The 134,801-nt window shown below is 41.4% G+C and overlaps 1 long non-coding RNA gene across 1 annotated transcript; it reads left to right on the top strand.

Moving 5' to 3' along the window:
• The first annotated feature begins 47,268 nt into the window (after positions 1 to 47,268).
• LOC125465548 (uncharacterized) lies at positions 47,269 to 120,915 on the top strand. The gene is made up of 3 exons (XR_007250275.2): positions 47,269 to 47,408; positions 48,865 to 48,928; positions 120,451 to 120,915. It is a non-coding gene; the product is annotated as an uncharacterized LOC125465548 (long non-coding RNA).
• Positions 120,916 to 134,801: the final 13,886 nt, after the last annotated feature.

A 134,801-nucleotide genomic window follows, 5' to 3' on the forward strand; every position in this document is an offset into this window, starting at 1 on the left:
ATCTGAAATAACAAAGTGTGAGGCTGGATGAACACAGCAGGCCAAGCAGCATCTTAAGAGCACAAAAGCTGACGTTTCGGGCCTAGACCCTTCTACCTGTTGGTCAGTGCAGGCCTCCTTGGTACTGTCCATTTCTATTATTCTGCAAGCTATGAATCTGCCCCTGAACTTTTGATAGCACTGCAATTTAGATTCATGATTTTTTTTAAAAAACGCTATGTCCTACTTAATTTATCTCCTGCATTATCTCTCTGCTGCCTGTCTTGTATTCTTTCCTGGCAGTCACAAGATCCCTTTAATGTGGAGACAGGCTCTTCGGCCCAACAAGTCCACACTGATCCTTACAACATCCTACCAAGATTCATCCCTCTGTAACCCAGCTAATTGACACACCCCTGCACACTATGGGCGATTTTCCATGGCCAATTCACCTAGCCTGCATATCGTTGGACTGTTGGAGAAAACCGGAGCACCTGGAGGAAACCTACGCTGACACGGGGAGACTGTGCAAACTCCACACAGACAGTCACCTGAGGGTGGAATTGAGCCCAGGTACCTGGCGCTGTGAGGTAGTCATCGTCCAAGATCCCCACTAAAAATGTACCTCTTCAGACTATACGTTTTTTTCCCATTATTGGTGTCACCTTGCTGTGCTGAGTAGGATGAAATATAATTGAAGTGATGGAAATGAAGTGACTAGTCTTTTTGCTTCCTCGTCCTTCCCCACCTTAGCCTGCTAGCATGCAGTGTTAATCCTTCACTCGGAATATTTTATATATTACATTGTCCCAAACAGGTCCTGGAGAAGCTTGCTGACATCTTGATGTGACATTCGCACCTGGGAAGAGCTACTCTGCAGTTCTGCTGCCACTTTGTCACCCCACTTGCTAAAGTGTGGGGAATGGGTGCACGGACAGTTCCTGCACTTTTTCTATGTACTTTGGATTCCTGTGTGACTTTTATCTGGTGACAGTATCCCTTTAAGAACGTGTGTGAACTTTTTTTTATATCACATTGGATTACATTGTACTTTGGTTTCACATGAGTGATGTGACAAGACTCCGGGGCTGAAATGTAATTGTGCAGTCCCAGGCAGATATCCTCATCTTCGATTAAGATGTTATTCCCATATACAGTGTAAAACTTATGTGAAGCCAAGAAGTCAGTGGAGAAACCTATTACAGTTTAAATAACACATTGAATTAGTAATTGTACCTATTATAAGTCTGATTTATGATGCGTTGGATTATTACAGCACACTAGAGCAAATTTACATTAAACAACAGGGGGGATGGCGGCTGTCAGTAATTCCTCGGTAAGGTACGCGCTTATATTATTGATTACTATGGAAAATGGATACCTGCCTCCTATACGAATATTGGTGATGTCAAGATAACTTCAAACACTACTTTAACCTGTTTGTTGCTTAGGTTCGGCAACCAGCTCGATATCTATAGTTTTTTAATGGAGGTGGAGGGGTACAACAATTTTTTGTAGGTTTTAAAATTTTGTTTGGTTTTGGTAAGGCTAAATGGAAACAAAACGTAGGTTTTTGCTCAATGATATGTGTGCACGCACCAAACTGGGTGGTTATTTGAGAGATGGCTTCCATTAAATATACACAAATGTTGCCATGAATCAACAATTATCTATTTTTCACTTTATAAGAGGTATCATTTCCCTCAAAATGTTCAGTTCACTTGGGCCAAGTTCTGATGGCGTTGAAAGGCTAAGCTAATGCAATAATAATGACTTGTGCTTTGGCTAGAATCTAAGCAATCAGCCTGAGAAACTGCTTGCTGAGAGAGCCAAAGAAATAATCTGGGAAAAAAAAGCTTCCCATTCAGTAAATCACAATCTCTTTTTGGATTTGATTTTGTTTTCTTCGGGGGCCTCGATGCATAAAGACAGAAGCTGTGAAAGCGTGTGGTCTTCCGCCTGAACTTCCATAATTATTACATCTTTGTCTTGCTTTCTTAAATTTTTTTAAAAATTGTATTGCAGTCAACAGCTGAGTGATGAGCCTCACCTCTGATTCAACCCCAGCACGCAGCCAGAACTGGTTGGTTGATTTAAAATTTATGAAATTGACCTAAAACAAGAAACCGAGGTTTTTTTGCTGTCAGACTGCACTAGCGGAGAATGCGTGGCAATATGTCAAGAGTGGCTTTAAAAAAGCATAACTTTCAGGGTTATATTTGAGTAAAACACACAGAGACAGTATGGAATTTTTCATTTTAAGCTGTGCTGGAAAACAGGGGACAGCTCGGCAGATCCCCCCGTTGCATTTTGTCTGATTTTAGGCTGTAGATGTCTGTGGCACCAAAGTGTACAAACTGCAGTACATTTCATTCACTCAGCTTGACAAGTCCCATAGCCAATGCACAATTAGGTAGGCCTTCCATGGGATGCGCTGCCAAGTTTTAATTCTTTTGGACTGTTTAAACAAGGTGCAATCTTTTGCCAATCTGTGGGAGAGAAGAAAACCTCACTGACTTCAGATGAGGCGTTAAACTACGACCCAAGCAGTCTGTGCAGGAGGGCGAGAAGGCACCGTGTGAGAATGAGCAGGGAGTTCCGTCACTGACTGGGAACAACATTCCTCCCTCAATTAATGCCACCGACTCCAGGCTCATTCATCTCCTTTATTCTTTGTGAAATCGTGTTGTGCGCAGATTGGCTGCTGCGTTTGCCTTCCTCACAACATTTCAGAAACAATTCCAAAACTCTGATGCACACGGAATTTGTCGTGTCCATGGAAGTTGTCTTTTCCCCCATGGGGCTAGATGATGCTGGTACAGCTTCTATTTATCTGCTGATATTCATTTAATGTCAAATCTATGCTGTATTAATGATGGGTGTTTTATTTGGAGGGCAGTAATTTCGTTGTTCCAGGCTTAGTGCTGCTCACCTGCTGAAAAAAAGGCATGTCCCTTGGACAATAACACTTTGTTCAAGATCAAGTCGCCCTGTGGCAAGTCATTGCTTGCTTAAGTGCCCCCTGTCACACCTTTCCAAACCTGAGCTTCCACTTGGACAATTGATCTTCTTGTTGCTTAGCTGTCCCGCACTTTTACACTAGAACAAAGCTGACAGGCAAGCTTTCCGTGTTTCAAAAGAGCAGTGTCACAGGGTGATAAATGGCTTGGTGACAAATAACCTGTTTCATGGTTGGGACTGAGCCGTTTGTATGCGCTGATGAAAGGCCATTAACGTGACATGTTAACCCTCTCTCCCTGCAGAGACTGCCTGCCCTGCTGAGTGTTTCCAGCATGTTCTGTTTTTTTATTCCAAGTTTAAGTCGGACTGTGCTTAATTAGCTGATCTTAATGCGGACAGAATAACCTCTGTCTAATTAGCTTCTGTGCTCCTAAGCTAGTGAGGTGGACACTTTGACCAGGACCCTGTTCCTGGTTTCCACTATTGGACTATCCTCATGTGGATCTTGGATAAGGAGATCAGGTTTGACTGCCATTTCTTGTCCTTGGTGTATTGAATCAACTTGTTTACACATGGCTGGGGTCTCATATAAAGAGCAGACAACTGTGGAACTGCAAGATAATAAAATGTGAGGCTGGATGAACACAGCAGGCCAAGCAGCATCTCAAGAGCACAAAAGCTGACGTTTCGGGCCTAGACCCTTCATCAGAGCCTTCATCCCATTAACTGTGGAACTGCAGTTGAGTTTCTTGCAATCTTCCAAAGAGAGCCAATTAGAAAACAGGACAAGAACGGTTTAATATTGAGTTGAGTGATATGGGCTCAAAGAAAAGCAGGTGAGTTCAGTGGCATGAATTGGGAAGAGGTATACTAAATGTATACCAGATGTGCCTTTGCATGCATAAATGACTCTTGTAAGTTATGTTGATCAGAGCTGTCACTGGAATATGTACCTTTCTTACTTGTAAAAGGAAATGTTGAATCTCACTGTCTTCTGTGTTGGCCACTGTTGGGTTCTGTTGTGATTCTGTCATTCCACAAAACTGAAAGTTGACCAGATTTATCAAAAATCCAATTAGTTTATTCACTAGGACAGGATTGTAACATCAAAAGAGACGACGGGGGCAGACATCATAGCTCAGATTACTTCGATTTAATTCTGGCAATAGATCTACATTTCATGAGGAAATGAGAAGTTGCATAAGTTGAATGCAACATTTCATCTTGATATTTACCGATGGACATGGCATATCATTAAGCACTTTACTATTCAGTTTTTAAGAAACATCAGTATAGATATCCTCCATGTAGTTTACGGGCCACTGACTGGTAATTTTATAATTCACACTGGAGACCTTTGAGGGCCTGTCCTCATTTTCCATCAGTGCCCTGAACTATGGGTGGAAAACAAGCACCTTGGTATGCACCAGCTTGCAGCAGAGCTACAAACTGGTTGGCCCTGGTGGTGGGTTGGTGGAAGAAGGGGAAGTGTTATTGTGACCTGGTAAAGTTAAGCTGGGAGAGGTGTTGGGGAAGTGTGGTGATGGCTGAACATACAGACCAGCAGCAGTCTGGGGAAAGATTCCTGTTCATTCTGACTCACATATGAGTAACATCTTTGATAGGTTCTTTTTTTAGCTTGGCTTCAATGGACAATGCATGCATTGCCATGACTTAAAATAGAGCTCAGATTCTCATCGATTGTAAGAAGCATCTATCATCCATACAGGGCAGTGTTCAGCTATCAGGTTTGTGGTTAGGGGCAGACATTTGACCAACAGAAACATCAGGAATGGGGCAGCAGGTTCCTCCTGATTTGTATTCAAAACATCAGTACAATTTCTACTGCGTGGGTTGTCTGAGTTCTCATAATTCAAAAAATGTTTATATGAATCTGTCATGGACTGAACACAGTTTTGGAAAGTAAGTAAGTAAATGAAGAAGAAAGGAGCAGAAGGACACACAGAATAACCTGGCCCACATGGAGCATCAATGCTGCTGGAGACCAATGGAACCAAAGGCCTGTTTTTGTGCAGTAAGTCCTGTGTAGCTTCATTTTTCTTTATGTTCTGCCATGTTCAGTAATTTGCTTTTAATGTTATTGTATGTATATTACTAGCCTTTAATGAATCAGCCCCAGAAGCTTAAATGTGTCCACACTCATCAGAGGTGGATCCATTGTCAAATGCCATCTGACCATATGATGGCAATCCCACACATTCTTCGCTATTTTGTATACTGCAATTATTGGCTAATGATTAAACATTTGTACAAAAACACTTGGTGGTGGCATGCTACAGTCACTCAGCGTCTACCTTTCTGTGGCTACATATGTTTTTACATTATTGTTGTAATCCGGAGCTATGGTTCGTGATGGTAGAGACTCCAGTGTTCTTTCTGTAACAAATATACCCAGGAATTTTTCCCACTATTCCCAATTTTCCATTGGCATGAGTTGGAATGGTTGGAGGTTGATATTCTTGATGAACATTTCTTAGCTATCGACTAATGGGATGGGATGTACACCCCAAGTTTTTGACTCAGAGCCAGGGACACCGTGCATCATGCCAAAAGACTTCTTACATTCTGTGTATCGTTTGATATATAATGATGGAGACTTTGGTTCACTGGAGACACTTGTTAATTGTATATCAATTGAGGTTAGTTACATTTAGGCGAAACATTAATTGGAGACCCACCGATCTCACTGAATCACAAGTAGACTGGAAGTGCATGATATGTCATGTGTGTTCCTATAAATGGAAGTTTGGAAGTGTAGAAAGACTCAGCAACTAACTCCTGCACTACCTGGGCCTATTTAAATTTTAATGACACATATTGAAAGTTCTACCTGGCAATGTAAACAAAAGTATTTAGGAAAATCCTAACTTGCAACAATTGTGTAGTTCTTGACAATAATGTTAGAATGAATATGGTGTAATGAGTCATGAGTAAACAGTGAGGACACAGGGTGGTGCAAGATTGTTTAGAAACAGTTACATCACTGTGGGCTAAATGATGGTATTCACCGAGCTTCTCATTACAAGGTTTTCTTGAATGTAAACTTTTGCCAAGAAAATTCCTCTTTGAAATCTCTACTCCACTGAAATACAGTAACAAATCAGTGGAAATTCGTTTAATACTCCAGGACAATCTTAAAATGGTAAATTGCAGGTCTACAAAAGCTTTGATTTAAATCTTTTTTCAGTTCAGAATTCAATGGAATACGGTTTCAATAGGGTCCTGTTCCACAACTATGCCAGCACAGTCAATGAACATTGTTTTATTGCAGATCTGTGTGATGGGCATTGCTGTTGCATGGTTACTCAGCATTGAACTTTGTTGCCGCATAAGGCAGTGAAGTACATGGGTCGGAAAAAAATCCAGTAAATGCTTTTATTTCTAAACCCGCATTGCTCACAAAGGTTGTTCCTATGATGCAAGTGGAATTTGTTTCCAGGAATTGATACAGTTAAACTGGAAACTACGTACATCAAATATACTTATCTGCATTCTATGAATCTATTTCATTAATAATGCATCATTTATTTGAAACACAAAAAAAAACTACATCCAAATGTCTCTTAAGGATCCATGGGGGTCTCTTAAGTAGGGTTTCAGGAAGTTGAAGTGTAAGTTTAGAAAGCAAAATTCTGTGAAATTAGATAACTGATTTTTTTTTGTTTATGTTACCGTGGGGTATGTTGACATGTTAAAGGTGTTGAATGCTATCTTTGAGATTTTTGAGGAAATTCGTATTCTGCACTTTAGGATTAAACTCAACATGTTCTAACGAAGCCACCAATATTATAAATGTGTCATAAAAAAGATGTTGTCCTTGTTAATGCTTCTCTTAGCAGTTTTGAAGGGGCTCTTGTTTGGGAGAACCAATTGATAAAAAAATCAAAGATTTTCCTCCCACAAACAATCGTTACTTCTATCCTGTGAATAGAATATATTTTGAAGCGAATGTATTTAGAGGAACAGCACAAAATTTGCATTGTCATTCCTTTGCTTCACAATAATGAAAATGTTTATGCTGGTACCTTATTGAAAGAGAGATTGTCAGACATTAGAAGGGCAGCTTGTGTAAATTCATTATATGATGACATTTCTGCAAGCCATTACACCTATAACTGGTAACCTAATGGAGACATAGTTACAAGGAGATCAAAGCTGGTAACTATATTTAGAGGGATATGTGACTTTTTGAAAGGACAGGCATAAAGGAAAGGTTAGTGGGGTAGCCTTGTTGGTGTGAGATAGATATGAAGTTGGTTAGTGTAAAGTATGATAGTAAAAAACAATCTAGGATCAGATATGTAAAATTCATTATGATGAAAGTAAGAAATAACAAGGGTAAGAAGACATTGACCAGAGTAGTCTATAGGCTTCCTAACAATAACTGTGCTGCAGGACAGAGGATAAATCACGAGATAACAAGGAAGGTATTACAAAAATGGCACTATGCTAATCATGGGCGTCTTTAATCTTAGTGTAGATTGGGAAAATTGACAAAGGTAGCCACTAAGAAGCATTCAAAGAGTGTAGTCAAGACAGTTTCCTGGAACGATATGCTGTGGATCCAACCAGGGATCAGGCTGTTTTGGATCTTGTAATGAGGCAAGTTTAATAAATGATCTCAGGAAGAGATCCCCTGAGGAACCATGACAATAACCTGGTAGAATTTAGTGTTCAGCTTGAGAATGAGAAACTTGGGCCAGAAATGCCCAAACTTGGATGGTCTACACCTGGGCAGGACTGGGCAGGACCTAGGGGCTGCTTTTGCTGATGCTGTTGGGGAGGGTTTAAACTAATGTGGCGGGTGATGGGAACCAAATGAGGAAGTTAGTGGACAATAATGCGGTAGTAACTAAAGCCTGTAAGGAACTGCATAATGAAGTCAGTGTGACTAAGGGGAAGAATAGACAGAGAGCAGATGATGAACGCAGAGGGACAGGTGGTCTGAGATGCATTTGTTTTAATGCGAGAAGTGTAGTAGGTCAGGCAGATGAACTTAGGGCTTGGATTACTACCTGGGGGTATGATATTATTGCTATTACTGAGACTTGGTTGAGGGAAGGGCAAGATTGGCAACTAAATATCCCAGGATATAGATGTTACAGTTGGGATAGAGGAGGAGGTAAAAAGGGCGGAGGAGTTGCATTACTGGTCACAGACGATATCACAGCTGTGCTGAAGGAGGGCACCATGGAGGACTCGAGCAGTGAGGCAATATGGGCAGAGCTCAGAAATAGGAAGGGTGCAGTAACAATGTTGGGGCTGTACTACAGGCCTCCCAACAGTGAGCTTGAGATAGAGGCACAAATATGTAGACAGATTATGGAAAGGTGTAGGAGCAACAGGGTGGAGGTGATGGGAGATTTTAATTTTCCCAACATTGACTGGGATTCAGTCAGTGTTAGGAGTTTAGATGGAGCAGAGTTTGTAAGGAGCATCCAGGAGGGTTTTCTAGAGCAGTATGTAAATAGTCCAACTCGGAAAGGGGCCAGACTGGACCTGGTGTTGGGGAATGAGCCTGGCCAGGTGGTTGAAGCTTTAGTAGGGGATTACTATGAGAATAATGGTCACAATTCCGTAAGTTTTAGAATATTGATGGACAAAGACGAGAGTGGTCCTAAAGGAAGAGTGCTGAATTGGGGGAAGGCCAACTATAGCAAAATTTGACAGGAGCTGGGGAATGTGGATTGGGAGGAGCTGTTTGAGGGTAAATCCACATTAGATATGTGGGAGGCTTTTAAAGAGAGGTTGCTTAGAGTGCAGGACAGACATGTCCCTGTGAAAATGAGGGATAGAAAGGGCAAGATTAGGGAACCATGGGTGACAGGTGAAATTGAAAGACTAGCAAAGAGGAAAAAGGATCCATACAAAAAGTTGAGGCATTTGAAAACGAAACTTTGCAAGAATATCGGGAAAGTAGGACCAATCTGAAATGAGGAATTAAGAGGGCTAAAAGGGGCATGAAATATCTTTGGCAAACAGGGTTAAGGAAAATCCCAAAGCCTTTTATTCATACATAAGAAGCAAGAGGGTAACTAGAGCAAGGGTTGGGCCACTCAAGGACAAAGAAGGGAAGTTATGTGAGGAGTCAGAGAAAATGAGTGAGATTCTTAATGAATACTTTGCGTCGGTATTCACTGAGGCAAGGGACATAACGGATGTTGAGGTTAGGGATAGATGTTTGATTACTCCAGGTCATATAATATATATATGTTATAGACTGGAGCAACACCATCCCCACACACAACATGGGTGAAACTACTGGACCCTATACCTCACGACCCACTTTACCTTTAATGGCCAAATCTATGAACAAATCAAAGGGACACCCATGGGGTCACTTATCTCCGGACTAATAGCAGAAGCGGTGATGCACAGACTTGGAAGCATGGCTCTTCCACAGATATAACCTAGACTATGGATCCAAAACTTGGACAACACTTTCATCATCAACAAATGGACTAAACTAGAGGAAACAAACCAACTAATAAACGACACTCTCAATGGCATCAAATTCACCAGGGGAGAAGAAAAGAACGAACAGCTCCCATTCCTGGATGTCATGCGAGAACCCAGGGCCAATGGGGAATTTGAGGTACGCGGAAATGCCACACACACGGATCAAGTCCTGAACGTCAACAGCAACCACCCCAACAGCCCAAACGGAGTTGTGTGAAAATACAATTTAAACCAGCGACAAACACACTGCAGAAACACGGACTTATGCCAAAACAAAGAAGAATATCTCTACCAAGTATTTAAGAATAACGGATACCTGAACAGCTGGGTCCGATGATGCCTATCACGCAAACAACAACAGGAAGATACACTGTGCCCTGACACACTTGTCACATTACCATACATCAAGAACATATCCAAACTGACCGCAAGACTCCACTGCATCAGAGTGGCACACAAACCTACATCAACCCTACACCTTGAACCAGAGACCCCATACTCACTATGGACAGAACCATCGTGATATACGAGATTACATGCAAAGACTGTGACAAACATTGCATTAGACAGAAAAGAATATATGAACACCAACTGTCAACCAAAAGACATGACCAGTACTCACTCGTTTCCGTATACGCGGTCAAGGAGAACCAACAGTTCGTTTGGGAAAACATCAGGATCCTGGAACAGGCCAAACAGAGACAGAAATGGGAATTTCTAGAGGCTTAGTTCTCCACCAAGCAGGCCACCAATAAACATGTGGAATTAGACCCTACATATACACCACTGTAGATAAAAACTGGAAATGAGGTAACCAATTCCAACAGACCCCAGAGTTTAAATAACAGGTGGGAAAACACAACAGTGCTTTATCGGAAACTGCGCTGATGATGTTACCCAGCAGGGTAATGAAACACCTGCGAACTAATGAACCAGCTCAGCAAGCAAGCCAACTTCAGAATTCAGTAGCATCGTCATTTTAAACCCTCGGACTGTGTTTGACTACAGAAATGCATGAAATGTGATTCTAGTGAATATAAATGCTATGTAATGGAAGTAAATGGTAAGGAATTGAGAACATTGGAATTTGGTAGAGTGCAATAAGTAGCAATGGTACATGATACTGGGTCAATAAATTTTCAAGTTGAATGATACAATCAATTTTTATTCTTTATTATACTGAGCCTTCATTCAGTACTCCTTCTTTGCCACATCAGTGATAGTAAAGCTGCCAAACTGAAGGAGGGTTAAATGAAACTTTTCTAATTTGCATATTCGTTTTTCCAATAGATATAAAGCTTTAATTTATGGTTTCTATTTGCTAAATATTTAAGATTGCAGAAGTGCCACTCGTTACACAGTTGAGTAGAGTAATTGTGAATTGGAAGGCAACAAGCTAGAATTTGTGAAAACTGATAAGGGAGAGCAGTGTATGGTTCCTTTAGGAGATAAAGTGCCTTTCTAAGCTTGGCGATTGATACAGAAAAAGAAAGTATCTGTTTGTAGCTGTGGATGTACAGCCAGTTCTAAATTGGAAGCATGTATCAATTGGCTGTGTGATTGGCAACCTTAGGAGTGTTTTGATATTTAGGAACGAGCTGGAATCAGCCACTTAATTTAAACCGAGCACTAAGCGATTGAAAACCAATTGAATTTAAATCTGACAGTTTGGACAACCTCAGGCCAATGCTATTGTAAAAAAATTGATATGTCATCCAAGATATATAAGGAGACGGTTTTTGAAAATTGGTGTGAGAGCGAACCACTATCTGAGAAATAAGCACCTAGCTCTCACAAGAAATCATTAATCTCTCTAAGAAAGCACCATTTTATCCATAAAAGGTATCTTGGCACTTCTAGCTAACAGTCTTCATAGTTAAAGCATCCCCAGGAGCAGGATCAGCAGAAGAAAGTATTTAAGGAATAAAAGAATGACGAAAGTAAGATTAGGCCCAATCAAGGATAGTAGTGGTAAGTTGTGTGTGGAATCAGATGAGATAGGGGAAGCACTAAATGAATATTTTTCAACAGTATTCACTCTTGAAAATGACAATGTCATCGAGGAGAATACTGAGATACAGGCTACTAGACTAGGTGGGATTGAGGCTCACAAGGAAGAGGTATTAGAAATCCTACAGAGGGTGAAGATAGATAAATCCCCTGGGCCAGATGGGATTTATCCTCGGATCCTCTGGGAAGCCAGGGAGGAGATTGCCGAGCCTTTGGCATTGATTTTTAACTCGTCATTGTCTACAGGAATAGTACCAGGCGACTGGAGGATAGCAAATGTGGTTCCCTTGTTCAAGAAGGGGAGTAGAGACAACCCTGGTAATTATAGACCAGTGAGCCTTACCTCAGTTGTTGGTAAAGTGTTGGGAAAGGTTATAAGGGATAGAATTTATAATCATCTAGAAACAAATAAATTGATTAGGGATAGTCAGCACGGTTTTGTGAAGGGAAGGTCGTGCCTCACAAACCTTACTGAGTTCTTTGAGAAGGCGACCACACAGGTAGATGAGAGTAAACCAGTTGATGTGGTGTATATGGATTTCAGCAAGGTGTTAGATAAGGTTCCCCACGATAGGCTATTGTACAAAATGCGGAGGAATGGAATTGTGGGAGATGTAGCAGTTTGGAACAGAAATTGGCTTGCTGAAAGAAGACAGAGGGTGGTAGTTGATGGGAAATGTTCATCCTGGAGACCAGTTACTAGTGGTGTACCGCAAGGGTCGGTGTTGGGTCCACTGCTGTTTGTCATTTTTATAAATGACCTAGATGAGGGCATAGAAGGATGGGTTAGTAAATTTGCAGACGACACTAAGGTCGGTGGAGTTGTGGATAGTGACGAAGGATGCTGTAGGTTGCAGAGAGACATAGATAAGCTGCAGAGCTGGGCTGAGAGGTAGCAAATGGAGTTTAATGCAGACAAGTGTGAGGTGATGTGCTTTGGTAGGAGTAACCAGAAGGCAAAGTACTGGGCTAATGGTAAGATTCTTAGTAGTGTAGATGAGCTGAGAGATCTCGGTGTCCATGTACACAGATCCTTGAAAGTTGCGACCCAGGTTGACAGGGCTGTTAAGAAGGCATACAGTGTTTTAGCTTTTATTAATAGAGGGATCGAGTTCCGGAACCAAGACGTTATGGTGAAGCTGTACAAAACTCTGGTGCGGCCGCACTTGGAGTATTGCGTACAGTTCTGATCACCGCATTATAAGAAGGATGTGGAAGCTTTGGAAAGGGTGCAGAGGAGATTTACTAGGATGTTGCCTCGTATGGAGGGAAGATCTTATGAGGAAAGGCTGAGGGACTTGAGACTGTTTTCATTAGAGAGAAGAAGGTTGAAAGGTGACTTAAGTCAAATGTAAAAAATAATCAGAGGGTTAGATAGGGTGGATAGAGAGAGCCTTTTTCCTAGGATGGTGAAGGCGAGCACGAGGGGGCATAGCTTTAAATTGAGGAGTGAAAGATATAGGACAGATGTCAGAGGTAGTTTCTTTACTCAGAGAGTGGTAAGGGAATGGAACGCTTTGCCTGCAACGGTAGTAGATTCGCCAACTTTAGGTACATTTAAGTCATCATTGGATAAGCATATGGACGTACATAGAATAGTGTAGGTTAGATTGGCTTGAGATCGGTATGACAGGTAGGCACAACATCAAGGGCTGAAGGGCCTGTACTGTGCTGTAATGTTCTATGTTCTATGCATTTATGACTAGAGAGACAGTGGAGAAGGTGGTACATTCTGGAAGACACATTCTGTGTGGACTTTCAGAGACTATGTTTTAATTTAGTATCTGGTTTCTTCCTACTTGGGCTATATAAGTGGGACTTGTGTTTATTGGAACAGCATTCCTGTAGAATTTTGTTCAGCTGGGGAATAGTTAGGAGTTAGGGAGGAATTGTTCAGTTTGTCAGTAATTCAGTTAACTTTTTCACTGTTAGGGGTAAATAAATAAGTTGTTACTGCTTCCTTATAAAGCAAATATTAGGGATTTTCTTTCATTTAAATGCCCCTTCTCTGTACCACTCTTCTGAACAAAGATATGTTTTATATTTGCTGTAACATTCATCACATAATATTTGACATGGAAGGCAATGTATGAGCAGTTTTAAACAGAATGCAGGTCTCTGAGGGCATTGTTAACATGCAGTTTGGGTAATGATGTTTAGCGTCTACTCCTGGCTGTTCCTCTAAATAGACTAAGTCAGACAATTATTAGCTATTTATAAATTCCTGTGATTAATCAGAGGACAGTTGCAATAAATTCTGATTTCATACTGAAGTTCTGTGTCTTTATTTGTTGGATTTGTTGCAACTTAAATCTGGAATATCATGGCTGCATAGTAATTGCATGATTTTAATCAATGTGTTTATTCCTTGCTGAGATACACATGTATCTTATGCAATATTTCTCCAAGTATTGTTTGCAAAAGGTCAGATAATACATTGTTTTCTAAGGGCAGAGCATCATATCATGTAAAATAAAATATATTGTTCTCAGAAAATCAAGCTGTGGTCCCATTAAGGCCATAAATTTTAACTATTGTTTAGTTAACATGGGCTTGGGTTAAATAGAGTTTATTGTTATTTGACAGTCAATAGAGTCATAGAAATTTCCATCAAAGACATAAGTTGTTTGGCCCAGCATGCCTGGTCTAGAGAAGAACGTCTGTCCAGTCTAATCCCATCTTCTTGGTTCTTAATCTATAGCTTTGTAAGTTACAGCTCTTAAAGTGCATAGCCGAGTGCTTTTTAAACATTTTTAAATGTTCTGTTGTTATCACTTGTATTAGGCACTGAATTCCAGATGCTTACTATCCTCCAGATGAAAATATTTCTCCACAACTCCCCTTTAATCTTTCTACCAATTAATTTAAATCCAGTCCACCTCATTTTTGGGCTTCGCTATCCATTTGATCTAAGGTTGCCATACACTTGAATAAAAGCAAAACACTACAGATGTTGGAAATCTGAAACAAAAACAGAGAATTCTGGAGAAACTCAGCAGGTCTGGCAGCATCTGTGGACAGAGAAGTATTGCATTTGGCATGACTCTTTATCATACCTTTTACACATCTCAGCCTTTTCTATTCCACCCTTTCTATTTAACCTTACTGTGCAAGTTAAATGCTGGAGTCTTGGCCACTTCTTCCGAAATTTCCCCTGTATTCTCTTCAGTGCAATTACAGCTTTCCTACAATGGAGTAACCAGAACTGTCTACAATACTCTGGATGTGGCCTATCAAGCGTTTTATTCAGTGATAGCGCAATGTCTGTGCTTTGATATGCAATGGCTTGGCTAATAAGTGCTCCTTCTGCCTCTAGAGCTACCACATTTACTTGATCTACTACCTCTAGGTCTATTGAGATGTAATCCATGGTCACTTATTTCTTGCACAGTTTTAATATCCTGCCAATTATTGTATATTCCTTTTCCTTGTTTGCCCATTTTACAATTTTTTGCTGCTCAAGATGTGTATATCAGTTTGGCGCTACTGGATCAAGCTTATCCAGTATTTTATAAAATACAATGTAGTTTATACCTTACTAGCTAACTTCCTGTGGCGCTGCCTAGAATGAGGCAGAGGACGTTTTGGTTTTATAAGTTAGATACAAGGATTGAAGTACAAGACAAATGTGGATTTCCAAGTGAAACGATCTGGAAAAAGGATTATAGGATATCTATGATTAAAGCAAAGTGCTGCGGATGCTGAAGATCTAAAAATAAAAAAGAAACCCAGCAGATCTGGCAGCATCCGAAGAAGAAAATTCATGCTGGACTCAAAATGTTAACTGTTTCTCTTTCTGCAGATGCTGCCAGACCTACTGAATTTGAGATTGCTGACTTGCTCACTGAGCTGAATTGTTCTCATAAAGAGGTTTTGTCACCATGCTAGATGACATCATTTGTATAAAGACCCCATTCCCACAACATGCAGAACCAGCGTGGTTTACAAAATACCACACAATGACTGCCCAACTGTTACATCAGGAAGGAAACTAGCCATCAGAATACATGAACATCAACTAGCAGTAAAATGGCACCACAAACTCTCTTTAATGTTGGTGGATTCAGACAATGAAGGCCATCAGTTAAACTGCGACAAGGTAACCATAGTAGCCCAAGCCAAACATAGACATGTATGGGAATCCCTAGAGGCGTGGTTCTCCATCCATAATGCTGTCAACAAATGCATGAATTGGATCCCATAAAAAACCCATACAGATCAAAACCAGAAATGAGACTGCTCACCATAATGGACCGGATGGTATAAAATCCAAGTGGAGTAGAATAACACCGCTTCATCGGAGGCTCGTGTGGTGACATCAACGAGAACAAGCCAGCTCAGCGAGCAAGTCAACAACTTCACCCACAACCCAAGCTACGGATCTTTGCCAAAACTTTGAAAACCTACTGAATTTCTCCAGCACTTTCTGTCTCTCAGGCATCTGTCTCAAAATGGTAAAGCAAGTCTTCGCTCGTCCCTGGAGGATAAATAATTACCATTTCCATTTCTTACTGAAGCTACATACATCAGTTCGGATTTAAATACAGATTGTTTTTGAATTCTCATTATAAAGATATTGAAACTCAGGCACTGCGACCATTTCACACAGTCTGTCTGCCTGCTTCCTTCTCTGGAACAATCTCTTTCTAAAGTGACAGCTGATCATTTTCTTGCAAAAGTTTAACCTAAACATATTCTAAAATTCAACTTCCTTTTATCAAATCATTTGGGAAAAGATATGATATTGTGAATGATGAATGAATATTTCACTGAATAAAACTGAATTTTCATATATAAGTGCATTAAAAATAAAAAAACTGGCCTTGCCTATGTCTCTTATGGTGTTAATTTCTCTGAAGTTAGAAATTAAGCACTGATAATGGTTTTCCTGCTCAATTTGACTTGTTGAGGCCAAGATGGTCTTGAAATGTCATTTTGAGTGATTTCTTCTGCTCCCTTTCTGCTTCTATTATTGGTAAATGTTCTCAGTGCTCATTGTCATTGAGTTCTCATTTGTCACTGTTGTATAAGTGTAAAATTTGAATGAAACAATTGAGGACGTAACCACGGATACTTCCATACTTTAATGCCTGAGGTACGATGAACAAAAATGGGTGCTAAATGTACCATTTTATAACAGCATTTCTTCATCTCTCTGAGTGGAGCTGACATTTGAAGTGTCATGGAAAAGTATTATCTCTAATATATGAAACAATGTTCTGTCTTTATGTGCTTCTCTTGTAAATTCCACGACCCACGGTGATAAGGGAATTTGCTAATGTAAAGGTGTCATCCTGAAGTTTCGTCCTTCTGCCAGCAGTGGTGCTGTAATGCCTCAGCTCCACATTTTTTGGCTCCTCAGCCAGTCACTAAAGAACTTCCTGTGCTGCTGCTTCTCAACATCCAATCAACTTTGCCACGTAGCTATGGAGGATAACATAAAATAAATGCATTTTTAGCAAAGTGAAGACAAAATATGCAAATTTACAATGGGAGCATGTAATGACCCATTAAGTTGGCATGGCGTAAATTGAGCCCCAGTATTCTTGAAATGTTAACTTTTTTGAGGTATGCACAGTTCCCCAATTTACCTGACTTTCAGACTGAGGTAGATAGAAAGCACAGACTAAATTTCGAAGCTTAACAGGGATGATAATTTATTATAGGTAGTTAATAAAGCTACAGGCAAACAGATCTACACCACCAGCACATCACACTACTCAAGAAAAGTCTAGCCCCCTTATAAGGTCTTCCTTACACAAACAAACACAGGCAAGCATAAAGAAACAGATTACTGGTGGAAGTAGAAGAAAAACTGAAAAATCAATTTAATGGTCTTTGCCTCCCAGTTTTTAGTTTGAGGTACCCTTCTTTGGCTAGCCTGGCCCAGCCTGGCCTTTAGTGTTCCTTTGTCTCTTTCTGGAAGTTTTCACTAGTTTTTAAGAAGTACAGAGTGGCTGATGAATTTGGAAAATGTCTCTGAAGATAAATTGTTTAACTGAGTTTTTTTTAACTGCAGAGAACAAGCAGCTTGTCTTGTAGCGAACAACAGCACACACTTCTGTGTCTTCTCTGTCTCTGACTGAGTCCTTGTACCTTGTTTCCAGTTCCAAACTGTTCAGTTAGCCGCGAACCAATCAGCTTTACTTGTAAACAACTCCTCCGCTCTTAATTGTTTGCATATTGCAGGAACTTACAGCAACAAAAACAGTTCCCAATAAGTACCGAATTCCTTGCTGTGAAAGTATGCAGCTGTCGGTAAACTCATGCTTTGAAAAGCAGTTCTCATTGCAGTCCACAGTTTTTGAAGGCACCAAAATAAAAGGAGATGGTCTTTACAAATTAGATAAAATTCATAAGCTTTGGGTCAATCGCTGTGGACGCCACCCGTCTGCCTCCAGCAACGACACCAATACACTATGTTTGATATTAGCTTCTCCGCATCCCCCCACCGAGTTTTGCACTGCATCAATATCAATGAATGTTGTTCAGTGTTGGTTTGCAATTACTTCTGAGAGCTAGAATATGTGAAATCATTATATTTTCATTATTTTCTTATTTGTTCTAAGGTTCAGGCCATGTTGTGCAGAATAAAGTTTTAGAAAGTTAACTGAGTTGAACTGTGCCAATCCTTTTCTCAAAGCAATCTGTAACCTGAGTCACAGCAATTCTGAACCAAACTGCTTGGTGTCTATTACTAGATTATGATGTATAATTCTAATAATAGGAAAGCAATTCTCCATTTCTACCTTATAATAAAATTCTTTTAAATAATACTGTCACTATGTTGCAAAAGATTGCAATTTTTTTTTAGATTCCCTACAGCGTGGAAACAGGCCCTTTGGCCCAACAAGTCCACACCGCCCCTTGAAGCATCCCACCCAACCCTGTCTCCCTATAACCCACACACCCCTGAACACTACGGGCAATTTAGCGTGGCCAATCCACCTAACCTGCACACCTTTGGACTGTGGGAGGAAACCGGAGCACCCAGAAGAAACCCACGCAGACACAGGGAGAATGTGCAAACTCCACGCATACAGTTGCCCTAGGCTGGAATTGAACCTGGGTCCCTGGTGCTGTCAGGCTGCAGTGCTGACCCACTGAGCCACCGTGCTGCCATGGAACTCTGTGTGGGTTGTTATAGACATGCCCTACTTCAATGGTCCCCTGTTTTCACAATCCCCAAAGTCCAAGCTCTCAGTTCTGACTGAAAGGTGGTCACGTCAATTTTGAAGCCTCAAAATGAGATCGCAGTGGGAAGCACTGTGCTCGGAATTTCTTTCCTAATCTTCTCTGTATCTCTATTCCTCTGTCTCCTTTTAAAACTCTCCTGTAAAACCCTCCTCTGACCAAGTTTTTTCTGCACTCACTAGTGGGATACAGCAGGGATTGGTATTAGGACCCCAGTTATTGACAGTTTATATGAATGATTTAGATATAGAAACCAAATGTAATCAAAATCAAAACTAAATGTATCTCAAAACTTGCAAATGATGCAAATATGCATGGAAGGATAAGCCGTGAGGAGGATGCAGACGTGTTGCAGTGTGATTTGGACAGGCTATGTTAGTGGGCAAATACAGTAAAAAGTAGATAAATGTGAGGTTATCCACTTTGATAGCAGTAATAGGAAGGCAGATTATTGAAAGTAAGTGCGCAAGTGCAGCGGGCAGTAAGGAAGGCAAACTGTGTATGTTGGGCATGATAGCAAAAGGAAGGGTCTAGGCCCAAAACGTCAGCTTTCCTGCTGCTAAGATGCTGCTTGGCCTGCTGTGTTCATCCAGCTCCACACCTTGTTATCTCAGATTCTCCAGCATCTGCTGCTCCTATTATTTATGTTTCTATGTAAACTTTGGTTTTAAAACAGCAGGCATTCTCTGATAATGGGAACTGCAGATGCTGGAGAATCCCACATAACAAAGTGTGGATCTGGATGAACACAGCAGGCCAAGCAGCATCTCAGGAGCACAAAAGCTGACGTTTCGGGCCCGGACTCTTCATCAGAGAGGGGGATGGGGTGAGGGTTCTGGAATAAATAGGGAGAGGGGGGAGGTGGACGGAAGATGGAGAGAAAAGAAGATAGGTGGAGAGGAGAGTATAGGTGGGGAGGTGGGGAGGGGATAGGTCAGTCCAGGGAAGACGGACAGGTCAAGGAGGTGGGATGAGGTTAGTAGGTAGATGGGGGTGCGGCTTGGGGTGGGAGGAAGGGATGGGTGAGAGGAAGAATTGGTTAGGGAGGCAGAGACAGGTTGGACTGGTTTTGGGATGCAGTGGGTGGAGGGGAAGAGCTGAGCTGGTTGTGTGGTGCAGTGGGGGGAGGGGACGAACTGGGCTGGTTTTGGGATGCGGTGGGGGAAGGGGAGATTTTGAAGCTGGTGAAGTCCACATTGATACCATTGGGCTGCAGGGTTCCCAAGCGGAATATGAGTTGCTGTTCCTGCAACCTTCGGGTGGCATCATTGTGGCACTGCAGGAGGCCCATGATGGACATGTCATCTAAAGAATGGGAGGGGGAGTGGAAATGGTTTGCGACTGGGAGGTACAGTTGTTTGTTGCGAACCGAGCGGAGGTGTTCTGCAAAGCGGTCCCCAAGCCTCCGCTTGGTTTCCCCAATGTAGAGGAAGCCACACCGGGTACAATGTATGCAGTATACCACATTGGCAGATGTGCAGGTGAACCTCTGCTTAATATGGAAAGTCATCTTGGGGCCTGGGATAGGGGTGAGGGAGGTGGTGTGGGGGCAAGTGTAGCATTTCCTGCGGCTGCAGGGGAAGGTGCCGGGTGTGGTGGGGTTGGAGGGTAGTGTGGAGCGAACAAGGGAGTCACAGAGAGAGTGGTCTCTCCAGAAAGCAGACAGAGGTGGGGATGGAAAAATGTCTTGGGTGGTGGGGTCGGATTGTAGATGGCGGAAGTGTCGGAGGATGTTGCGTTGTATCCGGAGTTTGGTGGGGTGGCGTGTGAGAACGAGGGGGATCCTCTTTGGGTGGTTGTGGCGGGGGCGGGGTGTGAGGGTTGTGTTGCGGGAAATGCGGGAGACGCGGTCAAGGGCGTTCTCGACCACTGCGGGGGGAAAGTTGCGGTCCTTGAAGAACGTGGACATCTGGGATGTGCGGGAGTGGAATGCCTCATCGTGGGAGCAGATGCGGCGGAGGCGGAGGAATTGGGAATAGGGGATGGAATTTTTAGCAGGACACACAACCAGCCCAGCTCTTCCCCTCCACCCACTGCATCCCAAAGCCAGTCCAACCCGTCTCTGCCTCCCTAACTTGTTCTTCCTCTCACCCATCCCTTCCTCTCACCCCAAGCCGCACCTCCATCTCCTACCTACTAACCTCATCCCACCTCCTTGACCTGTCCGTCTTCCCTGGACTGACATATCCCCTCCCCACCTCCCCACCTACACTCTCCTCTCCACCTATCTTCTTTTCTCTCCATCTTCGGTCTGCCTCCCCCTCTCTCCCTATTTATTCCAGAACCCTCACCCCATCCCCCTCTCTGATGAAGGGTCTAGGCCTGAAACATCAGCTTTTGTGCTCCTGAGATGCTGCTTGGCCTGCTGTGTTCATCCAGCGTCACATTTTATTATCAGGCATTCTTTGAGCCAACATTTCAAGTGTCTGTCTATTTCCTCTTACAAATGTAATGTATGGCATAGTTTGGTAGCATTCTAAGCCTTTACATTTTGTTATGTACATTTCTACATAAAATCAGGCAATCATGAAATAATAGGGTTTAATACCAGGAAGAGTATAACACCTTGTTAATTTCATTAGACAGTTGGGAGACAAACAGGAATATTACAGTTACCTTCAGTATGTGTCTACTTTAGAATTGAGAAGATCAGGCAGGATACTCTGAACATAGTCCAGCGATTGGTTGTGTCTGAACATGCCTGTGAGGTGAGGACAGGATGAGGATGGGTGTGGTGACCCTATATTTGAATAGCCCATTGAGATTTAATACTACGACTCACACCTGAATGATAACCATTGGGAGACATACTGGAGGGCTGTCAGTCTGCACAAAATGGAAAACAGGAGTCAGCCATTAAGTTCCTTAAGCCTGCTCCATCATTCAATTTGATTGGGACTGTCTTCCACCCCCAATCCATTTATGTGGCCTTGCTCCTTATTCTCCAGCCTAATACCCAAAACAAATTGATCTATCTCATTCTTGGTAGTTCTGAAGGTCCCAGAATCTACTGCCTTCTGGATAAATGTGAGGTGATGCATTTTGGAAAAAGGAACAGGGTAAGGCAGCACTCAATGAATAGCAAGATACCGTGAAGCGTAGAGGGATCCTGGTGTTCTTGTCCACAAATCCCCAAAGGATGATAGGTCACATTAATAGGGTGGTTAAGACATAATGGAAGCTTGCCTTTTCTCAGTCATGGCACAGATTACAAGAGCAGGAAGGACATGTTAGAGCTGCAAAGAATGCTGTTTCGATCAAAGCTGTTCTGAGAAAGCATTCAGTCATTAACAAATCTATTGCCAGTTTCCCAGAAACAGTCAAGATTGAGTCACCCTCTGCCAATTGTTTGCAGAACCTTTATCCAACCAGGCTATCTGCTTGTAACCTGGCAACTAAAGGAAATTCTATCCCCTTTAGGTTTGCATGTTCAACAGGTCACTGCCTCTCGTGTGTGGGTGAAGAGATCTAGCAGTTAGTTTACACCACTTGCTCGCAGCCATGTGAGTAAGTGTGTTAAATGCGCTAAGCCTCTTGTCAGCACAGTCTCTTCATTGGCAAGCCATGTACTGTGCCCTTTCATGATAACACACAGAAATTTGCCTGGGTCCCTGTCTAATGCTTCAGAGGAACTCAGGGTTGGCCCCAGACATGCAGCTTCTTGGCTCACTGGAATGTGAACATCCCTAGTCACTCATAAATCAAACAGAGGGAACAGTCCCCTTGCCTTGTTGATTCCTCTGGAGATTTAAAGAGCATGGGAGTAAACCCTGACTAAATACCTGAGTGGAATCCAAAGGGTCACTGGTGCCTAAATATATCATCTGTCAAGCATCTTACTGTAACAAAGACACAACCAATGTAGAGCGCTGTATTCCTCTGGACTCAACCAGGGCTTTCAGCAGGGGTACCCTGATGTCTGGCCAGTCAAGGGCCTCTAAACATTTGCACCTAGAGGGAGCATTCCAGTTTCACTACAAAATATAAACATAAGGGCATTGTAAGTGATGTCCAACTCAGTTAGTTGAAAGGATGAGTGCTATATTGCTATTTCTGGTGTGAAGGATAATTATGTTGTACTGGTCAGCCATCCCCTATCTCAAGTCATGCAGCTTTTGAATAGGAAAGCGCTGACATGCTGTGGCACATCTGCTCAGTGGGTGCTTCAAACATCTGCTTAGCAAGTGGATGGAATTCTTTGAACCAGTTGGAATGTACTGGACTTCAGGGTGATGTGTAAGGGAATGACAGGTGACTTGCAGCTGGTCAGTAATGTGCAAAAGACAGCTGTGATTGATGTGGAACTTTCCAGGTTGAACATTGACATAGTATTCCTACAAGAAACCAGGCTCAGTGGATCACTGAAACCATTACCTAATTATCTACCAGGAGAAGAGTTCTAAAGTAACCATGAAGAACGTGCAGCTTCACTATGAGGAACTCCCCACTGTTACTGACAGAAACCCCCACGTGGTTCAGAATGTTTTCTTTCCATCTAAATCTCAACTTCAGGTAAGGGTAGTTAATCTCCATACAGAACCATGCATCATTGGATAGGTGAAAGGTCATATTGGATGAGGAGTTTGACTTTGATATTAGCAGATTACCCAAATCATCTTGAACCTACTAAGTAGAAGTGGATGTGGACCTAGAGTCATGGCCCTTCTTTTCTTAATAGACATAGTCTGTGAAAGAAAATGAGCATGGACAGAGACTTTGTGAGCTTTACTGCTTCCATGAGCTGTGTAACAAGTACCTTCTTTCAGACCAAACATGCAACAAGAAGACATTCAGGAGTTGTTCAAGATCAGGGCATTGGTTTCACCCGAATCTGATCCATATCAGTTATGGCTGATTGAAAAGCATTTTCAACACATGAAGCTGATGAAGCTCACTTATGTGGACGAGGGTGACAGTGCAGCTCTTGAAGGTCTTACCACTGAAAGCAGAAATACTGCTCTCGGATCAATGCCTGTTTTTCTGGTTGTCCAAATAAAAAACAATTTGTTTTGTCACTTGATTGACTCAGCATTGCAGGGTATTCCATACAGAGTGTAGAAGCAGAATGGGACATTGTATGACACATAATACACAGTACCATATTGTCAATGAACGGAAAGCAGAAAGGAAAAATTGTATCAGTGATAATGGGAACTGCAGATGCTGGAGAATCCGAGATAACAAAGTGTGGAGCTGGATGAACACAGAAGGCCAAGCAGCATCTCAGGAGCACAAAAGCTGACGTTTCGGGCCTAGACCCTTCATCTCTGATTGAAGGGTCTAGGCCCGAAACGTCAGCTTTTGTGCTCCTGAGATGCTGCTTGGCCTGCTGTGTTCATCCAACTCCACACTTTGTTATTTAGGAAGGAAAAATTGTTGATTGGTTTGATGTTAACATCATCGTAACAAAACCTGTCATTGAAACCAAGTGATCTGTTTTCATTATCCACAAGAAAAATATGAGAAACAAAACTCTTGAACATACTAAGAGCCACTCACCATAAAGTCGATCAGATAGTGCACCAATGATTATTGTTACAACTCTGCTAAAACCTTCAGATGTTCCCTGACACAGAGAATGCCAGAGGCATGAGTGAAGGGATAAAGCAGACAACAGTTATATCTGCAAAGAAAATGGCTGCTTTGAAAACAAAGGTGTGGGGGATCATCTTCGACTGCAGTAAACAGTTGGAGTGGGTGGAAAACTGTCTTCAGTTGTACTCCATAGAAAACACTGTCACTAAGAAAATTCCATGCACCTTAGAAAGAAATCATGGCAGAGCTGGACAACTCCACAGTGATGAAACCGCGACAAACTATTGACCTGTGTTTTGCTGGAGGGAGGGCATGGTGCCCCAGGATTTAAGTAATGTAAAGACTTTGATCCTATGCAACAATCACAAAGATTGTTGAGACATTTCCCTGTTGAAAATCAGAGAAAAGCTATTTGCTTGTATTGCTCTTATTAGATTCGAGGTGCATCTGACCAGAATCCCAATGTGGTTGTAGAAGCAGAAGATCCGCAACCAATATGATCTTCTCAGTCTGGCAGGTGCAAGAGAAATCCTGGAAACAAAAGGAGCCCATGTTGTATTGCTTTCACCTATCTCAACTGGACATCTGCTCATGGGGTCTATTTAAGCCACTGGACAAAATTATCCACCTACTGATATTGCTCCAAGTGTTCCCTTCTTTCCATGACAATATTGGGTGAGGTCAGCTGAGATGGGGCAACATCAAAATCCGCAACAGGCAAACAGACACTAAAACTCTTTGGCATATTCTTCTCTTTACTGTCGTCATATACTTTCAGGTTGTGCCGAGAGGGTGCACATGCCAAGCATGAAGGAAAGCTGCTCATGCCTGAGATCCAAAATAAAGATGCACCGAGTCCTCATCTGAGAGCTTCTCTCCCTGATATTGAGAAACACCTCCAGTGGAAAATAGACAAGACTAATGTATCTGCACAGAGATAATGGGAACTGCAGATGCTGGAGAATCCAAGATAATAAAATGTGAGGCTGGATGAACACAGCAGGCCAAGCAGCTTTTGTGCTCCTGAGATGCTGCTTGGCCTGCTGTGTTCATCCAGCCTCACATTTTATTATCTTGTATCTGCACAGAGTTTGTTTTGACTATCAGCATCAGGAAAACAAATTCCATTGTCCAGGATGTTGGCATCATACCATCTATCAGCATTGACAATATGCTGCTGGAAGTTGTTGATAGCTTCACATGTCCATGCTCCGCAATGTCCAGCAATGTGCCTCTTGATGCTGAAACCTGCAAATGCACCTCAAAAGCTTCAGCAATTATATCCAAGCTGAGTAAGAGAATATGGAATGACTGTAATCTGATTAAGAGCAAAAACCTGCAAGTCACTCCTGGGTCTGTATCTTCAGTGCATTCATTCACAGGAGTGAAGCCTGGACAACATACGCAAGGCCAGCGATAGGGCTAAACTGTTTTCACCTTCTGCGTGCTGATGTATCCTTGCCATTCTTGGCAGGACCACGTCACCAATTCAGACATTCTTGAACATATTAGTTACAGCACAGACACAGCTAAGGTAATGATGTCTGCACTGGTTCAGCCATGATCATTGAGTAAATGATAGCCATATGCCAAAGGACCTTCTGCACAGTGAATTAGTCACTGGTCACCACCTCGCTGACATTCATACATCTGTACAAAGGACCTCGACAAGAGAGTTTTGAAGATCGAAAGCATTGACACTGACAAATGTGATCTCTGGAAACTGACAGGAAGGACATTGGAAGAAGTGAACACAAACAAAAATATGATGAGATGAGGGCCCAGAGAAAACAGAGGCTAGTGATTTATATAACTTGTCAAGCCACTGTTGTCCATTACAGCAAACACAGCAGAGATTGCCAAGCTAGGTTAGGGCTCCTAAGCTGCATCAGGCAATGCATAACGCGGAGTTGATCGCCAGAACGCAAACTGTTGTCTCGCAATAAGGAAGTCTGCCCCATGGCGAGAGCCCACACACAGCTGCAGGTCTGGCCTTCAACAGGAGGCATCAGAAGCATGACGGAATGATTCTTTAGCTGCTCATGAAACATTTCTCTAGCTGGCACCAGGAAGCATGAGTCCGGCTCTCCGCGAAATGTTACTGGTCCTATGTTAGAGGAGAAGAGTTCCATTGCTGATAAATTCACCTGTTTACAAGGCGGACAAAAATCTGAAGTTGATAAAAGTACAAATAAGCCAGAGAATCGTGCACTCCACGCAGTGTCAGCAAACAGGAGTGATAGACCCAAGTGTATGCAGCTAGAGTGATACACCCAGTGTGTGCAGCGGGAGTGATACACCCAGTGTGTGCAGCAGGAGTGATACACCCAGTGTGTGCAGCAGGAGTGATACACCCAGTGTGTGCAGCGGGAGTGATACACCCAGTGTGTGCAGCTAGAGTGATACACCCAGTGTGTGCAGCTAGAGTGATACACCCAGTGTGTGCAGCTAGAGTGATACACCCAAGTGTGTGCAGCAGGAGTGATACACCCAATTCGGTGTAGCAGAAGTGAAACACGCAAGTGTGTGCAGCAGGAGTGATACACGCAAGTGTGTGCAGCAAGAGTGATACACCCAAGTGTGTGCAGCAGGAGTGATACATGCAAGTGTGTGCAGCAGGAGTGATACACCCAAGTGTGTGCAGCAGGAGTGATACACCCGGTGTGTGCAGCAGGAGTGATACACCCAAGTGTGTGCAGCAGGAGTGATACACCCAAGTGTGTGCAGCAGGAGTGATACACCCGGTGTGTGCAGCAGGAGTGATACACCCGGTGTGTGCAGCAGGATTGATACACACAAGTGTGTGCAGCAGAAGTGAAACACGCAAGTGTGTCCAGCAACAGTGATACACCCAGTGTGTGCAGAAGGAGTGATACACGCAAGTGTGTGCAGCAGAAGTGATACACCCGGTGTGTGCAGCAGAAGTGATACATGCAAGTGTGTGGAGCAGGAGTGATGCATGCAAGTGTGGGCAGCAGGAGTGATACACGCAAGTGTGTGCAGCAGGAGTGATACACCCAGTGTGTGCAGCGGGAGTGATACACCCAGTGTGTGCAGCTAGAGTGATACACCCAGTGTGTGCAGCGGGAGTGATACATGCAAGTGTGTGCAGCAGGAGTGATTCACACAGCGTGTGCAGCAGGAGTGATTCACACAGCGTGTGCAGCAGGAGTGATACACGCAAGTGTGTTCAGCAAGAGTGATACACCCAAGTGTGTGCAGCAGGAGTGATACACCCAGTGTGTGCAGCAGGAGTGATACACGCAAGTGTGTTCAGCAAGAGTGATACACCCAAGTGTGTGCAGCAGGAGTGATACACCCAGTGTGTGCAGCGGGAGTGATACACCCAAGTGTGTGCAGCAAGAGTGATACACCCAGTGTGTGCAGCGGGAGTGATACACCCAATTCGGTGTAGCAGAAGTGAAACACGCAAGTGTGTGCAGCAGGAGTGATACACCCAAGTGTGTGCAGCAAGAGTGATACACCCAAGTGTGTGCAGCAGAAGTGATACACCCAGTGTGTGCAGCAGGATTGATACACACAAGTGTGTGCAGCAAGAGTGATACACCCAAGTGTGTGCAGTGGGAGTGATACGCCCAGTGTGTGCAGAAGGAGTGATACACGCAAGTGTGTGCAGCAGAAGTGATACACCCAGTGTGTGCAGCAGGATTGATACACGCAAGTGTGTGCAGCAGGAGTGATACACCCAGGGTGTGCAGCAGGAGTGATACATGCAAGTGTGTGTAGCAGAAGTGAAACACGCAAGTGTGTCCAGCAAGAGTGATACACCCAGTGTGTGCAGAAGGAGTGATACACGCAAGTGTGTGCAGCAGAAGTGATACACCCAGTGTGCGCAGCAGGATTGATACACGCAAGTGTGTGCAGCAGGAGTGATACACCCAGGGTGTGCAGCAGGAGTGATACATGCAAGTGTGTGTAGCAGAAGTGAAACACGCAAGTGTGTCCAGCAAGAGTGATACACCCAGTGTGTGCAGAAGGAGTGATACACGCAAGTGTGTGCAGCAGAAGTGATACACCCGGTGTGTGCAGCAGAAGTGATACATGCAAGTGTGTGGAGCAGGAGTGATGCATGCAAGTGTGGGCAGCAGGAGTGATACACGCAAGTGTGTGCAGCAGGAGTGATTCACACAGTGTGTGCAGCAGGAGTGATACACGCAAGTGTGTTCAGCAAGAGTGATACACCCAGTGTGTGCAGCTGGAGTGATACACGCAAGTGTGTGCAGCAGGAGTGATACACCCAGTGTGTGCAGCGGGAGTGATACACCCAGTGTGTGCAGCTAGAGTGATACACCCAGTGTGTGCAGCGGGAGTGATACATGCAAGTGTGTGCAGCAGGAGTGATTCACACAGCGTGTGCAGCAGGAGTGATACACGCAAGTGTGTTCAGCAAGAGTGATACACCCAAGTGTGTGCAGCAGGAGTGATACACCCAGTGTGTGCAGCTAGAGTGATACACCCAGTGTGTGCAGCGGGAGTGATACACCCAGTGTGTGCAGCGGGAGTGATACACCCAATTCGGTGTAGCAGAAGTGAAACACGCAAGTGTGTGCAGCAGGAGTGATACACCCAAGTGTGTGCAGCAAGAGTGATACACCCAAGTGTGTGCAGCAGGAATGATACATGCAAGTGTGTGCAGCAGGAGTGATACACCCAAGTGTGTGCAGCAGGAGTGATACACCCGGTGTGTGCAGCAGGATTGATACACACAAGTGTGTGCAGCAAGAGTGATACACCCAAGTGTGTGCAGTGGGAGTGATACGCCCAGTGTGTGCAGAAGGAGTGATACACGCAAGTGTGTGCAGCAGAAGTGATACACCCAGTGTGTGCAGCAGGATTGATACACGCAAGTGTGTGCAGCAGGAGTGATACACCCAGGGTGTGCAGCAGGAGTGATACATGCAAGTGTGTGTAGCAGAAGTGAAACACGCAAGTGTGTCCAGCAAGAGTGATACACCCAGTGTGTGCAGAAGGAGTGATACACGCAAGTGTGTGCAGCAGAAGTGATACACCCGGTGTGTGCAGCAGAAGTGATACATGCAAGTGTGTGGAGCAGGAGTGATGCATGCAAGTGTGGGCAGCAGGAGTGATACACGCAAGTGTGTGCAGCAGGAGTGATTCACACAGTGTGTGCAGCAGGAGTGATACACGCAAGTGTGTTCAGCAAGAGTGATACACCCAGTGTGTGCAGCTGGAGTGATACACCCAAGTGTGTGCAGCAGGAGTGATACACCCAGTGTGTGCAGCAGGAGTGATACACCCAGTGTGTGCAGCAGGAGTGATACATGCAGGTGTGTGCAGAAGTGATACACCCGGTGTGTGCAACAGGAGTGATACACGCAAGTGTGTGCAGCGGGAGTGTTACACCCAGTGTGTGCAGCAGGAGTGATACATGCAGGTGTGTGCAGAAGTGATACACCCGGTGTGTGCAACAGGAGTGATACACGCAAGTGTGTGCAGCGGGAGTGTTACACCCAGTGTGTGCAGCAGGAGTGATACGTGCAAGTGTGTGTAGCAGAAGTGAAACACGCAAGTGTGTGCAGCAGGAGTGATTCACACAGTGTGTGCAGCAGGAGTGATACACGCAAGTGTGTGCAGCAGGAGTGATACACCCAGCGTGTGCAGCAGGAGTGATACACCCAAGTGTGTGCAGCAGGAGTGATACATGCAGGTGTGTGCAGAAGTGATACACCCGGTGTGTGCAACAGGAGTGATACACGCAAGTGTGTGCAGCGGGAGTGTTACACCCAGTGTGTGCAGCAGGAGTGATACATGCAAGTGTGTGTAGCAGAAGTGAAACACGCAAGTGTGTGCAGCAAGAGTGATACAGCCAAGTGTGTGCAGCAGGAGTGATACACCCAGTGTGTGCAGAAGGAGTGATACACGCAAGTGTGTGCAGCAGAAGTGATACACCCGGTGTGTGCAGCAGAAGTGATACACCCGGTGTGTGCAGCAGGAGTGATACATGCAAGTGTGTGGAGCAGGAGTGATGCACGCAAGTGTGTGCAGCAGGAGTGATGCACGCAAGTGTGGGCAGCAGGAGTGATACACACAGGTGTGTGCAGCGGGAGTGATACACCCAAGTGTGTGCAGCGGGAGTGATACACCCAGTGTGTGCAGCGGGAGTGATACACGCAAGTGTGTGCAGCAGGAGTGATGCACGCAAGTGTGGGCAGCAGGAGTGATACACACAGGTGTGTGCAGCAGAAGTGATACACCCAGTGTGTGCAGCAGGTGTGATACACCCAAGTGTGTGCAGCAGGAGTGATACATGCAGGTGTGTGCAGACGTGATACACGCGGTGTGTGCAACAGGAGTGATACACGCAAGTGTGTGCAGCGGGAGTGATACATCCAGTGTGTGCAGCAGGAGTGATACATGCAAGTGTGTGTAGCAGAAGTGAAACACGCAAGTGTGTGCAACAAGAGTGATACAGCCAAGTGTGTGCAGCAGGAGTGATACATGCAAGTGTGTTCAGCAGGAGTGATTCACACAGTGTGTGCAGCAGGAGTGATACACGCAAGTGTGTTCAGCAAGAGTGATACACCCAGTGTGTGCAGCTGGAGTGATACACCCAAGTGTGTGCAGCAGGAGTGATACACCCAGTGTGTGCAGCAGGAGTGATACATGCAGGTGTGTGCAGAAGTGATACACCCGGTGTGTGCAACAGGAGTGATACACGCAAGTGTGTGCAGCGGGAGTGTTACACCCAGTGTGTGCAGCAGGAGTGATACATGCAAGTGTGTGGAGCAGAAGTGAAACACGCAAGTGTGTGCAGCAAGAGTGATACAGCCAAGTGTGTGCAGCAGGAGTGATACACCCAGTGTGTGCAGCAGGAGTGATACACCCAGTGTGTGCAGAAGGAGTGATACACGCAAGTGTGTGCAGCAGAAGTGATACACCCGGTGTGTGCAGCAGAAGTGATACACCCAAGTGTGTGCAGCAGGAGTGATGCACGCAAGTGTGTGCAGCAGGAGTGATACACGCAGGTGTGTGCAGCGGGAGTGATACACCCAAGTGTGTGCAGCGGGAGTGATACACCCAGTGTGTGCAGCGGGAGTGATACACGCAAGTGTGTTCAGCAAGAGTGATACACCCAGTGTGTGCAGCTGGAGTGATACACCCAGTGTGAGCAGCAGGAGTGATACATGCAAGTGTGTGTAGCAGAAGTGAAACACGCAAGTGTGTCCAGCAAGAGTGATACACCCAGTGTGTGCAGAAGGAGTGATACACGCAAGTGTGTGCAGCAGAAGTGATACACCCGGTGTGTGCAGCAGGAGTGATGCACGCAAGTGCGTGCAGCAGGAGTGATACACCCAAGTGTGTGCAGCGGGAGAGATACACCCAGTGTGTGCAGCAGGAGTGATCCAAACTGTGTGTGCAGCAGGATTGATACATGCAAGTGTGTGCAGCGGGAGTGATACACCCCAGTGTGTGCAGCAGGAGTGATACTCCCGGTGTGTGCAGCAGGATTGATACACACAAGTGTGTGCAGCAAGAGTGATACACCCAAGTGTGTGCAGTGGGAGTGATACGCCCAGTGTGTGCAGAAGGAGTGATACACGCAAGTGTGTGCAGCAGAAGTGATACACCCAGTGTGCGCAGCAGGATTGATACACGCAAGTGTGTGCAGCAGGAGTGATACACCCAGTATGTGCAGCAGGAGTGATACATGCAAGTGTGTGCAGCAGGAGTGAGACATCCAGTGTGTGCAGCAGGAGTGACTCAGAAGGTGTGTGCAGCAGGAGTGATACACCCAGTGTGTGCAGCAGGAGTGATACACGCAAGTGTGTGCAGCTAGAGTGATACATCCAGTGTCTGCAGCGGGAGTGATGCACCCAAGTGTGTGCAGCAGGAGTGTTACACCCAGTGTGTGCAGCGGGAGTGATACACTCAAATGTGTGCAGCAGGAGTGATACCCCCAGTGTGTGCAGCGGGAGTGATACTTCCAGTGTGTGCAGCAGGAGTGATACACCCAAGTGTGTGCAGGAGGAGTGTTACACCCATGTGTGTGCAGCAGGAGTGTTACACCCAATTGTGTACAGTGGGAGTGATACATCCAGTGTGTGCAGTGGGAATGATACATGCAGGTGTGTGCAGTGGGAATGATACATGCGTGTGTGTGCAGAAGGAGTGATACACCCAAGTGTGTGCAGCGCGAGTGATACACCCAGTGTGTGCAGCGGGAGTGATACACCCAGTGTGTGCAGCGGGAGTGATACACCCATTTTCAGCTTCAGCACAAAAGCTCCGAATGTCAGTGATAAGAATAATATACCCCTGGTTCTGGGATTGGCCACTCATCTGTGTAAAATACAAAGTCCAGTTGAACAGTTCTTGTTAACCCTGGGTCATCTTTTGCATTGACCTTTATGAGCAAATGGATAAGATACCATCCAAAATAGTAATTTAGTTTCTTGTTGTTCTGATGCCCTTTAACAGGACTGGCAGTATAAGAATCTGAGAGTGTTGTGTTAGAGTTTATGTCATTGCCTTTTGGTGCTTGAAAGTGATATAAATGGTTTCCATATTAGAAAAAGGAAAGAAAGCGCTGTGGTGTACACAGAGCAGTATATCATTCTAAACTATCTCAAACTCATTTCATTCAAGGAGTGAGCAGTGCCCCTGACATGACTTTTTCAGTTATCAATTTTAGTTTTAAAGTGTTTATTTCGTACCATGGAGAAAAGTTCCATAAGGGCATCTATGGGCAAATATTTAATTAATCTTTTGAACAAGTGCCTTGACTTTTACTTTTATATCTTGAAACATGTTTTCTGAATTCACCCAGATATGGTTAAAAGTAAAGGTCGAGGCACATGTTAACGCTAAAATCTCATTTGGCTCTTGGGTTCCCGAAGGCCTTTTCACCATACAACAGCTTGAGCGTAATGCTAAAGGTCACTCAGTAATGTACAGACAGCCTGTAAACCAAAGACACTTGCACAGAGACAATCACATTCTATTTTAATCAACACTGGTACCATCCTCAGCTTGAATCTTCCCCCTCTTGCATGGATTAAATAACAAGACTAAACGTTATTCAAACAAAATCTGTTTAACAGCATATTAGTTAATCTTATCTGTTTGCTTGAATTCCTAATTTATTTCCCTGTTGGTTCTTAATACAGCCTCTGTGTGCCTTTATTTTTGTCTTTCCACCAAATGGCTAGGATGATCTTGACCACTGAAGTCTCTATGGCTCTGTCAAGCCCATTCCAATATCTTTTTGGGCAAGCCCTTGGAGTATCCATCACTTACTTGACTTTTCAAAATCAGATGTGCAATTTCTGCTGTTCTTCAGTTAAACATTAATAAAGCTTTTCTCAGTTTTATTTTTACATGCTGGAGGGAGCTGTCGACTATACCATTGCCAGTCAAGAAGGTGGGATGGAAAACCTGCTGGACTTCTCCACCCTTGTCATCAGTGGTGATTCATTATCAGCCATGAGTGTATGTCCTGATGCCAGAATGGTTATACTTTGTTTCTTTGGACTCTGATTTACAGGCATTCTTTAAAGTATGAAGTGCTGGTGTTAGTGTCGCATTTGATCAGCCCTCTGGGGATGGGCTGGGCAGGGGAATGATGGCAAAATTGGAGGATAAAGCCCTCCTGAGAAAATAGCATGGCAGTGAGAAGGCATTGGGCACAAAAACAAAGTTGCTGGAAAAGCTCTGCAGGTCTGGCAGCATCTGTGAAGGAAAAAAACCGAGTTAACGTTTTGTGTCCGGTGACCCTTCCTCGGAACTGGTAGCATTGGGCATCCTGCCCAGCACCCCAATGGACCCACTTGTATAGCCTAATAAGGATGTCATCTTGCCTCTGCTGACATTTTACCAGCTGTTGGAGGGTGGTGGGTTGGCATTGCTGTGTGGGGAAACTGTCTGATCAGAGCATACAGACTCACTGAAGGCTCCAGAAGAAGGAGCCTTTCCTATGGGTGCTCTTTGGCCATTGGAGAGCCCTGCACAGATAGCAAGCTGCCCTCAGTGGATAAATCCTGTCCCTGGAAACACCCTCTGCACCTGGCTGGTTTTGGCAGCTAGAGATGATGCTGGTATTGATTGTACACAACTGGCCGTCAATGCACCCTTATCTTCCAAATGCAGCCCCAGCAGCAGCAATCCTTTATGGTGATTCTGCTGAGACCGATTGAGTCATTGCCCTTTGAAGAAGGGTTTGTGCTCATCCCCAACCACAGCTTTTCCTGATCTTCTTTTGTTTCATTGGAGGAAAAGAGCGATGGATAGCATGAAAAACATGTTGACAAAGTGAAGCTTGATGTCAGTACTGCACGTGTGTCAGGCCAAGCCCTGTCTCCAAATCATGTCACTCAAGCCCACAATGTGTCACTGAGGAAGAGGAGAGAAGTTGGGCACAATGACAGACTTTGAACAAATTCCTTGGAGGACAAATATAGTCTAAGAAGATGCTTAGGTTTTACTCAGAGGTGATAATAATGGATCCAGGTAAAGGTATTTCCATTAAGGAAAGGTTTTAGTGATGGTGTGGCCAACTGTGTCAAAGGCTGAGGGGAATTTGAAGATCATGGGGAGGAACAGCACAACGATGGCCACACTCTCTGTCCCAAGGTGTGCAGGTCAGGTCAGTTGGTCATGCTAAATTGTCAGTGGTGTCCAGGGATGTACAGGTTAGGTGCATTAGTTACAGTAAGTGTGGTGTTAGGGGGGTAGCATGGGATGCTTTTTGAAGGGTCAATGAAGACTCAATGGAATGAATGGCCTCTGTCTGCACTGTAGGGATTCTATGTTTCAGAATGTTGTTGGCACTTTTGCTTTGAGCATTTTAGTGCTGCCCCAGAGGCAAAAACATTGTTGGAGAAATTCAGAGAGTTACAGGAACCACAGGCACAGGTTTGTGAGTCAAGGGGTTTGGAGTTTTGGAAACAGGGTGGTAGTTTGTAAGGACAGGAGATTCACCAGTATTTGTTCTGAAGAAAATATTGAAGCTGGTACTTGAAGAGAAGGAACCAATGAAACTTGTTAACTTATGAAATATTTTAGTCTGTTGTTTTGAAGGTGCCTTTATAAAGCAGTTAAAAAGCAGCCAAAGGAAATACAAATGAGCGTATTTGTGTGTTCATTACTAATATTCTTGCAGCCAATTCCACACAAAGACTTGAGGAATTTCTGACATACCTCCTATCTGGCAGATAACAAGAAGCTCCCTAGAAAGCTCTGTTTTCCATTTGGTACAAAGGAATATTTCTCATGTCTCATGTAAATGTAGATATTGGATGCTCGATATGAGTGTGATTATTTTGGAGAAACTCGGTTACACTAAGAACTGTCCAGGTAGTGCTGTGTGTCATGTTTTAATACAGTGCCCACAAATTGACATTGTATGGTGAAAGTGGACTCCGAATAGTGGTACAGGACAATGCGGATGAGTGTCCTCTTCTGAATGTCCCAAAGATCCTCATAGTATGAAGCTGAAGAAAATGAGTGATCACTGATACCAATAGTGCTGTATGAATGATTTGTTATACTGGCATGGATTAGTATAATACAATACTGACATGCCGTGGTGGCTGACTCTGTTACAGTACATGCCCTGCCAGAGGAAGCATTGAGTGCAATTTGTTCAGCTCCAGTGCCTTCTAAGATTTTGGTTTTCCTTGCATTGCTCCTCTTTCAAGGTGAAATATCCTCCAAGAGCTGCTCTGTTTTTTTTTCACACAGAAAACTGCTGTGTAATATTCACTTCTTTCACTGATGTTCCAAAGTTTGAGACCTTTGCCTTGGTTGCACTTACTAACAGCATGCCTGACCCCTAGTAAAATATTCACACTCTGATTTGACCCCAGATCTGCGGAGTGTTCCAGGGGTTCAACACTAATGAGCTTAAAATGCCTTTGACCAGTTGAATTGACCTTTCTCTTTCTCTTCTGTTCCCTGGCATTTTTTTTGTTGGAAGGTAATAATTGCTTAGATCTGCACTGAATGCAGACAAACCATTGGATATTACATTCTCTCAGCAATGCCACACTTCGTATCACATCCATTGTTTTGCCAATATTGTTTAATACGTGACATTTACCTTAAGATGTGGTTCTGTCCAAGGATCTTAAAACATAACAGTAGCCTCCTGATCTCAAAAAATTATTCAATACCAGGGAAGGAGTTCATGAATAAACCCTTCCTAGGGTGCTCTCTGGGCAAAAACAGAGTCATAAATGGTGGGGAAATTACTTGGAAAATGGAGAGAAAGGGGTATTGCAGGGGACTCTTTAAACCACAAGAATAATCTAAAGGAAATAAAACAGCAACTTAACTTTGATAAGGCAAGTCAGGAAAAAAACTTCCCACTGGCCGAAGGGTCAGGAGCTAAATGAAGTTGGGTGAGAGGAGTAAGATGAAGCTTTCTTTACAGAGAGTTGTTAAGATAGGAGATCTGAAATGATAGGAGAGGATTGAACAGAAAACTTCAAAAGGCAGTCGGATAAAAACATAGAAAGGGGAAAAAAGAACAAGGAAAGTTCAAGGATTGTCACAATTTGGATCACTCTTTCAAAGGGCCAACACAGACACAATGTGCTGACTGGCTTCTTACAGAATCTTTTTTTTAACGATAGAACAGCCCTACAAAAGCAACCTCTTACTGAGTTGTAAGATTCTATGATTCTACCCAGCAATAAAATGGTTATTTTGTGTTAGCTACAAATCAGCCAGGCTCAAACAGTACAGAAAGAACCCTTTTGGCCCATTATCTCCTGGCTGGTCATCAAGCACCTTTCCAGTCCAGTCCCATTCTCCAGCATGTGGCCTGCAGCCTTGTAGGTATTTTTAATCAACCTTTTGAAGCATGATATAATACACCTCTGGAGGAGGTAGGACTTGTATCTGAGTCCTCTGACCTAGAGGTAGGGACATTACCACTGCACTAAAAGAGCTCATGGTTTAATTTGGAACAACCTATAATGATGTATGCTGTGGTGCTAATTATCGTGTATGCTGTGATCATTCCTGCCACTGCCATCATTTCAGGTGGTGAGTTCCAGGCATACAACCAGCTTTTGTGTGAAAACACTCTTCCTTTAATCCTCTCCAAACCCCCAACCTTTATCAAAAATCTAAGCCCTATGGTTATTGATACCTCCACTAACAGGAAAAGTTTCTTTCTATGTACCCTATCTACGCCTATTATAATGTGTACACAACTTTTGTAATACATTAAGCTTCCTACAGCTTTTGGGTTAATTGAGGTTAAGTGATAATGTTCATTGGCTGCATTTCTTCCTGGTCACTACCTGGAGCTTACCACCCAACATACTGCAGTCATCACCACACAATCATTCATGCATCAGTTCTATGTTGTCAAGCCTCAGGTACACGGGATTGTTGATACACAGCAGGAACACCCACTGACAGTGGAAACAAAAGGTGCCAGAAGTCAGAATCAAGTCTTGACAATCAAAGACACAAACAATCAAAGCAGAAAGGAAATGATCAGAAAGTTAAGAATTTCTTCTCAGGAAGTCAGACACTGATTGGAAGCTGAGATAACAAAGTGTGGGGCTGGATGAACACAGCAGGCCAAAGCAGCATCTTAGGAGCACAAAAGCTGACGTTTCAAGCCTAGACCCTTCGTCAGAAAAGAGGGATAGGGAGAGGGTTCTGGAATAAATAGTGAGAGACGGGGAGGCGGATCAAAGATGGAGAGATGAGAAGATAGGTGGATAGGAGACAGACAAGTTAAAGGGGTGGGGATGGAGCCTGTAGAGGTGAGTGTAGGTGGGGAGGTAGGGAGGGGATAGGTCAGTCCGGGGAGGACGGACAGGTCAAGGGGGTGGGATGAGGTTAGTAGGTAGGAAATGGAGGTGCGGCGTGAGGTGGGAGGAGGGGATTGGTGAGAGGAAGAACAGGTTAGGGAGGTGGGGATGATCTGGGCTGGTTTAGGGATGTGGTGGGGGAGGGGAGATTTTGAAGCTTGTGAAATCCACATTGATACCATTGGGCTGCAGGGTTCCCAAGCGGAATATGAGTTGCTGTTCCTGCAACCTTCGGGTGGCATCATTATGGCACTGCAGGAGGCCCAGGATGGACATGTCATTTAAGGAATGGGAGGCGGAGTTAAAATGGTTCGCGGTTGGGAGGTGCAGTTGTTTATTGCAAACCGAGCATAGATGTTCTGCAAAGCGGTCCCCAAGCCTCCACTTGTTATTCCCAATGTAGAGGAAGCCACAACGGGTACAGCGGATGCAGTATATCACATTGGCAGATGTGCAGGTGAACATCTCCTTGATGTGGAAAGTCTTCTTGGGGCCTGGGATGTGGGTGAGGGAGGAGGTGTGGGGGCAAGTGTAGCACTTCCTGCGGTTGCAGAGGAAAACTGCACCTTCCAGTCGTGAACCATTTCAACTCCCCCTCCCATTCCTTAAACGACATGTCCATCCTGGGCCTCCTGCAGTGCCACAACGATGCCATCCGAAGGTTGCAGGAACAGCAACTCATTGTCCGCTTGGGAACCCTGCAGCCCAATGGTATCAATGTGGACTTCACAAGTTTCAAAATCTCCCCTCCCCCCACTGCATCCCAAAACCAGCCCAGCTTGTCCCCGCCACCCTAACCTATTCTTCCACTCACCTACCCCACCTCAAGCCGCACCTCCATTTCCTACCTACTAACCTCATCCCGCCCCCTCGAACTGTCCGTCCTCCCTAGACTGACCTATCCCCTCCCTACCTCCCCACCTACACTCACCTCTACTGCCTCCATCCCCACCCCTTTATCTTGTCTGTCTCCTCTCCATCTATCTTCTCATCTATCCATCTTTGATCCACCTCCCCTTCTTTCCCTATTTATTTCAGAACCCTCTCCCCATCCCCCTTTTTTGATGAAGGGTCTAGGCCCAAAACGTCAGCTTTTGTGCTCCTAAGATGCTGCTTGGCCTGCTGTGTTCAGCCAGCTCCACACTTTGTTATCTCGGATTCTCCAGCATCTGCAGTTCCCATTATCATTGATTGGAAGCTGGTGTTTTGTGATTTATGTCAGTTCGTACCATAACCTAGAGAGGGATCATGTGGAAGAATGGTAGTGTCCCTACCTTTGAGCTATGTGACATGTGTTCAAGCCCCACCTGCTGCAGAGGTGTACAATAACCAGTCTGAACAGGTTGATTAGAAAATATTGTAGCCCATCTTTGCAGAATTTTTACAGTACAGAAGGAGGCCATTTGGCCTACAGTGCCTGTACTGGCTCTAATGCATAGTGCCAATCTCCTGCCCTTTTCCTGTATCCTTGCACACAATTTCTACACAAATAGTCCTTCAGTGCCCTCCTGAACGTTTCAATTGAACCTGCCTCCATCACATTTACGGAATGTCCATTCTGTAACTCAACTATCATTGTGTGAAGAAGCTTTCTTTTCTTACATCACCCTTGCTTCATTTTGTAGAGACCCCCACTTCTTGCCTTTCAGTTTTCTTGTGTTTTGGTTTGGAACTATGAGTTGAGGTTGAGTAGAACTTTGGACAGCAGCTTATTTTAAAGGAGAAGGGAACAAAGACAGATGTTTGTTTTTAGGAACTGGCCTGGAAGATAGTACAACTTAATTGCTGTACTGAGGACACTGTAGATGAGTTAGCACCAAGTTGTAGCCATGGTCAAGGACTGGCACTGGTTGGATGTTGAAAGAGATTGATCTGGTTGTGGAAATTTAAGATTGAATAACTAGTTTTTAGCCTTTACATTGTATTTGCAAATGAATGTGCCCACACTTTCTAATTTGTCAAATGTTGAAATGTGTCAAACACTTCATGCACAAACCATTGATGGTGGTTTCAAGGCACAGTTGGCCATCAGTTACATTGGTCAAAAACTTTTAACATTCTATCATAGATTAATCTGGAAGTTCCACCTGAATTATTGCAGATCCTCCTATGCAAAATCCACAAACCTGACTGCCCCGAATGACCCATTGTCTCTGCCTGCTTCTGCCCCACTGAACTCATCTCCACCTACCTCAACTCTGTTTTTTATCCCTGGTTCCGGAACAGCCCAGCTACATTCGGAACACTATCCATGCCCTCCACCTTCTCCAAGGCTTTCAATTCCTCAGCTCCCAACACCTCATCTTCACAACGGACAATCAGACTCTCTACTCCTGTATCCCCTATGAGGATGTCCTAAAAGCTATTTCTTCCTCTCCCCCAGGTCCAACCAGTCCCCTCCACCAACACTCTCATCTGCTTGACTGCACTTTATCCTCACCCTCAACAAATTTTCCTTTAACTTCTCCCACTTCCTATGAAGCAAAGGGGTGGCTATGGGCACCTGCATGAGTCCAAGCTATGCCTGCCTCTTCATGAATGTGTGGAAGGATCGCTCTGCTGCAATTACATTCGCACTATCCCTTGCCTCTTCCACTGTTACATCAATGAATGTCTCAATGCTGTCTCATGCTCCCATGAGGAGCTCAAACAGTTTAATCACTTCTCCAACACTTTCACCCCAGCCTCAAATTCATCTGGACCATCTCTGACACCTCCCTCCCGTCCCTGGACCTCTCTGTCTCCATCTTCAGCAACTGGCTCAGCACTAGCATCTATTTCAAACTCACCAACTCCCATAGTTACCTTGATTGCACCTTATCTCACCCACCCGCTTGCAAAAATGCGATCTCACACTCCCAATTCCTCTGCCTCTGCTGCTTCTGTTCCCAGGAGTTCCACTCCCGGACATTACAGATGTCCTTCTACTTCAAGGACCATACTGTCTCCTCTCCCATGATTCAAAATGCCTCAACCATATCTCCTGCATTTCCTGTACTTCTGTCCTCAAAACACCTCCCCCCAAAAACAATCAGCCTGGAGGCCCCCTGGTCCTCACATACCACACAACCAACCTCCACCTCCAACACATCACCCTCTAGCACTTTTGCCACCTGCATTCAGACCCCACCACCAGAGATATTCCCTTCCCAACCCCTATCTGCTTTCAGTAGAGACTGCTCTCTCCACGACTCCCTCATCCCCAACAACCCTACCACACCCGGCACCGTTCCCTGCAACTGCAGGAAGTGCTACACCTGCCCCTACACCTCCCCCCTCACCTCCATCCAAGGAACCAATCATTCTGTATCCGACAAGCATTCACCTGCTCATATTCTAACCTGGTCTACTGCATCCGTTGCCCCGGTGTGTTCTCCTCTTCATCGAAGAGACCAAGCACAGACTCCATGACAGATTTGCTGAGCATCTGTGCTCTCTCCTTTCCAATCAACATCACCTTCCAGCTTCCAGCTCTTTCAACTCCCCCACCCACTCCCTTGGCAATATGTCCACCCTGGGCCTTCTCCACTGATACAATGAGGCCACACAAAAATGAAGAACCAGCACCTGATATTCCGTCTCAGGAGCTTACAGTCCAATGATCTCAACGCAGAATTCATTTGCTTCAATATCTCCCTGCCCCCGAATTCGTCCCTTCTTTCCGAACTCCAGCCCTTCCTCTCATCCATGTCTCTTTGACCAGACACAACCTGTCCATCTTCCTTCTCACCTATCCACCCCACCTTTCCCGTCGACCAATCTCCATAACCCCCTAATGACATCCACCTATCACCACCCCATCTACCTTCACCCAGCTCCATTCCCCCCATTTATTTCTGAGCTCCCTTCCCCCTCCCCAGTCCTGATGAAGGGTCTGGACCCAAAACATTGGCTTTCCTGCTCTTCTGATGCTGCCAGACCTGCTATGTTCCTCTAGTTCCATACTGTATTGACTCTGACTTCCAGCACCTGCAGTTCTTGCTATCACCAAGATTCCTACATCATTTAAGAACTAAAGTGATCCTGGTTTTGTCACTGCAACATTTTTCAAAAGCGTATTTTGTTTAATTTGACAAGACAAGTATTATAATGGAATAATCTACTGTTTTCCTCCCTTCCCCATACCTTAGTGATCTACACTGGACCTACTGAGATTAACAAGCAACATGTGAATTGCTGAACTCGACTGGCTACTTTTTCAATTGCAGCTGGCATTGAACAAGTGATGTGCAGGGTATGTACAGGGAATATGTGGGGAAAACTCTTTAGGTACATGCACAGGGTTGGTCAGACCCATGCATCAAACAAGCCACCCGTCACTCCATTAAGGCCGAACAAATTGACCACTCATAAACTCATACAAATAAAGTGGTCTGACCATGTGCAACTGCTTCATTATTGCAGTGGGTAATTTGTACAACTCACTGTCAGCAGAACAATGAGTTGAACAATCTGATATTCATAAGTGACACAGTTTTGCCTGTGTTTGAAGTTGCTCTGTCCCCTACTTTAACACTAATCTGTTCAAACTAGTTAAAACCAGCGATACAACAACGACAGCTTGTGAGTGGTTCTTGCGACATACTGGTAGCGCCCCTATCTCTGAGCCAAGAGGCCCTGGGTTCAAGTCCCAACTGCTCTAGAGACATGTACTAACATCTCTGAAAAAGGCTGATTAGTAAATGTGTTAGATATTGATAGAGATTTTGGGTGAAGAGTGTTTCTGTTTGCCATGAATATTTCAGTCCATATATGTAACTTAGGATGCCTCAACTCCACCCCACCTCTAGAAATAAACGTGCATCATTGGCTGAATTCAATTCAGAATGGCTTGATCCACACATCCTGTTCACAATTTCTGGTAGGCTAGCAATTGGGAACGAGAATCCTTGTTGATCTTCTTCTCAGCCTTGGATGAGCTAACTCAGCATCCATTGTGAATCCCACCTGAGATCTTCTGGCCCAATACCACACACAAATATACTGCATCTCCTCGCTGATTATCCTGCAGTGCTGTGCATTGCTACAGCCTGATGATACAAAACTCATCCTCTGCCTGGATTTTTGAGCACTCACATATTTTGCTTCTGAGTACACTGTCTACATGCTTGGGGCTGACAACAGTAGAACCTTCAACCTGAGCAGATAAGCAGAAACTTGCATTTATAATACTCAATTTTCACCACTATAAAACCAAATGAAATACTTTTTGCCGTAATGTAGGAAACCCAGCAGCTAATTTGTCTCTCAAAACAGCAATGTGGTAATGACCACGAATTTTTTTTTCTCTATGTGATATTGGTTGAGGGATAAATATTGGCCAGGACAGCATCTTCTTGCAAGTCTCACACTGGTTTGTCTCCACCAATAAAGGTAAATGGCGTTCCAAAGAAGAGTCATGGCGTTTGAATCATATCATTAAGTTTTGTTTCTCTCTCCACTAATGCTGCCAGACCTGCTGAGTTTCTCGAGCACTTTCTGTTTCTATTTTAGGCAAATTGGGACTTCGGTTTAATGTCTACACTCAAGGACTAAATCTTAGACAGCACAGTAATCTATAGATACTGCACTGTAGTGGCAGGTGTTACAGCCTGAGAATGTGACTTGAATCTTATGAATTAGAGGTTTGAATGCAACCAACTCAATGTTCCAGTTGTGGCATTTCAAACGCATTAGTGAAGTGAATACTACAGTAGATCAACTGACACCATCATTGCAGCAAACTCAAAGGCTGAACATCACAATTGGAACTTCAGTGAATGACAAGCATCAAGTGGAGGAATGTATCAATGGAAACAAGTGCCAAATTACTGTGATTAATTGGTGCTCATTTTTTGTTTATATTTTAACCTGTTGCAAACTATTGCTTGGTTGATACATGCCAAAGACAGTCACTGAGTTACTGAAGTTCAGAGTTCTGCTACAGCTGGTGCTTTCTGAAATATTGCCTGTTTCACAAATGAAACTGTCTTTATTTTGTCTGATGCATTGCTTGTATCATTTCAGCACATGCAAAATATTTTAATTTATATTTTGCAGGCAATAACGTTTCCCAGTTCCACATTGTAAGGGAAGCTGGATTGTTGAAATGCCTGTTAAGTTTCTTTCACAGAAATAAAGTACTCCTCACGACCACTGGATACCTTAAAGAGTTTTAAAGCCACTGGTGCACTTTTGAAGTGTAGTCAGTGTCTGAATGTAGGAAATGCAACATTCAATTTATATCCAGGAAGTTCAAACATCAGGTGACTGATGGTGAGGTTAACCCCAGGGACACAATGACTCAGGTGAAGGGGCAAGGTTGAGAAGGTAGAACTTCATGGTGACCTAATTTTGTAATGTTGATTGATGGATAAATATTGGCCAGAACACTGGTGCAAACTTTTCCATATTGTGCCATTAGATCTTTCACATCCACTTGAGAGCACAGAAGGGCAGGGGCAGTACAGACATCACCAGCTATGGTTTTGATTCCAACCCAAGCACAGTGGACCCCCTGGAACCTTGAGCCCTGGTCATTGGGTCCTGTTGTACCAAAAGCCCCATTGCTGTCCCAGGCCCTGCAAATAGCACCTCTGTTTTCACCATCTCCTGGAAAAGGCAGTGATTGCCTCCGCCAATGCAGCACTCTGTAATATATTGGAGTGATGTAATATATTTGAGTCCTGGAGTGGGACTTGAAACTTGTGACTCGGAGGTAGGTGGGCAGATACTTGCTGCTTTTCCACCTTGCATTTTTCTGATACAATTTGGCTGTTAGTAGGTTACCTTTGAGTATCTCTGCATTTGGCTTTGGTTGGTTGAAAGTAAACTTGCAACAGGGAGAACTAGCCTGTGCCTATTGACCCTCCATAAAGATGCAGCCCAAGTTAATTGGGAGTGCAGAAAGGAAAGACCTAGCCAAAACCTGGTGAGGAGCAAGATTTGCTGTCAAGCTGTGCTGCAGCAGCTCAAATGACAGGAATTTCTCAGATTCATATCTTTGAGCATACATAATCTTTCCTAAATTAGAATTGTTGTCGACATTTTGAAGAACTGTAAAGTTATTACCATTTATTAATGTTCTGTGCCTAGCAGAATATGAGTTAAGGGTTCTTGTGCTTTTAGTACTGAGATCCAGAGTTTTATTGGGTTGTTTGGAGAAAGTGTCTAGATGGACATTTTTTTTTGTTTTCTGGTCAATAGATAAATTTAAATTGATGCGTAAATATTTAGAATGGTAAAACTTCATATCCACAAAATAACTGAGAAATGTGAACAGTGCTCAAGGGCTTATCCAGCATTGTCATACTGATGAAAGGACAATTATTCCTGAGGTTATTCATACAATCAATTTGTTTAGAATAATTTTCACCTTTGTTCATTGCTTAAAATGCTGCAGCTAACAGAATTCCTGATTGCACCTTAAGCAGGGAGCAGTTGAGATTATCATCCTCTAAGGTTCAGTCGAAATGGGTTCAGATGAGCAGAAGATTGCAAGTTTCTGCTAGTTCAGCACCATTAACGATGGTTTCCTCTTGTGGGCATATATTGAATGAGCAGCTTTGACATGCTCCCTTGATCACCCACAAATGAAGAAATTAGGTCATTTTGAAGTAACCTCTCTTTCTAAGCTGCCTTAAAGCATCAAGATATTAAATATTGTGCTTTATGTGAAGGAGAAAAAAAGGCATTCTACCACCAATTTCACCCTGACGACTAACCTTGAAATACAAAATCATGATATGGAGGGGCAAAAAAAACTAGTAGAACAGTTACATTTGGTTAAATTAATCTTCTTAAGTCACCGGCCACCTGGTGTACCTGCCCTGGTGCAGCTGACACAGCCGGTCATGAGAAACGCAAGATGCTGATAGCCTGAATTCTTATATTTCTGTCAGCTCAACTTCATATTTGACACAAACCAGAAATCAATCTGTGAATTAAGATCAGTGCAGTGTTTTACCATTAATGTAATCTATATTCAAATCAAAGTTATCTTAAGCTGATTTACTTCAGAAACATTGAATGCAGATGATTGAAAGTCTATGGTTGGTCTAGCAATGTTTTCAATTTTGCACTTATTTAACAAAATAAAACTTTGAAATATTTTACATAATAGAAATGCTAGTCATCTAAATTTTCAGGGATGCCAAGGTATATTTGGATCAAAATACAAATTGTAACCCTTTTAGAATTTATATTATCGATGTGTCATTACTTAATTTATTTGGAATTTGTAAAATACAATTTCTTTGGGCGCAACACTAAAGAAACTGGTGTATTAAGGCAAAAGTAATATTAGAAGTTGGCTCTGAACAGGTTAATTAAAGCAATTGCTCCATTCCTACTGCTTCTTGCTGAGAATGGGTATAAGCAGATCAATCTGACGCAGTTTCTGCTTCAAGTACAATGGGAGAAAACCAATAACAGATTTATGTGAACCAGTTTAAAAAGCCTAGTGTGAATAGCACGTAAATTAAATTAGGAAAGCAACAGCATTAGAAAGGCTCCTGTTGTCTCTTAGTTATATAGCCATTGGATTAAGGATGCTTTAAGCACACTGTGTAAGATGTGATTTTATTAGGTTGCTCAGATGCATGAGGCTGACATGTTTATTGTGCAAGGCTCTAGCAATGATGTTCCAAACTGCAAGTGCTCACTTGATATTACGAGTGCAGCCTCTACTGTTATTAAGAGGATTTGAAAAAATCAATTGCTAACAGTAGTAGCATAGTTAAACTATTTTTCACTTATTTTGCTTTGAATTACTAAATGTGCACTGTACCATATTTGTATTAATGGATTGTTGCTATTATTTATTTTGCAGAAATCACCGTTACTTTGTGATATATTTGTATTCAGTTTTTCTGAATAATTGAGAGTAGCCACTTCTCCAAGTCCATTCCAGTATATCTTGTTTAAAGTGCCTGCTTCTAACACTGTCAAATCATCAGTGGGGCACCGCAGTAAAACTGAACAACATTGAGCACAGAGTGGGTCACAATTCATAAGATATACAGTTATACCAGGTGTGGGGGCTGCAAACAGTGCAATAAAGTTTTGTTACTCAACATATGTCGGATAACAAAAATTGATTCCACATTCGGAGCTGTCTGCAGTGATAATATTACTAAGTTATGCCACAATAACTGCTCCTGCAATCACTCTTTTTGATGTCACAATAATCTCTGCAATATCAGTGCAACTCGTTTGTGACATCATGAAACAGTTTAACTGCCTTTATGTTTTAACTGTTTCAATACTCTGATCTGTAACCTTTAGAAATAAGTTGAGTTTATGTTTTCATTCCTGCCTGGATTCTAGCTGCACAGACGTAGAATTTGTACACAAATATGACAATATATGAAGCTCTTACTTTTCAATTTATACAACTTACATCTAGGAAATGGAGACAAGGAGATGGATGTAAACAGATGGATCAGACAATATGCTTCTGTAAGTATTTATGTATATATGCATCTTTACCACTTTGTGCCTGATTCTTTGTATACATTTGTGTTTCTGTCCTTCTTTCTATATTCATTCCACTATCTGAAATGATCCAATATTCATCCAGGCAGTACTTATATGAAAGCTTATGTTAAAAAATAAGTAAAACTTCAGACATTGGTTCAATTCTTATTTTTTGATGCTTTAGAATAAAAAGTGAATAATTAGTACTATTTTCAGGAAAGTGGGAACACTCCAGTGCTACTGTCATGGCTATTCTGTCCATAATAATTGACGTTCTGTGAGTTCAGTCTTTGTATTTGTATTACCCACTGAAAAATTAGTTTAAACTGAAAAATTATTCTGTATCCTGATAAAACACCACTGCCCTGCCTGCAGAGGCTGATGGAATGTTTCTCTTTGTAGGCAGAGATTGGAGCAGCCTGCAATCACACATGAGCAGTTTGTGAGAGCATCTGAATCTTATCCTATCTTTATAAGAAGGCTTTGATTCTAAATCGATAGAGCATGTTAAAAAGATGGAACACCCTATTGCAAATAGAAGTCAAGCCAAATAGCAGAGACGCATTGAAGGGAAAGCAAGCTAATCGCACGAGGGAGTAAGGAAGTGAAGATTATTTGGAAACAGTGAGATGGAGTGGGGTGGGAGGACATATACACCAGCACTAGCCATTTGAGCTGAATGGTCTGTTTCCATGTTGTAAGTTCTGTACATTAATTATGGGTTTGCTAACCTGACAGCTCTTACTCATACATGACCAGCAGGCTGAATTTAAGCTCTTTTGATGATAAGCAGTGTCCCATAGTTCTGATGTGAAGCCACCACTGATACCACAATTTCAACCCAAGGCTAATGAGAGCCAAACATCCTGCCAGTCCCATCACTGAACAATGATTAAATTGCTTCTGGCTGAAGAATAAGAATTGTAGATGCAAATTAAGAAGTAAGAGGAAGAATTACTTCTTTAACAATCAACTATAACTCCTGTTTAATGAATCGGTCAGTCTTGCCTAAAGACCCCATTTGCTACTTTTGTTTGTTCAGTACTTTTTGTCACTGATTCTTTCAAAATTATTCATCTCAATTTTAGTCTATATTTAATAAGACAAGATCTCCTTGGACAGGCTTTGATGTCAGTTATGGTCCACATTGTCACTCTAAACCATAGTGAAATACGAACCTCTGTAAAGGTGTCATTGCCATTAATTTGAATGGGACTAGTTTGCATAATTGAATTAACTTGAACTGGCTCATTTCCAGTCACTTGACATTTGCACTTTATCTTGTGGCTCATTGGTTAGGCTCACTGCTTAGCCTTTGAAACTTTATGTTGTTAATTTCAGTGCTTCAGACTGTGACAAACATTGGAATGTATAGATTTGTGACAGCAATGCTTTTGCTTATTTTCTTCCTATTTTTCAATCTTCCTCTCACTCTTAGGAATCCTTCAACAGGAAAAAAGACATGAGGCGTCTTCCACCCACCAGCTTCAATGTATCCATAAGTAATTATTTTCCTTCTTTCTCCTCTTCCCCTTCCCCAGTGTTAGCTGGAATTCAACGTGATAGGTGATATACCTGCCATCTCAATGCGTGACCTATAGTCAAGTCTTTGATGTTGAGCTTTAAATCATTGTTAGTGGTTCAAGATCTGATTATGCAACTTTGTTCCAATAACATTTTGTTTTAATGCAAAACGTAAGCGCATTTATTGTAAATCTGTCTTTAATCTCCAATGAGTTTCACATTAATTTCAAGCTCTGGAAAAGTAGTTAAGTATTCTGCCAGGTTTATGCTTCTGTGCTCAGTGACAGAGAGTCGGCGTCAGTCACACAAGAGTCATTTAACACTTTGTATCATTAAACATTGACCTTGATCAACATTACTTGCAACATGGAAGCTACTTGGTCCTTGAAATACTTTGAATTCCTTGTGCTAAAGGGCGACAGGCTCCAGTTTGACTGTTTCTCTATCCATAAATGAAGTTTCTTTCTGCCCAGCACCTCCCATTTAGTTCAGTGTGGCAGACAAGTACAAAAATAATCCTATTATTTGAAGTGCATCATTTTGAAAGTACTAATCTGATTGGCATCATTGTATATAGTAAACTGCCAGTTTTATTTTGCCAAGATGTTCGAATCTCGTGGAGTTTAAACATCCCGTTATGGGATGCAACATTGCCCTATCTAATTGTATGACCAAATTCAGATCCAACCCACTGAACCACCATCATAAGGCAAGGAGGGAGATCCCAAATCCTTCCCAGCTGGAGTAGGGTTTGAACTCTACGCTGTCGTCATCATTCTTATTCCAACCCAGACGGTGGAGTTCAAACTGCTGTGGCAAAGTTGCAGTTTGGCAACTACAGATAATGATGGTAGTGGCTCTTCTTGCATGTATTTTGTTTTATTCACTTGCCAGACGTGGGCATTGCTGGCTGGTTAATGTTTACTGCCATCCCTAATTGCCCTTGCGCAGGCAATGGTGAGCTGCCTTCTTGAGCTGCTGCAATCCATACTGCAGGGTGAGATTTAACCAGTCCAGCCACGTTCTGAATGAACTTTCCCTAACCATCAAGTCCTGGAGTGCAATTCAGACCCTGAGCTTCTAGCTCAGAGGCAGAGATATTGACTATTTGCTCCATATCCTCCTGTTATTTTCAGATACATAATCACGATTTTGCTAAACATTTTGTGCTGCTGAAGATATCGCCCCTTCTTCCACAATTTCCTAACATTGGCAGGAATTAATTTTTAACAGAAACACAGCTCTGTTACTGAATAAGCCCTGGTCAGAACCGATAAACCAGGGGAGCACAAAAGCTGAAGTAAGTGGAGATACACAGCGGGTCTGACAGCATCTGTGGGGAGAAGGCAGCGACTTGAAACTTTCGCTCTGTCGTCTCTTCACAGATACTGCCAGACCTGCTGAGTTTCTCTGGCAATTTCTGTTTTTGTTTCAAATTTCCAGCATCCTCAGTACTTTGTTGAATTTTGATCTTGAGTGGGAAGACTCCAAGCCGTTACCTCTCTCGTCCATATATTGGAGGCAAATCTCAGATACGTTCTCCCTCGTTTACACGTGCACTTTGCAGGTTAATTGGCAACGGTGGGTTTGCTGGGGGGGACCGACTGTGTTGATTGCTGGGATCCAGTGTCAGTTTCCTAATCCGAGTCACTGTAATTTACCAACATTCTCAATCAGTCGCTCGGCGTACATTTTCTTTTCCACAGTTAAAATATTAGGTGATACAAATCGGCAATGGCAGCTGCTCAGAGAAGATTTTAATTGAATGATTATTGTATTAAGTGGCGCTTTTTTTAATGAACGTGTGTCTCCAGGAATCCAAAGTGCACTCAATGCTGGGCATCTCATACAAATGGTGGCAGGGTGTATTCGCTGAAACAGACAAATCATGAATAAAACAATGTGGTTTTAATGTGGGCTCCTTTACAGCGTGCGGATCATACTGCTCCCCATACGCATGTAAGAGTTAATCTGGAGGCGTTGGGAATGATCAAGGGGGCTAAACCTGGAAATTAACAGGCAACATATTAATCCTGGGGTTAGATATGAGTTCGGAAATCTGAGTGAATACCTTACCAAGGGATATGCATTTTGCATTCACTATTGTGGAAAAAAAACATTAACTACTGACAATATTATTACCTTCCCCGACTCCCAGGTCAGACAAGAACCATTTCACTGTGTTTTATTTAATCATAAATCCCTGCTCCGTAAAATGAGAAACAAGAGCGATCACTCTTTCGAGCTCCTTCCGCGTGTCTCCCTCAGTTCACCTTCCTGACAGATATGAGCTCGTACATCGCTGCCTGGGTCATGAGCCATCGCTGAGTGGGTCCAGATATTTGAACGCTTCACTGCAGAGAAAACCTGCAAGAAATTAAATTCTTCACTTGGATGGTTAGGGTGACTCGCTTGCTCTGTCGGCTTGTTCTTCATTATTTTTCGGCTGATAACTGACTTGCGAGGATGTCTTGTCTGTTTAATGCCATCGCGGCTGGTTCATAGGAGGAACAGGCTGTCAGTCTCTTTTTTTTATTATTTAGTTTCCCCCCACAATACAAGCCCACCGATTTTCACTCAGCAAATTCATTATATCACAGGAGCCTAAAATAAAACAAGGATGTCCTTATTTATCAAATCTTATAAGGTATTTGCAGGAAATCCCCCAAATTATTTGCAGCACAGTCTTGTAAAATATAATGGTGAATGTAGGCCAGGTTAAAATGTGTCAGGAATCGGGGTTAGGGAATTAACCTTTAACAGGCAAGAATAAGAAGTGATGTTTGCAATAATGATTGGAAATTGTCAGTGTATGAGAATAAAAACAAGGGCCAACATTAACATGCTCGGAATTTTTTTTCACAAAACAGTACTAAATAATATCAAGATGAAATGCAGCCTCTTTCATCGTTAGAATGCTTGGAAATCACATATCAGTCACATTTCTGTTCCGTATTTTCCCCAACATAAAGGCACAGAATTCCTCAAACCAATAGCAAAGATTGAAAAAGCACCAAGTATATCCTGTGAATAGATTATGGCTGGTAATTAGGAGCTTCTCCTTAAAAACTCACCCTTTTAAAATTGAAAATCACATATTTAAATCCTATACATTTAATAATTGCCACCATTGATTGGCATTTAAGAATCAGCATCCAAACAATAGGCAGTTGTCTCTCCCATAGATCTCTGAAATCAAGCATCATATTCTTTTCAGCTCTTAGGGGGTTTTTAAATACATTATTGATTTTTTTTGCAATGGAAGACTACTGCATTACCACCAGGTTGTTTTATTCTTTATCCATATGACATTTAGGTACTTGTGAAAAATTATAGCAATTATAAAATCAGCATTTGACTGGTAAAAAAGTGCAATCAGCTGTCACATTGGAAAGCACTTGTTCTGGAATACTATTAGCTCTGTGAGGCTGTGGCACAGTGCTGAGAGAAAAAAAAGGTTTAACCAAAGGGCAAATGCATGAAATTTACTTGGAAATTGCTATTTATCACCCTGTGACTTCCTATTGTAAAACTGTGCAGACACTTTGTAGATACCGTTGGTACTCCATCTACTCAAATGCACACAGCCTTTCTTGCATTGTAAAACAATGTTGTTTTACAAATCTTCAAAATGAGCATTTCTGATAAATGACGAATGCTTTAAGCAGGGCCAGGACTGCAGTAGCTTCCCACATTATCACATTTTCATGTTTGTAATATTTTGAAGAAGGTGCAAACTTTTAACAGAATGTATGGCACAGTGGGCCAACACAGATGCATTGGGGTGAGGGTGTGTGGCTGGTGTGCTGGGTGCAGTATTTTCACTTAGAGATCCAGCACTGGGGTATTAAGTGAAATGAGCTTGGGCAGTCTTTATCTATGTCCCAATGGACTGGAATCTATGGTGCAAATGGCCCATTATTTGGCACTAATTGGGGTAGGATTGTTCTGAGGGTATACGGATGGCTGTCTTGGGAAATGGAAATGTCAGGCTGGTACAGTAGTTTAAAAGGAAGCATGAGTCTCACCCGGAAACAGTCAATGCTTTCGAACATGCAAACTATGCATTAGAATTACAATTAAAATCATCCTCACGAGGGAAAGTAAAATATGTCAACATTAAACATTGAGATTCAGGACAGAAACTGGCTATTCACAGTTTGGACAAGTCTTGTTGCACCATACTTCACTCACACTGTCAACACACTTTTCTATTCCTGTCTGCTTCATCTACTTATCTAATTTCCTAAAATATACTCTTGTTATTCCCCTCAGCTACTGTATGTCAGGGTGTATAAGTTAACCTCCTTCCTGCAAGGAAATGTTTACACTCATTTTAGGACTCAGCCTCAATTTTCCACTTTGGAAAGGTACATATAGTCACCGTGTGAGATTAAGCAGGTAACACAGGCCATGTTGCCAAAAGGATGTGTGGGAGTTTAAGACATGCCCACGCAGAGCAAACTGCATATGGTGAATGACAAAAAAAACTCCCAAAACGAATGAAATATAAAGTTAGTTTCAAGCTAAGTCATAACATTTGCCAACTTGTCAAATAATTGTGCCATGCAAGGGAATTCAATGTTAGTGAGAAACTGCGGTGAGAATGGAAGAAGGAATACACCCTGACAGTGAGGCCCAAGACAACGTGTATCATGACAACAGGGACCAGCCACTGGCTTGAACTTGAAAAACACATTTTAGAATGGGTAGTCACATTGTCACCTCAGCTGCAATGTGAATGTAGATATGTAAGTGGACCAAATTAATTCCTGAGTCCAGTCAAGTTGATAAGTCTAGTTCATGTCTATTGTTACTCTGAAATTGATGGGGCTACAAGTCGATAAGTCCCTAGCACCTAATAGCACATCTCAGATGTGGCTGTAGAGATAGTCGATGCAATGATGATCATCTATCTGGAGTTTGGAAACTAGAAATGTCACCACACTGTTTAAGGAGGGAGAAAACAGAGCTGTTGGCCTTACATCACCTGCAAGGAAAATATTAGGTTCCATTATATAGGATGTGACAAATGAGCATTTGGATGGTAACAACCTAATTGTTCACAGTCAACATGGGCTTGCGAATGGGAAATCATGTCTAACAAATGTGTGAGAGCTGTTTTGAATCAGTGGACATGGTATACATGGGATTTCAGATGACTTTTGATAAGGTCCCCCACAAGAGTTTGATTAGCAAAGTTGAAGCATATGGGATACGAGGCAATGTCCTGTCACAGATTAATTATTGACTAATGGACGGTGAGCAGAGAGTACAAATAAATAAGTCATTGGCAAGCTGTGACTAGTGGACTATCCCAGCTGTTCACAGTATATATCGATGATTTGGATGTGGGAATGAAATATATTTCAAATGTGCAGATGATGCAAAGCTAAGTGGAAGGTGAGTTGCCAGGGAGTTGTCAAATGACTTCCCAAGGATTTGGACAAGCTCAATGAGTGGGCAACAGCAAGACAGATGGAATAGAAAGGGAAAACTGTGAGATTATCCATTTTGGTAGGAAGAACAGATGTGCAGAGTTTTTCTTAAAGGTAAGAGATTGGCAAGTGTAGATCATAGAATCCCTACAGTGTGGAAACAGGCCAATTGGTTCAATAAATCCCTCTGAAGAGCATCCCATCCAGACCCATCCCACTACCCTTTCACTGTAAACCCTGTATTTCCCATGGCTAATCCACCTAACTTCCATATCTCTGGACACTATGGGGCAGTTTAGCATGGCCAATCCAACTAACCTGCACATCTTTGGACTGGGGGAGAAAAACGGAGCATGCTATGGGAACCCGTGCAGACACGGGGAGAATGTGCAAACTCCATGCGGACAGTCGCCTGAGTGTGGCATCGAACCCGGGTCCCTGGCTCAATGAGGCAGCAGTGCCACCTGATGTGCAAAGGGGCCTTGCCATTAAGTCACTTAAGGCTAACATACAAGTGCAACAAGCTATGAGGAAGGCTAATAGAATGCTAGAGTTATTTGGAAGAGAATTTGAGTACAAGGATAGTAAAATCTTGCTTCAATTGTAGTGGATCTTGGTTAGACCGCACATGGAGTAGTTTTGGTCCAGTTTTGGCTTTCTTACCTCGGGGAGGATACTATTGGCATAAAGAAACTGTAACAAAAGTTCAGGCTTGTTTCTGGACCAGCTGGATTGTATTATGAAGAAAGAATGGGCAAACTATGCCTGTATTCTCAGCAGCTACGAAGAAGAAATGATCTCATTTAAACCTATGAAATGCTTGCAGGGACAGATACACAGGGTAGATGCATGTAAGGTGTTTCCCCTGGTTAGGAAGTCCAGAACCAGGTGCACAATTTCAAAATTGAAGGGGGGAATGCTACTTAAGACCAAATTTGAGGAGAAACATTTTTACTCAGATGGCTATGAATTTTTGGAATTCTCTACCCCAGAGGGCTATTGAAACGTAGTCTTTGATGACAAGAGATCTATCAATAAAGATAATGAAACCTGCCTCCCACAAAGAAGGTGCATTCTTCAAGTAAGCCATCAAGATGTCTATTCCACATACCATCAACTCCCAATTTCACTGCATTCTCATCTATCCAATTGATAGATTTCTGATTGGCTATTGCATAACGGGTTAAGTGGATAATATGGGTAAAATGCATTGAAGTGTTCAATCTGCTTTGATCATATTAAATGGCAGAGCAGTCTTGGTGGGTTGAGTGGCCTATTCCCATCCCTATGTACAACCATGACTACTCAGAGTTGACTAAAAGATCTCAAAGCCAAAATGACCAGTTTCCAGTGCTTCATCATCGGAAAATGACAATTATGAGTATCAGTTAATGTTACATTGACAAGATGAAACATCCATGAGTTCTAATATGCCCAGGAACTGAACTGTGGAATGGAAAAACTCAAAACATTTCTAGTGAACACCCTAGGATATATCAATACAAGAATATGGCCAATGTATCAAAATCAATGCCTATGGTAATTTTCAGATGTAAAGCCAAGCTGATGATAAAGAGATTTTGTGCATATGCATCACGTCAATTGGATAGATGAGAATGCAGTGAAATTGGGAATTGATAGTATGTGGAATAGACATCTTGATGGCTTACTTGAAGAACGCACCTCCTTTGTGGGAGGCATGTTTCATTGTCTTTATCATTAGCAGTCCCTCGCAGATGAAGATGACTTTATTCTACTCCCAGGGGAGTCTGTAGGCGGCTATACAGACCGATGTAGCTACCACAGGCTCTACTCCACCTGGGGCAGAAAATGGTTGTGGGAAGGGATGAATGGGGCATTGGTGTGGCTGCACACTCTTTTGGCTTGGCTTCTTCCACTTTTCATTGACAGCAAGGCATATTCAGATCCTATATAACTGACAAGGGTAACAGGTGCCTGCAACCAAATAATATCAAATTGTAGTTGTGTGAGGGATTCTAATGGAAGACTAGATGTGTGCCTTGACAAGCTATTCAAGGATCATGTTCACACTGTTTGGAACAAGTTAATGGTTGATGGCGAAATAACCTTTCCCAAAGGTTGTAGTTTTGTATCAGAGGTGGCAGGAACTGCGGATGCTGCAGAATCTGAGATAACAGGTGTAGAGCTGGAAGAACACAGCAGGCCAAGCAGACCCTTCGGGTCTAGGCCCGAAACATCAGCCTTCCTGCTCCTCTGATGCTGCTTGGCCTGCTGTGTTCATCCAGCTCTACACCTTGTTATCTCTATTGTAGATTTGTATGCTGCCCTGCTTAATACTTTGCTTGGGTTTGCTAACAAAACATGAGATATAATTAATGCATAAACTGTCATTAAGTCATGCAGAAATGTAGAATCTGGAGGAAAGGAGCACTCAACACTTTGGGTATTAGCCTTTTTCAGGACTACCCTGTCCTGAAGAAGGGTAATATCCAAAGCGTTGACAGCCCCTTACCTCCAGATGCTGCTTGGCCTACTGTGTTCTTCCAGCTTCCTATCTGTCCACATTGAATTCCAGCATCTGCAGTTTTATTGTCTCTAAAAATGTGGAACATTTAATTCAATACATGGTAAGGAAGATGATTTGCTGCAAAGAAATGATTCTGAAACCAAAGCTAAAAATCTGTTCCAGACTGGGTTCCTTATCATGATATAGACCACAGTGACTAGCAATAAACTCGATGAATTCCATTCACCAGGTGCAGAATGTGATGAATTTAACAGTTTTTAAAATGTTTTGATAGTGGTTTAAGGTATTCATTTGGAACTAATTCAGTGAGTAAAATGTGTCACATTTATTTAATTTGAAATACTGTTTTCTTATCATCTTATCAAAATGGTGACCACCTACACTAACACCATAATTCACATTTTATACGCAACCCCAGTTGCGAGGCTTTCAAATGTTGAATCATATGCCGTGAACTATGATACTCCATGTGATAGCAAATTCAACATTATAACCACTCTGTTAATTGAGTTTTCAATGTGTATTTTTCTGGATGCTAAATTTGTAGGGTTGGTGCTCATAATATGCAAAGCTTTATAATGAGGCTGTGTTGCTGTACAATTCCAAATGATTTAGATTTTGGTTTTTATTGTCACAGGAATACAGTGAAAAGTATACAGTGTCACCATCTCAGGTAGAAAGGTACCTCAGTACAAAATCGTAGATACAACAATAGAAAAAAAAATTTAAAAGTTCAACAGCGCTGTATTGTTCTATGTTCTATGTAATACAGTTCTTCTTCATAAAGAAACAAAGTTAAAAGTTAACCATTACAGTCCCTTCTTAAGCCATGCTTCTGCAGTTGCTCCACACTATGTGTTCCCCACCAGGACAGGCTTTCACCTACCTGGGTGAAGTCCGACCTTGGCTCTCCAGCCGCCTACTGCCACATTGCCACCTGCCACCATTGCGACTCACCAGATATGATCTGGCTGATGTGATGAAACTTTGCTGAAGTGCATGGAAATATTTTGTGAACTCTCTTGGACTTGTGTAGGGGGGAAATAAAATATGTTATGGTGTGGAAAAAAGACTCATCCACCAAGTTCAACGTTTTATTGGATTTAAGGAACAGTATCTCCCCTTTGTCTGCGCTACCAAGTTGATACAAGTACTGAAAATGATCAACATCTGGTTCACTTTCTTTTGGAATCTGTTTCCTCATGCTGCTAAATGCAGGTACATGGGAATCAGGCCCAGCTTGCTGCAGACTTTTCAAAAGCTGTCAGTGTTCTGGGTGATCTTCTGCTAAACTACCCCCAGGAGCAAGCTTACACCCCACCTTGAAATGAATCATCAAATTCCTACAGTGTAGGGACATGCCCTTCAATCCAAGAAGTCCACAGAGCATCCCATCCAGACCCATTCCCCTATAATCCACCTAATCTACACAACCCTGAGCACTAAGGGCAATTTAGAATGGCCAATCCACCTAGCATGCACATCTTTGGACTCTGGGGGGAAACCCACGCAAACACAGAGAGAAAATACAAACTCCACACAGACAGCCACCCAGGATGGAATTGAACCTGGGTCCCTGGCACTGTGAAGCAGCAGCGCTAACCACTGAGCCACTATGCCACCCATACTATAGGCTTATGGAAGCAACTAGGAGCCAGGGTGAGATTGGCATTTTGTTTCCCATTTAGTTCAAAGGTGGCAAAATCTTGAACTTCATCCTATTGTAGCCTTTAAGCCATGAGAACTGTCATGTCATTGTGGAGATAGTAATCACAGCAAAGTTAAACCTGCAGATCTGAAGACCTTTGTTCCCAAAATGGAATATAAAACTGGAGAATGACAGCAGTGGGCATGGAGAAATATGTCCAGGATATGGGGACCTCATAGAGCCCCTCAGGCATGGATTTGGTCTCTTCCAAAAGGTAGAAGAGAGCAACAGACCACAGAAAGGAGGAAAGAACTTCCAGAGCAAAGAGTACAGAGGAAATGGTGAGATTAGAGAAAGGGAAAATATTGAGTTCATGCACATTTTCTTTGGGTTACAAATCTTTTATACAACTGCTACAATAGACAGCATCATAAACATCCTGTCAATTAAACTTGGTTACAACCAGCAACTGCCATTAAAAGTGCCATGACTGGGAGGCATAATAAGCCACGTTACAACCAAACAGTGCAATAATCAGAGATCATGGGAACTGCAGATGCTGGAGAATCCAAAATAATAAAATGTGAGGCTGGATGAACACAGCAGGCCAAGCAGCATCTCAGGAGCACAAAAGCTGACGTTTCAGGCCGAGACCCTTCATCAGTGCAATAATCATCAGGCGTTCTTGCCAGTGGTGAAACCATTAGATAAAAGAAGCAGGCATGTAACTGAGATACAGTAAGCAGTGAGTTCACTGCTGCAGCAAGAATGTACAAGAAGCTCTATTATTACCAGAAGTTACAATAAGCAGTGTTATAAGTGGGAATAAAATAAGTAGTATTCGATAATGCGGGTAAAGCAATCAGTCACATAACCAGCAGGTAAAGTATGTAGTGAAATAACCAGTTGATACTGTAACTACTATAACCAGCAGTTACAGTGTACATTTATACAAAAGATAGTCATTAAAAAAGTATAATGAATGACAATGCCAGAGACTAGAAGAAAACAAAGTATCTCAAATATGTTGTTCAAATCAGAGGAAAGGTAGTATTACTCACCTCGTTTAATTTCCAGCAGAATTCTTTTGCGATGTGCTTAACAAGCAGTATCCCAGGGCACTTTGTGAATGTTAGGTATCTAGTGGCAAGGAGCAAACTAGTGAGAATGGAATAAATCATCAAGGTCACCAACGTTCTTCAGGGACCTTTTACTTCATTGCAGATTTCTGTTTGGGAATATGGTGTTCAGGTGCAAGAACACAATTCGTTCTTGCATGGAAGCTTAAGAAAAAAAAGTGTGTTCTTGATCTCCCTTAAGTACAGAAACAGATTTTGTGTTCCAAGGGGAGAGACAATGAAAAGACCCGGCCAGAAATGGTTTATGTGTCTGAGCTGTGAAAGGCTGCTCCAGAGGTTGTTGATGCACTTCAAGCTGGTGCCACACTCACATTGATGTTGGTATAAATTTGTCGCCACATTCACAGCATAAAGCCAGCAAATGCAAAATCAATGTGCTTAGCCCATCTCCAGTGGGGCTTGCCCAAATCATGTGACTTGGCAGTGGTAAGCTCTAGTATCTGGACATACAGGTGAGCTCCATGATGAAATTTGGGCTAACCAGGGAGATTTAGATCCCAGTTTGCCAGCAGCGCCATAAAGACTTGCAGGGTCACACAGGGATATCTGCAAATGTGTTGTCAACGAAGGGGTTGCCGACTGTCTTCAATGTCATAGAGACCTTACAAACAGAAACAGGGATCAGTTTATAATGAAACAATACAAGAATATGATACATGGCAGGTTGGCATGCTCATCCAGACAGCAAAGATAGTCTCCGGTTCTACCACTCCAGATTCTCCTTGCACACTGCACTGTCCCCACAACCTGTGAGACCCTGCTCAATTCCCCTCCCCACCGCTTACCATTCTGCCAGCAGATGGCCTCAGGCTGCACGTTTTAACCAGCTGGCTGCCAGCCAGCTGTCTCTTTCCATCTGCTTTGAGCAGGCAACTACTCAATGGAATTGAAATGCAGCCAAGCCAGGAGGAAGGGGTGAGAGCTAGGTGTGGGGTTGGGTGCATGGCTAACAGATTGCAAATTGTGGCACAATAAATCTTGCACTCTCCCAACCCCATGTCCTGCCTCATTCACCCGAAACCTATTCCTGGTTAAAGTGCACCTCTACAGATTCCCTTGTTTGAAGGATTAACACTAGTAAATGGCTTCTTGCACAAATGGCAAGCTATGAGTAAAAGAGACTCCCACTGATGGATCTAACTCAATGCTGGAGTCTTCGATACTGGTGTCAGTGTGGACTCATTAGTGGATGAAAGGGTTAAGAATAAACATGGAGCATCATTCTATTAAATCATTAAGATTCAGTCACCCATGCCCCTCTTCCAATTGGTGTGACAGCATCGACATACCAACAACTGAAAATGATAGACAAGGAAATGACCACTCAGACTGCCCGAAACCATGATGACTTCGGCAGCAGAACTATTCACTTCTTCCTGATCTCCCTTGAGCATTTACTTGGGTAGGACCAATGAGCAAATTAAATACTCTTGAAATCAAAGCGACAATAGTTTACATTGATAAAGCACATTAATTTAATAAATTTTCCTGTAGTGCTTCAGAGGATCATTTTGCAATAAAATTTCATACTGAGCTGCGCAAAGTGATATTGAGGCAGATAACAAAGTTTGGTCAATGCAGTGATGCACAGTAGGTCTGAAATGGAGGAATGCAGACATCTTGGAGGGTTGTGCGGACTCGAGAGGAGAGAGGCCAGGGATGGGTTTGAAAAGAAGGATGAAAAATTGACACTAGACCAAGACGTCATAGATGTTACCCAGAGAATAGCTCCCTGTTGAGGAAACACAGAGTCAACATCAACTATATCTGCAAACAATGTATTCCAGAGGCTTGGCACTCACTGGGAAAAGAAAACATGACAGAATCCTTCATAGATTAGCTCCATGGCTCAGTCACCAGAATTCATCTCTAAAGACGGTTGACGGATCTAGCAAAGATGTCCCTGTATCAGTGAGTGCCTTATACCTAAGTGAATAATATTTGAGTACCGTGGGGTTTCTGCTGGTCTTGGGACCCGCAACAGTTTTAGTTGAAGGCTCCAAATGCATCCATTCAATCTCAAAAGACCAACTATATCCAACATCAAAACATGATCCACCTCATTTCTGCATTTCTTATCTTCTAGATGTCACTGTTGCAATGCTGTTCTGGCTATCCCCTTAATCTGTAGCCTGCCTCTACTTGAGGTCATCACAGCCTCTGCTGCAAGTATCCAAATTCTTATCATGCCCCCGTCAGCCCTTCACTTGCTAATCTGAGCTGGCTCCTGGTCAAGCAATAACCTGATTTTAAAATTCGCACCTTTGTTTTCAAATCTCTCTAAAGTCTTGCCCTCCCTATTTTTAACTCCTCAAGCTCGATGAACGTTTTGGGCCATTGCATTGCTTAACTACTGGCCAAGTGTGCATTTCTGGGAATAAACACTGAATCATTGTGATTCAGATTTCTCGGGCTTAAGGTCTGTGATGCCTTCCTTAAAGCTTTATATACCCTCTCTCATCTAAAATGTTTCTTAAAACCTATCAAGGCAAGTATTTGTTCAGCCGTCCCAGTACCTTCTTGTATAGTTTGGCATTGATTTTTGTCTGATAATGCTTCTGTAAAGTGTCTTGGTACACTTAACCATGTTAATAGCTCTATATAAATGGAAGTTCTTACTGTCTTATCAAGTGTCATTTCTTTTGCCTTTGTGTGCAGTGCAATTTGAAAGCAAAAATCAGAACGGAAAAATTGTTGGAAGTAACCTGTGTAGTGATGTGTTACAAATGTAAAAATAAAATCCCTAAGGAGCCAGTTTTAAGCTGTGAAAATGTGAGTTCAAGTCAAGAGAATAAGAACTTCATAAAGTATCAAGCAAAAAAATCAAGAAAATTACTGTTTTTAAATTTTTTGAGCATGTAAACACTGGCCGTATAAATGCCCAGCTGTATGTGATAAAATTGTCAGCTATATTTACTGAAACAAAAAAACCATTAAAACACTGCTATAAAGTGGTGCTTGCTTTTTTTGAGATTAGAGTGTGAGAGGTTGAATTAAATGTTTATAACAGGCTGCATTTTACTGTGTCCTGCAAAGATATAAAATCAGTCTGTAAATAATAGGCTATCATAGAGGAATCATCTTTTTACACTAACCAGTATGGGGTACAGCTTTTATTATGCGTGAGCCAGAACAAAATAAAAGATTACATTTTGAGTGAACATTTTGTTATTTGATTTTGACCTTCAGGGAGACTGGTCAGTGTATATTAAAGTGAATAACCTATTTTATTCAGTTAACAGAAATTGACAACAAATTTATTCACTTAATAGCTATTTCTGTTGGGTTAGGTGGGATTAACAGTGGCTGGGTTGATTTCATACACTTAGCATGGAAACCCAGTGGATGATACAATGCATTTTGATCAAATAACAATTCCAAAAAGCAGTGGACACTCTTGAATGATGCTGTAATACTCATGAACCTCTAACTTTTAGGTGTTTCCCCCCAAGTACTAAGTAAGCACATGGCTCCTTCTAAGGTTTTATGAAATTGGGAATACCTTTCCAGTCTGGTTAGATCCTTCTCCCCCACCCCCACTCCGTGCTTCTGTCTTTGTCGATTGAGTTAGTTCACTGAGTCTTTCAGTAAAGTCCCTCAATTGGCTTTGAATCCCAAAACAAAATAGCTTAAGAGCTGAAAGACAGGTGGCTAGCACTTGGAGTTTATAAAATGGTATTAACATTTTATTATTCCAAGGTAAGCTTTTCAAAACAGAATTTTAAATGTTAGCCTGCTGTTCCAGATCACAAAAACCTTTAATTTTATGCAAATGAACAGCAAGGATCCGAGAGCTAAATGTAAACGAACAGTGTCTTTGTAGTGGAGGTTCAGAATAGAAAAAAATCCCAGGGAATCTTTAATTGCTGTCTGAAATTATGTAAATCCCTCTGCTAGGCAGAATGCAATTATCCTGCTCCCTTCTCTGCCAGCATTACCAATGTCTAACAAAATATCTCTGGGTGACATTTAGATGCGGTAATGCAAATGAGAATTAATTTTCTTCCAAGACAAAGGGCAGTGAAAAGATCACATCATTCTAATACAATAAAGCGGAAAAGATATTTCTGACAGAGCGCTTTACAAAAGGCGTTACCTAATGCCAGGAGAGGGGAAACAAAAAAAGCACATCTCTAAACTGAAGTAAAACTCACAAAGCTTGAAAGAATCTTGATGTTTTTCAAAAAAAAAGACGAAATCATTTCCTCTGATGGTTTTTTTTGTTGCCGTTTCATCCAGGGAGCTGGCTGTAATTCATCATGCGCTGTTACTGATAACTGGCAATAATTTCATAAAAGGATCAGATAGCTGCCTACTGTGATCTCGCTCAGTTGTGTTTCATTAAGACGAAAACCTTTTTTTACAAAAAAAACAATTTATACACGTTTGGCGTGCTTGCATCCGGCTATGTTGTTCCTGCTTGTGCCTTGTCGGTCAATGTGACTTTCTGCGCCTGAAGTTACTCAGGTTGGCTGCTGTTTGTCAAGAGGAGCTGCAGTTTCCAGCCTGGAGCTAAACACTGATCAAAGCTGAGTACGCTCCAAACTGACCCAGGCATTTAGCCTTTCCCAATAAACATTTTACAAAAGGTCAGGAAATGCCTTGTGACAAGATGCAAGCAACTTCGCCCCCTCCCCCCACATCCCAGCATCCTCCTCCTCCTCCATACAGCTCGCGTCTAATCTAAATTGACCAACAAGGTTTGGAGACATTTTCTCCCTGCCTGTGTGATCCATTGTTGCATCTTTGGCTTTTCATGCAAAGATTCGCATGCGGTAGCCTGCCAGGGCCCACACCTCAATTCTATCTCGCTGTTCTGTCCGATAGCATTGACAGAAACTGACGGGAGCACAGAGCTGTACCAATGCTACCCCCTTGTGACCAAAAGAACTGACGGTGGCAGTGCACTTTTCCAGGAAACGGACACCAGCACCACAGTTCCTGATGATACGCCGGCAACTCCAGCACAACCCCTTTCACAAGCAAGAGACTTGGATAGCAGCGTTTGTTATTCCAGAATGCACGGGCACTGTCTTATTCTTGAGGATGATGAAAATAATTCATTAAAATCAATTACCAACCCAGAGGGCGGTGAATCGTTTCCGCAATTAATTGTAACAGACACAGTTAAAGTGATATTTTTGCCCAGTATGAAGGACTAGCTGAAGGGGTAGCCGTGGTCCCAGCTTGGGGCGAAATTAATTTGCTTGGGGGTCCTGCTGCCATTGTGCATCGCGGATGGACGAATGATATTGTGAGTGGTATTGGAAGATCCAGATCTAAACCCCAATGACCTCATGTCCTTGTTATCTCCTGGAATCTTTGTTTCCATCTGATGTGCATAAGGTCTAAAGTGGAGATGTTCTTGAATGATTCCACAATGTTCAGCTCTTTTCATCACTCATCAGATACTGAAGCTGTCCAAACCAAATGCAACACCACACAATTGCCATGGAAAGACCATCTCCAATTAGAGACAGTCTAATCTGGACCATTGGTATGGTATTACCGTCACTAAATACCCAACCATCAACATGCTGGGGATTACTATTGACCAGAAATTAAACTGGACTGGCCATTTTTGGGGGAGATGGGGGAAATCTTTGATTTCATGGTTAATTGAAAGTTAGATCATATGCTGCAAACTCAGCAGCACTTTACAAAATAAAACCACATCCTTCATTGAAATAGTTTTTTATTTGTGGTCAGAATCCCATTGAGTATCTGCAAACCCCAATTTATCCAGTGATCTGGTCTTCCTTTGTTTTAGCACAGGGAAGAGATTTTAATTTTCTTTATTTTCTTCAACTTAAAAGACCCCCACTGTCCCAGCCTCTCCTCACCAAACAAGGTCCAAGCTGTCAGCTACAATCAGAATGACATAAAAAATCATACTGCAGTTTCAGGCTTAAGCAAGGTTGTATGTTCAGCAAATTGCATAAAAGAATCTAAACGTAAAATATTGCAAATGATAGAAATCTCAAATAAAAACAGAAAATGCTGAAATTGGTCAGCAAGAACGATAGAATTGGTGGGAGGGTTGTGGGGGATGGGGGTTGCAGTGCAGGTTTTACAGGAGACATGGTGGTGCAGCAGTAATGTCACTGGACACAGAATCCAGAGGTCCGGGTTAATGCTGAGGCGAGAGTAGTTCAAATACCACCGCCACAGCTGGTAGGACTTTAATTAAAAAATCTGGAATATAAAGCCAGTCTCAGTAATAGTGACCATGACAATCCATCTGTCATCCTTATCCAGCCTACATGTGGCTCCAGACACACAGTAATGTGATTGAAATGGCTGAGCAACACTCAGTTCAAGGACAACTGGGAGAGACAAAAATGCTGGACTTGACCATGACACTTATATTGCATGGTAGACTATAAAAAAAGTCTGTCAAGAGAGGAAACCAAGTTAATGTTTCAGGTAATGAAATGTGAGGCTGGATGAACACAGCAGGCCCAGCAGCATCTCAGGAGCACAAAAGCTGACGTTTCGGGCCTAGACCCTTCATCAGCTCTCTGATGAAGGGTCTAGGCCCGAAACGTCAGCTTTTGTGCTCCTGAGATGCTGCTTGGCCTGCTGTGTTCATCCAGACTCACACTTCATTATCTTGGATTCTCCAGCATCTGCAGTTCCCATCATCACTAATGTTTCAGGTACATCATTTTCCTGATGAACGCTGCACACTGCCAGACCTACTGTGTAACATTTCCGATGAACATTTGTTTTTCTCTCTCCTCAGATGCTATCAGGCCTGCTGAGTATTTGCAGCACTTTCTGTTCCTACAAGAAGAATCCTCCAATTTATTGCTCCTCATAAGATTCCATCATGTTCGATTAAAATTCTTCTTTACAATTGAAATGGCCACTGATCCAGTACCGTTGAAAAAGGATACAAAATACTGCTTTCTTTTGTTTTTGTTTTTGCACTGACACCACATATTATGATGATGCTTTGTTGGTCTTTTAGAGAAATAGATGTTTATGATAATGTAAATTGTGACTTAAAATTTTTTGAAAATTGTGTACCACTGTCTTGAGTGAAGCACTGCTCAGAAATAAAATTATGAAATTCACGGAGTGCTCTGACTGCTGCCAGGTCTGGCAGTCCTGAAAGAACTCTTGAATTTTCTAGTGAAAATTATCTCAGGTTAAAGTGATGGATTGTCTCTTTAAAGGTTGTGTTGGTTGTTATAAATTGATGCAGGTAATTATTCACATGCTGGAGTAAGCTTGCACAATAACAATAAATGAGGAGTGATCCTCCTTACAGATAAGAAAATTTCCGACTTTCTGAAGTAAGGTGAGCTGTATGGGTTGTATCGTGATGGGAACATTCTTGACTAAGCCAGGAGAACCAAACTGATCAATGTAGAAGTGTGCATGATGATAGACCTGTGAACTCTGTCTGACTCAGAAGAACTTTCATGTCAGCTTGCATTTCCTTGATGTTTACTGTCAGCACCACTGCATCACTTTTGTTGTATCTTCTCTCAAATTAGTTACTGAATAACCACCTAAATAAGCTTCTGAATAACTGCTGCGGGATTAGGCCAGACACACATTGCAGTACAAACATTCATTCAATGATATACAACACCTTGAAAACTTCAGTCCCAAGAGACCTTATTATTGTGTAGCCTATTCATTGTTTGCAGTTGTATATTAAATCAGTATTTGCATATTTGAGACATACTTAACAATAGCCAGTGCCAAAGCAACATCGACTGCAACAGTTTGTAACTGATTTGTTCTCAGAAGCTGGATTTTACTAGCAAGGTCACATTTATTGCCCATCTTTGGTATCCCTGAGAGACAGACAGTGAATCTTCTCATTGAACCATCACAATCCTCCCACAGTGCTGTTAGGTAGTGAGTTCTGCAATATTTGCCAACTGATGAGGAAGAGTTTATTATCAGCCCAGCATTTCGTTTTAATATTATTTCTTAACTCTGGTGGCTTTTGGTCACAATATTCTCTCATTGCAGAAAGGTTTCTATTATACAGTGGAAAAAAAATCCATCTTTGATCCATTTGTTCATGGGGTGAGGACATTGTTAGCAAGGGGAGCATTTGACACCAATCCCTAATTGTCCTCAAGAAATTGGGGAAGAGTTCATTTCTGAAATCACTGGTGTCCATCTGGTTTAGGAACACCCACAGTGCTGTTTGGAAGGGAGTTCCAGGATTTTAATCCAGCATCAAAGAATGAATAACAGCATAGTTTCAAATCAGGAGGTACGTGACTTGAAAGGGTGTTTATGGCTGGTGGTGTTTCCATGTGTTTTCTGCCCTTGTCTTTCCAGGTGGTAGACATAATGAGTTTGATAAGTGTTGTCAAAAAAGTGCCGGTGATTTGCTGCAGTGTATTGTGTAGAAATTGCTCATTATTGTCATGGTGCACCTGGATAGACTGATATTCTAATGTTAGTTCAGACTTATTAAAGTAGGATTTCTCTACTAATGTATGAAATAAGATTTTAGACTCACCAATGCTGGTGAGTGATGCAATGCATTGGAAGCTGTAATTTGTAAAGCGTGTTCGGTTTTTAAGGTTGCTATTAAGTATATGTACTATTTGAGGTTATTCACATAGGAAGTAGTGCAATTTTGTCATTTTTGCAATAAATCATCCCATATACCATACATCCCATTGGTTGACTGACAGCTGCACAGTACATTTTATTTTTATTTCATTGCTTTGGTTGTGTAAGAAAATTACAACTCTTGTAGAAGGGAGGAGGTGGGTCTTCCATGTCAAGGCATTGCTTTCTCCATGGCATTGTTCCTTAGTGATACTTCAGTAGTGAATAGATCAACATTTCTAAGGGTCTAGGCCCAAAATGTCAGTCTTCCTGCTTCTCTGATGCTGTTTGGCGTGCTGTGTTCATCCAGCTCTACACCTCATTACCTCTACCAGATCGACAAGATTGTTTAGTAGCCCAAGCAGGTTTTGCTTAGAAGGCGTGTGCAGGTGAGTGTGGGCAGCAGAATAAGAATGCAGAGTTTGTCACCCAGTCTGGAAGCATTGTCACCTGCCATTATTAGTTTAAATGCTCACGTGTTGCATTAAACAGTTCATGTTGCCTCACTAATGGCTATCTCCGCAAGCTCACATACTGTTTAAATGACAGTGAATGCTCATACACTGCAGCACCTGAATAAAGATGCTCTGTGGGATCCAAAGGTGGTGCATATTACTATATCGCACACATTTGTCAAATGAAGATATTAAAAGGCCATTAGTCTCTCTATGAGAGGCTTTTTACAAAAGGCTTAATTCATGAACAGTCAGGGGCAGCCTGATTCAAATAATCTGCTCCCACACTCCCATTAACTCAGCTGCTGTGCTGAACTGACACATCCATTGCCTCTCCCAAGATGGATATATGCACTCCCTCTCTTACGGTGGAAAATCACACTATCTCTCCTTTGATGGGTATGGGCACTGACTCTCCCATGGTGGATACCGGCACTGGCTCTCCGATAGTAGATATGGGCACTGGCTCCCATGGTGGATACGAGCACTGGCTGTAGCATGGTGGGTATGGGTACTGGCTCAAGCATTGTGGATATAGACACTGCCTCTCTGATGGTAGATATATATGCTGCATCTGCTAAGTTGAATAAGGAATCTAAATTTCATATTATGTGAACCATTGTTTTGCTTAAATTCAAACGTGTTCTTAATTTTCAGGACATATTGTATAGATGTAATTTGTGTGTCCTTGAAGGATAAAGACTGAGGGGTGACCTAATTGAAATATTGAAATTATTTCATTGTAGTTGGCCAAGTGAGGGATTCAGGTGCAGGGAATGAAACACTGTTCTATGTGTGAATTCATCCTAAGCCACCAAGTAGAACTGATGGGACCATCCAACAATTTAATTTGCTTTTTATTGTCGTCAGCTTTCTGCTTCTGGTTTAGTTCAGACCATCTTTAACTTGCACAATTTTCCAAAAATAATCATAGAATCCCTGCAGTGTGGAAGCAGTTTGAGCACACAGTGACCCTCCAAAGAGCATCCCACCTGGACCTACTCCATCCTAACCCGCCTAGCCTGCACATCCCTGGGCACTATGTACAATTTACCATGGCCAATCTGCCCATCTTTGGCTTGTGCGAGGAGGGTACAGGGAAAGTGTGCAAATTCCACACAAGACAGTTGCCCAAGGCTTGAATCAAACCTGGGCCCCAGGTACTGTGAGGTAGTAGTGCTAACCACTGAGTTACTGAGCCAGCCAATATTTGAAGAAAGCAGTAAATTAATATGTTTGAGGAAAATTGCACGCCACAGTATGACACAACATAAAATTGATCAAGTGACATACATTACAAACTGGTCTTGTTTATCCAGGTATCAAAGTTTACTCAACCTAACAACAGAAGTAATCCAGAAAATTAACAGCATCCAAAAAAAATCCAACACCTTTTGAGATCTAACAGTTGGTGTGAGCAGTGTGTAAGACACATTTAACACTGTAGATTTGCATAATTATTCACTGTGAGATGAATCAGGGCCACACTAAAGTTTATTGCAGAACTTAAAAGTTCATGGTGCAGGTTACTAGATCAGTATGATAGAAAATTGTCTAGCTAACAGGAAACAGAAATTAGGCGTACTATAGGCATACAAAAGACACAAGTCATTTTCAGGTGAACATGGTGCCACAGGGACCAGTGTTACGGCCTGAACATTTTACAATTTATATAAATGGCCTGAATGAAGGAACTGAGTTATTGTTACTAAATCTTTTGAGGACACAGTGATAGGCGGGAAAGTTGTTTAAAAGGAGAACATGAGAAGGCTGTAAAGCGATGTTGATTCTTAAGTAGGTACATCAAGATCTGGCAAATAGAATTCAATGTGGCATTTTGGCAGGAACAATAATAAAAAAGAAAGCATATTATCTAAATGGCTAGAAATTGTAAAAGTCTGAGATGCAGAGGAATCTGGGTTTCCTAGTACATGAATTGCAATCCAGATACAGTAAATGCTTAGGCAAGCTATTACAATGTTGTCACTTATTGCGAGGGGAATTAAATATGAAAGTAGGGAAGTTGTGCTTCTTGAAATCACGTCTGGCATACCACGTACTGTATTGGTCTCCATATTTAACTAAAGTTGTAAATGCATTGGAAGCAGTTCAGAGAAGGTTTACTAGATTAAAACTGCAAGAATCTAGAGCAAAAGGTTGTTGTTTAAAAATAAGGGGTCACCCATTTAATACAGAGCTAAAGAGAATCTTTTTCTCACAGTGTCATGAGTCTTTGGAACTTCTGCTCAAAAGGCAGTGGATGTAGAATTTTTGCATGTTTTTAAGGCAGAGGTTGATAGATTCTTGATAAGCAAGGGCGGGTGAGAGGTTATTGGGAGAAGTTGGGATGGTGGAGTATTCTGATCAACCTAAAGGTAGAGCAGGTTCGAGAGTCCAGGACTATGGGCTAAGGGATGGCCTAAAGCTTGGGGCAACTGTTGCCAAGGCACAGTGGAGAAAGACCAACCTCTGAGGTCTTTCTGCTGAAGTTAAATGGGAGTCCGTAAGGTTATCAGACCCTCCAAATGCCTCAAATATAGTCTTGTATATGTAAGAGATGTCTTTGGTTTGTTTGAATAGAGTCAAACATCAATGACTGTTTGTTTTCTTGATATGCTACTGTACAGAAAGTATGTGTATAAAGACTTTTTTAAGAATAAAGTATATTTTTCAAATAAAGAAATACTCATTCTCCCAATTTAAATATACTTTTCATACTAGGCAACCTTTCATTCTTGAAACTTTGCTATTAGTCTCTAATTGTTGAGAAGAGAAAGAGTGAAATTCTGTGAACTCTCAGACTGGTTGCCATAAGATGTTGATAGTTCAGAAAGTGACTTTTCTTTACAAATTCATATTAAGCTGAACAGAAAGCCACTGCAGTGACTTCTGTTGTCTCCTTTGGTCACATTCATGAGAATGACCAATATCTGTACAAAAGGATTTCATTCTGTGCTTTCAGGACCCCCTTCTCCAAATGTTTGAATGGTCCTGAATGATGCATTTTTGAGGCTGTCCCACAGGTTCAAAGCAAGTGGTGATATCTGCATGCAAGGGCTGATTTAGAAGCAAGTCATCATTAAATATATTGATCCCCTGGCAATAAAATTCAGATATATTTGATTGATGTTCTCCCCAACAGCATCACCACTTCTCAACACCCCCCAAATCCTCCCCAACCTATTCTGCTCTTGTAGTGTTGAGGGAAACCCAAGAATCCACATGCTTTGATCAATAATTGGCTGATGTAATGAGCCTTCCCCAAGATAATAAGAATGGTGCTGCGACGCTGTCAGTCATGCTAACAGAGCCTGTGACATTGAAAGTTTACCCATTTCACTGTCTTTCTCAGCAGCTCTTTCCTGAACTGGTAAAGCATTTCAAAAGTCTTCCAAACCACTTCAAACACCATTGGTCCTGGTAGCAGCACCCACATTGATTGCAAAGAAATCCACAGTCAGATTATCAAAATCAGTATTGGTAGCATTGAAGCAGGCACACCAGGCAAACCAGAGAATCAGTGAAAAGGTGATGACTGATGCAGGGTTCACAGCAGACAATTGTGGTTTTCCATCTATTGCCTATTTTTGCAATAGCTGAAGGTGTCATTGGTATTGGATGTATGTAGCTGAATGTAATGGCTGAAGGATACAGGACAGTCCTGGTGACTTACTCTTGCCTCAACCATTTTAGTTCCAGTTTGCAGCCTATTTGTACTCTTTCCTGTCTCAAACACTGGACTGACACAAAATATTGAGTGGAAAGGATTGTGGACAACGGTGCTACAAACAAACATGTATTCACCTGGCAGGAAAGAGGAATGGGGGATGAATGGCAAGGAAGGGTATGCCGGGTGGGTTCTTTATTACAGAGAGATTGATGAGCATGGCATGATATTGGGAGAGACGTGGCATAGCAGACAGTACTGTCGTAGAAGAGAACTGTCCTTGACAAACCTCCGTTTTCCTTCCAAGTTTATAAGATGAGCACTTAAAATTCATGGCTGCATTGAAAGATATTTGTCACAATATGCCCCTTGGAATTAAAAGACCACATTATATTTGTAGGATTATATTGACATGTACGTAAGGCAGAACACACAAGCTGTCAAAGTCACAAATCCTTAAAATGGCATCTCTTTGGCAGGGAACGTGTGTGCAGTTGACAGTACATGCACTGTTTTGATGTCAAATCCATAAAAAAAATCACAATTTTGACCTCAGATTAATTTTGATTTGAATGTAATCTTTGTGAAAACTGTTACATTCTTCGACTGATTTTAGTAAAGTAGAAGCAAGTTATTGCCCAGATTTTAATGATATCACAGAGGTACGATATATGTTAACTCAGCACCAATGAAAAGGATTTGAACTTTAAAACAAAACTGAGGTATTTGGAGCTGTATGCTATTAAAATGAGCACTTATTCTTTCAGGTACCATGGAGGAAAATCTAAATATCACCTACAGTATAATCGACCAAAATCTAAAACCTAATTTTTGCTGTTGTTCCATGCGAAATAACAAAAAATAATTCAAACCAACCAAAGTGAAATGGTAAACATTTTAACAGGCACAGGAAGATAAGGGAGTTTGAGAGTCTGGTCTGTTATGTCTTGATGTCCTTACCTGTTTGAATGTTGAGTAAAGTGACATTAAACACAGGCCAATGGAAAGCAACTGCTCTTTGTTTCTGATCTTGTGCAGAAAGCCAGAACTGTCATAAGTCAAGGGAAGTTAAATACCAGACACCTCCACTGGAAAGCACCTTAGCAACTGACTCCTAAGAAAGCACTTTGAAAAATAATATGACTGTCTTGGAGCGCACAGACTCCTGTGGTTTTATACACTGCTTGGTACAGATGACAAGTAGCCTACTGAGAGAGTGTTAAGGGCACAATATCAGTTTCTTAGCAGTGCTGGAATGCGTGGCCAATGGAGTTAAGCTTCAAGGCCTACAACTAAATCTCTGACCTATTAACTGTACTGGAGCGGCCCTTTTTTAACCTTAAAAGCAGTTCTTTTGTGCGATGGCCTGCCATGGGTTTATGTGAGAGGTGATAGACAGTGTACTTCAAGCACTGTAATTGTATAAACCAAGAGCCAACAGGGGGCACTGAGCACAGCCCTCAAGGGAGCACAATGCAAGACAGCATGGGCAAGGCCATTTTCTGGAGACACTGTTGCCATGACAACAACACTTCTATCATATCACAGAGAGAAAAATGCAGCCTTTATTACCACCAGGACCTGCCATAGATTTTTTTTTCCACCTTTCAGCATCAGTCAGTTCTGTTAAAATGCCTGAATTCAACCTCTGGTAAATTCATTTGGGAAAACAAATTTAAAAGCTCCACATTACTGGAACCTTCCTGGTTCATGCAAATCAAATATGATGTGGACAATGATAAGGCAAAGCGATGGGATCAATCCATCCTGTGCTAGCAATTGATTTTGCAGCAGTTGAGCTTGTAGTGGCGATTGATTCCTGTGCTGTGCAGCCCCTGAAATGCAAAGCAAATTTCTCCTCGCATCAAGTCCAGGTGAAATGATAGGCAGATGCAGTATATTGACACACAGTAACATGATTCACTTGGACAGTTAGTGACTGCACATGTAATCCATTTCCTACTCTGAGCGCCGACTTATTATCTGAAATGTATAAGTTGTCTTCAGGGTAAAATATGATCAGCCAGGGATGCTTTGACGAGCGAGAAAGCAATCAATAAGGAATTGTCTCTTGCAGTTTAGTGGGAAGCAGTGACACCAGTAAAATTAAATAGACAGAAATTAATACTAATGGAAATCAACACTGTGACTCTGTGATACAGTGCTGATTTGGCTCCAAGACCCACAGGTACTTGTCATTTTTATACTGGCGGACAAAAGCATGAATACTGCATTCGGTGGAAATCTGTCTCTTGTCATTTTTACTCATTTGTTTCATTCATATTTACTTCACATTTTGTCTGCACTGTGAAAGCACACAGAAAAGTTACCAAATATTTTCAAATGACACTCCATTTTCTTCCAGGTTGCCGATGTTTAACTTGGCTATTTAACAGTAAAGTATGAAATATTGTAATGCCTGGATGCTTTCTTTGTGTAATTTTGCCAGTTGTGTGAGGCATATGCTAACTGTGTACTGTACAAAACAAGGAGAAATATATTCACTTCTCCAATACGATGTTATCCTAAATAAATTGGGTAGCCAGTTAAATAGCACTTATTGCATTTCACAACTTGGAGACAGTATTGAGAAAAATGGATGACTGGGATTAAATAACAGAGGACATGCTTTAATTAAGGGACTCCCATCATTTTATAAGACATTAAAGTGCACCTGGAGCAGATTACGAACACAATTCAGTGCAGGAGATTAAGTGACATCTTTTTCAATCTCCAAGCCATCCATTGTCGAGGAAGGAAAAAGTGATTTCTGAAATGTTCGGTGTCCTCACAGGGATACACTACTGGAGAGACTCCTGAGAAGAGGCTGGAATGGTTTTGTTATGGAACAATGGGAATAGCATTGAAATTTTTGTGGGAGGGGGGTGAATAAATTTGTCTCTTTTCACTCCCAATGTTGATAATAACAGAGTTCAATTCTTTTTTAACTGATGCATTTCTTTCATTTCAATATATGCATATGATCATACGCAAAACTTTAAGTGGAAGTAAACCAGAATGATGTTTTGAGTGCATGAAATTAAGTCATGAGTAATGTATGTAACTTATCAAAAAGGTAAAACTAGTCCAAATCTTGCAACATATATGTTGATATGCAAAACATAACAATTTAACATTCATAAACAAAAAGCATTCCACATTCTAAGTCTCCTTCGAAGAGTCAATGAGGTTGTGGCCAAAATAAATGGGTTGTCCTTTTGAGCACAGTCTCTTTTAAACTGCATTTTGTCCTTTTCCAGATTGGGTGCTTTGCCATTTCAAGATCCTTTTATTCTTACATTCTTTGCTTCTGTGATATATTTCAACTTGTAGCAGAGAAAGAATCTGACCTTGAAAAGCTGTTGACAGAGAGAGCTGTGGTTACTGTTCAATCTTATATTATGGCCCATTTTGACAAACAGAGAAGCTTATGGACAAATCTTTTCACAAGCAGGAGTTGTGGCCATGTGAACACTGGCCAGTGGCACACAATGGGGACAATCCATATTAAGGAAGGATCAGTTTCCTGTTGTCAAAGCTATCAAGGTGTAGATATGGGTACCCTCAGCACCTTTTACATAATGGGCTCTGCTGGATTTCCTTTGTCTCTGTAGATCAATTGGCCTTTGATTGTTACCTTTAGGATTTTCTTCAGCAGATAGTTCGAGCAATGGCATGTGTGAATTCAGCAGGGGAATGACCCAGACATGTCTCCTGTTAATCAGCATCATAGGTTTTTAGAAATTTGGCCTTTCTTGTAGCCCAGGTGACTTCTGCAACCATTTTAAAACACAGTATCCTGGCTCATTTAAATATGTTTTCTTTGAAACAGAAGTCCCAGGTATTAAAATCAATCAATAAGATTGAAGATTAATAGTCCATATGTTGCAATGCTGTGACATTCTAAAATATAATCAGCTCCTGCGTTCACAACACAAATGAGGAGGAAATGCTATTGAAAAACCAGTTTAGTGGCCCAGATTTTGTGGTTGTAATTACAGCAGAACTGCACCATCATTGATCTGTGAAACTGACAACAATTTATGGCACCTGCACAGTTAATATAGAAATCCAGCAGTTGCTGTCTCTGATTCCCCAAGCCTCTATTGGTTGCATTGTTGAAGTTCTCAGATAAAAATACTGGAACGAAAAATACTTGAACCTTTGCAATAATTGACTTGTGCTTCTTACGCTGTTAGTTCCACCGCAGCAACATTGTATCATTAGTTCTGTAAAAACCCGTGTAAACATTATGCCTTGTTGGACGAGGTGCAACTGGATTTTTAACGATGTAGAGTCATAGCTTGCTATCAACAACCTCTCTGGCTGAAAACAAATCTTATTTTTGTGGAATACCAAATGTCTCACTTTTGGTTTTAAAGCTCCATAAATTTTATGATAACTTGTTTTTCATGTTAATGATGTTATACTTTTACCTTAATCCTGGTGGCTATATATCCCAATCTTTCTTTTGTTCAGTGTAAAATGATTTAAAAGTGGAAGATAATCAGTGTGTTTTTCTAAAAAAATTCTGGGTTTGCTGTCTGTAAGAATTCTTTAATGCTATTGGTTACCTATTTGGCTTGATGATATCATATTTGCTAGTCCTTGGAGGTTCTCTCTAGCAACTTATTATAAGGTCGGCAGTGATTTCAAAATCCAGACCAATATTATGAAATTGGTTTAATGATAACTGTGTTAATGCCCTCAGTCACAGATACGTTTCTGTTCCACTCAGAAATAAAGTGGAGAGTCTGGAATAAATTTAAAAAATCAACTTCTCACTAAATTCATCTCTCAATGGGAATAAACTTTTAATGTGCAATAAGTGTGCAGCCAATGCATGGTACTGCTGACAGATATCTTTTTACTGATAGCAGAGCGTAGTTTAGACTGTGGTGAACTAGTTCATGAAGTGCAAAGGTCTAAGGGAGGCCTTGTCCAATTCTGATCGACAATTTTCACATTGTATTGCAGCCTCAGACAGGCTGGCCCAGTTGCCAGGCTGGTCCCATGGTCCCACCCAGAGTCAATTCCTCCCAACAGGAAGTGCAAGATGTATATTCACATATTGCCTTTTTGAACTTCAGGATGTCCCAGAACATTTTACTGCCACTGAAATACATTCACATTAATGAATCAAAGAATGTAATTGCTTGTAACACTCTAGTCCACATTCCATCCTATTCTTCTTTCATTTGTACCCTTTATCCTTCTAGCTTTCAACTATGGAAACCGTATAACTATAAGTTGTCTAATTTATCAATTTATTTGATATTCTTAGCCATTTAATTTGAATGATTGTGAAGCATAACGTATCCTCACAGAATTTTTAACAGTTCTTAATTCAGATTGGATCTATACCTAATTGTTTATTGCATTGCAACTTGGAGCAAGAATGATAACAAATGCTGCTTTTGACAAGTGAGAAAAGGACTGTCAAAAATTTAAATATTGAGAATATCCCAATTTCTATAATTTATCCGGTTAATTGGGTCACCAGTTTGGAGATTCAGTTCTGTTTGTGCTTGAAACCATGTCGGTTTAGGCAAATTATCAAACTATAAGACAGAGGGTCATATTATTAGAAAGGTTGCTCTTCAAATCAGATGTTAAATCCAGGCGCCACCTGCCTTTGCTGTCAATGCCTCAGAGACTGGAGAGGTCACAATGAATGCAACCTCACTTACGTTAGTCAAATAAAGAAAAGTGATAAAAATCTCAGGTTACTGCCCTCGAATCATCTGAGATTGGTTTTCTAATATATTTCTGATGATCATACACTGAAATGCCCATGCCATCGAACTTCAAAGGGAGGCCCAACAGAAACATGCTCAAAGTTAAGAAAAACTATCTGACAAGGCCGAATGGAAGGAAATGAGCAGAACTTGATTGCCATACCCCTGAATAATAGTGGGCTTCTGAAAGTAAATTGATTTGCATAGATTTCCAACAATACTTGGACGATTTCATGAGTTAAATACCTTGGTGAATTTCTGGAGGTTTTATTACAAAGAATTAACAGTTTATTAACAGGCCATTCGGCCTGACTGGTCTTTAGAAGTGTTTATGCTACTGGTGTGGCTTCTCATATACAACTTCATCTAAATCAATCAAAACAGCTTTGTATTCCTTTCTCTATTTATTTGTCCAGCTTCCCCTTAATAGCATCTAAGCTAACCAACTCATCCATTCCATGTGCTAAGAAGATTGACATCCTGAAGTTTGTTCTTAAGGACCATTTCCATTATTCTGATAGTTATTGTTACAAGTCTAACGGGTGTAGTAGTTACCTCAAGGGTAGTTTGTTGCCTTTGTCCGTTAAGTACTGTTGCAATCCCAACAGAGACCAATTACCTGAAAAGGAAGAAATCTCTAAAGACCCCAAGTAAAAGGATGCTATGGACGAGATTTCACTTTTTAGAACTTTTACTGTCACAGTTAAACTGATATAAAATGAAGTATGCATTAAGAGATAAATGTATCTCAAACGAAAATGATGAATTTCATGTTAAATAGACAATTCAACAAAAATACATATTAAGAATTTACAAGCATTTGCACCATGTGCTGGAAATATGGCACCATGTGTAATCTCGCTTCTTTTCACTCCACAGATTTGGCCCTTGAACATTTTTCATTTAGAAGCTTTTTCCATTCAAGGCCACCAGTTACAGTTAATGCCTGGAAGCTGTGCATCCACAAACTCTCTGGCCCTTGGGTCGCAGCAGTTATGATGGTGTAAATTTCCAGAGTTCTTTTACAGCCAATGAAGGGACAACTTTCTGTTCATGTAGTCATCTTCGATACAAGTGCTCAATTCTTTGGTACGCCTGAGATCCTTACACTGCTTTTAGACTTCTGAACATTGTTGTAGCTCTTTTGTATATTACTTCCCCAAAAACTCTTCATTTCTCTCGTTGCTAAATGAGAAATTAACTTTTCATAGAGGGCATTGCCTTCTCGTCCTGAACAGAACATACATCCTGTCCTGTGACCAAGTATTGCGGTACCACAAGAGATGGAAAAATAACTTCTTCAAATAAGCTTTCATTATCCATTTTTCAAACAAAAATTTCACCCTTAAAACAACTCCATCCAGAATGTAGCTTCTCAGAAATGATGTCACAACCAAAAATTCCAATTGTATCTCTTTCTATAACTTTACTGAGTCACACTTTGCTTTGAAGGGATATCCCACAATTAAAAGCTTTATGCAAAGTACAGAGTTCATCACAGTACTATTTTGCTTGTTACTAACCTATTAGAACTTCCTGTGTTAATATTACCTCTTTCATGATGACCATCAGTACTTCCACTGAATTAATTTCTAATCTTCATCAACATCCTTGGGCACAAAGTTTAGCACGTTGGGATTTATTTAACCATATGAAGGGTTTCTGTATGTGCTTCTAAGCCAATCATAACAATTACAATAGCTAAATTAAAGATTTAACAGCTTAGCATATTCATTACCTCCTAGTCTATCAAGATAGTCATATCAATTGAACTCTTAAGGGAAATTTGGAAATGGAACAGGCAATTTCACTGCTTGAGCCTGTTCTGCCATTCGATGTGATTACGCCAATCAGTAATTTAGATCCACCTACCTATCTTTGCCTCATATTCCATAATTCTTTGGGTTAAATCTATCAGTCTCAGAGGTCTTTAAAAAATTGTTGCGGTCCCTTGTAAAGCTGTAATACTGGAAGAGCTAAGATAATGAAGTGTAGAGCTGGATAAACACAGCAGGCCAAGCAGGATCAGAGGAGCAAGAAAGCTGACATTTCGAGTCTGGACCCTTCTTCAGAATTTTCTCAACTACAGTTGGTTTCTTTTTAATTTTTTTGAAACCTCTGTCGTTTTTTTACAGTCTATTAGGGAGGTTGCTGAATCCTTCCCAATTGGTTTGTTCGTCTTTCTCCCAACAAGCTTTTGCAGACTTTCATCTTGCTATTTATGTGGTTTCATCTTGTATTCTGTTGAAAAAGGGGCAGGCACATGGCAGATAGAATTTAAGACAGAGACTTTTATTTTGGATAATAAAGTGTGGAGCTGGATGAACACAGCAGGCCAAGCAGCATCTCAGGAGCATAAAAGCTGACGTTTCAGGCCTAGACCCTTCATCAGAGACCCTTCATCTTGGATTCTACAGCATCTGCAGTTCCCATTATCACTTTTATTTTGGATTTTTTTTTAGTTGTAACCTACCTAGTTGTTGGCTGGGTAAAGAATCTGACAACTAAAGGAAATCTGAAGCATTGTTGGAATCATTTGATTTGTTTGTTATGCAAAGGCTGCTGGCTTCTGATTGACAGCTTTGAAAAATATTTGAGTGATTTGACTGGCAATTCTTTCCCCCTGTGGGTTGGTGGTGTGTGATTGATAAACTCTCCAAGTGTATAATTGGTGAGCTATCCTTCCTGTTTATATAAGAGCCAATCAGTATGGTTACCTTGACAGAAAGTAGTGACTGAGCCAGTCAGGTAAATGTGTCAGACCACCTGCACAAATGTCACTTTGATGTGACCCCCGTCTCCCCACTCTCTGTAAGCATACTTTATAGCTGCAAGGTTTTTAATAATGGTAATCAACTGAGCAAGATAAATTTGAGACAGCCCAGATTGGACTAAATATGACCAGATCTTCAGTTCTGCTGCTGCTGTGTTACATGTCCTTTGGTTTCATAAAAACAATGACACTGAAGGCAATTTAGCTTCTTTATGGTAATAAGCAGCTGTTAAGCAATCAGATATGCTATCGTGAACATCACAAAGAGCATTTTTAAGCAATTATTGAATAACATCTAGCAGAATGGATGGCTGATAGAGAGCTGCAAGGTTGTAGGTCAACTAAGTTGATTCTGGCAGTATGATAAATACATGATACAATGTAACTTTATCGGTCCAGGCTCCAAGTGGGCATCCTCATGCCCTGGGAGCATGTATCAGAAATTTATAAGCACTGTCTATGATTTTCTGACTATGTTACTAGATAATCAGTAAACCATGATTCACGGATTCCTGAATTTTTGCAGTGCACTCTAGGCAAATAAAGCTGACTGCCGAAGTTGAAAACTCAAAGAATTCGGAATGCACTTCCTTCCCGAATCCATGTGTGTGAATGGGCGGAGCACATCAAGCAACTTTTAACTCCACTGCTCATTCAGTCACACAAACACTTTGCATCTAAATAATCATAGCAGCTTGTCTTGTAGCCAAAGCTACCTCATCTGGCTGGAGAACTGAATTCTGCCTTTCTGGCATTGACATTCGAATAAACATTAGGGCAGAGGGACTGCAGAGGTTGACATGGTGGGGCTGCCAAATGCCATTAGTCAGGGAAGTCTGAAGTGCAGGAAGGATATTCTTGTTCCTGCAACATCCCCAACTAAGTTTCCTTTCTGACACCTCCTCCAATCTACAGCTGTTACTCTGAACAGTTGCAGGGGCCTTTATTAGCACACTGAGGAGTGAGGATATGACCTGTCATAAGTGAGAGTGCCAGATGTTTGAGAAATCTCCCAACCCCAATTTTGGATTGTGTGTTCTTGGGTCCACATGAGGCTCAGGATGTTACTTACACGCCATGACTGAGACTCATTTTACACCATTTCCTTGTTTATTGCATTCACTTTTATTTCTTGTATTATACTTATCTTTTGTATGTTGAATAAACAGAGATTCTTTTACCCTGTCTACTGCCTTCTTCATTTCACATTCCCTAAATATGTCCAATTTTCGAGAATAAGAGATCTGAGGGTAATTCGAACTGAAGTGGCGAAAAATCAGAAAATTACTGATTGCAAATCAGAATCCTACACAGAAAATGAGCTAGTTCTGCCATTTAGTCAGATTATGGTGCATCTGCATCTTAACTCCACCTACCCAAACTAGTTGCATAACCCTTGATGCTCTTGGCTAACTCAAACCTAACAATCATAGTAATGAGCATTTTAAATACTCATTGCTTTTTTTGGAGAGAGATCTCCAACCCTTTTCATGAAGAAATGCTTCTTTCCATCACCGCTGAATGGGCAAGCTCTAATGTTAACCTTAAGTTCCGGTGTTTTGGACTTCCCCACAAGACAAATATTTTCGCTTTACCTACTCTATCAACTCTTTTAATCATAAACCCAATTTGATTTACCACACTTCATTGATCATATAAATTAGGAACCCTTTCATGCCCTTGAATCTGTTCAACCATTCAAAAAGATCATGGTTGATCTAACTGCAATGTTAAATTGTATTCTGCTGACCCATTCTAAACTTTCACCCATTGCTTACTGAGAATCTTTCTACCTCTGCCTTAAAAATATTCTTAGTCTGCTTCCATGGCCTTTTCATGAAGAGAATTCTTGAGATTTACAATACACATCTCTCACAGTTTTCTACATCTACCCTGTCAAAGCTGCTCAGGATCTTATATGTTTCAATCGAGTTGCCTCTTACTCTTCCAAACTCCAGTGGATACAAAACTATCCTGCTAAACCTTTCCTCATAAGGCAACCTGATCATTCCGGTTTTTAGTCTGGTAAACTTTCTCCAACCTGCCTCCAACATACTTCACATCTTTCCATTGTTCCAGTTGAGGCCTACTCGTCCCCTGGATACTGGAGGATAACCTTGATACTTCTGTATTTAAATTCATTTGCAATAAATGTCAACATTTTATTAGCTTTCTTGCTGATCCCACATACTCACCTTCTGCAGGTAATGCACTCGATCTCTCTACAGCTGAGAGTTCTGCAATTTGTCACTATTTAATTATTATGATTCTTTTTCATTCTTCCTGCCACAATTGACAATTTCACATTTCCCACATTGTGCTCTGCTTGCCACTCTCACTTAATTTCCTACCTACCCTTTGTTCTCAGCAAACGTGGCAACAATATCTCCTATGCCTTCAGCTAAGTCATTTAGAACATAGAACAGTACAGCACAGTACAGGCCCTTCAGCCCATGATGTTGTGCCAAACCTTTACCCTTAACCTAAGGTCTATCTCACCTCCACCGCTACCTTATACTATCATCCATATGCCTATCTAATAGCCCCTTAAATGCCCCTAATGAGGCCAACTCCACTACCCTCTCCAGCAATGCATTCCACGCCCCTATCAGTCTCTGAGTAAAGAACCTACCTCTGACTTCTCCCCTGTATCTACCTCCACTCACCTTAAAACTATGACCCCTCATAATAGCTACCTCCACCCTAGGAAAAAGTTTCTGGCTGTCCGCTCTATCTATACCTCTGATCATTTTGTACACCTCTATCATGTCACCTCTCATCCTTCGTCGTTCTAAAGAGAAAAGCCCTAGCTCTCTCAACATTTCTTCATAATATGTGCTCTCCATTCCAGGCAACATCCTGGTAAATCTCCTCTGCACCTTTTCCAATGCTTCCACATCTTTCCTGTAATGAGGTGACCAGAACTGGACACAATACTCCAGATTTGGCTGAACCAATTTGGCTGAGGTCACTTTATCGATGCAAGAGCAAACTGTTTTGAGTGTGATATTGTGACATTTATAAACAAGTTGTGTAAAGTTGAGGTCCCAGTGTCGATCCATGTGGTACACCACTCATCATATCTTGCTAAGCTGAAAAAGATCAATTTATGCCTGCTTTCTACGTCCTGTTTGCCAGTCAATCTTCTATCCATGCCAATATTCTACCTCTATACCAGTTATACTGCATGCAATGTTTGGTCTCGCACATCAGCAAATGTCCCCTGAACATCTAAACATAGTACATCTGCCAGTTCCTTTATCCATAGAAGACTTCATACCTAAACGAACACCAACAGATTAGTCAAACCTGATTTTCCTTGCATAAAGCCATTTTGATTCCGCCTGATGACCTTGAATTTATCAAAGTGTCTTGCGATAACATTGTTAACAGTAGCTTAAAACATTTTCCCTATGACAGGTATTTAACAAACTGGCCTGCTTTCTGCCTCACGTTCTCTATAAAGCACTTATATTCCTACCTTTCAATCTAATGGGACCATTTGCAAATCAAAGGGTGTTTTGGAAAATTAAGACCAAACGCTTCAACTATGTCACAAGCCATTTTTAAGACTCTGGGATGAGGACCATCAGGACCCAAGTATTTGTCAGCTCATAGCTCCAACAATTTACTTCTCTGGTCATTATAACCCTTTCTTCTCCTTTCTTTCCATTTCCTGTTTTTTTCACAAATTCTAGGATCCACCATACTGGCACACCTGAGGTCTTCCAAGACCAGTGAATACCATAGGTGCCGGAGTGCATAATCCCCTCCAAAATCAAATTTTAATTTCAACTTGCTAAGATTCCTTTCATATTTTGTTTACCATTTAAAGAGTTATCACAAGGCAACTTTGTTCAATTATTTCTGTTTTAGTTTGTAAGGGAATACATAAAAGGAATGCTCACGCATTGGGGGTCAGTAGTTAGGAGTTAGATGTCAATAAGACTGCATCCTGTGAATAACCCTACTATCGAGGAAATGTTTTGTGCGTTGTTTCCTCAACACCAAGCTACGATCAACCCAGCACAGGAATGTAATAAGTTATCTTAATTTCACCAGTGTATTCTATATAATGTACAGTAAAGAAAAATCACATACTGGAGGGAAAACATGAATAGTGGATGTCATATTGCATTCTTAATTTCTTTCTATTGAAATGTTGCTTCAGCTTTTAGCATGTGTACTACAGAATGAGGTATTCTGTCTTCTTCAGCCCACCTGGAAATAATGTTCCCAGAAGATTTCTTTTCTAACGGAAACAAAGGATATGTTTCCTATCAATAAACAAAGAGCTCCAGTTGCTGAACTGCACTCTTTAATATGCACATCATACTGTCTCCAACTGTTAAGCTTCAATAATAGAATGTAATAGTTCCCCATATTTAGGATTTAAACAAACATTGGGACATGGGACAAGAAGTAGATGATTCAATCCCTCAAGCCAGCTGTTTTTACCTTCTGTGATCATAGCAATACAGCCAGAGTGGGTCGGAGAGGGACCTTCAATGAAAGAATCTTAGGCTGGTCGGGTTATAGAATCATAGAGTTGCACAACATGGAAGCAGACTCTTCAATCCAATTTCATCCTTAGCAAGTTTTCCAAACTAAACTAGTCCCACTTGTGTACATATGGCTGATATCTTTCTAAATCTTTCCTATTCATGTACCTTGCCAAATGTCTTTTAAACGTTGTAACTGTACCAGCATCTATCACTTCCAATGATAGTTCATTCCACATAAGCACCACCCTCTGTGTGAAGAAGTTGCCCCTCAGATCCCTTTTAAATCTTTCTCCTCTCACGTTAAAAATATGCCAAGTAGTTTTGAACACCATTAACCAAGGGAAAAGACCTTTGCTGGTCACATTATCTAGATGATAAGAGTTGTCTCAATAATGATCCAAGAAAATCAGTCAATTTCCACACTGGAACCCTTACTACAACCCAACTTACACAACGTGGAAAATTCCAGAGATCTCTATTCCTAACATCTTAGAGAATTGGTCAAGTGGTAATAAAATACTGGTTAACTGATTTAAGTGCCAGTTATAGATTAATAGCCTGTCTTCACGGTGGGTTCAGGTGTCCCATCTAAAAGTTGCATTGAGTTCATATTCCTTGGCATACTTGTATAGACATCTCACTGATTATGGATGAATATTTTATTAGCTAGAACTTAGTCTCAGCACTTAGTGTTCTATAAGTAACCCATCTGAATTCTCTAACTATTTAATGAAAATATTTGTCTGAGCTGATGTCAATTTCCTTATTCTTAGTTGCAAAATAAACACAAATGATGATTTTAATCCTACGAAGCTGGGTAGAAAAGGAAAATTTGTTGGTTGTTTAAGCGACTCAGGACCATAGGGAATTGCTAGTTATCAAGTTTTACTTCCTTACGTAACATGCAGCAAAGCTAAAGCAGATGGGATCCTTTCTCACTTGAGCTAGACTGATGATGATCATCAGGACCTGATTGTAATTGTAGTACAAGCACCAGATTGGGATGCTGCAGTAAGGATCCTTTCATCCAAATCAGTGGCAAAGTGGATGAAGGCCTGAAGAAACCCATAAACCTCTCTCTCCACGATTGAAAAGTTATACAAATATCAAGTTCCACTCAACTTACACAAACTCCATGGCTTTCCTTTTATTTACCAAAGATGTCAACGACTAGTTTCTTGTCAACCTCCTTTCTTGACCTAAACTTTCAGAACTTGGGTGACGACCTTGACCCATCAAGGCCTGAGACTGAAGAGAAGTTTGCTCTACCAAGGATTGTTTTTGTCCTTGACCTTCAATTGAAATTTTCCTCTTCAGATACATTCATCTGATTCTGACTTCGATCTGAATTAGTTTCAGGCCCGACTGATGGTGGAGTATCTCTTCGAACTCTGCTTATATCCCGATTATCCAATTCAACAACTCAGTTGATTCTTCCCAACTCCCTCCTTCTTTGTGAACCCGTGGATGTAACACCTGATCAAATGTACAAATCTAATTTTTCCACGACCAAACATTTTGGCCAAATACGTGTGAGAACTATATCATTTCATGACTTATCCTGATAGTGACTTCAACCATTGAGGATAATATTCTTTCACTGCAACCTTCCTTCTCTCACTCTTTTCCTGTCTCAAATCTCTGGCTGCCTGAACTGTTTATCTTCTACTGGCTGTGCTAAATCAGACTTCAGGTAAGAAATCCTTCTTCCAAGTTGCCTTTGAAGAATCAATTCAACTGGCATTTTGCTGGTGGTAGTATAAGATGTGTGATGATAAACAAACTAAAACAGTTTGCAATTCAATTACAACTGATGTGTCTTCCAGTCTGAATGTAGCATAGAGCACGTGTAATAACTTGTGTTGTGTAGGTTGCTGTTCTATTCGAAACAAAATAATACAGTGGGACACATGTCTGTTTTACCCTGCTCATTTTCATGAATTTTATAAATTCTTGTGAACAAAACTAAGGTCCGTTGTCAGACATGATTTCTTCTGGGAACATACAGGCAGCAAATAAATTACACAAAATGTCTAGAGTTTTGCAAGTTGTTGTACAATTCATTGGAAACCTCCGACCCGCTTCAAATTGCTATTTATGACAATGAATAGCTGCTGCCTTCAAGTCCCGCCAAGTCAATGCACAGCCCTGCCACACTCGAGCTGGCAATTTCCATGTAGCAAAGATACCAATCATTGCTTTGTCTTGATAGCTTGACATACTCTGTATTGTTTCAGTCTGTCTTTAGTGGCCTTATCTAACTCTGGCTGCCAAAGGTAACTTCTCACGAGGCTTTTTGTCAAACTCATCCCAAAGTGTTGATCATGTAAATTACATAGCAACTACGATTTACCTGTACCTTTCAGGAATGACAACTCTGGCTCCTCACATAGTACAGCCTTTAACATTTGACAACTTATTCTTCCAATAACAGATGGCCTAATTCCTAAACCCAGTGTCTGTGATGTCTACCCATTTGAAAGGTGGTCATACACACTTGCCTATAGAAGGTTCCTGAAAGTTGTTCTACCAATGCCAATTGCTGTGACTTTTCATGAGTCCAAGTGCAAAGGAAAAAATGCATCTTTATTGTTGAGCTTGACCTCTGCTGGAAATAGCAATTTAGACAAGTGAAGAAACAAAGAAAATGTACAGAGGAGGTGTGAATGGCAGACTGATGAACAGTGACCATCCAAAAGCAAACAGAGATAAACAGGAAAACAAAAACCATCAAAGTGAAAGGATACAAGTGGTTATATACAGGGCATTGATGAGGCCACTGCTAGAATATCAGGTACAGTTTTTGTCTCCTTATCTGAGGATGGCTATTCTAATAGGACAAGACAGGTAGATGCAGGAAGGATGTTCTCAATAGTGGGGGATTCCAGAACAAAGGGTCATAGTTTAAGGATAAGGGGTAAACCTTTTAGGACTGAGATGAGGAGAAATTTCTTCATGGAGAGTGGTTCACTCTTGGAATTCACTACCACAGACATTGATTGAGGCCAAAATAATATGTTTTCAAGAAGGAGGTAGACATAACTCTTGTGGCTAAAGGGATCAAGGGACATGGAGGATGCTGGGAATAGGATATTGAGTTCAATGATTGGCCATGATCATATTGAATGGTGGAACAGGCTTGAGGGGTAGAAAGGCCTACTCTGTCTCCTATCTGCCATGTTTCTATGTTGTGGTCTGAAAATGTTGAATTTGGTGATGAGTCCAGAAGATTGTAAAGGGCAAGACCAAAAAATACGGAGGTGGTCTTCAAGCTCATATTGAGCTTCATTTGAACGATGCAGGAGGCCAGAAATACAAGGGCAGCGTGGGAGCACAGTGCAGAATTAAAAAGACAAGTGACAGGAGTTTCAGAGTCACACTTGTGGGCTAAATGAAGTTGTTCACATAACAGTTACCCAGAACGTATTCGACCTGCCAAGTCTGGGCAGACTGTATGTAAGCAGCAAATACAGGGTATAATCAGTCCTCAGGTTACAAATGGGGTCCATTCTGGAGTCTGATCACAAGTTGATTTATTCACAAGTTTGGAACACAACGTGGGAGAATATGAAGCAGCTGTTTGTAAGTACTGGAAATGTTTGTATATTGGGTCATTAAAATGACACCCTTATATGGGATCGCTTCCGTAAGTATTCAGATATTTGTGAGTAAGGGACCTTCTATATTGTAAATTAAACATAAACATGCAAATCACTGTTTTGCAAAAATGGAGTGTTTGAAGCCATGACACTGAAAATAGAGGATCTGAAAGGGTAGCTAATGTTTGTATTGCAAGATCCAATGGTGAAGCTAATTAAGAGTGGACCGGGGCTGTTACAATCTCTTCATAATCATGAAAGGGGAGACGAGGGGAAGATATGTTTGCTGGTAGCATCACACTGGAGCTGGTAGAAATGGCAGAGGATGAGCTATTAAATATGGAAGCAGCTAGGCTGTAAGGGGAGGATGAGGAAAATCCTATCGTGGATTTGGAAGAAGGGAAAAGCATGACAGTAGATTTGTGTGAGATGGAACAGTCCTGTCAATCAGAGTGAGGTGGAAATTCCTCAGTTGAGGATGAGGTTGAAAGTTTGGAAGGTTGCATTATCAAAACAGAAGCAAAGGAGACAGAGTTACTGTGAAAAAGGAATGGCTTTTTTAAAAGAACAGGCATTGATGAAGTGTAATCAAAGCAGTTGCAAGAGTCAGTGAGCATTGCGTAAATATTGGTTGTATACCTATCCCAGAAATAGGGATAGCGAAGTCAAGGGAAGAATTAGGGAAATGAAGAGGAGTTTTATTATTTGTGGGACCTTGCTGAGTACTCATTGGTTGCAACAATTCCTTACACAGCCATAGGGACTGCATTTCAGCAATAATTAATTGGTTATGAAGTGTCATGGAGCATTCTGAAGGTGTAAGAGGCACCATGCAAGTTCAAATCATTCCTTAGATGTTTAAGATGCTTATTTTGTGTGTGCTACGCGTGTGCTTCATTGCTTGATGTCCGACGTTGTGAAGGTTGTGAGAAAAATATAGGTCTTCCTTTAAACAACATATAAAGGTTGTTAATATCCTATAAATGAAAATGTTCAACTATTTGACACTCAGGAGTTGGGTACTGACTATCTCTGAGGGAGGTGATTGTGAATGACCATTGTAGAGATGCTAGGAACTGGAAACACAGTATAGCTCCTTTGAAAGTGTGTCGCTAGAAGCACCAGTCAAATCACCATTCAAATACTTCAAGACTCCAGAAGCTCTGTAACACTATTTACGATTCAATGTGTATGTTGTGCAGGAGTTTGGATGTCTCTCCAGATTTAACTTCTTCAGATCCAGGAAATGTTTCACTCTGCCAAGTTTTTAAGGTGTGTGCAATTTTACAAAGTCTATTGTTTCCATGACATTGATGAATCAGTTCAATGCGTAAAAGCTCCTGGGTGACCTTCTGCTGTTTGTTGCAGCATCTGGGACAGGAAGAGCAGATGGAATACCTTGTCCTCCTGACCCATGCAAGAGCAACTTGATTGACATGGAGATTGGCACATTGTAGGGACATTGCCAGTCAGTGTTTGAAAAGTGCCAGTGTGTTAAAATAAAAGTGCAATTGTTAGTCTGAATACCGTGCAAGCTCCTGTGTAGATTCCTCTAAATATCTTTCCCCAGACTCTCTGTACACAATTTGCCTGCCGACTGCCTGTTAAAATCCCTTTCAGGCAAATGGTAGTCAGTCTTGGACTAATCTTGTCATGATATCCTGATGGAGCTCGCCTTCAGGACATACATTTCTCCTCTTTTCTGCAATACTTTGGCAAATTGCATACTAGCGGCCACTCTACAGTGAAACTCTCCCTTGTCTGCTTTTTATCTTCCTATATGCACACCAACGTTTAAGGATATATTAAAACAGTTACGATCCATTTCAAACAAAACAGAAATTGCTGGAGAAGCTCAGCAGGTCTGGTAGCTTCTGTGGGGAGGAAGCAGTATTAATGTTTTGAATACAATGACCCTTCTTAAGCCTTCTTAAGAAGGAGTCTAAACATTGACTGTGCTTTCTCGCTACAGATGGTGCCTGGCCTGCTGAGTTTCTCCAGCAATTTCTAGTTTTGTTTTGAATTTCCAGCATCTGCAGTCCTTGTTTTATTTTAGTGTCGAATCAATTTCAATATTAGTTTGTGATCATGCAGGAATTAATTTCTGAAAATAGCAGATGAAGGAAGAGCTGTGACCAAATATAGCAAGCTACCGCTCAAATTGAGAAGGAAGTTACATATATATTACTTAAAGCTTTTGGAGGGCATTCATTTTAAGGAAAGTTCTGTTGGACTCAGACTGTTAATCCTGCCTTTCTCTCTCTCTCTCCACAGATGCTGCCAGACCTATTCACCTTCTCAGGCATCTTTTGCTTTGATTTCAGTCTTCCAGCGTCTGCAATATTTTGCTTTGGTTAATAGAGAAACATAGAAGATAAGAGCAGGAGGACGCCATTTGGCCCTTCAAGCCTGCTCCACCATTCTTCAAAATCATAGCTTATCGTCCAACTCAGTAGTCAAATCCTGCATTCTCCCCATAACCTTCGATCACAAGTGCTAAATCTAATTGCCTTTTGAATACATTCAATGTTTTGGCATCAACTACTTCCTGTGGTAATGAATTCCACAGGCTCACCACTCTTTGAGTGAAGAAATGTCTCCTCATCTCCTTCCTAAATCATCTACCCCAATTCCTCACACAGCGACCCCTGGTTTTGGGCACACTTACCATCGGGAACGTCCTCCCTGTATCTTCCCTGCCCAGTCCTGTTAGAATTTTGTGTCTCTATGACATTCCTCATCATTCGTCTGAACTCTAGCGAAAACAGTTCCATAGTCATGAGATAGTAGGAACTGCAGATGCCAGAGAATCTGAGATAACAAGGTGTAGAGCTGGATGATCACAGCAGGCCAAGCAGCATCAGAGGAGCAGGAATGCTGACGTTTCAGGCCTAAACCCGAAACGTCAGCATTCCTTCTCCACTGATGCTGCTTGTCCTGTTGTGTTCATCCAGCTCTACACCATGTTATCTCCAGCCTAGTCATTTCTGAATTCTGAATTCTCCCATTTCTGAAGAAGGGTTCTGGTCCCAAATGTCAACTTTCCTGCACCTCTGATGCTGCCTGACCTATTGTGTTCCTCCAGCTGAACACTGTGTTGCCTCCAACCTCGTCAATCTCTCCTCATAAGTCAGATCCACCATCCCTGGAATCAGCCTGGTAAACATTTGCTGCACTTCCTCGAGAGCAAGAGCATCCTTCCTCAGAAAAGGAGACCAAAATTGCAACAATATTCCAGGTGTGGTCTTACTAAGGCCCTGTATAACAGCAGCAACACATCCCTGCTCCTGTACTCAAAACGTCTTGCATTGAAGGCCAACATACTACCTACCTTCTTTACCGCTTGCTGCACCTGCGTGCTTACCTACAGTGACTGGTGCATGAGGACACCCAGATCCCGCTGCACATTCCCCTCTCCCAATTTACAGCCATTCAAGTGGTAATCTGCCTTTTAGCTTTTGCCCCCAAAGTGAATGAATTATACTGCATCTGCCATTGATTTGCCCATTTATCCCACCTGTTGAGATCATGCTGAAGGATATCTACACCCTCGTTGCAGTTCATCCTCTCACCCAACTTGATATCATCTGCAAACTTTTGTCCCCAATCCAAATCTTTAACATATATTGTGAACAGCTGGAGACCCAGCATTGATCCCTGTGGCACTCTATTAGTTACTGCCTGCCAATTTGAAAAGGACCCATTAATTCTGACTGTTTGTGCCATCTCTGCCAACCAGTTTCCTATCTATCTCTATACATACTTCCCCCATTCTCATGTGCTTTAATCTTGCATATTAATCTCTGATTCGGACTTTGTCTAACGCTTTCTAAAAGTCCAAATATACCACATTGACTGGCTCCCACTTGTCAATTCTACTTATTACATCTTCATAGAATTCCAACACATTTGTCAAGCATGATTTCCCCTTCCTAAATCCATGCTGACTCTGTCTGATCCTGCCACTGCTTTCTAAACATTGCAATAAAATCCTTGACAATGGATTTGAGAATTTTCCCCTCCACTGATGTTAGGCTCACTGGTTTATAATTCTCTGTTTTCTGTCTACCTCCCTTTTTGAATATTAGAGTGATGTTAGCGACCTACCAATCTGCAGGGATGTACCAGAGTCAATAGAACCCTGGAAGATGACCACCAATGCATCCACTATTTCTAAAACTACTTCCTTAAGTACGCTGGATTGTAAATAATCAGGATTTAGGGATTTATCAGCATTCAATCCCAACAATTTTCCCAGCAGCATTTCTCTACTAATATTGATCTCTCTCAGTTCTTCGCTCTCACTATATCTTGCACCGTCTAACAATTCTGGTATCTGATTTGTGTGCTCTTTATGAAGACAAAAACCAAGGCATGTATGCTGTTCCTCAGCCATTTCTTTGTCTCCTATTATACATTCCCCTGTGTCTGTCTGTAGGGGAATTACATTTGTCTTTACTAATCTCCTTCTCTTCACGTACCTATAGAAACTCTCAGCGTAAGTCTTTGTATTTCCTGCAAGCTTACTTTTGTACTCTATTTTCCCCTTCTTAATCAATCCCTTGGCCCTTCTTTGCTGAATTCTAAACTGCTCCAAATCCTCAGATTTATATTTTTCTTGGCCAATCTATATATGCTTCTTCCTTGGAGCAGATACTGACTCTTCATTTCCTTTGTTTGCCATGGATTGGCCTTCTTATCCATTTGCTTTTGCGACAGGCAGGAGTGAACAGTTGTTACAGTTTCCCCATGCATTCTTTGAATGTTTGCCATTGCCTATCCATTGTCATCCCTTTAAGTAACTCTCCCCAATCTACCAAGCCAAACTCATGCCTCAAGTCCTCGTCATTTCCTTGATGAAGGTTCAGCACCCTAGTCTCCAAATCAACAACTTCACTCTCCATCTTGATAAATTTTTTTATCAAGTTATGGTCGCTCTTCCCCAATGGGTCTCACGCAGCTGGATTGGTAATGATCTCCTTCTCATTACACAGTACCCATTCTAAGATGTCCTGCTCTCTAGTTGGTTCCTCCACATATTGGTCAAGAAAACCATCCCGTACACACTTCAGGAATTCCTCCTCTATGGCATTGTGACTCATTTGATTTTCCCAATCTCTGTGCAGATTAAAATCACCATGATTACTAATATTGCCTTATCAAATACATCTCTAATTTCCTTTTCAATGGCCTCCTCGACATCACCACTGCAGTTTGGGTGTCTATATATGACACCTATTTCTCAACTCTGCCCATACAGACTCCACATTGTCAGAGCTAATATCCTTTCTCACTATTGTGTTAATTTCCTCTTTTAACCAGTAATGCCACTCAGCCACCTTTTTCTTTTTGCCTGTCCTTCCTAAATACTCAATACCCTGGTGCATTCAGTTCCCATCCCTGGTCATCCTGCAGCCATGTCTCTGTAATTCCACTTTTATCGTACCCATTTTTATCTGTCTGCGTGATTAGTTCATCCACGTTATTGCAAATGCTCTGCGTATTAAGATATAAAGCCTTTAAGCTTGTCTTTTTAACACTGTTTGTCCACTCCTTATTTTTCTCAGTAGCCCTGTTTGAATCTTGTCCTTGAATTCTCAGCCTGTCACTTTTCTTATTCCATTCTCTAGCTTTTGTTTTTGTCCTTGCTGCCTTCTTCTCTGACTTTTAACAGGTTCCCACCCCCCGGAAAATTAGTTAAAACCAATTTTAATGAGTTTAAGCTCATTTTAATGAGCACTTCTTACATTCACCAAAAAGATTGAAGGCAAAACAGATTGGATTAAAATGCCATAATTTCCAGTAGTATTTGTTACAATTTGTTTTCATTTATGGGATATGGGTGTCACTGGCTACAGCTACATTTATTGCTCATCTCTAATATGTTGATTGCACTTATACAGAATACAAATGTGTTTATACACGTGTGTACATAAACACTGTTCAGATTCATATTTGTATATGCATAAATAATAAGCATGCAAATGGCTGTTTATCCATGCCAAGCAAAATGATACTGCATCCATTATGTTTATGTATTGACAGTGACCTCTTTATTGCATTCAGAAACGCAGACAGCAATCCAGTGGATCTGAGGAAATAGGAAGGAAAGGAGCAGGAAATAAAAGCAAATTAATCCAGGACAGATGTTTTAAAATAGTTATGTAATTCAATGTTGTTTCCTCACAATGATTTATCAAATTCTGCATGGCTACAACATTGTGCGAACACGGTCAGCAACTTTCAGTGATACCTGATAGTCATACTGTGAGGTGAGTAAAGGAATGGATAGAGGATGTTGAGTTCAATTAACTTTGGTGTTAAGCGAGGAAAAGGGAGCAAGGTAGGATTGTATTCTCGTGCCCTCAGGAAACTCTTCCAAATGTGACATAACCATGAAGCATCTCGCAGATGATGTGAAGACCCATAGACAATCTGCACTGGGCTTGCAAATTATAATATAATTAAGTAGCAAACATTGCAATGATGCATGAAGAAATAGTATCAGTTTTATTTAGTCATTTTAATTTGCAAGGAATCTCAACACACAACCTGCATTTTAAAAATGAATAAGATCCAAGCGGTATTGTCTATGTCTATATATAGACGATGGTGCTTGTGCATCTGCAACTTGATTTTATGTGAAATGTTTGTACAGATGGTAAATTATGAATTCTATTCTCCATTCATAAAGTTAACATTTTAAATGATTTCAACCTGCGATCAAATTTGAAGAGGCTGAAGTAGGGCTTTCTTTCCAGAAGCTATTCATGATTGCATAGTTGTAAACATTTCATTCAGCCACTTTGGAGTCACTATGTTCTAGCTGTATTTCACTATTTCCATGAGTCTGTGTTCCACCTCCGCTTCATGTTTCCTAGGTCATTATCTTTATCACTCGCAGTACATTACTGAAATAAATAACAATTCAGCAGCTAAATCAAAATATTCCATATGTAGATAGTAAACAAGTAAACATCTGATTTCCCTCAAAGTAGCTGCAACATTTGTCAACTTGTATCTTTCAATTGAGAAAATGAACATTTAATACATACTTTTATGCATTTTTTAAGATGGTGAAGATGTAGAGAACAGTATTAAATAAAAAAGAAATGAAAATGCAAGGAAAAGTCAGCAGGTGAGGTAGGAATTGTGGAGTGACAAACAGAATTCGTGGTTTGGAGTCTATCACTTTTCATCGAAAACATTGAATAAAAGATGAGAGCGGAAATCTTAAGAAGTTTGAAGTAAATCTTTACTACTACTTTCCCTTCAAGCGGTTCACTGTGAATCCTGTCCGCTGAAATCATTTTAGCCTTTAGAATGATGATGGGCTTGTCACTTTACAATACAATCATAGGAAAGAAAAATAAATTGCTGCAATTTTCTAAAACTCTTTTAACTGGCATTGTGTTGATGTAATAATATTCCAATGACAGCTGAGTTGCTCTAGTAAAACTAGCATGAATAAGACAGGCTGAATAGCCTCATTCTGTGCTGTACCTGTTGTATGATGCTATTATTTTGAATGAGACAAATACAATACCAGTGAAACCAAAGTACATTATTGTCTGAAAATTTGAATCAAAAGTAGAAAACACTGGAAGCACTTGGAAGTCAGTTGGCGACGACACAAAGAACAAAACTGCTTTACAATCAAATTGAACGAATTTACAGCTTGCAGCATTTAACAAAGATCAAATTCTGCTGTACCTGAGACTAAAACATGAACAGAATAGACAATGTAAACAGCCACAATTACGTGTCTTTAACATTAGATATAGCAGATTCATACTCCTATAGACAAGAGTGACAACAATGACACACATGACAAAAAATATACCACATGAAACATTAAAAGAATAAATATGGATTCCATTACCACCCAAATAGGCTTCACATCTCAAAGTTCACACTTCATCTGTTTCTGTCTCTAATAACAGAGCTCAGCTTAACTCGAAACCTGCATGTGCATTTTGTACAAGCTTTAACACTGAAACAAACAGTCGCCACAAATTACAATACATACACGTGGATGAATTGTTAATAGTTGTTCTTTGTGTTGAATATGTGCTGCCTTGTGTGGGGCTGACATGCTCATCCTTTATATGTCTGTCATTAATACAGTAATTTGTTAGCCACCTGCTTTCTAATGGTGTGTCTTAAGCTGATGGTAGCCGTTCATTCCTGCTGCATGTTAACTCCTTGTCACTGCGCATGAAAAATATGTGATTGCTTTGTTTCAGTTTTGGCCAGAACTTTACCCCAATGTGATTGAAAGTTCCTTGGGAAAGTGAGTAACTCACAAAGCCTCTTTCAACAGCACCTTCCAAACGCTTACCCACTAACACCTAGAAGGTCAAAGGTGGTAGATGCATGGAGGTTCCCCTTCAAGCCACTTACCAAACAGACTTGGAAATATATCACTATTCCTTCACTGTCACCAAGTCACAATCCTCAAATGCATGGTGGGCATACTTCCACTCCGGGAATGCAGCGGTTCAAGAAAACAGCTCACTACGACCTTCTCCAGGAAAACTGGGGAGGCCCAATAAATGCTGGTCCAACCGGCAACGCTCACATTCCATAAATGAAAACACTATAGAGAGCCCATGAAGAGCTAACTGATTGTCAGAAAACCAAGACCTATTGGCCAAAATACTGGAAAATTGGTTTAGAATAGTTCAGTGCTGGTTTTTAACTGGGATAGATTTGATAGACCAAAGGGTCTTGTCCTGTATTGTAGATCTCTTTGACTTTAGTTGTATTTCAATATTATAGAGCAGAATGGAGAGGAATTGAAGAATATGAGCAGATCATCCAATTCATCTGTCTATAAACCTAATGTTATTTCGAGAGGCATTTTCTGGTGGAGCAACTGAAACAATTATGCACAAGATTTGATGCAATCCAAATGGACGCAATCATTATGCATCCCACAATGTTACTGCATGGTTTACTGCGATGCCCATGTGGATAACTGGGGAGTGAATGAGTGCAACCTTTGACAGGGACTTTGTTATTGACTGTCATAGATTTTCATCTCAGTTTTGCATTTGTCCATTTACAGCCTGAGTGGGTGAAAACATATGATTGAGTGAATGGCCATATTTGGATCAGGTATCCTAACTCGATCCATCAGCTTCACTCACAACTAATGAACCGTAAATGTCACATTGTGTCAGCACTAATTCCACTGAAGTCGAACGGCTATTATGGAATCTCAGAATCATACAGCCATTATGCCTATTGTGACTGTGCCGGCTCGTTTAAAGAGCTCTCCAGCTAGTTGCCTTTCCTTTTCTTTCTCTGTAGTCCTTCAAATCTTTCCTTATTCAATTCACTTTTCAAGCTACTGTGAATTCTGTTCAAACCGCCCTGTCAGGCAATGCATTTCCAGATCATAACATATTGGCCTGTTTTTGTTTTATATATCCCATCACTGCTTTGTTTGCCAATGACTTGAAACTATGACTTCTGGTTATTGTCTTTTCTGCCAACGTGAGCATTTTCTCTCTGTATTCTCTTATACAAACCTTTCACAATTTCGTGCATCTCTATTAAATCAGTAAATTGTGTCAGTTTTTCCAGACAAATTACATGTGTGCGCAAACCACACATATTTAAGAAACTCTTGCTTTTTCAATTTTCATGTTGCTTAGAAATATATTCTGACTGTTTTAGTGAAGGATTAACAATAAGTAGAGATGGTGTTTGAGGCCTCACCTCAGTCAACATTTGCACTTCAGGTGTCCTCTGGAATGAACTGCCACCTTTTGCTGGATGATCAGATGCAGTACCAAGCCTAAGCAAGCAGACCTATCTCTTAAGTGCATGCTAATTTATTTAATGTTTCCCTAATTTAAAGATTGAAAGCTGTGTCTTGGCAAAAATGCTGCAGCAACAGCCTGAAAGAAAGGCATTAAAAATGGTTTGTTTTCCACATTTATTCCAGTGCTGCACTTCTGTCATTTTTTTGCACAACTTTAAGGCTGTTTTATGTTTTGCTTTGAAACATCACAGCTACAAAACCCATATTATTTATAATTTAAGGCTGCCCCATATATAGATTATTTATTTCGATGTAAACATGATCCATGTTAAATCAAGGATCGCAGAATATGGTGAGGGAAATCTCCAGGCATATATTGCCATTCGGCATGGCCTTGTTTTTATTCTTAGCAGCTTCTGTAAATCAAAACAAAAATTAATAATAAATAACACAGACTCATATTCCTAATATCATTCTCATCTCTTATTAAACTAATATTTCACCAAACCTTTGCCTTTAGTCGTAGGTCACCAACAAAAATCCTGACTCTCAAAACAGCAGCCCAAAGACTCGCTCTAGATGCTATCATGAATGATTATTCTAATTGCCTGTAGATGCCTTTAGAGAGAGCTTTTTTCTGCTGTGGAATAATTAAACAGTGTAAGTGATTGAGACCTCCCCTGACTTACTACCCGCAAGGTAGGCACAAAAAAACCATAGATTTCACTCCTGCAACAATATCTTCACACAACAAGGTGCAATATTTTCTGGAGAATTTTCTGTTTATTGCTCTTAAAAATTTATGTTAACCTGTGACAATGTTACATGGAAACATTACAGACTTTTTAAAAATTTGATGATGTTGAGATTTTGTGTCTGTTTTTTAAAGCAGCGAGGTATGTTAAGATAGTATCCTGAAGAGATGACAGTTGTTCTATTTATTTATCTTTAAACCCATTTCCTCCTCTTCTTATAGTCTTCCTTTGTTGTGGCTCACAATCATGTCACACACCTTCAGCCAGGAGAATGGGGAAAATAGGTAGTTGCACCCATTCAGTGAGCTGATCAGCAAAAAGGAGTCAAAGGACAGAAGAACAAAGTGTGTGCTCTATTCCCCCGTCTGTCATTCCTATCCCCAATGCAGCCCTAAATGACAACTGCCAATGCAGTCACAATACTAATTCTGGCACACTGTTAAAAGTCCTGCCCTCCTTGAGACTGAAACCTGCAACCGAGGAATGAAGCAAGTGCCTTCGGGCTCCTCAATTAATTGTTTTTTAAGGCTTGTCTGTTCTCCATGATGTGCTTTAAGTCCAGGGCAACTCCACCTGTCTGGCAATGTCAGGTAAATAAAAAGTCCTGCAGCATTCATTGTAATAGCAGAAAGCTGTATAATAAAAATTGAACAATAATATCTATGCGATGCTTGGAACCTAAGTGACCTTTTGTGGCATTTCTACTAGGAATGTTAATTCATCAATTACTTGGATGTGTGGTCGGGTTGCTGGATCATTTATTCTTTAAAAAAAACAAAGTTTACCTTTGGTTTCTGAACTGTTCGCAGGTTTTCTGTCAGTGAATGCTTCCCAATTGTTTCTCATTGAGGAAAGATTTGAATATTACAGAACATTGGAGAGATTCTGTAATGTGAAGCATGTTGCTATTTATAGGACACTTTAAAGACAATGAAAGTTCTATACTATTTGTGAAATGTAGTGAAAAATACCACTGCTGTCAGTCAAGTGTCTTTGAGATTACCAAGTAGTGTATAAAATGTTAAAAGCCAACAGCTGTAATATAGGCATCAAAATAAAATACATTTGAAATGATTCTATAAGAAGAAAGTTTTAAAATAAAAGGAGCAAAGCATATTTTCTCTTTTTGTTGAACACTAAAATAGGGGAAAGAATGTTGAGAGATAGTAAGGTATGAAGCAGAAACAATGAAAGGAGCGATCACAATATAGTGAGAAGGAAAAATAAAAATGTTTTGTGAACAGCTATATTCTAGGAGACCAATTGAAAAGATTGCCAATATGCATCTTTTCAATTTTAGAACAAATAGAAAAAAATTAAATCAGTTTCCAAAAGATTGTCACACAACATTAAGACAAAATAGAATAATTTTACAGTTTGTTACTGGTAGTTCAGTATAGCATCAATTAGTTAAAAGATTTGTAATCAGTCAATAAATCTTCATGTGATTGTAGTCTATACTTCATCTCTTTAAGTGCAGGTGTAGAGTTAATTCAGTTCCACATCATAAATTCAAGATGTGACTTCATTTGTCATCCAGTTCTTTCGTAAGTACCTTTCATTACAGTTAGACAACAGAAAAAGTATAACCTTTCAAAGGGCTTTAGCAACATGTCCAAACTACATTATTAAATCCAGAACGACAGCATTACTTCATTACAAAGTTAGCACCATGGCATATTGAATGTGCAATGCATTTCTAGTTCAGCATACAATGTAGTTTAACATGTACATCCAGACAACATTGCCATTCAATATCAGCTTTGGAGAAAACAGAATTGCATAGCTGATCTAGAAATACAAATAATCACAGAGCTCCATTTCTTTTCTTGAAATGGGAGAGCTGAAAAGATAAATAAGCATTGCATTATTTTTCCTTTTTATTAATCTTTAAAAAATTTAGATTGAAAGTTATTCCAAATGATGTTAGGATAATAATTGTTTAATGCGCGCATACTAATTTCCTCTTCTCTGTTTAAAAAGGGAATTCATCCAAGGATTTTAAACTGTATCTTTAGCTGTCTAGGGACTGAGCTCAAGGATTCCTTCTCCGAACCTCATCTCCTGTCTGCCGTTAAGATTCTGTCTAAAACATACCTCTTTGAACAAACAAGTGCTCACCTGTCCAAATACACTTCTACTTGGTGCTTATTTTTATCTGATTGCATCTTCTGACATACTGATGAAATAACTTGAGGTCATAAAGTGCATAATGTAAATGTAAGTCTCTCATTATGTACCTGCGGAGCATCTTAGGGTGATTTTGCTACATTAAAGACGGTATATAAATGCAGGTTTTTGTTAACATCTTTGTTGAAGTAACAGAGACATTATTTTGGTCTGATTCTGCGGAATATCAATTCAAACATAAAACAAACTTTAACTTTTGCAACTGATAAATCCAAATCTCCCCTCCCTACCTCCCCTCCCCTCCCAACAACTACCACCAATTTTGGTAGCAGTTTTTGTTATAATTGAAAGCGAAATAGGGAAAGAGCTTCAATTTATGCTGAGCTATTGACTATGTAACAGAAAAATCTCCATGATTGCTTTTAAACATTCAGGGGAGGACATTATTGTTCTCAGTGTGTGAGAAACTAAACACCATACTTATAGGATCACGATTTTGTTTCATTGTGTGAATAGGGAATTGCAAAGTGTTAATACAAATAATTTCATTTCATGCTAAAATAGGCCTTATATTATGAATATATAATTGTCTTAAAAAAACTTAAAAGCTGCTTTTTGAGCACTGGTAAGCTTAAATAACGTTTAATAGGTTTGCCAGTTATATAAGCCATTAGAATCGCATACTGTGTTTGAAACATGTCAAAAACTACTTTGAATAATGTAAGGACTCTGGGTTATGTTTAGAGGAAGGATTTTTTTTTCTTTGATAGTTTTGAATTAGGCCTACTTAGGGCAACAAAAAAAGAAGATAATACCAGTGGTAAATGTAAACACTTAGATCTCTTCCCAAGGCACTTGGGAAAATCACTCCTATGAGAATTTATGAATACAATCAATTCTGCTATAACGCGTGTTCCAGCAATGCAAATTGGCTATAACGCGACTGACGGGGGACACTACTTCTAAAACACAAACTTGTGTTGGCAATAATGCGATCCAAAGTGCTATTTCTACCCCAAAACACAATCTCTCTCTCCTTCAACCCATGGACCAGGGTGCAATAGCAGCTTTTAAAGCTTATTATTTAAGGCACACGTTTAAGAGGCTGCCTGCAGTCACTGATAGGGATAAGGATGGTGTTCTTCAATTTTGGAAGGTTTTAACATCAAGAATGTAATTGACATTATCATGGAGGCCTGGGGTGATGTCAATTTTGAGCTGCAGTTTGGTGGAAGCTTCTTCCAGATGTTTTTCAAGATTTTAAAGTCTTTGATTCATCAGAGAAGCTCCCAGGAATCAAAGGATGTTGTGATGATCTTGCAAAGCAAGTGGATTTGAAGAAGTGGGGAATGAGGAGGTTGAAAAGCTGCATGAGGACCACTTTAAAAATATCCCTACAGCTGATCTACAACAACTTGTCGCTGAGGGGGAAACGGAACCTGGAGATAAAGAAGATGAAGTCCAGGATGCAGCACCACCAGAGCTTTCCACTTCTGTTTTGTCTTCTCTCCTGAGGGAAATTGAGAAGCAGTTGCAGCTCTTAGAGGCCAATGATTACAATGCGGAACACAGCTGGGGAGCAGTTTGTGGAATAAGATCTTATTTGGCACCCTATGAACAGCTTCTTCATGAAAAAAGAAAAGGGGCAAAGCAGAAAAAACTGGATATCTAATTTTAAGCCAACCCCCAAGAAACAGTCAGATGATGATGAACACCAGCCATCAACTTCTGGAATAATTATTTTTCACCCTAACCCTGCAACCACAGCTGCATCTGAAGGTAATGATGGTGATGCTGATGATGACCCTTATCCCTCGCATTAGCTGTAGAGCAACCTCAATCCTCCTCCCCCATCAAGTTACCTTACATTTTAGTTCGAGGTATTTCATTATTAGATATGAATTACAAATTTATTCAAATGGTGCTAGACTTTGTGTTAGGTATTTGAGTGTTTTTTGAGCAATTTTGAGTGATTTTTTTTTGGTGTTCTGCCCCTAACCTCGCATTTCCCTATGGCCCCGTTATTTCTATAGTGCAATTTTCTATAATGTGATGTTGCGTAGGAATGCAACTAGCGCATTACAGCAGAGCCGATTATATATTTATTCATATGAATAATATTGAAGAAAACCTGAGCATTTCAGTTTCTTTTGCTGATACTTTTTAACTACTTTTTCAGCAGCTCGTTTCCATGTGTAACCTCCTGCACTTTATAAAAATAATTGGATAAAAACACTTTGAAACACTTTATACTTGAAATAAAGCCATAAAAATCTAAGTATTGTTAATAATGGGATATTTAAACATACTGTCTTTCCCCCTTATGGGCTTGCAGCACAACCCAGCTGTTATTATCTGCCTTTGTGTCCAGACACACACACATACACCTACATTCTGTACATCCAGATTTTGTTTTTAAGTGAGAAGGATTTTGCAGCTTTGAAGTTGAGGGTTCTGATGATAATGAAAAACAAGTCTGAATGGTTCGACTAGTGATGGGATACCCACACAAATGCATTACACCCATCAAATTCAACCACTTTTAAATTCACTTCAGTTCATCTGAGTATTCATTATAAATTTGTAAGAACACATTTAAAAATGCTTAGAATTAAAAGTACATTTAACTTGCTGCTGAAAATCTACTTTTAGATAATATCTTAATTCTTAGTTTTACAATGGCCCTGGTTCATCATGCACTAATTGAATAGTATTGTATGCATTATTGATTCTTCATGTCATCAACAAGTTAATTTAATATCAGCAAGATTCCACATATCCTGTGATCAATGTTCTTTTATGGTATCATCATACATATTAGCCATTGCTCAGCAAAACATTCTTATATTTGAGCCAGAAGACCTCATGTTGAAGCTCCATTCCATGAATTGATCTGAGTTGACACCACAGATTGAGGAAGTGCTGCACTGTGACAGGTGCTGTCATTTGGTTTAGACACTTACCAGCAGTCCGGTCTACCTTCTCAAATGCACATAAGTGAAGAAGGGTAGATGAGTTTTCCTGGTCACAATTTATCCCTCAGTCGACACCACTGAAACAGTTTGTGCTTTTTTAATGCTCTTTGTGGGATCTTGCACATCTTGACTGATGTGTTTCCTTGCATGATCAGAATAGCCTCATTTTAAAAGCAATTAGTTGGCTGAAAGTGCTTTGAGATGTTCTAAGGTCCGAAGCTACTCTATTCTTCTCCCTTCCTTACACTATAACTTATATTTTCCCTACTGTCATGCATTTGAATCTCTAAGGCTCAAACTTATTTGCCCTTTAAAATTAAAGTTGCAAATATCAATGAGTTAATTTTTAACTTTTGTTTCTGGCATATCACCTTTGTGTGATTGGTATATTGGAGGGGAAGGATGCATGTGGCTTATACAGATAGCAGGGAGTAAATACTGGGCTGTAACTCAATCGAGAGATTTTATTAACTGCAATAACCAGGTCTGTAAGTTAATTGAGAGGTTCAGGATCCCATCCATCTTCTATTACTTGTAAATATGGATATATGAATTTAATGTATTGTTAAATGAAATCACATAGCAGCTGAGATGTTTTGCAGCCTGTAATTATCAGCAAACTCATAGCATTCAATTGTACAATAAATAATGATTTCAATTTTTACAGCTTCCTTTCATTTTGGGAGATCTTGAACATTTCATGCCCTTAAGAGCCTGCCAAAGGGGAGGCATGGAAGCAGTGGGCTTCTTTCACATTGGCAGTTCTCTCCTGTGTTCCCTTCCAAGGATTGTGACCAATACTGAAGTACAGTTTCTGAAATAACTCCATTAAGGCCAGTACCCCGTCACCAAGCCATCTTTTGTTTACATATGCATAGCACTTGACACTGTTCCAGCTTCCTCAGAGCCAGTTCTCAGAGTGAACAGAACCTCTGACACTCCTGTTTGTGTCTGTCACCCAGGGCTCCCTGATTGGATCAGATTAACAGCCCCAATCAGGGAACTCACTTTCTATGAGGTCCACCAGGCTGACCTTGTTACAATCACCACAATTACCCTGTCAGCATTGGTTCTTCATCACTTCCTCCCAATATTCCTATTCACCCATTTCAGAGATGTTATGACACATCCCTGGAGGAAGTGGGACTTGAACCTGGGTCTCCTGCCTCAGAGGCAGTGACACTATCACTGCGCTACAAGAGACACCCACCCAAATTGTTAATTTAGAATGAACCAGGACAGCCTTAGTTCTAACACTTCTAAAGAAAGAGAAAGTTTCTCCCTGTCAAATAGAGAGATTGTTTGAAAAAAGGATACCTGAGCTAATTTTGTTGCTCACGTGCATTTTGAAGCATTGCTATTTTTTCAGCCCCTGAAAGCTGAAAATATGGCAGGAGGACATTCAAAGAAGGGTATCTGAAGATGTGACTGTTGGAAGTTTACTCAAATATAGCCACAGATGATTGCACGGAATTGATAATTGAATGAATGGTTGCAATTAAATAAATGGTAATTTATTTGACTTAATTTTTCGATTGTTCCTGTACATTTTCTCTCCCTCTCTTTCTCCTTTGTTCCTTCTTTCCTTCATTCTCTGAAAAATTCCTGTCAGGAAAAATTCCATTATTTTAATCTGTGAATTTTCCTTTTCTGGTATTTTGGACAGTATGTGAATGATTTCTAGTAAATATCAATTGAAATAACAAATTTCAATTTGTTTTCAAATATATAAAGCAACTTCTGCAAACACCACACTCATTGTTGGGATAATATCTGAGTATAGGTCAAGAATTAAATGCGGATAAAATGAGAGCTAACTTGAGATTCATTCCCTCTTCACTTCCTGTAATCACTCTTCCTCAATCTGTTAAGTGAGGCATGATCTGGGAAAATGGAATTCACTGCAGTTACCGTCAGCAGCATACAACATACCTTTCTATCCCACCATATGAATCATAAAATGATCCAGCAATGAAGAAGGCTATTTGGCCCATTGTGCAAAATGCTAGCATTCTGAAAGAATCATCCATTTCATAGCATTCTCTGCTATTTCCTCATGGCCCAGCAATGCTTTCTCCTTCATCTATTTGCCTCTTGAATGTTATTGAATCTGCTTCTATTGCCTGCTCAGGTTGCATATTTCAGATCTCACAACCTGCTGCATTAATTATATTGCTTCACGCCTCCTTGGGTTCTTTCGTAAATTAGTTAAATCTGTGGCCTGTGTTTACTGACCTCTCTGAAACACTGCTATTCAATCTTCCCTGAACGTTCTCTGCTCTGGGGAGAACAATCCCAGTTTCATGAATAATGTGCACCATTCCAACACCTGGTACCATTCAAAAATGTCTCCAAAACCTCATAATCCTTCCTAAGCCCATTATTGGTTGCAATACTGTGGATGGTCTCTCACACTGACTTATGCGGATTTAAGAAACATTTGCATTTAGATCACGCCTTTTGAAACCTGAGGATATTCCAAAGCATTTTATGGTGAGTGAAGCGTTTTTGAACTGTCATCACAGTTGTAATGTCAGAAAAGCAGTAGCTGATTATTATAGCTGATCCATTTGTAATTCAAGTTCTACATTCCCATCTACTCTCAATAGCCTTTGATTACCCTGCCTAACAAATGTCCATCTGCATCTGCCTTAAAACATTTAATGGCCCCAGTTCTAGTGTCTTCTGAGGCAGACTTCCAAGTTCGCACAGCCCTTTGTGAAAAAAGAATTCCCTTCATCTCCGTCCTAAAAACATGACCCCTAATTTCAGAACAGTGATCCTATTTCTGGGCTGACCCACAAGGTGAAATATTTGTTCCACCTTCTCAAGGCTATTCAGAATCTTATACACTCCAGTCATGACATACCTCTTCCTTCAAAATCCAATGGAAACAAGCTCAACCTGCCCAACCTATCCTTATAAGACAACGCACTCAATCCAGGTGGCAATCTAGTAAACCACCTCTCAACTACCTCCAATAGATTTACAGGTGGTTCTACTATAACGTGTGTTTTATTTTCACGAATTGGCTGTAACGTGATTGATGAATAGTGGATGCTGTTTGGATAACACTAAATTTCTGCTTTACAAGTATAGTGATATTCTCTCGCAATTTTCTATAGTGATTTCCCTACAAAACGATTTTCTACTGAGACTTTCTACAACACAAGGTCACACAAAAACACAACTAATATATTACAGGAGAACAAATATACATCCTTCTTTGAAATAAGGAGCCTTAAATTGCACAATGCATTAGAAGCACAATCTCATGAAAGACCTGTTAAATGGAAGTGTAACATCCTTACATAATAACAACGTGTGGAGCTGGATGAACACAGCAGGCCAAGCAGCATTTTAGGAGCTCAAAAGCTGACATTTCGGGACTAGACCCTTCATCAGAAAAGCTTTTCAGCTTTTGTGCTCCAAAGATCCTGCTTGGCCTGCTGTGTTCATCCTGCTCCACACTTTGTTATCTTGGATTCTCCAGCATCTGCAGTTCCCATTATCTCTGTAACATCCTTACATTTATGTTTAACTCCTCTTGTAATAAAGGGTAGCAATCTCATCAGCCCTCCAGATTACATGCAGTGTCTGCATATTTTTTTTGTGACTCATTCACCTAACTCCCCTGCACCTCAGAATTCTACAGTCATTCTCCATTTAAATAATGCCATACATTTTCATTCTTCCCCGTAAACTGTGTAACTTCACATTTTCCACATTTAGTCAATCTGCCAGATGAGTCATTCAACCTATCCAAATCTGTCAGCAACCTCCTTATGTCTTCTTCACACCATATTTTCCTGTAGACCATTCCAACTGGCTTCTTTCTTCTACTATTCTTCATCTCTATCCAAACTGCTTCCACATCCTGATCTCCTGAGACTAGATAATTTCTAACAATTGCTCAAGTGTCATCCTTGATTTACAGCACTACCCTTCCACTTTTACCTAGCTTTCTATTCTTCTTGAATGTCATAAACCACTGAATATTCAGCATCCAATCCTTGTCATCTTGCAGTCACATCTCCTTAATAACAGATTCATATTCATTTGCTTCAAAGTGCTCTACCAAATTGTTTACTTTGTTATGAATGATATGTGCTTTCAGATAAACAGCATTTCTCTTTTTGTTACCTTTATAATATCTAGTCTTCCTTGGTGTATTCCTCGCTTTTTTCTCTTTGGCCCCCCACCATTCTCTGATCATTCTTTCCCAATTTACAATTTTCCTCTATTAGCTTGTCTCTACTCTTTGATATATTACACCTTTCCACATTTGTACCCTTGCCCCTCACTACTCTCATTTCAAACCTTCTCTACTTCCCTAGTTATGCAGTTTCCAAGAACATTGGCCCAGTATGGTGCAGGTGTACACCATTCCAAAGGTATAGTACTTACTTTCCCAAGTACAAGTGCCAATGGTCTTCAAATTGGAACCCAATTCTCCTGCCTGGGGCTTTAAGCCACGTATGCAATTCTCTAATTTTATGTACTCTATACCAATTTGCACACACACCTTAAGTAATACTCCAGAGATCGTAGACTTTGTGCTCTGCTTTTAATTCAGTGCCTAGCTCTTCACCCTCGCAAAGCAGAACTCTATCCTGATTCTACTTACATCATTGACATCTATACAGACCCTTCTTCCACTGCAAGTGCCTTCCCAGCCCGATGTATATGTCTCAAACTCTGGCACTGGGCAGTTAACACAGTTGCCTGTCACTCACTTTTTTATGGCAGAGAATGGTGTCAACTCCCCTCACTATAATATCTTCTACTACTGCTATATTCTTTGTTACTCTTCCCCATTTAAATGTTTTCCTGTACCTTGCTGCTGTGGTCACTTTGTTTATCCACCCTGCAACCCTTGCTGTCATCCAAAGAGAACTGTCTGTCCCAAGCTGGGACTAGCCTATGTAAAGCCGTGAGCAGTAGCTCTGTTTTGGTGTTCAGCATGAAACAATGTTCCTTTCCAGTTGGACTTTCTGAGTTATTATAATCACATTTAGGATATTTGCTGCTACCATCCTCTCACTTTGATTAGGTCTATGGTCCCACTCCAGTAATAAATTCAGACTACTAATGAGCCTTAAAATGAGAAGAGGCTCTTGTCTCAAACAAGATATTGCTTATATAGTGATCAGGGATAATTAACATTTGTAAGATAGACTATTGGGCGATCTAGGTTAATAGTTCTCTTCTCTTTAAGATGGTAAAATATTCTGTTTGCCCCCACCCAGGTACTTAAGAACAGCTTATGACTAATTTTCCTCCCAGCTGTATGGGCTGTGACCTCTGTCAATGCCATGATTGGTATGCTCACACTGGTCAAAGTGCGCAGAATCTTGGAGTGGCTGCATGCACACGCAACTGCATAGCTTGGAGAGAACATCATTTACGATATTATCAGATTGGGTGCAGATTAATGCTGTCTCCAACATTCAAGTTTTCTGAACAATTTCCTTACACAACATTTCCTCTTCTGCTTTCCCCTCACTGTTAACCTATTTACACTCATATATCCAATAAAACTGCTAGTACCCCATCTCCACTAAGTCTCCGACATCGCAAATTCAGGGAGTTGGGAAGTTTCACAATTCTCTCTCTTTGGATTTGAAGAATGGTAAGGTCTTTGGCTCGAGGACTGCTGTCCTTCATTCTGTTCTTGACCTTGAGTGATCTGCTCAATCTGTGTACACTGGAAGTCCATTTATCTCTCCTCTGTCCTTTGTCGGGGATGTTCCTGCTGAATCAAGCAATTGGTCCATTTCCTCATCTGGATGACTGTTTATCTCCCAAATTTAGTTTGCACGGTGATTTTTTCCTATTGAAAGAGGTAATTGCCCCATAATATCATTTGGGAAGCTTTAAATGTTTCAATTTCCATCATGGAAAACAGCTGCCCTGATCGTTTTCTGCTGCATATGAAAATTCTGATCCAGACAATTTCTTCTGGACTATGTCCTGAATCCGTGGGCATTGGTTGTCCCATCTCAATGTTGGCTCCCATAGATTCATCGGCAGCCTATCTTCAAACTGTATAAACAATTATTTATTTTCAATCTGCTGCTGTATTTGTGCTAAAGTCTGTAAACTCTTTATTTCAAATTGTAGATTAGACTAATTAGATTTTGTCTTAATTTGTCCTCTATGGTTCTCTGACTGGTGAATCCAACATGTTAACATTCTCAGTCATGCTACTTGAGCATTGCTGCTAACCTAGTTTTTGGTCACTGGTGCTGAAATTCTTCCTTCAGAGGTGAAGAATTAAAATATTCCTCAAGTTAATTTCATTATCTGGCATCAATTTTGAATCTGCTGTTACAGTTTGTTCACTACAACAATTTCAGTTAAAGATTGATCAATGAAATTAAAAGGGCTGTACTGTTCATTCCCTTTTGCCTCCTCTGCATTTTGTTACAATTTGCTTCAGTGACAAGAAGACCATATTCCTGTATGTTCACAAATTTCACACCAGGTTATTGGATCTTCAATCTTTCTTGCGATATCTGGCCATCACACTGCTGACTGAGCCCTGGCTGTACTCCTAGTGATCCTTAAATGTATCCAAAATATCCTTTTCAGGAAAGCTGCCAACAGGAAACTTAAAAAACTGGTCTTGCCATACATTATACATTGTTTATGTGAAACACTGTCAGTGCTCAATGGATGGTTCTCAGTCAACTCACTGGACTTCTGGTTTGGATATTCTACAACACAATATCAGTGAATGGTAGTGTATTCTAATTCAGTCTTCGTTCTTGTCAAATTTGCTTGAATGTATTTTGACTGTCTGGTCACTAGTTATTCCTGGCTGTAGGAAACATATTTCTTTTGCCATAATAGTTTATCTCCCCATAGGTTATCTTTTTCTTCTTGAGTTCTACCATAAATCTTCGATGGCTAATTAAATGCTTTACCAACTGCCTCTTGACCATAAGTTCAGCACCTTTGTGTTCTTGGACCAAATCTTCTCTCCCTGGTCTTTCTTGACCCTTTGTCAATTGGGTCTTAATTTAGCTATCTTCCGCTACATTAAAATGGTTGTGGTCACAGCATGTGAGCATTCTCAAAATTGAGATTTCTTGATTGTGGATAACGTATACATTCTTAACTATCTAACATACATGTCTCAAAAACATGCAGTTTAGAACATCAATTTCCCCCTAGAAATGCATGAGTATCTTTTCTGATATCAGTGGGTCTACCACATTTGTATGAATAGCCATTTAACACTTTGTTACTCTATAACTGTGTCCTAGTTCTACACACCTGCTGGAAGTTTTACAGATGTAGCGTTCTTTTCAATCCAGGCACTGCTTATGCCTGTGAGCTTCCTCATTCCTCAGCTTTGACACTGAGTGTTAGTATCTGCTGTCTGACCAGCTCTCTATATTAGCTTATGATGTGTGTCTTAGGATTTTTCTACTTTATAAACAGAATGGATTCTGTTGTGTTGTTTTTCTCTTCTCAGGATTTCCCTGTGATTCTTCCCGCTTTCTGCTTTCAGTCACAATCTGAAAAGATTTCACCACCTTTTGCCTCCTCTGCATTATGTTACAATTTGCTTCAGTGACAAGAAGACCATATTCCTGTATGTTCACAAATTTCACACCAGGTTATTGGATCTTCAATCTTTCTTGCGATATCTGGCCATCACACTGCTGACTGAGCCCTGGCTATACTCCTAGTGATCCTTAAATGTATCCAAAATATCCTTTTCAGGAAAGCTGCCAACAGGCCTGCTCCTTTGGGCTGAAAGAAAGGAATTCCAACAACATAAGAATTCTGATTTCAGAGGTCCATTTTCATTGCTATCCACTGATCCTTAGAGATCTTTGATGAGCTTAACTGCAGTTCTCCTGGATGCTGAAATGATGTAGCGGAAGAAGTTTAAATTAATACCCAATTGACAGTGAAAGGCCAGCTTTGCCCAAAGACAAGCCAGGGAGAGAACATCTGGTGCTGAACAAATGGTCAAGAGGCAACTGGTAAATTATCAAGTAAACTTTGCCCTTTCAAGATGATTGTTTGTTTTCAAATTATCAAATGTTTATAAAACTTCATTAATACCGTAAATGACTTTTTTAAATCTTGAGACAAGCTATGACATCAAGAGTTGTAAGTCCAATTGAATGCAATAGTAGGTTTACTTATTCAATTTGTGATTTATTGTTTAGCTTGAAAGCAGCTCTGTATCTGAAGATATCCAATTTTCTGTTCTATTTGGGCCATTTCTAAAATGAAATATGTCAGCAATTATTACTTCTTGTGCCATTTCTTCCTAATATGATTATTTTCTTTCTTCAAAGCTTTTCAAAAATCCTGCAGTATCTTAATGATGGTTTTATTCTCTTTCCGAAGTAGATGCTGACTTCTTCAATATTGCCCTGCTGTTTTGTTTTCCTTGTCTTAAAGGCTTTTAGCCTTTAATATTGTAATGCTACATTTCTATACTGCTCTGTTGCATTCAAAAATTGATGTGTCTTGCGTTCTGAGCAAAATATATAATTTCCCACCTTCTACCACCTAATTAAAAATGTTCATCCTTTTCCATATCATTCCCAAATAAGCTGTGTCCTTAATAAATTCTTCCTGCCTGAACAATGGTTGAAATAATGAATCTCCTCCTCTTATCATGACCTCCATAATCTTCATACCATCTTCTTCTGTTAGACTCAGTATGTTTAGGCTTTTAAGTCACCCCTTTGTTGCATGGATTGTGGCTGCATGGCATTACTGATGCCATGGTTTCAGTTTAAGTTACTGCTCTGGCCCCTAAATCCCTCCTGTTGCCATGCCTTGTAGTGTCCAATCACAATGGCGGCAGTACTTGTTGTGATCTGTTCATTTTTAACTTCTAACCTTCTCAGCTTATTCTGCATCATTAGTTCAAAGTTTTCCCTTGTCCATTTGGGATTTTTAGCTTTATTCATGGAGTTCCAATGTCTGTTTGCTTCTTATCTGAGACTCTGATTGGGACTGCTCCTACATATCCTCACATCCCGGTGGAATCTGTAACCATTGGGTATGACTAGCTTATGGCTCAACTTGCTTCTACGATTCTTATCTGGTCTAAATTGAAGGGTGCTACGATTAAATACTAATTCTCCCTTGGTGATCTTTTCAGGAATTTCTCTGAAAGCTTTTTCACTGTTTACCTGCTAACTGTCCATATGATTAGTTCCTAAGGCCATAAAGTTCCAGTACTATTCCTGGATTTCCTGAAATTCTCTGCTCTTGGATCTACTGGAATTCCTACCATTGTTACCTCCTGGTACCAAGCAATAATGGCCACTGCTGCTACTATGTTTTATGTATTGCCGCTTGTCCTTGGGACAGTTTGCTGACACATCTAAGGCTAATGTGACCTAGGGCAACTGATCTGCCCTCTTCAAGATCCTCAGCTGTTCTGTCATTCTCACCCGAATCCTTATGACATCATCAGATTGAGTGCAGGCTCTTCAGAAATACTATCTTATACAACACGTACTCCTTTGTTCTTCTTTGAAATAGTGCCATGGGATTTTTTACATCCATGAGAAAGAACATTGGAGACCTCAGTTCAGTGTCTTTTCTGAAAAGCAGCACCTCCATGTGCAATACGCCCTCAGTCCTGCATTAGTATAACAGGCTCAATTTTTGTGCTTACAGTCTCTGGAGTGAGACTTCATGACTCAGAGGTGAGAATACTATAACTGACCTTACACTTGATTTAGCAGAACTAGCTGATAGCATTGAATCACTTTATCTACTTTACATTTCATTAGTTTGCTTAACGACAGAGTTCAAGCTTTTTCCAAGGATAGCATGTTACTCGTTTGCCTGCTCACTTGGGCATTGTTCAAGCCTGATCGTGGTAATTAATCTTATCGGCTGATTTAGACATAAGCAACAATGTAGAGGGGAATAGGGGAACCAATCTGGAGCTCGGCAATGCTATTTCCCTATCCAGTATTTGTGAGTGAAGATCACATAAGGCAGGATCTTCTCATTTTTGGATTGAGTCCAAAAGTGGGAGAGTTTCTAAAAGGGAAATGTGCAGCGCACAGAAGGAAGTTTACCCAATCTTCCACAATCAATTCTTATTGCGACAAGATAACAATGATGAGAATTCCAGTTGATCAGGCAGTTGATTTGCTACCAGTTGACTTTCTGTCAGAATTACAGTCTTGAATCATTAAGTCCCAGGTGCCAAGAGCTGTTAGCCAATCAGAGGCTAGCACTCTGGAGGTCGGCAAACCACACGAAAGATCTTGGCTGCTCTGGGATGTAGTCCCTGGACTCCCTAGACTGCCCATGGGAATGTTAAGTGCTGTATAGAGGGGGTTTTGTGGAGAAGGCCACTGAGGCCGGATATGAGGACAGGAGATGGCTATCAGCAGCCATCTCACTTCCCACCACAAGGTGTGGACCCTCAGTTGTATACACAATGATAATGCTACATCTCTGTACTGTTCTGTCGCAGTAAAAATTGAGGTTTCTTGCCTTCTGAGAAAAATAAATAATTTTCCACCTTCACCATCTAATTAACAATGCTCATCCTTTTCCATGTCATTCCCAAATAACACCTAGTGCCTGTGTCCTTAATAAATTCTTCCAGCTTGAACTGTGGTTCAAGTTATGAATCTCCTGCACTTGTCATAACCTCCATTATCTTCGTACTATCTACTTCTGTTAGTGCAGATCAAAAGACCTTGACACCCTCGCTCCCAGCAACAAAGTGACAGCCTGCCTACACTGCTTAATTGGTCAGCTAGGCTGACTCCTTCTCATCCAACCTGGAACTGAAGTCATTGCAGCTCATTTGGGATAAATGATCATTAATTGACTATTAAGGGCCTCAGTTAGAAGTTGGGCAGGAAGGTAGGAGTTGGACCTTTCCACCCAGAACTTAATTCTGGGAATTTCGGCAGGTGACTGGATTCCATTCTTCAATTATCCTTCTTCATTAATTCATCTCCCAACTCCAGTCCCACCCACTCCAGGTCTGGAAGATTTTGCTCAGAGGATCAAGGGTCAAAGATCGTGGTTGGGAGCCTTTCCTGGCTGTCATCTAACAACTAATGTCGGAAATGTTGGGACCAATTCTCATTTCCCATTTGCAAACCTGTGCATCTAACAGAAACCAGAAAGTTTACTAGAGTGCAATGGCTCAGTCATTGTGGCTCAGCACATCACAGGATGACTTTACATTCCATGGTATGCCAGGATGATTCACTTCATATTGCAACAAAGTTTGAGCTGTTGAGTTTGAATACAGTGCCCAAGACGATATCGTTGATTGAATGTTATTAAAAAGTGACAAGATGCAGTTTATCAATATAATTGGGGAACACAATTGTAATTTGATGCGTACTTTGAACAAAAAATAAACTCAATTTGGATTTGTGAATCACACCGTACATTGACATTTATCTTCTTGCCCTTTTGTTGGGTACTCCAGGGTCCCTCGAACATTCCACTGTTTCATGGCATTTTATTATGTGCCTAGATATAAAGGTGCAAAGTAAAGGTTTTTTAGTAAAGGTGCAAAGCACCCCTGTTTATCACAGCAGTAGCACTCCCACCTCAGAGGTGAAAGAGGGTTAGTTTAAGACTGTAGGATTTTTTTCAGTAGAATTAGTTAACCACACTGCGGGCAAATAAATTACCTTTATTAAACATTTAAGGTTCGAACAATTGTAATAGTCCCTTCAAATGATCAGCCTGTGGGCCACTTTGGAATGATCTTAATGGAGATCTTTTTGACTGATTCACCAAGACTTTCCTCTTGTCTTGGATACCTTTCTTGGTGCTGCACCAGATAGGGAGTATCCAGAATTCGTACAATCTTAACATCCTTTGTGAAACCTTATGTGTGAGCCTTGGACAATAGACTTTATGATTAATGATTGCAATGGACGTTGATTAATTCAAAGGTATTGGCAGAGCTCCATCTTATCCTATTTGCAATGAACAATGTGTTCAATGCAGTCTCAACTAAACTCCTATACTCAATATATTTTCCTGTCTGACTGCTTTCTTAATGCACAAACACATATACACACACGCCAGTTATTTGACCTGTACTTACAAAGGCAACCACTAGGATTTCAGGATACAATCAAGGCCAAAGCTTCAGGACAGTCCTGAGGTTGTGCCTTATTATCAGAATGAGAACTGAAGAATCTCATGTGAATTGTTTTGCCCAATATCTATCCCGAAACCAACAAGACTAAAAGCTCATTAACTGATCATTCAGCTTGTTGATAGTTATTGAGCTTACTATGTACAAATTAGGTTGCTGTGTGTGTGTAAAACAGCAGTGACTTTACTTCAAAAATAAAGTTAGGTTAGCTTTGAAGAGTTTTAAAACATCTTGAGAATGTGGAAGATGCATATTTAAGTAGATGTAAGTATAAACTCTTTCTATATGCGCATGGTAACAAACAAAATAGAACCTCCCATGACTGAGCCACCAGTAGTAGGAGAAGTCAATCGTAGATATTAATGTTAGCTTTTAGAAAGAGCAGATGCGTATAGTACTGTTACCATTTGACAACGCCTAGAAACTGCACTAAACATTGTGGAAGGGGGTTGCAACAGGAAATAGGCATGGCCAACAGGAAGTATATGCATACCTGAGTTGGCCTCCTATGATATTTGCACAAAAAAATTAAGATGTAATCTTGAGCTGAATCAGGGTTAGAAAACAAAAGACAATGGGACCATTCCAATGATCATGTTGGGCATTCCGCCTTTGAATTTTTATTCCCATGGGAATTCCTACATTTATTTTTGCAACAGAAGCTAAACTCAGTGTATGACAGTATGGTGTCTCCACTGGTGAAAGTGTAACACTCCCATGTCACAAGTTTGCAGGAGCAGTTCCCTTATAAATGAGGGCATGACAGTTTATAATGGCAAGTCTTAACAGGAAATACCTGTAAATTTATGCTGTCTTTAATGTCATAGCCTATATCTGGGCTTTCAATGTATTATGTATGATAATATACAATATTGGAATAGAATAATGCAGTAGAATACATCGGATATTTGATTAAAAATTGCAATTACTTTTATCCATCGATTAACTTACAAGTCCTCCCTGCCTGTCCACTTTCCTGCATTCTCACTGTTGCAGCTGGCAGGATAATTTTCCTGACCTTCCCCCACCAGGGAATATTTAGTGTTATAGTCACAAACGCAGGACAAAGGGAAGCAACGCAAATGACAGGTCTTTGACATTTTCATGTTGCTCTGGACCTTCTCTGGCTCTTTGAGTGGGAACAGAGATGGTGGAGTGGGGCATTCTGGTTGGTGATGGTTATAATGAAACCTTTTCAATAAAGTGGGAGAGAGTGTTCCTCACCTTCCTCATTCTCCTGTTGGATGAATCGCTTATCATCATATAATCACCACTTAATTTACTGGACTTAATTCACTTTGATGTCAAGGTCCACTCCAGAGACTTGTGCTCATACTCTAGGCAGCCAATCCAGAGCTAAACCAAAAGAGTGCTCCACTTTTAGAGTTTTTATATTTTTATCACCGTGTGTCATCTCAGATCGACTTAAAGCATCCACTATTTGAGAGTGTCTCTGTAACCTTTTATCTTTCAACCAAACACCACCAAAACAAAATTATGACCATTCCTTCTCATTGATGTTTCTGGGACCTTGCTGCATGTAAATTGGATGTCATAACGCTTTCCATTATACTAGCTTCCGTTCAACAGTACTACATTAGCGCTAAAGCAATTAGAACATCCTGAGTCATAAAAGAGGCTATAATAATCCAACATCTACCTTCTTCCTCCTTTTGGTTATGTCCTGCACTATGGGTCTTGGATGCTCTGTTAGCAGGAAAAATAACCTGTTCGCTTAGCCCCATAACTAAATAAAACAAAGCTCACATAGCGCTTTAATACGCAGAGCTTGACCAGATATTGAAACTGGATGGGTGGAGTTACTAAACCCACTGGCCCTTAATTTAAAGCAGTGCTGGGCAAAGATTGGAACTAGTTTGAAAATAGCAAACAATGCAGCAGTGCCTTTCTTATGTGGCTGCCCTTGGGAACTGAATAAAATAGTCTCAACACCTGTCTAAAGATATAAATGGTTTCTACAGGAAGCTTGTTCAGAAAGAGTTAACTGGAAGTCCTTTTCCTCTCATGCAGTTGTTTCTTGCTTGAAATGTTGATGAAACACAGTGCTGTAAAAGCTCTTGGTTTATGCAGTCAGTGGGAATTTTCATGAGTGGCAGAAAACAACTGCAGCATACTGAGCAGCACGCTGATTTGACAAACGGTTACTAGGAAATAATAAACTGGCAAAATAATTCTGCATTGGACACACTTACCAGAGCATAAAGAGCTTGAAAAGAAGACAACATCTTGTATCATTTATCTTCCTTAAATACCCAAGCTGCACAAAAGTGTAAAGAAAAATTTTGATAAATGACCTTACGTTTTTAGACTCTACCTGCATTCTTCTGCAGTCTCAGTCAAACAAGCACTAATAGAAGGAAGAAAAAAAAAATCCAAACAAGAAGTTTATTGACTGACAGTCTTCATTACAAATTGCCTCTTAATTTTCATAAATCATGCAGTCCGAAGGTAGAAGCCATAATATAATTCAAAACCAGGTAACTGATAGGTCAGCATCACAGGTTTCCCATATACACAGTCTAAACGATGGACCTTGCACAATGATTGTAGTCCATTTGGAGCCTGCCTGTGATTTTTTTATATACTATGTTTTCATATTATACAAGGATGCACGTTTGTTTTGTTTGCAAAGCAATGTGAAACACACATCATCATTTATTTTACTGCCTCATTTGAATATGATGAATACCACAGTCCTTTATTTGTTCACAACATCCAAATAATTGCAGAAACCGAGAGATTTGAAGCAATTAATCACAGTATTTCCCATAATCCACTCCAAACACGACATTGAACAATAAAGTGAATTAACCTTTGTTAAAGAGATATTTTCTCCCCTTGTTTGTGTTACAATAAGTGCATTTCAAAACGTGTTTGTGCGAATGTTGTTTTATGTTGTATTTTGAAGATGTCTTTAATTTGGTTGGCATTGTTTGAAAGGAAGCCCAAACAAACAGTGTTTGATAGAAAACAGTAGGTTTACTAATACTGAACTCTGTTCTAAGGTTACTATTCATCTAACACAACCAAAGTTGGCACTCACATCTGGTGCTAGGTACTTAGTGCAATTATTTATGATTTCCACCAAGATTTAGAAGCTCATCCCCGGCCTTGTAATGCAATAACTGATTGCGCTGCTAATGTAATTAAGAAAAGATTATGATGTCCACGTGGCACAACAGATGGTGGCATTCACAGCAATCCGCAGACACAACTGGCAAACAACTGCACAAGGGCAGCATTGCTAGGCAGCTGGAGCACAGCACCTACATTCAAGTGCATTAACTCTTTCGGTGTTTCATGGATTTTAGGGGCTTTTGCATTGTTTGAGCTTTTCTTTTCTCTCCTGGGTTTGCTGAATTAAATTAAGAATAAGTACTTTAATTTTCCTTGCCTCTATCTTTGTGAATTCTTGGCTTCTGAAGTGCACTAACTAAATGTGTCTGGAATGATAAACAGGTGAGCTCCATATGTGCCAATTGTTTTTTGCATCAAAGAAGAAGATAAGAATTTAATTACATTCCTGTGTAATTTTTTTACTGTAAAGGAATGGAAAATTATTAAATGTTACAAATAATGGAAAGCTGTATCTTTGTGATGTGATATCAAACAGAATTATTGTGACTTTTTCTTTCCTAACTCTTGCAGAGATGAAAACGAATGAAGCTTTCCTTCCATTCCCAGTATATCACTGATCCTTCATCATCACTTGGTCAAAGTCCTAGAATTCCCTACTTATCAGCACAGTGGGAATGCTTTCACCACATGGATTGCAGTGGTTCCAAAAGGACAGCTCACCTCAGCCTTCTCAAAGGGAATTAAGGATGGACAATAAGTCCCAACAAAATCTACATTATATGAATGAATAATTAAAAATAATCATCTGGCAACATGGTCATTAGAGTGCCTCCTGCCTCCGTTTAGTAGTTTGAGGGTATTGTCATGATCTGACATGTCTGTTAGGGGCAGCGTGACAATGTACTGCCGAGACACAGAATATTCAGAAGCTGCATGACAGCAAAGTATAACCTCACCAAATTTCCAATGTGTAATTTGTAGATTTATGTTAAACTGGGAGCAGCAGATGTTCTTCTATCACAAAGTACCTATGATGCAGAGGTATCGGTGTTGGACGGGTATGGACAAGGTCAGAAGCCACACGACACCAGGTTGGAGTCCAACAGGTTTATTTGAAATCACAAGCTTTCAGAGTGCTGCTCCTTCATCAGGTGCAGAGCTCCAAAAGCTTGTGATTTCAAATAAACCTGTTGGACTATAACCTGGCATCTTGTGACTTCTTATTTAGTACCCAGGTAGACCACAGCACCATCAGTTCTTTATTTCCTTTTTCTTCCTTGCTTTTTCATTGTGAAACCCACCTGAAAGTAGCAGGCAGCCTATTTACTCCTATGTTGTACTGTGGCACAAAATATTGTGCCATGACTAAAGTGTCCGTTACCATGGGATCCAGCTGACATGTCACCTCTCCAAAGGACCACCAGTCACTCCCATTGGAAATATGACACAACCAGGAATTCAGGCTCTGTTCCGTTCTGTCAAGTTGCTAAGCAGTCAGCCAGCCAATAAATATTGTAAAGACACATTGTGATGGGTGCTGAGGAAGGAGGAAAACAAAAATGGTTGAGTCCAAATGGAAGATTTACTTTTCATGACATGCCAACAATGTGATGTGACTTCTGTTATTGATTTGGATTGTTTGGCAAATAAAAAAGAAGTCTTTTGTGCAGCCAGGTATTCATAAAGACGAATCCTCTTTAGATTGAAGAAAGCAAAAAGTTTCTTTATGACGTTTACAGAAGAAGTAATCAAAACTTGATGTCAGACTAGCCATTTGATGCCTAAGAATTTTAGTATTTATCATTTCGACAGGAATCCATGCGCTCTGGAAAATTAATGCCAGACTGTTCCTCTTTAACAGTCTCATGGTAGTTTGATCAAAATGGGGAGTTTCTGAAGTATTTGACGAAATCAACTGATTATAAATTGTGATAACTTCGCCAGACCATTAGGGCCATTTCACATTTGAAAACACAAGTTTTGCTTGTGTAAAATAGGATTGTCTCTGCACTTAGGTACAAAAAACCTAATTAGTTGTCTCCTCTCTCTTAGCAAAAATGCATGAACATCTTGGGTGTAATCTTTCAAATGCTTGCTCCTGACATAGAGTGAAGCCTCACTTGATGGTACATAGAATACCCTTTGCCCCATAATTTTCTATTTGTCAAAATTAATTGGATTTCCTGCCCTTCTGATGGCTGAGATTCTGAAGCGAGACCATACATTCAATGAATCATTCCTCTTGGACACACATTCACTTGTAACGAACAATCTCTAGCAGATCCATATCTGGATGCATCATGTGCTCCTTCCTTAGTGTAGATAATAGGTCTTTAGACATTGCACAAGCTATTTTTGCAAAATATGGATTTTTTATTTTCTATTGTTCTCACATTGTTGATCCTCTTTTTGAGTCTTTGTTGACCATCTTCGCAGCCTGATTTTAGCTCCTTCTATGTTGTAATATAATGTGGTCTATGCATGCGATAGTGCTAGACTGATTTCAGCTGGATGCAATGTTGGTTTCAGAGCCACCATATAACATAATTTTCTTGTGGTGACCAACAGAACAGCAAATATCCCATGTGCAACATATTTTTGACATTACAACCATATCTGATTGGTATTTCACTTTCTATGGACAATAAACCACAGCAATATATTTCTGTATTTTGGCATTCATCATTTTATTATGAAAAAATAAATCAGAATGGATTAATAGAGTGCATACTAATCTTAATTACCATTCCCTGAACAGACATTCAAGAAGACTTGCAAATGCCCTTGCACCAAGTCCCAATAGTAGCATGAGATGGTTCCAGCAGTCACACTGGTTTTATTTTCTCATTTTATAACCAATTACAGGTACTTAGGATTTTGAACTGTACATCATTGTTAAGTACAGCTTTGCTGCCAGTTATTAAAATTAGCCATTTGGGGGATTTTTATTTGCTGGATATTGGCAGTGATCTGGTTCTGCACTGAGCTCATTGTATATTAGAACAGGGAATCTGTACTGGAATCTGTTAGGCAGAGGAGAGTTAGGCAGTGAAATCCCCATCATTACCAACTTGGCTGCATTAGTATTGGAAGGACAAGTTCCATGTAAACCCTAGGCACAACCTTGCAGAAACTTCTTTTGGGGACATAGATAATTGTTTGCGAATGTTTTCACCAATAATTATGCACAGCTAAAAGGCAAATAAATTGAGGCTGATAAAACACTTCATTTTGTTGGCAGCATCACTTCCATGAAGTGGAAGGAAACAAACACTTAATTTTAAAGAAGGTAATCATGGTTCCAATGTAAAACTAAAATCACAATTTTCGTTCTCATCAACACAATAACTTGTGCGTGTTTAGAAGCAAGAAATATCAAAGAGGAATTTTACTGGTGTTCATGGGACATGCAGTATAATGCGAATAAATAAATTTTGGGAGAAAAAAACAAAAAGGCAGATTAATATCTGAATGACGATAAATTGAGAAAGGGGAACATGCAACAAGACCTCCATGTCCTCATACACGAGTCACTGAAGGTAAGCCAAAAAGTGCAGCAGGCACTCATGAATGCAAAAGGTATGTTGGCCTTCATAGTGAAAGTATCTGAATACAGGAGCAGGGATGTCTTGCTGCAATTAAAACAGGACCTTGGTGAGACTACACCTCGAATATTGTGTGCGATTTTCCTATCCTTATTAGAAGAAGGATGTTCTTACGATAGAAGGAGTGCAGCAAAGGTTTACCAGACTCTTTCCTGGGGTGACAGGACTGACGTATGAGAAGAAATTGATTCAGTTGGGATTATATTTGCTGTATTTCAGAAGAATTTGGGGCACTGTGAGGGGGCGAGGGTGGCTAGGATCTCATAGAGTCGTAAAATTTTAACATGGTTGTCCAGGCTAGATGCAGGAATTATGCTCCTAATGACAGGGGAGTCCACTACAAGAGAACAAAGACTAAGCAGATGGTGCATACCATTTAGGACCCAGATGAGGAAAAATTTCTTTACACAGAAATGTGGAATTTGCTACCATTGAAGAAGTCAAGGCCAAAGCATTGTATGATTTTAAATAGGAGTTGTATTTGGTATTTAAGCTAATGGCATAAAAGGATAGAAAGAAAGGCAGGAACAGGATATTGAGTTGCATGATCAGCCATGATGACAATGAATGGTGGAGCAGGCTTGAAGAGCCAAATGGCCTACTCCCGCTTGTATTTTCTCTGCGCAAATCTGATGTTGCAAAATGCCTATTTTTTTAATAGAAGCCATCAAAAATGGCATTTTCATTTTCTTCCTTATTGCTGCACTGAAAAGTCCACCAAGATGTCATGCTTATGTTCCTTGATTAGGGTTTAGAAAAATGCACAGATATACAGTACAGGACTAGGCGACAATCCCTTGTGCCTGTGCTGACCAATAAAGATCTATCTGACCTGATGACATCTTCCATCTCTTAATCTGTGCCCTTTGCAACTTGCAGCACGTCAAGTGCATGCCTAAGCATCTTTAAACTAGAATAAATGTTTCTGTGTTGGTCACCCTGTTATGCAATAATTTCCAGACCTCCAACATCCAATTTGTGATAAAATTACTCCACAACTCCTCTCTAATCCATCGACCAATTACTTTCAACCTATGCTCTGTTTATTGACCCTCATCTAATGGAAGCAGATCCTTCTTATCCACTCTATCCATGCATTTATAATTGTATAAACTTTAACTAAGTGTCCCTTCAACCTCCACTGTGACAAAGAAATCAATTCCTGTCTATACAATCATATGCAAATTTCTCTATTCCTAGCAATATTTATGTGAATCTATTCTGTACCCTCCCTGTACATTGTGATCTAGTTGCAATCTAACTACTGTTTTATACAGCTTCAGCATGACCTCCCTGCTCTTAAATGCTCGTCCTCAGCCAACAGAGAAAGAAAATTTCATTGTCTTCTTGATCATCTGCCTTGCTAAATTCAGGGATGGATGGAAATATGCACAAAAGCTCATTTTGTTCTACAGTACTTCTCAGAAATTGTGCATTCCCTTGCTTTAGTTGTCCTCTCCAACTGCATTTGCTCTCAATTCTCTGAAGTGAATTTCCTTTTCCACTTTTGTGCCAATCAGAGCTGTCCAGGAGATATCTTCCTGCAGGTTACATCTTTCTTCCACACCACCAAACACAATTTCATATAAATATTGGCCACAATATTTACGTTTAAATTATAAGGCGAAGCAAAGCACATAGGACTGAGCCCTGTAGGATCCAGTGGATCCTGTAGGAAACAGCCTTCCAGTTACAGAAACACTTCCTGACACTTTACCAGTTCTGGATTCAATTTGCTACTTTCCCTAAGTTCTCACGATTTTTAATTTTTTGACTATGTTTCGTTGTAGGAGTTTGTCAAAAGCTTGGTTGAAATCTGCGAGGACTACAACTAATCCACAACTATCACAAATGTTCCATGTTAACCTTTCAAAACATCCATCCTCTAATCCTTGATTAATCCTCTTTAAATTTCAATTTTTATTGCCTCTCAGATTTTTTTGCAATAATTGCTGACCACTGAGGTTAAGATGACTGGCTTGTAACCATCTAGTCAGAAGTCACAAGACACCAGGTCAGAGTCGAACACGTTTATTTGAAATCCCAAGCTTTCAGAGCACCATTCCTTCATCAGGTGGAGCGAAGGCTTGTGATTTCAAATAAACCTGTTGAACAAGAACCTGGTTAATAAAATGTGAGGCTGGATAAATACAGCAGGCCAAGCAGCATCTCAGGAGCACAAAAGCTGACGTTTCGGGCCTGGACCCTTCATCAGAGAGGGGGATGGGGAGAGGGAACTGGAATAAATAGGGAGAGAGGGGGAGGTGGACCGAAGATGGAGAGTAAAGAAGATAGGTGGAGAGAGTATAGGTGGGGAGGTAGGGAGGGGATAGGTCAGTCCAGGGAAGACGGACAGGTCAAGGAGGTGGGATGAGGTTAGTAGGTAGATGGGGGTGCGGCTTGGGGTGGGAGGAAGGGATGGGTGAGAGGAAGAACCGGTTAGGGAGGCAGAGACAGGTTGGACTGGTTTTGGGATGCAGTGGGTGGGGGTGAAGAGCTGGGCTGGTTGTGTGGTGTAGTGGGGGGAGGGGACGAACTGGGCTGGTTTAGGGATGTAGTAGGGGAAGGGGAGATTTTGAAACTGGTGAAGTCCACATTGATACCATTAGGCTGCAGGGTTCCCAAGCGGAATATGAGTTGCTGTTCCTGCAACCTTCGGGTGACATCATTGTGGCAGTGCAGGAGGCCCATGATGGACATGTCATCTAGAGAATGGGGGGGGGAGTGGAAATGGTTTGCGACTGGGAGGTGCAGTTGTTTACTGCGAACTGAGCGGAGGTGTTCTGCAAAGCGGTCCCCAAGCCTCCGCTTGGTTTCCCCAATGTAGAGGAAGCCACACCGGGTACAGTGGATGCAGTATACCACATTGGCAGATGTGCAGGTGAACCTCTGCTTAATGTGGAATGTCATCTTGGGGCCTGGGATGGGGGTGAGGGAGGAGGTGTGGGGGCAAGTGTAGCATTTCCTGCGGTTGCAGGGGAAGGTGCCGGGTGTGGTGGGGTTGGAGGGCAGTGTGGAGCGAACAAGGGAGTCACGGAGAGAGTGGTCTCTCCAGAAAGCAGACAGGGGTGGGGATGGAAAAATGTCTTGGGTGGTGGGGTCGGATTGTAAATGGCGGAAGTGTCGGAGGATGATGCGTTGTATCCGGAGGTTGGTAGGGTGGTGTGTGAGAACGAGGGGGATCCTCTTAGGGCGGTTGTGGCGGGGGCGGGGTGTGAGGGATGTGTTGCGGAAAATACAGGAGGCGCGGTCAAGGGCATTCTCGATCACTGTGGGGGGAAAGTTGCGGTCCTTGAAGAACTTGGACATCTGGGATGTGCGGGAGTGGAATGTCTTATCGTGGGAGTAGATGCGGGGGAGGCGGAGGAATTGGGAATAAGGAATTTAAATTTTTGCAGGAGGTGGGTGGGAGGAGGTGTATTCTAGGTAGCTGTGGGAGTCGGTGGGCTTGAAATGGACATCAGTTACAAGCTGGTTGCCTGAGATGGAGACTGAGAGGTCCTGGAAGGTGAGGGATGTGCTGGAGATGGCCCAGGTGAACTGAAGGTTGGGGTGGAAGGTGTTGGTGAAGTGGATGAACTGTTCGAGCTCCTCTGGGGAGCAAGAGGCGGCGCCAATACAGTCATCAATGTACCGGAGGAAGAGGTGGGGTTTGGGGCCTGTGTAGGTGCGGAAGAGGGACTGTTCCACGTAACCTACAAAGAGGCAGGCATAGCTGGGGCCCATGCGGGTGCCCATGGCTACCCCCTTAGTCTGTAGGAAGTGGGAGGAGTCAAAAGAGAAGTTATTGAGGGTGAGGATGAGTTCAGCTAGGCGGATGAGGGTGTCGGTGAGGGCGACTGGTCAGGCCTGCGGGACAGGAAGAAGCGGAGGGCCTTGAGGCCATCTGCATGCGGAATGCAGCTGTATAGGGACTTGACGTCCATGGTGAATATGAGGTGTTGGGGGCCAGGGAATTGGAAGTCCTGGAGGAGGTGGAGGGCGTGGGTGGTGTCACGGACGTAGGTGGGGAGTTCCTGGACCTAAGGGGAGAAGATGGAGTCCAGATAGGTGGAGATGAGTTCGGTGGGGCAGGAGCAGGCTGAGATGATGGGTCGACCAGGGCAGGCAGGTTTGTGGATTTTGGGAAGGAGATAGAAACGGGCCGTGCGGGGTTGGGGAACAATGAGGTTGGAGGCTGTGGGTGGGAGGTCCCCTGAGGTGATGAGGTCATGAATGGTGTTGGAGATGATGGTTTGGTGCTCGGGTGTGGGGTCATGCTCGAGGGGGCGGTAGGAGGTGGTGTCGGAGAGTTGGCGTCTGGCCTCGGCGATGTAGAGGTCAGTGCGCCATACTACCACTGCGCCACCCTTGTCTGCGGGTTTGATGGTGAGGTTGGGGTTGGAGCGGAGGGAGCGGAGGGCTGCCCGTTCTGCGTGGGAGAGGTTGGAGTGGATGAGAGGGGTGGAGAGGTTGAGGCGGTTAATGTCTCGAAGGCAGTTGGAGATGAAGAGGTCGAGGGAGGGTAGGAGGCCTGGGGGTAGTGTCCAGGAGGAGGACTTGTGTTGGAAGCGGGTGAAGGGGTCAGTGGAAGGAGGGTTAGGTTCCCGGTTGAAGAAGTAGGCATGGAGGCGAAGACGGCGGAAAAACTGCTCTATGTCCAACCGTGACTGGTATTCATTGATGTGTGGTTGTAGGGGAACAAACCCCGGTCTGCTTTCCAGAGAGACCACTCTCTCCGTGACTCCCTTGTTCGCTCCACACTGCCCTCCTACCCCACCACACCCGGCACCTTCCCCTGCAACCGCAGGAAATGCTACACTTGCCCCCACACCTCCTCCCTCACCCCTATCCCAGGCCCCAAGATGACATTCCACATTAAGCAGAGGTTCACCTGCACATCTGCCAATGTGGTATACTGCATCCACTGTACCCGGTGTGGCTTCCTCTACATTGGGCAAACCAAGCGGAGGCTTGGAGACTGCTTTGCAGAACACCTCCGCTCAGTTCGCAACAAACAACTGCACCTCCCAGTCACAAACCATCTCCACTCCCCCTCCCATTCTTTAGATGACATGTCCATCATGGGCCTCCTGCACTGCCACAATGATGCCACCCGAAGGTTGCAGGAACAGCAACTCATATTCCGCCTGGGAACCCTGCAGCCTAATGGTATCAATGTGGACTTCACCAGTTTCAAAATCTCCCCTTCCCCTACTACATCCGTAAACCAGCCCAGTTCGTCCCCTCCCCCCACTACACCACACAACCAGCCCAGCTCTTCACCCCCACCCACTGCATCCCAAAACCAGTCCAACCTGTCTCTGCCTCCCTAACCGGTTCTTCCTCTCACCCATCCCTTCCTCCCACCCCAAGCCGCACCCCCATCTACCTACTAACCTCATCCCACCTCCTTGACCTGTCCGTCTTCCCTGGACTGACCTATCCCCTCCCTACCTCCCCACCTATACTCTCTCCACCTATCTTCTTTACTCTCCATCTTCGGTCCGCCTCCCCCTCTCTCCCTATTTATTCCAGTTCCCTCCCCCCGTCCCCCTCTCTGATGAAGGGTCTAGGCCCGAAACGTCAGCTTTTGTGCTCCTGAGATGCTGCTTGGCCTGCTGTGTTCATCCAGCCTCACATTTTATTATCTTGGAATTCTCCAGCATCTGCAGTTCCCATTATCTCTGAACAAGAACCTGGTGTTGTGTGACTTCTGTCTTTGTCCACCCAGTCTGACACTGGCACCTCAACATGGAATTACCTAGGCTATCAATTCTGCCTTATTAAAATAGAACATAGAACATAGAACATTACGGCACAGTACAGGCCCTTCGGCCTTCGATGTTGTGCCAACCTGTCATACCAATCTCAAGCCCATCTAACCTACACTATTCCATGTACGTCCATATGCTTATCCAATGACAACTTAAATGTACCTAAAGTTGGCGAATCTACTACCGTTGCAGGCAAAGTGTTCCATTCCCTTACTACTCTCTGAGTAAAGAAACTACCTCTGACATCTGTCTTATATCTTTCACCCCTCAATTTAAAGCTATGCCGCCCTCATGCTCGCCGTCACCATCCTAGGAAAAAGGCTCTCCCTATCCACCCTATCTAACCCTCTGATTATTTTATATGTTTCAATTAAGTCACCTCTCAACCTTCTTCTCTCTAATGAAAACAGCCTCAAGTCCCTCAGCCTTTACTCGTAAGACCTTCCCTCCATACCAGGCAACATCCTAGTAAATCTCCTCTGCACCCTTTCCAAAGCTTCCACATCCTTCTTATAATGCGGTGACCAGAACTGTACACAATACTCCAAGTGCGGCCGCACCATAGTTTTGTACAGCTTCACCCATAACCTCTTGGTTCCGGAAGTCGGTCGCTCTATTAATAAAAGCTAAAACACTGTATGCCTTCTTAACAGCCCTGTCAACCTGGGTGGCAACTTTCAAGGATCTGTGTACATGGACGCCGAGATCTCTCTGCTTACCTACACTACTAAGAATCTTACCATTAGCCCTGTACTTTGCCTACAACATTTACAGTCCAGCACAATTTTCCAAAGAAATTTGGGAAATGACAAAGTCTCTTTTTTTTCCTCCTGCAGCATATAATCTGGGTCTGGTTGTTTTATTTAATTTCAAGGTTGCTATACACCTTAATATTTTCTGCCCCACCATTTATTCCAGCCAATAGTTCACACTCCTCCTCCCTTACCACAATTTCTCCCTTTTTTGTGAATGTATTCATTAAGTACCAAATACATATCTAACCCCTTCACGCACATTACTTCCTTCATCTTTGATTAGCTCCACTGTTTCCTATGTGACTCAATTTTATTTCATACTTGTAATAAAACTCTTTGAATTTTACTTGACTTTCGTGCCTTTCCTTTGCTTCCCTAATTTCCCTTTTAATTTCACCTTTGATTGTCTATATTCTTCTCAGTTTCTTGCAGTGCATTGGGTTCTGCCATACGTATGTTCCAGCAACACAAATTGGCTGTAATGTAACTGATGAATTGGGGAACGCTATGTCTAAAATGTGAACTTGTGTTGGCTATAACACCATTCCATCTGTGTGTGCTGACATCATATGAGCAATTCGCAGACTTTATCCTGAGCATGAGCAATGGTTTAGTGCTGAAAGAGTCTCCGCAACAGCATTACGGAATTAACATGCTTTCTGTGAGAATATAGTACTCTTTTCTAATGAAAATTCTGCCATGTTGTCCAGAAAAACGTGAGGACAAAATGATAAGAATGTTAGCAAGAAGCGTCCTGATGGTAAAATTATGGGTGATGAATGTAAAAGAAAGGCTATAACACTGGAAAAGAAGCTAGATATTACAAAACGTTTTGATCGTAATGAGAGAACATGCGATATAGTGCACGTAACAGGAATAAAGGAGTCTACCTTACGCACCATTACAGACAATGCAGAAAATTCTAAAGCAAGCTGTATTGCTGGAACAAGTCTGAGTGCTAACAAATCTGTGAGGTTACAGACAAAGGAACTTGAGGAGATGGAGCAGCTTCTATGTGTGTGGATAGATCAAACGAAAAAGCGATCTGGGACCACCCTTGTCACCATAAAAGAGAAAGCCTTATCAATTTATGAAGATCTTACAAAAAAACTGAAAATCCTGCAAATATGCATGCCTTTAGTGCTAGCAGTGGCTGGTTTGCTGGTTTTAAGAATGGCTATGCTTTTCATAATGTAAAGTTATTTGGCGAAGCTGTCAGTGCAAATGAGTGGCATAAGATGGCATTTCCTCTCATAGTAAAACATTAATTGATGAAGAAGGCTACAACTTAGATCAAATTTTCACTTTGGATGAAACAAGTTTAAACTGGAAGCGAATGCCATCAATAATCTACATTTCTATGAATGAAGCACATGCTCCAGGCTTTAAGGTGGCAAAGGATTGTATGACTGCGCTGCTGGGTGCCAATGCCAGTGGAGACTTACAGTTTAAGCCTGTGATGCTGTATCACTGTACCAACCCGTGAGCCTTAAAAGCCTACCTTAATCTACTCTAGGCATCTACTATAGGTCAAGCGAAAGGGGTTGGATGCGGGGGCAAATTTTTTTTGACCTTATTGATGTTTTGGAAGATATTTTTGGAAAGTATAGCGGGGAAAAAATATTGGAGTTCAAGATTCTCCTCATCCTGGATAATGTACCAAGCCACCCTCCTACCACTGGTGAGCTTTCTGAAAACATCAAAGTGCTATTTCTACCCCCAAACACAAGCTCTCTCCATCAACCCATGGGCCAGGGTGCAATATCAGCTTTTAAAGCTTATTATTTAACACGCATGTTTAACCGGCTGATTGCAGCCACTGAGTGGGATAAAGACAGTGCTCTTCAATTTTGGATGAGCTTTAACATCAAGAATGCAATTGACATTGTTGTGGAGGCCTGGGGTGATGTCAGTGAGGACTTGTCGCTGAGGGGAAAGTGGAAGCTGGAGATGAAGAAGATGAAGTCCAGGATGTAGCGGGTGTTTTCCACTTCTGTTTCGTCTTCTCTCCTGAGGGAAACTGAGAGACAGTTGCAGCTCTTAGAGGCCAATGATTACAACACAGAATGCGGCAGAATTTCTTGAGGTTGATCCAGATGTTATCTTTGAAGCACTTCTCTTGGCCACCATGGGGCACATTGACCTTTCTTCAGCTGGGAGCACATGACCTGTTTGGGAGTCTTGAATTGGGCATTTGGATGACATGACTGGACTGTTGGACTTGCTGTTGAATTATAATGGTCGTGATGCTGGCTGTGGTGGCCTCCTCCAAGATGCTGTTATTAGTGTGCTCGTCTTCCCGGGTTGTCTGCAGGGTGTTTTGTCGGGATCTCTGGTGTTGTTGTTCCAATGCTTTAAGGCACCTAGCATAATGGTCCATTTTTCAGCTCCACATAGCAGTGTGGGAAGGACAACAGCTTTGTCGACCAGAAGTTTAGTCTGACCGTGTAAGTCATGGCCTTCAAACACCCTTCTTCTGAGTTGGGCATAGGCTCCACTGGCACAGCTCGGATGTGTTGTATTTTTGCATCAATGTTGGCCTTGGAGGAGAGAAGGCTGCCGAAGTACGAGAAGTGATTTTCGGGGAGGGGGTGATTGTTGACCCCTATTGTAGGAGGATTAGAGGGACTGTTGGGTTTGGAGAAGGTGGAATTGAACCCAGGCCTCCTGGTCCAGAAGCAGGGACTCTATCTCTGTGTCACAAGAGGTCCCCTCCAGTGTTACCTGTATCAACTGAGGTAAGCATATATAGGTGGAGGACATTGACTGGATGATTATTTGAGCGTATATAAACATTTATAAACATATAACATATATAAAGAGTTACTGATGCAGGAGTTCTGATGACACATACATGTAATGTTTCACTCTGTGAAGAAACCTATTCTGTTGCATTCTTCCATCAACAACTGGCTATCATGGGAATAATACACTGTCAGCCCTGCCAGTTTCTAACAACCCTAAACAGTGCCATAGAGAGGATGAAGCTGGGGACAAAACAAGTCCCAGTCTGGGACTCCTTTTATATTTCAAAGTAAGATTCAGAATTTTGTGTATTGCAGTCATCTGCTTGTTGCAATTTGCATATGAACACCTCTTAGAGGCATTTAGACATGATAGGCAATTGGTGGAGCAGACAAAGGGAAAGTGTAGTGTGGGATAAAGGATGATCGTGGAGTGCAGGAGGGCATAAGATATTGTCGGCGAGTTGTGGAGACAGCGATGAGTCCTGGAGAGGAAAGAGGATTTTAGGGACTCTAGGAGAGGATGATGCCTTGTTTGGGAGTTCTGGGACAGGATAGAGAATTGTTAGGGAGCCTGGGAGGGGAGAAGGATTGTTAGGGAGCAGTGGACGGGATAAGACATTTTCAAGGACTGCTGGAAGGAAATAGCAGATTATTAGGGAGCCTGAGAGAGGATAAGGATTGTTATGGAGCCTGATATTGTCAAAGAGTCCTCAGAGGATTGTCAGGGAGTCTTGGCAGTGATAAAGGATTGTCAGAGGGTACTAGAAAGGGATGAGGTAATCTCATTGGTAAGGCCTAGAAATCACAACATGCTTCTTCCAAATTTGTGACCACATCAGTAATATATTGTCATTCAGGAATTCTGAAGCACAGAAGGAGAACTTTTGAGCTGTCAAGGAACTTGATGTAAGACCATAAATGTGCACGTGTTGTCCTTTCCAGAATGTTGGAAATTTGGCTAATGAGGAACGCTTTCGTTTGGTTTACTGTTTCTGGTGGGAACTGCTACTGCAAATATTTGCTCTTCAGATGAAATATTATAAGTCTATGCTAATAAATCAATCATAGCTTGGAGTAATATTGTCCCTGAAACCATAATAATCGTGGAATTGTACTTCAGGTGGTGACAGTGCTGATATTGAATGCTGTCAGCAAATGTTAAGTCTGTTATTTGTACACACGCAATATTGTAAATCCTTTCTGACCTTTGAGTACATTTTGATCATTACATATGGCTGCAGGATTGGCCTCTTCATTATAAAGTGGAATGTAAGTAATTTGAATCTGGCACGGTGGAATGCTTTTAAAATTATATTTGTCTTGCTCCATAAGTTAGAGTCCCCCTCAAGCTGAGAGGCCAACAACTCTCCTAAGTTAAGAGCTCACCACAGCAAAAGATGCTCATAAATATAAAGTTGTTATCAGAGGTGGTAATAATAACTTGAAGTTTCCTATTTGCCTCAACCCTTTATAAGTGCAATTCTTTCTCAGCCTATAGAGATTCTTAATAAATACATCTGTGCTGTCAGCTGGCCTTTGCTTTCACAAATGAGTTGAATGCCTCAAAAACAAGGTTATTGGCAAAACTCAACAGGTCTGGCAGCATCTGTGGAGGAGAAAACAGAGTTAACGTTTTGGTCCAATGACCCTTCCTCAGAACTCAAATGAGTTGAATGCCTATTGTGTGTCTTTAAATGAACTTGTAACATCATCAATGGCCTGTCTTGTTAAAATGCCTTAGCATGAATTCAGATACTGTGCTCATCTATCTGGCATTCTTATCCAAATTTGAAGCAGTCGTGTATGGTGAAACGTTTCTTCCAGTTTTCTCATTCCTGGACTTGGTTTTGTCCCATAATTGCCTGGAATGTTTCTGGGAGTGGGAGTTTGGCTTCTGTGCTTCTTCTGAACTTTGGAACTGTCTGTGTGCCCTGCTGCCCGCTCCATTGCTCTGGCGTTTCAGCAGTTTGCTCCCATCTGCTGTTGTTCCCATGACACGTCCAATGCCATGACAAGTCTTTCAGGTTTTGCTTCCTGACCTCCTTGACTTCAACTGCT

Source organism: Stegostoma tigrinum, chromosome 29 (genome assembly GCF_030684315.1).
Source record: "Stegostoma tigrinum isolate sSteTig4 chromosome 29, sSteTig4.hap1, whole genome shotgun sequence".
NCBI classification, from domain to species: Eukaryota; Metazoa; Chordata; class Chondrichthyes; order Orectolobiformes; family Stegostomatidae; genus Stegostoma; species Stegostoma tigrinum.